The 122,190-nt window shown below is 45.6% G+C and overlaps 2 protein-coding genes and 1 pseudogene across 5 annotated transcripts; all 3 read left to right on the forward strand.

The window, feature by feature from the left end:
• Positions 1 to 5,134: 5,134 nt before the first annotated feature.
• On the forward strand, positions 5,135 to 54,603 carry CDC25C (cell division cycle 25C). 3 transcript variants are annotated; one of them, XM_050795128.1, is made up of 15 exons: positions 5,349 to 5,448; positions 5,825 to 6,052; positions 7,374 to 7,468; positions 8,452 to 8,497; positions 11,259 to 11,292; positions 11,403 to 11,492; positions 13,102 to 13,200; positions 19,356 to 19,508; positions 47,433 to 47,585; positions 48,811 to 48,912; positions 49,986 to 50,048; positions 52,612 to 52,710; positions 53,249 to 53,382; positions 53,748 to 53,859; positions 54,038 to 54,603. In XM_050795128.1, the coding sequence occupies exons 2-15, from the start codon at positions 5,859 to 5,861 to the stop codon at positions 54,185 to 54,187; spliced, it is 1,524 nt and encodes a 507-aa protein (XP_050651085.1). In that variant the 5' UTR covers positions 5,349 to 5,448; positions 5,825 to 5,858; the 3' UTR covers positions 54,188 to 54,603. The 3 variants fall into 3 exon arrangements, with proteins under 3 accessions (XP_050651084.1, XP_050651085.1, XP_050651083.1); XM_050795127.1 differs by lacking the exon at positions 5,825 to 6,052 and having other exon boundaries at positions 5,135 to 5,448; XM_050795126.1 differs by lacking the exons at positions 5,349 to 5,448; positions 48,811 to 48,912 and having other exon boundaries at positions 5,457 to 6,052.
• Positions 54,604 to 65,412: 10,809 nt separating this feature from the next.
• GFRA3 (GDNF family receptor alpha 3) lies at positions 65,413 to 88,236 on the forward strand. Of its 2 annotated transcripts, XM_050795588.1 has the most exons (8): positions 65,413 to 65,774; positions 75,299 to 75,586; positions 80,787 to 80,879; positions 82,481 to 82,793; positions 86,455 to 86,558; positions 86,720 to 86,854; positions 87,245 to 87,333; positions 87,560 to 88,236. In XM_050795588.1, exons 1-8 carry the CDS (start codon positions 65,669 to 65,671, stop codon positions 87,647 to 87,649), a joined length of 1,218 nt encoding a protein of 405 aa, XP_050651545.1. In that variant the 5' UTR covers positions 65,413 to 65,668; the 3' UTR covers positions 87,650 to 88,236. The 2 variants fall into 2 exon arrangements, with proteins under 2 accessions (XP_050651545.1, XP_050651546.1); XM_050795589.1 differs by lacking the exon at positions 87,245 to 87,333 and having other exon boundaries at positions 65,500 to 65,774; positions 87,560 to 87,629.
• LOC126957551 (ubiquitin-40S ribosomal protein S27a-like) lies at positions 71,919 to 72,916 on the forward strand (annotated as a pseudogene).
• Positions 88,237 to 122,190: the final 33,954 nt, after the last annotated feature.

Raw genomic sequence — 122,190 nt, forward strand, 5'->3', positions numbered from 1 at the left:
TGTAATACAAAGTTTTCTATTTCTTTTTTTTAATTGATTGGAAAGTAGCAGTATGCAAGTAATCTTCACTATTACACTTAGCAGCAAGTTCTCTGAAAGACGTCTGTTTTCTGTAAATATTTTGTGCCTTACTCAAGACTGGGACAGGTAAATAGCTGTGATCAGCTGGAAAGTAGAGCCAGTGGCAGGGATCTTCCTCACTGAGCCAGGGAGGGGGGGAGGCAGGAGTCACCAAGTCTGCAAACTGAAAAAGAAAAGTGAGGTACAGTACTAACTGAGAAAATAGGGGTGGAGAGATTTACCTTGCACTGCCTATTTCCCCTTGGCAAAAGGAGCAGAGTCAGGGGCCATGAAGTATGGGACACATGGTTTCCAAGAATTGCTCTTATGTGCCAGACACCATGCTTTTTTTTTTTTTTTTAGAAACGGGGTTTTGCTGTTGCTCAGGGGTTTTGCTGTTGCTCAGGCTGGAGTGCAGTGAGCGATCATAGCTCACTGCAGCCTTGAACTTCTGGGCTCAAGCAATCCTTCCCATCTCAGTCTCCTGAGTAGCTAGAACTACAGGAGTGTGCCACCGTGTCCAGCATATTTATTTCTATTTTTGTAGAGAGAGGCGTCTTGCTATGTTGCCCAGGGTAGTCTCAAACGCCTGGCCTCAGTCTTCCCACCTTGGCCTCACAAAGTGCTGGGATTGGCATGGTGTCTCACACCTGTAATCCTAGCACTTTGGGAGGCTGAGGCAGGCGGATCACCTGAGGTCAGGTGTTCGAGACCAGCCTGGCCAACGTGGTGAAACCCCATCTCTACTAAAAAATACAAAAATTAGCTGGGCATTGTGGTGCCCACCTGTAATCCCAGCTACTCAGGAGGCTGAGGCAGGAGAATCACTTGAACCAGGGAGGCAGAGATTGCAGTGAGCCGAGATTGTGCCACTGCACCCCAGCCTGGGCAACAGAATGAGACTCTATCTCAAAAACAAACAAACAAAAAACAAAGTGCTGGGATTCCAGGTGTGAACCACCACACTTGGACTACATACTTTGATATATATTCTCATTTTTTCTTACAATCATCAAATGAAACAAAACCTTCTCTTTGACAAATGAAACAGCCCAAGAGGTTAAGTGACTGCCCACATGGTAGGCAAAGGTACTATCAAAAAGCAGTCTAAAAGCCCTTGCTTTTCACCACTAAGCTGTTCCCCTTTTTATTATTAACCAAGCTTACTAGTTAAATGGTTGAGTTAAAAGTAGGCATTGGCTCATTTGCAAAACATTGAAAGAAACTGAGACCCAAAACAAAACAAAAACAACAACAAAAAAAAACCCTGCAAGTCAAGTTTCAGGCCTCATTTCAAAGGAAGGTTACATCCCCTTTCATCATCTATGAAATCATCTATGTTGCCTCCCAGTGCAGCCTAACAGTCCTACCCATAATTAAATCTCCTTATTCTACTTTTAGTTCCCAAGGATTTTTTTACTCATGTCCTGCTCTTTTTCCCTGCTGCCCCCTTTTTATTCTTTTGTTCTTGAGCCACTGCTTTGAACCGCATCTTAATTGTGCCCTCATGGGCCAAACCCCATCTGTAACCCTGCTTCAGTGGGTTTCAGTAAAGGATACTCTCGGCCGGGCGCGGTGGCTCAAGCCTGTAATCCCAGCACTTTGGGAGGCCGAGACGGGCGGATCACGAGGTCACAAGATCAAGACCATCCTAGCTAACATGGTGAAACCCCGTCTCTACTAAAAAAATACAAAAAACTAGCCGGGCGAGGTGGCGGGCGCCTGTAGTCCCAGCTACTCCGGAGGCTGAGGCAGGAGAATGGCGTGAACCCGGGAGGCGGAGCTTGCAGTGAGCTGAGATCCGGCCACTGCACTCCAGCCTGGGTGCCAGAGCGAGACTCCGTCTCAAAAAAAAAAAAAAAAAAAAAAAAAAAAGGATACTCTCCATCCATATTCTGAAGGTTCCAGGGCCTGGAGCCAGTGATTCAGGAGGTCATCCAAAGGAGTGGAATCCATTGGCTCTAAGAGACTCTCCATTCCCTGCCTAGGAAGGAACAGCCAAGTGGGAGGAACATACACTCGATTCAGACCTTCCCTTTTCACCCAGTGAAAGCTAAACCTCTGCAAAGTGGGGAGAAGTAGGGCTAAGCCTACCAGTCATAAAAAGAACCAGGAATAGAAAACACATCCCTCAGCCCTTCTGCCCTGCGGAGGCTGGCAGGGAGGGTCCCAGGAATGTAGGGCTCTTCTCCACTGCCTGATCTGGGCATCCCAGGAGTGATGGCTGAACCTCCCGTTCTTGTTTGGTGTTTCAGGGTGAAGCCCAGGCTGCCGCAGTGCCCTGGCCACAACAAGTATGGGTCAGACTGAGGTCAAGGTGAAGGAACACAGCTCACTGCTTATCACAGTGAATCAGGAGCCTAGATAGGGATTCCCCAAGGATGACATAGGATCAATGCCCTCAATCCAACAGAAAAAGTAAATCTTCAAATCAGATTAAACACCAAACTTCCCACCTCCCTAATATTCTTTCTTCTGGGAAGGATAACTTAGATATATTCCAACACCCTCAGAAATCAAGATATAAAAGACAATATTTGACTTCCCTTTAAAATAATTCTACCATTTCACAGTTTGTATGCATGCATGTAAACTTACATGTAATTAGCTAAGTATGTTGCAATTAGCTAAGCCAGCTGGAATCATGAGGAGATAGTAAAAATGTTTGGTAGGAAAACAATTTCATTAGGAAAAGTAGAGCTTTTAAGAGTTTTGTTGGCCAGGCATGGTGGCTTACGCCTATAACCCCAGCACTCTGGGAGGCCGAGGCGGGTGGATTACCTGAGGTCAGGAGTTTGAGACGAGCCTGGCCAACATGGTGAAACCCCGTCTCAACTAAAAATACAAAAATCAGCTGGGCGTGGTGGTGGGCACCTGTAGTCCCAGCTATTTGGGAGGCTGAGGCAGGAGAATCGCTTGAACCCGGGAGGCAGAGGTTGCAGTGGGCCAAGACCGCGCCACTGTACTCCAGCCTGGGAGAGAGTGAGACTCTGTCTCAAAAACAAAAACAAAAACAACCCCCCCCCCAAAAAAAAAAACACTCTTAAGGACTAGGTATATAACTTCTATTTGAGAAAAGTCTCAGAAACTTATTTTTGGGCTAGATTTTTACAGAATTTGTTTTAGGAATGCTGCAACTTTGTCAGAGTGCTCAGATTCTCGTATATTTCTATCACCTGACATTGAACTAAAGCTACTTGGTTGACATCTTTGTTGTGACCACCCACAACTGCACTTACTTGAGGACCTGGTGCAGAAAGCACTGGTAGCCAGGTGTGCACTTGCCATAATCTATCTGCTTTTGCCACTACTGGAGAATAACTTTGTCTGTCTCTACTTCCCACCTGCAGGGAAGTATACAGTTTCCCACAAAGTGTGATTATACTGTAGTCGTCAAAGCAGATAACAACTCATCCCACACTCCCTTAATCCCCAGCCTGATTTTCAAACTCACCTGGCATAGCAAGGCTCTGTGCTAACTCCCACACTCACTGTCTGTATCCTAGAGGACCAAGACTCCTCACACATCTCCTTTCTGGGGAAGCAGTTTCTACAGATGCAAAGGGTATTAGGATAAAAACCAGCTGGCTACACTGTGCCTCTCAGCCACTACCACCACCAAAATCCTGACATCAGACACAAGTTGCATTTTGACTTTTGTTTCTCAAAGCTTGATCTGTAAGCTGTCTGCATGGGTAGCACCTGGGGGCCTTGATAATGACCCCACTTTAGACCTACTGAATTATCGTTTCTGGAGCCTGCATGTTAAAGAGCTTCCAAGGTTATTTTGAACATTTTTATTATGGAAATTTTCAAATATACACTGAAGTAAGGAGTATGGGGTAATACCTTACCGCTCAAAGTATGTTCCTATGACCAGCTACCTCACCATCAGCTGGGGGCTTGTTAGACGGGCAGAATCTCCGGCCGCAACCACAACCCAGACCTCCCAAATCAGAATCTGCATTTAACAGGTCCTCAGGTGGTTAGTGTGCAAATTAAACGTTGAGATGCACAGATATGATGGACCTTCCTGCCCCCTATCACTCAACACTCAGGGTCAATCTTGTATCATCAATACCCTCCCCCAGCACAGGATTATTTAAAAGCAAATCCCTAACATTAGGAATGTCTTTTTGTTTCACTCTAATGCCCAGGCTGGAGTGCAGTGGCGCAACCATCGTCTCCCGGGTTCCAGCAATTAATCATGCCTCAGCCTCCCAAGTAGCTGGGATTACAGGTGTGTGCCACCACACCCAGCTAATTTTTGTATTTTTAGTAGAGACGGGGGTTTCATCATGTTGGCCAGGCTGTTTTTGAACCCCTGACCTCATGTAATCCGCCCACCTCGGCCTCCCAAAGTGCTGGGATTACGGGCGTGAGCCACCGCGCCCGGCCAGTAATTTCTAAATATCACCTCGTCAATGTTCAAATTTCCATGAATAACCAATCTTTGAGGTCCTCTGGATTGTGATAAGGATTATACCAAGATAATTTAATTCCTCCACTTTCCCTGCAATGGAATTTCTTTTTACCCACGTAAACTAGCGTCTCTGAGATGCTGCACACTAAAAGAAACGCCAAACAAAGAAAGCTCTTGGAAGGGGCTAATGCCTCTCAGCATAAACACACACACCTGTCTCCCCCCAATACCTGCCACACCAGCAGCAAACGCTCCATGTCCCGTGGAAGGCCAGCAAAACTCAGAAGAAAACGTCCGCGAAAACGGCACGAGAAAGAAGCAAGGAAAATGAAACGCTTACAACACCCTCCACCCAAAAGAATCTCTCCTAGTATTATCCTAGCGAATGGTCATCACTAGTAAGGTGCGATTTAAATCTCCCGGGGTTCGTGGGGCCGAGGGAAAGAAGAAAACAGAAGGGGTGTGGCGATTGGTGAGAGGGAGAGCCAATGATGCGGCAGGCTCCCCGTGAGGCGGAGCTTACCCCGCAGCCTGCCTAACGCTGGTGGGCCAATCACTATCCTGCTCTGGCTATGGGGCGGGGCAAGTCTTACCACTTCCAGAGCAAGCACACGCCGGGTAATGTGCCAGCCCAACGATAGGCCGTGAGGGTCTGGGCGCGCGCACGGAGATTGGCTGACGCAGCTTAGAGGCGAGCGGGGATAGGTTACTGGGCGGGCGGAAGGTTTGAATGGTCAACGCTTGCGGCTGTTGATATTCTTGCTCGCAGGCCATAACTTTGGCCTCCTGCGCGGGGAAGACGCTGAGTCCGACGTTGGCCTACCCAGTCGGGAGGCAGAGTTGCAGTCTGGTTAACTGCCTCCTTTCCCCCAGATTTTCTTTCATTCTGCTCGAGTCTTCGCCTGTGTCCGATCCCTATCCACTTTCCCTCCTCTTGTAGGCAAGCCTCAGACTCCAGGCTTGAGGTAAGTCCGCAGCCGTCTCCGCCACGGAATCACGGAGACCCCATTGTCCTCTTAGGGTCCAGTCGGCCCACACAAACAGAGATTGGGAGGGCCGAATGGGCACTGTCGCGAGTTACGACCTGGGTTCTTTCTGGTCAGGAGTCTCGAGCTGTGTGGCGTGGAACAAGTCAAAATCCTCTCTTCATTCCATCTTTAAGGTCCTAAGGTTGCCTCTCGTCGGTGAATTCAGGTTCTAACCTGGAGCCAGGCTGTGAATCACCCTTCGGGAATGCCCCTCTTCCAATGCTGATCCGCCTGCCTGGAAAGGGTGGAGGAGTTTGGGAAAGCTGAGGGAACTGTGAGGTACCGATAGAGATGACGTTTTCCTCCTAGCTAGGTTTTGTTTTTCTCCTGGTGAGAATTCGAAGACCATGTCTACGGAACTCTTCTCATCCACAAGAGAGGAAGGAAGCTCTGGCTCAGGACCCAGTTTTAGGTCTAATCAAAGGAAAATGTTAAACCTGCTCCTGGAGAGAGACACTTCCTTTACTGTCTGTCCAGATGTCCCTAGCACTCCAGTGGGCAAATTTATTGGTGATTCTACAAACCTAAGCATTTTGTCTGGGTAAATATACTTTTATTTTTACACTTTGTTGCCTTTGCTATTTCCAAACAGTTGGGTTTGTTTGTTGGTTTGTTTTCAGTTATCCTGGCTCAAAGGTCAGGGTTTAAGTCTCAGCTCTGCCCTTGACTGTGTAACCCTTTTGAGTTCTTTTCTGTGACAAGAAATTATAATATCAGCCAGGCGAGTTGGCTCATACCTGTAATCTCCACACTTTGGGAGGCTAAGGAGGGCGGATCGCCTGAGTCCAGGAGTTCAAGACCAGCCTGGGCAACATGGCAAGACCCCGTCTCTACAAGAAATATTAAAAATTAGCTGAGCGTGGTGATGCCTATAGTCCCAGCTACTCAGGAGGCTGAGGTGGGAGGATTGCTTGAGCCCAGGAGCTGGAGGCTGCAGTTAGCCAAGATCGCCTCACTACACTTCAGCTTGGGAAACAGAGTGAGACTCTATCTCAAAAAGAAAAGACAAGAAAGAAATAATAATCTCTTCCTATCTTACTAGGATCTTGTGAGAATCAAATGATGTGATATCTGGCAAAAGTCTTTGAAAACTGCTGCATTATGAGTCGGTCACTTTATTAGTATTAATATTAACGTTATTGCAGTTGTACTTTGAATTCTGATCATACCATGTCTCAACTAGCAAACGAAGAGAAGTAGTACCTGAGAAAAACTAGGGACTCCGGGGAGAAATCAAGCCTGTGTTCATGGTGCTCAGGACAGGGAATGTGGAGTCAAGATCCTCCTTGGCCAATAAACTCTGGGCCTCAAAAAAAAAAAATTATCTGTTTCAATATGTTGGTAAGGAGAAAATGAGGTACAGATTATGGTAGTGGGAGACTTCTCTCAGCCCAGTCTGAGATATTTCCAAAAAGCAATTAGATTTATTTGGACACTGTTCAGATAATCTGATAGTCATTAAGGGGTGTTTCAGATGAAGAGGATTGGCTGGGCGCTGTGGCTCACACCTGTAATCCCAGCACTTTGGGAGGCCGAGGTGGGCGGATCACCTGAGGTTAGGAGTTCAAGACCAGCCTGGCTGACATGGTGAAGCCCCATCTCTACTACAAATAGCTGGGCGTGGTGGCAGGCACCTGTGATCCCAGCTATTTGGGAGGCTGAGGCAGGAGAATCGCTTGAACCCGGGAGGCGGAGGTTACAGTGAGCCAAGATCGTGCCACTGTACTCGAGCCGGGGAGACAGAGCAAGACTCTATTGCAAAAAAAAAAAAAAAAAAAAAAAAGAAGAGGATGACATGATCTTTGACTTTTAAGGATATAACAATCTAATGGAAATTTCGATGTACCATTATGTCTCAACAGAGGAACCCCAAAACGTTGCCTCGATCTTTCGAATCTTAGCAGTGGGGAGATAACTGCCACTCAGCTTACCACTTCTGCAGACCTTGATGAAACTGGTAGGGAGAAGGGATATAAAGGCCTTGAAGGGAAGAATAACTTTTAAGGGAGAAAACAGGGAAGTAGGATAGAGACAGAAGGTGGTGAATGTATAAAAAGAGTCTGCCTAGAGAGATGGCATTTTGTGGGTAACTAGAGAATTTTTGAGAATGATTAAGCCAATGGGAAGAGAAAGATAATAACACTAATAGGAGCTACTTTGCATTTGAAAATGTTAGACAAGTAGGAACATATTTTGTTGACTGATTAACGGTGGGAATGAAAGTATAGTCATTAGGATATGAGAAGTTTTGTGCCTTAGTCTAATCTCAGCAGAGGCAAAGAAACCAGCGTAAAGAAATATGTTGGCCAGGTGCAGTGGCTCATGTCTGTAATCCTGGCACTTTGGGAGGCCAACATGGTGAAACCCCATCTCTACTAAAAATACAAAAATTAGCTGGCGTGGTGGCGCGTGCCTGTAGTCCCAGCCATTCGGGAGGCTGAGGCAGGAGAATCGGTTGAACTCGGGAGGCGGAGCTTGCAGTGAGCTGAGATAGCACCAATGCACTCCTGCCTGGCGACAGAGCGAGACTGCGTCTCAAAGAAAAAGAAATACATTGTCATTTAATTCTTATATGTTTTATATAAAATATTCCAAAAGGAATGTTTCATAAGTTAACCCTCCAGAATTCTAATTTCAGATTTTCTGAGTGATAACCTTTCTTTTCTACTCAAAAAAAAAAAAAAAAAAAAAAAAAAAAACTCCGTAGGTAGCAAAGTACAGTGTTTCCCAGCACTACTTCTTTTAGTGACACATAAAACCTTAAGTTTCTGTGAAATTGTACCTTGTACTATGAAATGGGTATCAATCGAGAGGCTTTGTATTCAAAAGCTCAGTCCTTGAAATTAATATGGCTTACTGGTAATGAAGAAAATCTGAAGGAAAAACAGGATGCATGGACAAAAATAACTCCTTTTACTGATTTTTTATATTTGATTGCAGGTCACCTGGATTCTTCAGGACTTCAGGAAGTGCATTTAGCTGGGATGTAAGTTCTGTTGCTAAATGAACCCCATGCAAAAGCTTTTTAGCACTGATCATAGAGATTTTATCCTGTGCGGACTCTGCAGAGTGCAAAACCTTTCATATTGGGTATAAGTGGGCTTTGAGGCCTAGTTCCTTACCTTGAACAGTTTCTAAGGTTTCCAGATCTAAATAGTGTTGTGAAAATGAAGGCTATTCATTTTAACTGTCATAATCAGAAGTATCTATAAGGAAATGAAGGAAAATGGTATACTACACTTATATAGGCTTTTATTTGAATGTGAAAAGTGCTGTATCTTAGTAATTCAAAGTACAGAGTGGCCAGGCACGGTGGCTTACATCTGTAGTAATCCCAGCACTTTGGTAGGCCAAGGCAGGCGGATCAGATGAGGTCAGGAGTTCAAGACCAGCCTGCCCATCATGCAGAAACACCGTCTCTATTAAAAATACAAAAATTAGCCGGGTGGGGTGGCACATGCCTGTAATCGCAGCTACTTGGGAGGTTGAGGTAGGAGAATTGCTTGCGCCCGGGAGGCGGAGGTTGCAGTGAGCGGAGACCACACCACTGCCCTCCAGCCTGGGCGACAGAGCGAGACTGCGTGTTGAAAAGAAAAAAGAAAGTACAGAGTGTAGGCTCTGGAATCAGTGTCTGGATTCCTGGCTTACTACTTCATTCACCAGTTGTGACTCTGCTTTAGACCTTAATTTTTTTAATTTGTAACATGGAGACAATAATAGCACTTGTCATAAAGTAGCTATTGTAAGGATTAAATAAACTGTGTATCTAACACATACCAAGCATTTTATTTATGTATTTATTTTTATTTTTGAGATGGAGTCTGGCTCTGTTGCCAAGGATTGAGTGCAGTGGCGCCATCTTGACTCACTGCAACCTCTGCCTCCCTGGGTTCAAGCGATTTAAGCGATTCTCCTGCCTCAGCTTCCTGAGTAGCTGGGATTACAGGCATCCACCACCATGCCTGGCTAATGTTTGTATTTTTAGTAGAGATGAGGCTTCACCATGTTGGCCAGGCTGCTCTTGAACTCCTGACCTCAAGTGATCAGCAACCCCCTCGGCCTCCCAAAGTGCTGGGATTACAGATGGGAGTCACCTGGCCCGGCCTGAATTGCTTTAAATGCTCTAACCCAGATAGATAATGAAATCCACAGAGGGAGGATAGAAATTTATATATAGATATGTTTTTTGTTTGTTTGTTTTGTTTTGTTTTTGGAGATGGAGTCTCACTCTGTTGCCAGAATGGAGTGCAGTGGCCTGATCTCAGCTCACTGCAACCTCCGCTGCCCAGGTTCAAGCGATTCTCTCACTTCAGCCTCCCGAGTAGCTGGGACTACAAGCACACGCCACGATGCCCAGCTAATTTTTGTATTTTTATTTTTTTTTTATTTATTTTTATTTTTTTTTGAGACAGAGTCTCACTCTGCCGCCCAGGCTGGAGTGCAGTGGCGTGATCTTGGCTCACTGCAAGCTCCGCCTCCCGGGTTCATGCCATTCTCCTGCCTCAGCCTCCTGAGTAGCTGGGACTACAGGCGCCCGCCACCTCGCCCGGCTAGTTTTTTTGTATTTTTTAGTAGAGACGGGGTTTCACCGTGTCAGCCAGGATGGTCTCGATCTCCTGACCTCGTGATCCGCCCGTCTCGGCCTCCCAAAGTGCTGGGATTACAGGCTTGAGCCACCGTGCCCGGCCAATTTTTGTATTTTTAATAGAGACGGGGTTTCACCATGTTGGTCAGGATTGTCTCGATCTCTTGACCTCGTAGATCTGCCCGCCTCGGCCTCCCAAAGTGCTGGGATTACAAGCATGAGCCCCCACGCCGGGCTTTTTTTTTTTTTTTTCTTCCAGACGGAGTTTTGCTCTTGTTGCCCAGGCTTGAGTGCAGTGGCGCGATCTCGGTTCACCACAACCTCCCGCTCCCGGATTCAAGAGATTCTCCTGCCTCAGGCTCCCGAGTAGCTGAGATTACAGGTATGTGCCACCACGCCCAGCTAATTTTGTATTTTCAGTAGAGAGACGAGTTTCTCTGTGTTGGTCAGGCTGGTCGCGAACTCCCAACCTCAGGTGATCCGCCCGCCTCAGCCTCCCAAAGTGCTGGGATTACAGGCGTGAGCCACCCCGCCCGGCCAGAAATTAAATTTTTTAAAAAAATTAGCCCTGGCCGGCACGGTGGCTCACGCCTGTAATCCCAGCACTTTGGGAGGCTGAGGCGGGCGGATCACAAGGTCAGGAGATTGAGACCATCCTGGCTAACATGGTGAAACCCCGTCTCTACTAAAAATACAAAAAATTAGCTGGGCGTGGTGGCGGGCGCCTGTAGTCCCAGCTACTCAGGAGGCTGAGGCAGGAGAATGGCGTGAACCTGGGAGGCGGCGCTTGCAGTGAGCCGAGATCCTGCCACTGCACTCCAGCCTGGGTGACAGAACCAGACTGTCTCAAAAAAAAAAAAAAAATTAGCCCCAATACACTGTGCTGGAAAATTAGTAAATTGTATAAAACTCGTTCATCTTTGGTACATGTTTATTTATATGGTTATACAGGCAAAATGAGGGTCTTATCCCCAAGATATCACTTGAGTCTTCATATTTACCACAGAGAATACCCTATGTATTGTTGTTGGAAGAGACATATCAACTGGGAATAGGGCTCCTAGAATGAAATTTTAAAAATGTTGGGATGCACCAAATCCACTGAAGAATAATCAAACAGTATTTGGGGCTAACCTAACAGGCAGTTTGTTTTAATCTGCAGGAATCATCACCAGCACCTAATGAAATGTAGCCCAGTGAGTAGCCTCTCTTTTTTGGGTTTGGGTTTGCTTTTCAGGTGGGAGACAGAGGGTTTCCATTGCACCTGTGACTTGATGCGGGACGTTCTCAGCAAACTCTTTTTTAGGCACAGCTTCTCTGTAGCACTCCGAATGGTTTGGACCGTGGCCATAGAAAGAGAGATGCAATGTGTAGCTTATCTGCAAATAAAGAAAATGTGAGTGTTTAATGGAAACCTAGATATATTGGCAGTTTTATTTTTTTGAGTGAAGAAACTTGTTGTTATCATAGTGAGACGTAGAACTGTTTATACCTCGTATGCTAGACAAGCAAAACTGTATTACTATAGGGGAAAAAAATTGTTTGTTTTTGTTTTTTCTTATTAAAGTTTGGCCCTAGGACAGACACCCAGCTCCAAGTTCTCCACAGTAGGTCATCATTATTTCTCATGTTCAGTTGATCATTTTGAGGATAAAAATTATCCTTACTGTAGTGTAAGGGATTTAGGAGTTTTGTTTGTAGGGTTAACTTGCATAACTTGTTCACAGATTTTTTTTTCCACCACTTTACATGCAAGTGTAGATTTATTAATTTCTTATTTCCCCCTTAGTCTGGCTTTTAAGCCCTTATTCCGAGGAAGCCATGGTACTTTTTATCTAAACCTTAGGTCATCCTTCGTTCCAAGTTAAAACTAGCCTCTTCAGAACCACCTAATCACTAAGATAATTCTGTATCTAATCCCTTCAACTAATCCTCTTTTCTAGACATCTTTTTTTCTTCCCTGCCTCCCATCCATTTCCCCAGATCATTACCCATAAAAGATAGCTGCTGTTCTTTTCTTACATTGACTTAAGATAGACTCATGTTTTTGGCTGTTCTAATCAGTTTTTTCTTGATTTAATACTGTCCTAATCTCCATTTATAATCACTTTTTATTCATTTATTTTTGAAACTGAGTCTCGCTCTATTGCCCAGGCTGGAGTGCAGTGGCACAATCTCGGCTCATTACAACCTCTGCCTCCTAGGTTAAAGCGATTCTTGTGCCTCAACCTGCCAAATAGCTAGGACTGTAGGCACATGCCACCATGGCCCGGCTAATTTTTGTATTTTTAGTAGAGACGAGGTTTTGCCTTATTGGCCAAGCAGGTCTCCTGACCTCAAGTGATCCGCCCGCCTCGGCCTCTCAAAAGGCTGAGATTACAGGTGTGAGCCACTGCCTGGCCTATAATCACTTTTTTTTTTGTGAGAGAGAGTTGCTGTTGTACCCCAGGGTGGAGTGCAATGGTGCAATCTCGGCTCACTGCAACCTCTGCCTCCTGGGTTCAAGCGATTTTCCTGCCTCAGCCTCCTGAATAGCTGGGATTATAGGCATGTGCCACCACACCCGGCTAATTTTTGTATTTTTAGTAGTGACAGTGTGTCACCAAATTGGCCAGGCTGGCCTTGAACTCCTGACCTGTGATGATCTACCCACCTTAGCCTCCCAAAGTACTGAGGTTACAGGTGTGAGCCATCATGCCCGGCCAATAATCACTTTTTAAAATCTCACTATCCCCTCCCCAGGCAGGCTCCCTATCCCTACCCCATTCCTTTTACTTGTGACCAAAAATTAGTATCTTCCAAAGCAAATCTGCATGCCTTATATCAAATCCACATCATAATTTGCATCTTCAAATGCAAGGTTATATAGCGTCAGGATATAGGGTCAACTTTGATTACATGAAATGTGTTTTGTAAGGGTTATTCATGGCTTCATCAGATGAAATGTTTTTATCAGGGCCAGCTGACACTTCTATTCCCCAACTAATGCAGTTTTTCTTATTCAGGAAAACGGCACTTTGAAGCCCTTGGAGTGTCAGGCACCCAGGAACCTGAGGTTTCAAAAGAGACCAGGGGAATCTTATGTGTCTCCTCTTTCTCTGCTGGTAAGTCATTGAACATCATTATTAAGGATCAGTTGAAGTGTTATAGGCTATAGGATGGCAGCTGTGGATTTATGAACCTTTGAATTTTTCTAAACCGGCATCATCAAGCCAAATTTAGGTGAGAAAAAGGGGGTTGGAGAAATAAAGTTTGAGCAGGAAAAGAGAGGAACAATATGTCCTATGATCTTCTTGTTTAAGTTTAAGGAGGAAAAAATATGACTTGGGCTTTTTTTTTTTTTTTTTTTTTGTGAGATGGAGTCTTGCTCTGTTGCCCAAGCTGGAGTATAATGGCGCGATCTTGGCTCACTGCAACCTTCTGCCTCCAAGGTTCAAGTGATTCTCCTGCCTCAGCCTCCCAAGTAGCTGGGATCATAGGTGCCCACTACCGTGCCCGGCTAATTTTTGTATTTTTAGTAGAGATGGGGTTTCGCCATGTTAGCCAGGCTGGTTCCGAACTCCTGACCTCAGGTGATCCACCCACCTCAGCCTCCCAAAGTGCTGGGATTAGAGGTGTGAGCCACCGTGCCTGGCCAAGCTTCTTTTTTTCTTCTACTTTATTCTTTAAAGATTGCTTTTTTATTTTTATTTTTTTAAACACAAGGTCTTGCTATGTTGCCTACGCTAGACTCGAACTCTTGGGCTCAAGCAATCTTACCACTTTGGCCTACTGGGTAGCTAGGACTACAGGCACACGGATCTGTGCCTGGCTCTGGATGCTTTTCTCTAATAAATGGACCCTAATTTATAAAAGGACTTCCATATTGTTAGATACTTAGTGGTATCCAAATTTTCCTTTTACAAATAATGCTATAATGTAAGTTCTCAAAGTTCTCAAGCGTAAATATATTTGACTGCATTTCAGATTTTTCTCTTCAGTGCTGGATTGAAAGTGTATATATATATATATATATATACACACAATTTTTTTTTTTTTTTGAGATGAAGTCTCTGTTGCCCAGGCTGGAGTGCAGTGGTAAAATGTCGGCTCACTACAACCTCCGCCTCCCAAGTTCAGGCAATTCTCCTGCCTCAGGGTCCCGAGTAGCTGGGACTGCAGGTGTGTGCCACCATACCCAGCTAATTTTTGTATTTTTAGTAGAGATGAGGTTTCACCACGTTGGCCAAGCTGGTCTTCGAACTCCTGATGTCAAGCAGTCTGCTTGCCTTAGCCTCCCAAAGTGCTGGGATTGCAGGTGTGAGTGAGCCACTGCATCTGTCTTAGGTATAAATTTTTAATCTACTCATCTTGTCAGTGTGACATAAAGTTTTTATTTTATTTTATTTTATTTTATTTTTTAAGATTGATTCTTGCTCTGTTACAAGGCTAGAGTGCAGTGGTGTGATCTCAGCTTACTGCAATATCTGCCTCCCAGGTTCAAGTGACTCTCTTGCCTGAGCCTCCTGAGTAGCTGGGATTATAGGTACATGCCACCACATCCAGCTAATTTTTGTATTTTTAGTAGAGACAGGGTTTCACCATGTTGACCAGGATGGTCTCAATCTCCTGACCTTGTAATCCGCCTGCCTCTGCCTCCCAAAGTGCTGGGATTACAGGCGTGAGCCACCGCCCCCGACAGTATCAATATTTTTAAAGTTTCTTTCTTTCTTTCTTTTTTGTTTTCTCCTCTCCCTAGAAATAGGGATCTCACTGTGTTGCCTAGGCAAATCTCAAACTCCTGGGCTCAAGCCTTAAGGTTTTGATACTTTCTCCAATTTTTTTCTTAAAAAGTTATAAGAATTTACATTTTCATTAGCAATCCATATCTCATAGAATTAATTAATTAATTTATTTATTTTGAGACAGAGTCTCACTCTGTCGCCCAGACTGGAGTGCAGTGGCGTGATCTCAGCTCACTGCAACCTCCGCCTCCCTGGTTCAAGCAATTCTCCTGCCTCAGCCTCCCGAATAGCTGGAACTACAGGCACACGCTGCCATGCCCAGCTAATTTTTTATATTTTAGTAGAGATGGGTTTCACCATCTTGCCCAGGCTGGTCTTGAATTTCTGAGCTCAGGCAATTCACTTGCCTCAGCCTCCCAAAGTGCTAGGATTACAGGTGTGAGCCACCCCGCCCAGCCTTCTCATGGAATTTTTTTTTTTTTTTTGAGATGGAGTCTTGCTCTGTCGTCCAGGCTGGAGTGCAGTGGGACAATCTCTGCTCACTGCAACCCCCACCTCCCAGGTTCAAGTGATTCTCCTGCCTCAGCCTCCTGAGCAGCTGGGACTACAGGTGCGCGCCACCACGCCCAGCTAATTTTTGTATTTTTAGTAAAGACGGGGTTTCACCGTATTGGCCAGGCTGGTTCAAACTCCTGACCTTGTGATCTACCCACCTCGGCCTCCCAAAGTGCTGGGATTATAGGCATGAGCCACCACGCCTGGCCTTCTCATGGAATTTTTAAAAAAATTACTTTCTGCTGAGCAGTCTAGGGTGGGGGAAAATGCTAATTAGGCCAGATGTTGTGGCTCATCCCTGTAATCCCAGCACTCTGGGAGGCCGAGGCGAGAGGATTGCTTGAGTCCAGGAGTTTGAGTTCCCTAACTGGGGAACACAGCAAGACCACATCTCTACCCCACTCCCATTCTCCCCCAAAAAAGGCTGGGACTTGGTGGTGCATGCCTGTAGTCTCAGGTACTCTGGAGGCCAAGGCAGGAGGATAGCTTCAGCCCAAGAGTCTGAGGCTTCAGTGAGTTATAATTGGGAGGATTGCTTGAGCACAGGAGTCTGAGGCTGCAGTCAGCTGAGATGGAGACTCAGTCTCAAATAAATAATACACACATAGATACATACATGGTAAAATCATTTTATATTAAAAATAATTAGCAGTCCACGCATGGTGGTTCATGCCTGTAATCCCACCACTTTGGGAGGCTGAGATGGGTAGATCACCTGAGGCCAGGAGTTTGAGACCAGCCTGGCCAACATGACGAAACCCTGTCTCTACTAAAAATACAAAAATTAGCCAGGCATGGTGGCGCCTGGCTGAGAAACAAGAATGGCTTGAACCTGGGAGGTGGAGATTGCAATGAGCTGAGATCACACCACTGCACTTCAGTGCAGTGATTGGACAGGTGACAAAGAGACTGTCTCAAAAAAAAAGTAAAATAAATAAATAAATAAAATAAAAATAATTAGTAGTGGCCGGGTGCAGTGGCCCACACCTGTAATCCCAGCACTTTGGGAGGCTGAGGCAGGCTGATCACTTGAGGTCAGGAGTTCCAGACCAGCCTGGGCAACATGGTGAAACCCCAACTCTACCGAAAAAAAAAATACGAAAATTAGCTGGGGCCGGGTGCAGTGGCTCACACCTGTAATCCCAGCACTTTGGGAGGCTGAGGTGGGTGGATCACGAGGTCAGGAGATTGAGACCATCCTGGCTAACACGGTGAAACCCCGTCTCTACTAAAAATACAAAAAAATTAGCTGGGCGTGGTGGCCAGTGCCTGTAGTCCCAGCTACTCGGGAGGCTGAAGCAGGAGAATGGTGTGAACCCGGGAGGCAGAGCTTGCAGTCAGCTGAGATCGCGCCACTGCACTCCAGCCTGGGGGACAAGAGCGAGACTCCATCTCAAAAAATAAAATAATAATAATAATAATTAGTAGTGATTTCATGGGATTATTATCCATGCGTATTTTCTCTAGTGTCTTTTGTGCACTTATAATACTGGGGTCTTAACTTACCCAGGCATTCACTTGCCTTTCGTAGACCATGGACTCCAGAGATTTGGATTCTTATTTCTAATCTCAACCCTGAGGGAAAGCTATTTTAACATATTCTTTCCTACGAAGATAAAGCTGATCTTTTTTTTTTTTTTTTTTTTTTTTTTTGAGACACAGTCTTGCTCTGTCACCAGGCTGGAGTGCAGTGGTGCGATCTCAGCTCACTGCAACCTCCGCCTTCTGGGTTCAAGCAATTCCGCTGCCTCAGCCTCCCAAGTAGCTGGGACTACAGGCGTGCACCACCACACAAGGCTAATTTTTCATATTTTAGTAGAGATGGGGTTTCACCATGTTGGCCAGGATGGTCTTGATCTCCTGACCTCGTGATCCATGCCCGGGCACTAAGTTGATCGTGTTTTATTTAGGTTTTTGGTTTCTAGGATGGAGGGAAGACCTGGAGTATATTCAATTATTGGATAGTCTTGTGTGTGATTTTTTTTTAATTGCAGTAAAATGTGCATAATATTTACAATTTTAAGTATTTTTGACTGTGCAGTCTAGTGACAGTAAGTATATTAATAATGTGAGACTATCACCAGAACTCATTTCCAGAATTTTTTCATTATTCAAAACAGAAGCTGTATACCCTTAAGTGATAACTCTCCATCCCTGTTTCTGCCCAGCCATTGATAACCTCTATTTTCTGTCTCAGTGAATTTGACTATTCTAGATACCTCATATGAGTAGAATAATATAATATTTTGTCCTTTTGTGTGTGTGTGTGAGGTCTCACTCTGTCACCTCTGCTGGAGTGCAGTGGCACAATCATAGCTCACTGTAGCCTCAAACTCCCGGGCTCTGATGATTCTCCCACCTCAGTCTACCAAGTAGCTGGGACTGCAAATGTGTGCCACTACGCCTGGCTAATTTTTTTTTTTTTTTTTTTTTTTTGAGATAGAGTTTCACTCTGTCACCCAGGCTGGAGTGCAGTGGTGCAATCTTGGCTCACTGCAACCTTTGTCTCCCAGGTTCAAGTGATTCTCGTGCTTTACCCTCCCTAGTAGCTGGGATTACAGGCATGTGCTACCATGCCTGGTGAATTTTTTTGTATTTTTGGTAGAGATGGAGTTTCACCACGTTGGCCAGGCTGGTCTTAAACTCCTGGCTTCATGTGATCCGCCCACCTCGACCTAATTTTTTTGTATATTTTGTAGAGACAGGGTTTTGCCATGTTGCCCAGGCTGGTCTCAAATTCCTGGGTTCAGGAGATCCATCTGCTTCAGCCTCCCATAGTGCTGGAGTTATAGGTGTGAGCCACTGCGTCCAGCCTATATTTCCATTTAGCATAATGTCTTCAAAGTTCATCTGTGTCATAGGATGTATTAGAATTTCATTTCTTTTGTATGTATATCATATTTTGCTTATCCATTCATCTGTTGATGGACATTTTGAGTTGTTTCCAACCTTTTGGCCATTGTGAATAATGCTGCTATGAACATAGGTATACAAATATCTGCTTGAGTCCTTGCTTTTATTTTATTTGATTTATTTTTTTCCAAGACGGAGTCTTTGCCCTGTCGCCGAGGCTGGAGTGCAGTGGCGCAATCTCAGCTCACTGCAACTTCCATCTCCCCAGTTCAAGCAATTCTTCTGCCTCAGCCTCCCAAGTAGCTGGGATTACAAGCACGTACTACCATACCCGGCTAATTTTTGTATTTTTAGTAGAGATGGGGTTTCAACATGTTGGCCAGGCTGCTCTTGAACTCCTGACCTCGTAATCTGCCCGCCTCGGCTTGTAATCCCAAAGTACTGGGATTACAAGTGTGAGCTGCCGCGCCTGGCCCCTGTTTTTAATTCTTTTGGGTATATATTCATAAGTAGAATTGCTTGATTATATGATGATTCTATGTTTAATTTTTTGAGGAACTAGCATGCTAGTATCCATAGAGTGCCTCTGCACCCTTTTACATTCCCACCAGCAATGCACAAACACTTGTTATTTCTTATAATGGCCATCCTAATGGGTATAAAGTAGTATCTCATTGCAATTTTGATATGCATTTCCGTAATGATTACTTATGTTGAGCATCTTTTGATGTACTTATGGGCCATTTGTGTATCTTCTTTGGAGAAATGTCTATTCATGTCCCTTTTGATTGCTATTGTGTTTGTTATTGAGTTGTAGGAGTTCCTTATATATTCTGATATTAATCCCTCATCAAATATAAGACTTGCAAATATTTTCTCCCATTTTGTGGGTTGCCTTTTCATTCCCTTAATGGCGTTCTTTGATGCACAAAAGTTTTTCATTTTGATGAAGACTAATTTATCTATTTTTTTCTTTCATTATCTGTGCTTTCAGTGGCATTATCCAAATCCAATGTCATGAATTTTTTCCCTTATGTTTTCTTCTAAGAGTTTTATAGTTTTAGCTCTTACATTTAGGACTTTGATATATTTTGAATAGTTTTTAATGTTGTCAATATACTTGATAGGACAACGGAAAATTGGTGGACAGTGAAATGAAATATCTGGGCAGTCCTATTACTGCTCCAAAGTTGGATACAAATCCAAACCTAGGAGAAGACCAGGCAGAAGAGATTTCAAATGAATTAATGGAGTTTTCCCTGGAAGATCAAGAAGCAAAGGTAAAGTATTCTGTGATAGTATCTTTGCATTCTTCATATTCCTTCATTCTGTTAAAAGAAAAACTTGAGACAAATTAAACTTAGGAGAGTTTATTTGAGCAAAAAAATAACTAGTGAATCCAGCAACCCTCATAGCCAGAACATATTCAGTAAAACTCCAGTTTGCCATGTGGTCAGGCAGTATTATGGACAGAAAATAGAAATGAAGTATAGAAAACAGAAGTGAGGTACAGAGACAGCCCAGTTGGTTACAGCCTTGAGTTTACCTCATTTGAACATGGTTTAAACAGTTGATTGCTTGTGGTTGACTGAAGCTCAGCTGCTCTGCTTTCCTGAGACTCAGCTTTTTGATACAAAAGTATACTTCTAAATTAGGCTTTCAGTTGAAGTACTAAGTTAGGTTGCAACTTGGTATGTAAAGACTCAAGTACAGAGGCATCCGCAGGCCAAATTTAGTTTAATTAACAATTCATTCTTTTTTTTTTTTTTTTTTGAGACAGATTCTCGCTCTGTTGCCTAGGCTGGAGTGCAGTGGTGCCATCTTAGCTCACAGCAACCTCCTCTTCCCAGGTTCAAGCGATTCTCCCGCCTCAGCCACTAGAGTAGCGCAGCGCCACACCCGGGTAATTTTTAGTATTTTTAGTAGAGACAGGGTTTCACCATGTTGGCCAGGCTGGTCTTGAACTGGTCTCAGGTGATCCACCCGCCTCAGCCTTCCAAAGTGCTGGGATTATAAGCGTGAGCCACCATGCCCAGCCAACAATTCATTCTTGAATAAACAATATTTTATGCCTAATACGTATGAGTCACTCTACTAAATGCTGGAGCTACAGAGATCAACAAGATGTGATAACCTATCTTTATTTATTTATTTTTTTAAATGGAGTCTTGCTGTGTCACCTAGGCTGGAGTGCAGTGGTGTTATCTTGGCTCACTGCAACCTCTGTCTCCCAGGTTTAAGCAATTCTCTTGCCTCAGCCTCCCAAAGCACGCCACCATGCCTGGCTAATGTTTTGTAATTTTAGTAGAGACGGGGTTTTGACATGTTGGCCAGACAGGTCTCAAACTCCTGACCGCAAGTGATCTGCCCGCCTTGGCTTCCCAAAGAGCTGGGATTACAGGCATGAGCCACCGTGCCTGGCCTAACCTATCTTTAGACTGAGGGCTACCTGACTGATAGGTTATCAGGTTACTACAGGAATCTTCTTACTGCTGGTGAACAGGCTCCAGTCAATAGTTTGAGTGGATCACCATCAAAGTAACCTAGTATAAGTAATGTCTCCAGGATAGTAGTAATGTATAGAATATACCTAACATGACTTTTTAGGTATTTTATAATACAGTCTTTTGTTTCCTTTTATCTTTCCCATATCACCGATAGATATACCTGAAGCATGTGGGTTATAGCCTATATGCTGATATGCCAAAGATAGTTTCTGAGGCATTTAGCTTTTTTTTTTTTTTTGAGATAGGGTCTTGCTCTGTAGCCCAGGCTGGGGTACAGTGGCACAATTAAAGCTCACTGCAGCCTCAGTCTCCCCAGGCTCAGGCAGTCCTCCCACCTCAGCCTCTGAGTAGCTGGGACTATAGGCACATGCCACCATACCTGGCTAATTTTTTGTATTTTTTGTAGAGACGTGGTTTCACAGTATTGCCCAGGCTAGTCTCAAACTCCTGGGCTCAAATGATTCACACACCTTGGCCTCCCAAAGTGCTGGGATTACAGGCGTGAGCCACCATGCCAGGCCTGTATTTAGCATTTCTAAATCAACTTTGTTGCTTTGAAACAGGTAGAGCTATGAGTTTGTCTTTAAAATTTATTCATTTCACAAGGCCAATATGGTATAGTGGAGTTAGAACAGTTGCATTCTAGTCCTCATGCTTTTATTTTTTTAATTATTTAATTAATTAGATAGAGTCTTGCTCTGCTCTATCACCCAGACTGGAGTGCAGTGTTGAATTCCTGGGCTCAAGCAATCCTCCCACCTCAGCCTCCTGAGTAGCTAGGACTATAAGTGCATACCACCATGCCCAGCTAATTTTTAAAATTGTTTGTAGAGATGGGGTCTTGGTGTGTTGCCCAAGCTGGTTTGGAACTCTTGGGCTCCAGCAATCCTCTTGCCTTTGTTGTGGGATCTTTAGGGTGTTGCTTTTCTGGCTAGAAACCTCTGTGGCCAGTGGTGCCTTTGCCCGAGTTCTTGTCCTGCATCGAGGTACGCAGACAAGTGGAGGGTGAGCAAGACGAAGAGAAGCTCTATTGAGTGTTAGAACAGCTCAGAGGAGACTCACAGGGGCTAGCTCTTCTCTGTAGGCAGTTTGTCTTATCCGGTATTCAGCTCTCAGCAGAGAGGAGGCCCTGGAGTGGGTGGCTCCTCTCTTCAGGCAGGTCCTACCTGTTGACTTCCCAGCTCTCAGCAGAGAGCATAGCTTCTCTCACCTTTCTGGCTGTCTGATCTTTTCTCCATCCTCTACCCGGTTGTGGCTGAGCCTGGGGCTTTTATGGACCTCAGAGGGGAGAAAGTGCTTCCTGATTGGTTCATGGACTGCAGGAAAAGGCAGCACAAATCACCATCTGGTGGGTGGGACTGGCAGCCGGGTCCCCAGCCTTTAAGCCCTCCCTGTCCTGAAGATGGGGATTTATGGGAACCTCCCTTCCACCCAGGAGCCTGTCTGTCTCTCTCAGCAGTCCATGGCACCAGGCTGCTCACACCAAGGTGCACCTAAAGGCCAGCACTGACCACCCTCAGTCCCCACTTGGCTTCCCCTCTTTCGCTTCTGTGTGCCCAAATTCTGGAGGGGGCCAAGGTGGCAGGGTGTTGCCCTGAGGGTGCGCACACACATTCACCCCCGGACTGTAACAGCACCTGGGTTTGCCCCAACGCCACTCCGAGACTGGAGTGGGTGCCAGGAGCAGAGAGAAGCGGGGGTGGGGGTGGGGGGCAGGTTGCAGAGACTATTAGGTCCTGCACCTGGGAGGGCGGCTGCAGCTGCGCCCAGGAGGGCAGGGATCCTGCCTGCTCCCAGCCCCCACAAGAGCACAGGGAGGCTCAGATCTGCAACCACAACTTGGGCGGCTGCAACCCCACCCAGCAGGGCAAGGCTTCTGCCTGCTCTATGGAACAGGAGGCCCAGGTTAACAGCTGCAGTTTGTGTAGCTCCAGCAGCACCAGGGGAGCTCCTGCCCCAACTCAGAAGGGGAAGGGCTCCTGCTAGCTCCACGGATCATGCAGCCCTATCCATGCCTCTGCTGCAGCCAGTGTGATGATAGCAGCAAGCTCTCTGTAGTCGCAGCTGCCAACACATTGGCCTGTCAAAGTGCTGGAATTACAAGTGTGAGCCACCATATCCAGCCTCATTCTTTTATTTACTTGGTGTTATGATGTTCACAAGACAACCACCTGACCTCAGTTTTTAATTTATAAAATGGAGAGCATGATAAAAAAACTACCTCCTTAATAGGCTTGTTGTGAATAAAATATTAAAAGCAGTTTGTGTCCTCGTCACATACACACAAATAGTAACTGTGATGAAGGATGTGTTAATGAATTTCATTGTAGTAATCCTTAGATAATATATACATAAATCATTATATTGTACTTAAGTATATACAGATTTTATCATTTATACCTCAATAAAATGGAAAAAAAATTAAAAGAGCAGTTTGTAATACAGTAGCCCCCATTATTCACAGGGAATACATTCTGAGACCCCCAGTGGATGCCTAAAATTGCAGACAGTACTGAACCCTATATATACTATGCTTTTCCCTATGCATATGTACCTGTGATGGAGTTTTTTACTTAGGCATAGTAAGAGATTAACAATAATAACTAATAATAAAATAGAACAATTACAACAACATACTGTAATAAAAATTATATGAGGCTGGGCATGGTGGCTCATGCCTGTAATCCCAGCACACTGGGAGGCTGAAGCGGGTGGATCACTTGAGGTCAGGAGTTCGAGAGCTGCCTGGCCAACGTGGTGAAACCCCATCTCTACTAAAAATACAAAAATTAGCCAGGTGTGGTGGCAAGCATCTGTAACCCCAGCTACTCTGGTGGCTGAGGCAGTAGAATCGCTTGAACTTGAACCCAGGTGGCAGAGGCTTCAGTGAGCCGAGATCGCACCACTGCACTCCAGCCTGGGCAACAGAGTGAGACTCTTTCTCAAAAAAAAAAAAAAAGTGCTGGCTGGGCATGGTGAGTCACGCCTGTAATCCCAACGCTTTAGGAGGTTGAGACGGGCAAATCACCTGAAGCCAGGAGTTCGAGACCAGCTTGGCCAACATGGTGAAACCCCGTCTCTACTAAAAATACAAAAAAAATTAGCCGGGTGTGGTGGTGGGCACCTGTAATCCCAGCTACCCAGGAGGCTGAGGCAGGAGAATCACTTGAACGTGGGAAGCAGAGGTTGCAGTGAGCCAAGATCGCTCCATTGCACTCCAGCCTGGGCAACAAGCATGAAACTCCATCTCAAAAAAAAAAAAAAAAAGTGCTATAGGCTGGTAGCGGTGACTCACACCTGTAATCCCAGAACTTTGGGAGGTCGAGGTGGGTGGGTCACCTGAGATCAGGAGTTCTAGACCAACCTGGCCAAGTATGAAACCTCGTCTCTACTAAAAATACAAAAATTAGCTGGGTGCGGTGGCAGGTGCTTGTAATGCCAGCTACTTGGGAGGCTTAGGCAGGACAATCACTTGAACCCAGGAGTTGGAGGTTGCATTGAGTCAAGATCATGCCACTGCACTCCAGCCTGGGCAACAGAATGAGACTCCATCTCAAAAAAAAAAAAAGAAAGAAAGAAAGAAAGAAAAAAGGACATAGGTGTTTGGGAGAGTATTATTTTTGGCTTTACCCTGAGTAACTGGAGGCAGTTTAGTGGTATTAAGTGCCTTCATTTTATTGTGAGTACTTACCCATTTCTAGGATTTTTTTTATTACCCGAAGCAGAAATGCTCTTTTTTTTTTTTTTTTTTTTTTTTTGAGATGTAGTCTTGCTCTCTCGCCCAAGCTGAAGTGCAGTGGTGCGATTTTGGCTCACTGCACCTCCACCTCCTGGGTTCAAGTGACTCCCCTGCCTCAGTCCCCCGAGTAGCTGGGATTCCAGGCACACCTCACCATGGCCGGCTAATTTTTTTGTATTTTTAGTAGTGACAGGGTTTCACCATGTTGGCCAGGCTGGTCTTGAATACCTGACCTCAGGTGATCTGCCCTCCTCGGCCTTTCAAAGTGCTGAGACTACAGGTGAGCCACTGTGCCTGGCCCCCAAAGAGAAATATTGTACCCAGTAAACAATAACTTTCCATCTTCTCCCCTTCCCCAGCCCCTAGTAACCACTATTCTATTTTCTGCCCTCTATGAATTTGACTGCTCTAGGTACGTCATACAAAGGGAAGCATACAATATTTGTCCTTTTGTCTCTGGCATATATCTCATAGTGTAATGTTTTTGTTGGTAATCAGTGTGGTAGTATGTATCAGAATTTCATTCTCTTAAAAAAAAATCAGTTTTACGTTAAATTGTAAAATGCACATAACCTTTATCATCATAACCATTTTCAAGCATATAGTTCAGTAGTATTACATACATTCCCATTGTTGTATAACCAATCTCCAGAACTCTTTGTTGTTGTTGTTGTTGTTGTTTGTTTTGTTTTGTTTTTTGAGACGGAGTCTTGCTCTGTCGCCCAGGCTGGAGTGCAGTGGCGCAATCTCGGCTCACTGCAACCTCCGCCTCCTGGGTTCACGCCATTCTCCTGCCTCAGCCTCCCGAGTAGCTGGGACTATAGGTGCTCGCCACTAAGCCCGGCTAATTTTTTGTATTCTTTAGTAGAGACGGGGTTTCTCTGTGTTAGCCAGGATGGTCTCGATCTCCTGACCTCGTAATCCGCCCGCCTCAGCCTCCTAAAGTGCTGGGATTACAGGCGTGAGCCACTGCGCCCGGCCTCCAGAGCTCTTTTAATTTTGGAAAACTGACACTCTGTGCCCATAAAACAATTCCCATTTTCCCCTTCTCCCAGCCTCTGGCAACCACCATTCTACTTTCTATAAATTTGATTATTCTAGATATCTCTGATAAGTGGAATGATATAGGGTTTTTTTGTTTTGTAACTCTCTTATTTTAATTAGCATAATGTCCTCAAGCTTTATCTATGTTGTAGCATGTATCATAATTTCATTCCTTTTTATGACAGAATAATATTCCATTGTATGTATATACCATATTTTGTGACATTTGGGTTTCTACCTTTTGGCAATTGTGAATATTGTTGCTTTGAAAATTGGTTTACAAATATCTCTTTGTGTCCTTGCTTTCAGTTCTTTTACTTCTTTGGAGACAGGGTCTCACTCAGTTGCCCAGGCTGCAGTGCAGTGATGTGATCATGGCTCACTGCAGCCTTGAACTCTTTGGCTCAAGCAGTCCTCCCATCTCAGCCTTCCAAGTAACTCAAGTAACTGGGATTACAGGTGTGAGCCACCACACCTGGCCCTGCTTTCAGTTCTTTTTTTTTTTTTTTTTTTTGAGACAGGGTCTCACTCTTGTCACCCAGGCTGGAGTGCAGGTGATCTCGGCTCACTGCAAGCTCGGCCTCCCGGGTTCACGCCATTCTCCTGCCTCAGCCTCCAGAGTAGCTGGGACTAAGGCACCCGCCACCACACCCAGCTAATTTTTTGTATTTTTAGTAGAGAGAGGCTTTCACCGTGTTAGCCAGGATGGTCTCGATCTCCTGACCTTGTGATCCGTCTGCCTCGGCCTCCCAAAGTGCTGAGATTACAGGCATAAGCCACCGCACCTGGCCCCTGCTTTCAGTTATTTAGGGTATATACCCAGAAGTGAAATTGCTGGGTCATATGGTTATTCTGTGTTTAATTTTTTAAGGAACTTTTATACTGTTTTCACAGCAACTGTTTCATTTTACATTCCCACCAGCAATGCACAGGGGTCCCAATTTCTTCAGATCATAGCCAACACTTGTTATTTTCTGATTTTGATAATATCCATCCTGATGACTATGAAATGGTATCTCATTGTAATTTTAATTTACATTTCCCTAATGATCAGTGATGCTGAGCACCTTTTCATATGCTTCCTGGCCATTTGTATATCTTCTTTGAAGAAGTATCTATTTAAGTCCTTTGCCTATTTTTTAATTGAGTTGTTTCTTTTGTTATTGTTGAGTTGTAGTTCTTTATATATTCTGGATATCAATCCCTTATCAGATAAATAATTTGCAAATATTTTTTCCTATTCTGTTGGTTGCCTATTCACTCTGTTGATTGTGCCCTTTGTTGCAAAAAAGTTTTAAATTTTGATGAAGTCTAATTTATCCACTTTTTTTGTTGCTTGTGCTTTTGGTGTCATATCTGAGAAATCATTGCCAAATTCAATGTCATGTGCCTCTCCCAACCCCCTCCCCTTTTTAAAAAAAATAGTAGGGACAGGGTCTCACCCAGGCTGGAGTACAGTGATGCAATCACATAGCTCACTGTAATTTCAAACTCCTGCCCTCAAGGGATCCTCCCACCTCAGTATCCATAGTAGCTAGTACTACAGGCATGTACCGCCACACCTGGCTAATTTATTTTTTGTAGAGATGGGGGTCTTGCCTTGTTACTCTGCTGGTCTCAAAATTCTGGCCTCAAGAAATCCTCTTGCTTCAGCCTCCCAAAGTGCTGCGATTACAGGTGTGAGTCATTGGGCCCAGCTCCGTATGTTTTCTTTAAAGAGTTTTATAGTTATAGCTCTTTTTTTTTTTTTTTTTTTTTTTTTTTTTTTTGAGACGGAGTCTTGCTCTGTCGCCCAGGCTGGAGTGCAGTGGCACAATCTCAGCTCACTGCAAGCTCCGCTTCGCCTCCCGGGTTCACGCCATTCTCGTGCCTCAGCTTCCCAAGTAGCTGGGACTACAGGCGCATGCCACCACGCCCGGCTAATTTTTTTTTGTAATTTTAGTAGAGACGGGGTTTCACCATGTTAGCCAGGATGGTCTCGAACTCCTGACCTCGTGATCCACCCGCCTCGGCCTCCCAAAGTGCTGGGATTACAGACGTGAGCCACCGCGCCCGGCCTATAGTTATAGCTCTTAAGTTTAGGTCTTTGATTCATTTTGAGTTCAAAAATCATTTAACTGTATATGCAAGAGTTTATTTCTTGGCTCTATTCCATTCCACTGGTCTATATGTCTGTCTTTATGCCAATGCCACACTGTTTACTGTAGCTTTGTAGTAAGTCATTTTATAAATTTTTAATTTCACACATCATCCTTGGATATATTCTCCTTTATGGAAAAGTTAAAACATAACCGCTAAGGATAACTGACCCTATCTGACCACCGTTCAAAGTCCCTATTGAAGGAAAGGGCTCAGTGGGAAAAGTTAAGAGCATGTGAGTCAGTGGAGCGTGGTGGTCTGAGAAGTAGCCTCTGGAACCAGACTGCCTGGAGTCATAGCTTGATTCTGCCACTTTTAGATATATGACTGTAGGTGAGTCATATGATCTCCTTGTGTTCAGTTTCTTGGGTTGTTGTGAGGATTGAATGAGTTAATTACACATAAAGCATGTAGAACAATACTTATCAATTAATAGTACTTAACTATTATGGTGTAGTGTAAGTGCTTAATTATTGTAGTATACGACTCCACATAGTTATGAAGAAGGCTAATGGGTGAGGGGATGCTCAATGACCTTGATGTCCTCCGCAAAGTAAAAACTGAAATAATCTGGTGATTCAGAGGAGTGTGTGAGGTGAGAGTCTTAAAAGTGTGTGAAGAAGGTTATAACTGACTTTTGGAGACTGTAGAATTACTGAAAGGCTAGTAAGATGATATTTGTAAGGTCCTATGAGGGCATTATCAGATAGACATGCATGGAACTTGTTGCAAGTGTCTTCCTACAAGAATGTTCTGGCCTGGAAGCGAGACTGGGGACTTTGGAACTCCAGGGATGGTAGTAAGGGTTGAAGATTGCCAATGGTGGATGAACAAGGGGTTGAGGAAGAATAGGTGGTGGTGAAGGCACCAGAAAAGTCAGTGATGATTCAAAGCCTGGCTAAAGAGCCGGATATCATTAGGTGGACTCAGTAAAGCAAGAGCAGTAATGTGATTGAAAGTTGCTGAGAAGGCCGGGTGCGGTGGCTCACGCCTGTAATCCCTGCACTTTGGGAGGCCGAGGCGGGCGGATCACGAGGTCAGGAGATCGAGACCATCCTGGCTAACACGGTGAAACCCCGTCTCTACTAAAATACAAAAAAAAAAATTAGCCGGGCGTGGTGGCGGGCGCCTGTAGTCCCAGCTACTCCGGAGGCTGAGGCAGGAGGATGGCGCGAACCCGGGAGGCGGAGCTTGCAGTGAGCCGAGATGGTGCCACTGCACTCCAGCCTGGGCGACAGAGTGAAGACTCCGCCTCAAAAAAAAAAAAAAAAAGAAAGTTGCTGAGAAGGTATAAAGTGGCTGGTTTAGAAAGTTTTCAGAGCTAGGCCGGGTGCAGTGGCTCACACCTGTAATTCTAACACTGGGAGGCTGAGACAGGTGGATTACTGGAGGTCAGGAGTTCAAGGCCAGCCTGGCCAACATGGTGAAACCTCATCTCTACTAAAAATACAAAAATTAGCCGGGCTTGGTGGCAGGCGCCTGTAATCTCAGCTACTTGGGAGGCTGAGGCAGGAGAATTGCTTGAACCTGAGAGGTGGAGGTTGCAGATCACACCACTGCACTCCAGCCTAGGTGACAAAACGAGACTTCATCTCAAAAAAAACAAAAACAAAAAATTTGAGAGCTAGGGGAGGTTTTACTTAGTTTGAGGGCTTGCCGTGTTTGAGCTCTTGGTAGTCTAATAGATGATGTTTGCAGTTGTTTTTGTTTTTATTTTTTTATTTTGTTTTTTTAAATTCCCCTCATCTCCCTGCCTCGCCGCCTTTTATTTTGGGATGGAGTTTCACTCTTGTTGCCCAGGCTGGAGTGCAATGGCATGATCTCGGCTCACTGCAACTTCCACCTCCCAGGTTCAAGAGATTCTCCTGCCTTAGCCTTCCGGGTAGGTAGGATTTCAGGTGCCCACCACCACCCCTGGCTAATTTTTTGTATTTTTAGTAGGCATAGGGTTTCACCATGTTGACCAGGCTGGTCTTGAACTCCTGACCTCAGGTGATCCACCTGCCTCAGCCTCTCAAAGTACTGGGATTACAGGCGTGAGCCACCACACCCAGCCAAATTTCCTGTTTTAAGAATGAAGTATTTTTATGTTTTTTTTTTTTTTTTTTTTTTGAGATGGGGTCTCGCTCTGTCACCCAGGCTGGAGTGCAGTGGCCAGATCTCAGCTCACTGCAAGCTCCGCCTCCCGGGTTCACGCCATTCTCCTGCCTCAGCCTCCCAAGTAGCTGGGACTACAGGCGCCCGCCACCTCGCCCGGCTAGTTTTTTGTATTTTTTAGTAGAGACGGGGTTTCACCGGGTTAGCCAGGATGGTCTCGATCTCCTGACCTTGTGATCCACCCGTCTCGGCCTCCCAAAGTGCTGGGATTACAGGCTTGAGCCACCGCGCCCGGCTTTTTTTTTTTTTTTAATACCAGTTTGTTGAGAGCCTGATGTAGAGTTCTAGAGAAGCTTAGTGGAAGTATTGTGAAGTCATGCTCTCCAAAGTGTTGTCAGTGGACATTGTAAGAATGTGGAAAGTACAATGGGTTTTAGTATTGAAGATAGTTCAGAGACTAGAATGGAAAGGAAAAATGCGAGCCAGGCAATAACAAGAGCTCCCATTTATTGACTACTTAGAATATACTAGGCACTGTGTGCTAAGCAGTATACATCCATAATCACATTTCATTCTCATATCAACCCTGAAAGATGACTATTGTCTCCCTTTGAGGGGAAGCCATTGGGTCATGAGGTAAGGTACGATACCCAAGGTTACATGGTTAGAAGCAGCAGAGCCAGGGTTTAAACTAAGATCTACCTTACCCCGGAGCCTGTTTTCAGCAATTCTCCCAGGTAATTCTGATACACACTAAATTTTGAGAGTTATGTTCTATAACATAGTATTAAATCCTATTTTATTTTTAATTTCATTGGTTTGTGGGAAAACAGAACCAAGATACAATCTGAAGAAGGCAGGATGGGTGTTGGGAGAATTGACAGTGACCTTCCTAAAACATAAAGCAGTTTTGAGAACTTGCTGATAATGGACAGTAGATCTATAGAAAAACAGCAAGTTAGGAATAGTCGGCATGGGGAAAAGGTTTCTAGGGCTTCTGAAAGAAAGAGCAATGTAAAATGAACATTTAGGATCACTTTTACAAATATGTTAGTCTTCACATTTGCAGAATGTTGTAATTAATATAGTTAAGTCTCAACTGGTATTAACTTAGCAAATTGAATTTAATGTTAATTTTTAAAATCCTTTAATTTTCTATTTCATTGTTGAAAACTTGTCTAAGTTGTGTTGATCTGCTTTTATGAATTAAGTGCAGTACAGTGAACATAATTGAATCTTTCTCTGGTGATTGAAGATCTTTCATAGTCTCAGAAATATCATTCTGAATTGCATAATGTAGACAGTATAGAAGCATGGACTTAAAATAGATTGACCCCAGGAAATATTCTGGAACAGGTTTTCCCAACCCCTGGGCCATGGATCAGTACAGGTCCATGATCTGTTAGGAACCAGGCTGCACAGTAGGAAGTGAGGGGTGGGCCAGTGAGCATTAACACCTAAGCTCTGCCTCCTGTCAGATCAGTGGCAGCATTAGATTCTCATAGGAGGCGAACTCTTTTGTGAACTGCGCATGCGAGGGATCCAGGTTGCCCGTTCCTTATGATAATCTGAGAATCTAACTAATGCCTGATGATCTGAGGTGAAACAGTTTCATCCTGAAACCATATCCCCACCCAGATCCGTGGAAAAAATGTCTTCCATAAAACTGGTCCCCAGTACTAAAAAGGTTGGGGACCACTGCTCTGAAAGTTTTGTTTAGGTGGAAGAGTGGCATAGGGCAATGAGGTATTTATTTGATTTTTTTTTTTTTTTTTTTTTTTTAAGAGACAGGGTCTTCTATGTTGTCCAGACTGATCTCAAACTTTTGAGCTCAGGTGTTCCCGCTGTCTTGGCCTCCCAACGTGCATTTTGATGGTCTGAAAAATATTTGGACAATAGAGCTTTAACAGAAAATTTAAATAATTTAGTAAAAAAAAATTTTTTAATTGTCCCTTTATGGGCTCATTTTCTTAGATTGTAACTCTTATGCAGTCATTTTCTCTTTCTTTTTTTCCTTCTTTCTCTTTTTTTTTTTTTTTTTTTTTTTTTTTGAGACAGTCTAACTCTGTCTTCCAGGCTGGATTATAGTGGCATGATCAGGACTCACCGCAGGTCACAACTTCCTGGGCTCAGGCGATTCTTCCGTCTCAGCCTCCCGAGTAGCTGGGACTACAGGCACATGCTACCATGCCCAGCTGATTTTTGTAGAGACAATTTCACCATGTTGCCCAAGCTGCCCTTAACTCCTGGGCTCAAGTGATCTGCCTGCCTCCCCCTCCCAAAGCGCTAGGATTACAGGTGTGAGACACCATGCATGGCCATAAAGTCATTTTTCATTGATGGCCCACCCTATAAGAATATGCATAGCAGTAGGTTTTAGGTTAGAAAAGGGATAGGGGGCTGGGCACGGTGGCTCATGCCTGTAATCCTAGCACTTTGGGAGGCCGAGGCAGGTGGATCGCTTGAGGTCAGGAGTTTGAGACCAGCCTGGCCAACATGGCGAAACCCCGTCTCTACTAAAAATACAAAAATTAGCCAGGCATGGTGGCATGCACCTGTAATCCCAGCTACTAAAGAGCCCAAGGAAGGAAAATCACTTGAACCTGAGAAGCAGAGATTGCAGTGAGCCGAGATCGTGCCACTGAACTCCAGCCTGGGCAACAGAGAGACTCTATCTCAAAAAGAAAAAAAAAAAAAAAGGCATAGGGATTTTTTTTGTTACTGTTTTACCTCTTTGATGTTAAATGAAAAAAAAAAAAAAAAATAGGCCAGGTACGTTGGCTCATGCCTGAAATCCCAGCACTTTGGGAGGCAGAGGTGGGCAGATCACCTGAGGTCAGGAATTTGAGACCAGCCTGGCCAACGTGATGAAACCCCATCTCTACTAAAAATACACAGATTAGCTGGGCGTGGTGGTATGCGCCTGTAATCTCAGTTACTTGGGAGGCTGAGGCAGGAGAATTGCTTGAACCCTGGAGGTGGAGGTTGCAGGGAGCCAAGATTGCACCACTGCACTCCTGCCTGGGTGACAGAGTGAGACCCTGTCTCAAAATATAATAATAATTATAATAATAAATGGAAATAAATAGATACTTGTATAAAGCAGTGACCTCCTTGGAGATTGTTGTAACCTTAGTGATTTTTCATTCATTTGTTTATTTAAAAAATATTTATTGAGTACCTGTTACATGTTGAGAAGTGTGGTAGGCACTGGTGATACAATGGTGAACAAAACAGTCTAGAATTTATATTCTTGTCAGGGATGCATCAAAACAACAAAAATTTTTATCAAGTTAATTGATATTCTAGTTAGAGTTCTTGGTTGCAGATAATAGAAACTGATTTAGTTTCCTCAAGCAGAAAAGGAATTTTTCTGGAGGGTATTGAGGAACTCAGAATTACAAGAAGGCTGGAAAACAAAGTAAGGCCCAGCCAAAATACTATTCCAGGAACATTGTGCTCAGGATGCCGCCACTTGTTGGCTGGACACTCAATGCCACCATTACCGGCACCCTGCAATGGAACATGATCAGGCTTGCTGCTAGATAGACCATGCTGCTCATGGATATTTGCTACCACCTACTATATTCTCTACTGTGATGCAGCAACCGTAAAAAGTCTGGACCAACTCTTTGCTTTTTGAGCTTCTTTAAGGTTCAAAATCCCAGGCAGGAATATCTAGTTGGTCACAAGGGCATAGAAAAGGGAATATCTGTCCCTCATTGGCCTCCTCATCAGGAGGCAGGGCTGCCTCTCTAACTTGAGATTTTACTGAAACAGTATGTTGGGCAGCCAAATTGTAAATGTCTGCCATAACAGACAAAATAATTTAGCTTTTGGGCTGGGTGTGGTGGCTCACACTTGTAATCCCAACATTTTGGGAGGCTGAGGCAACAGGATAGTTTGAGGTGACAAGTTTGAGACCAACCTAGGCAAATAGTAAGCCCCCATCACTACAAAAAAATAAAAATTAGCCAGTCATGGTGGTGTGCACCTGTAGTCCCAGCTACTCCAGAGGCTGAAGTGGGAGGACTGTTTGAGTCCAGCAGTTCAAGGCTACAGAGAGCTATGATCATGCCTGGGCAATCCAGCCTGGGTGACAGAGCAAGACCCCATCTTTAATAATAATAATAATTTAGTAATTGCAAATAGTCCAAGTATAATGATGGAAACAAAATGGGGTCTGAAATAGAGACTAATAGAAGGAAATCTTTAAATGGAGAATAATGAGGGAAGACCTCCACAAGTGGGAGATATTTGGTTAAGAATCGGGTGATGAACTCTCCCAGTTTGCCTGGGACTGGAATGTTCTAGGATGTGGGGCTTCCATTGCTAAAACTGGGAAAGTTTTACACAATGAAGTTGGGGCCACTCTAATTGTGAAGGAACCATATAGGACAAGAGTAGAGGCAGGAGCATTTCATGAAGAAGGAATGTTGCAGGTACAGAGGCCCCAGGTGGAAAAGGTCTTCACATGTTGGAGGAACTGAGAAGTCAGTGTGAATGAGAGGAGTGTTATGTGAGCTGGGAAAGAATAAGTAGTTAGGAGGTAGATCATGCAGGGCCTTTAGGCTATGGTGAGTGTTTGGATTTTATTCTAAGTACAATGAGTTGCTACTGAAGGGAGGGCTTTAGGCAGGGGAATAATATGATCTGATTTGTTTTGTGAAGACCACTCTTGTTGATGGATGGGGAACAGATTAGAAGGGATTAAGAGTTGGAAGTCAGCAGGTGGCTTGGCTCACACCTGTAATCCTGTCACTCTGAGAGGCTGAGGCAGGAGAGTTGCTTGAGCTCAGGAGTTTGAGACCAGTCTGAGCAACATAGTGAAACCTCATCTCTACTAAAAATAAAAAAATGTTAGTTGCATGTGGTGGCGCATGCCTGTCAGTCCCAGCCACTAGGGAGGCAGAGGCGGTAGGATTGCTTGAGCCCAGGAGGTCGAGGCTGCAGTGAGCAATGATCGTGCCACTGCACTCCAGCCTGGGCAACAAAGGGAGACCCTGCCTCAAAAAAAAAAAAAAAAAAGTTGGAAGCAGGTAAGAGTAGGAACCTATTGCGTTAGTCCCAGGTAGAGTTGGTGGTAGCCTGAACTAAGGTGTTGGCTATGGAGACAGAGAAATGGATGCATTCAAAATATATTCTGCCTGCCTGCCTCAGCAACATGTCTCTACAAAAAAAAAAAAAAAAAAAATTAGCCAGGCATGGTGTGTATGCCTGTAGTCCCAGCTACTCAGGAGGCTGAGGTGGGAGAATGGCTTGAGCCTAGGGGTTTGAGGCTGCAGTGAACCGTGATCACACCACTGCTCTCCAGCCTGGGCGACAGAGCAAGACCCTGTCTCAAAAAAAATTAAAAAGTGAAAAGATACATAGATATATATATTTTGGATAGAGAATCAACAGGACGGCCGGGCGCGGTGGCTCAAGCCTGTAATCCCAGCACTTTGGGAGGCCGAGACGGGCGGATCATGAGGTCAGGAGATCGAGACCATCCTGGCTAACACGGTGAAACCCCGTCTCTACTAAAAAATACAAAAAACTAGCCAGGCGAAGTGGCGGGCGCCTGTAGTCCCAGCTACTTGGGAGGCTGAGGCAGGAGAATGGCGTATACCCGGGAGGCGGAGCTTGCAGTGAGCTGAGATCCGGCCACTGCACTCCAGCCTGGGTGACAGAGCATGACTCCGTCTCAAAAAAAAAAAAAAAAAAAAAAAAGAGAATCAACAGGACTTGGAGGGTTGGATGCAGGCTGTGAAGGAAGGATGAGATCAAGGATGACTTTAGTCATATGCAGTTTGAAGTGTTTTGTTGTGAAGAGAAAACAGATGCTATCAGAAGAAAACTGCCTTCTTTTCTCACCAGATACAGCAACCACTCTCCTTTTATACCCATATAATCTGCAGTTGCTCTTGCCGCAGAGCATGAAGTGTCCCTGCTCCTATCTAAAGCCCTCCCTTCACACTGTGTCCTATTCATTCATTCATTCATTCACTAATGCCAGAGATACAGTAGTTAACACAATGCAACAAAGTCTTGCTCTTACAGAGCTTACATTCTAGTCATGAGGAAACAGACAAATACATTTGTAATATAGCAGATGGTAAAAATACTATGGTGAAAAAGCAGAAGGAGACTATAGGGAGTCCCTGGATTGGAGGGGGACAGGGTGAGAGTTATTATTTTTGATAGGTTGCATAGGTCAGAGGAGACTTCTTTGAGAGTGACGTTTGAGCAGACATCTGAAAGAGCGAGGAAGCCAAACAAGCAGATGTCAGGAGGAATGAGTCATTCCCAGCAGAAGGCAAAGCAAGTGCAATGCCCCTGAGGTGAGTATGCTTGGTGTGTTCATGGGACAGCAAGAAGGCCAGTGTGGCTGCAGTGGAAGGAACATAGTGGAGAGGGGTAGGAAATGAGGGCAGAGAGGAGTTAGCAGGAGGACAGATTGTGTAGGGCCTTGTAGGCATTTGTGAAATCTGCAAAAACCGAGTCAGACGGAAGCATCTCCTCGTGTGTACTACTGCAGTATCTCCCCTTTCCTATATTATCAATTTTCCTTCTCCTAGAATAATAGTTCTCAAATTTTTTGGTCTTAGGACTCCTTTGTAATCTTAAAAATTACTTAGAACTCCTTGCCTTATACCCGACCTTAGGAGAAAAGCATTCAGCTTTTTATACATTGAGTATGATGTTAGCTATACATTTCTTGAGAAGCCCATCATCAGATTGAGGAAGTTCCCTTCTATTCCTAGTTTGCTGGGAGATTTTAGCAGGAACAGGGGTTTTTTTTTGCTTTTGTTTTTAAAGAGACGTGGTCTCACTCTCTTTCCCAGGCTGGAGTGCAGTGGCACAATCACAGCTCACTGCATCCTCAGACTCCTGGACTCAAGAGATCCTCTTGCCTATGCCTCCCCAAGTAGCTGGGACTACAGGCAAGCACCATCACCCCTGGCTAATTCTGTTTTTTTTTCTTTTCCCCAATAGAAATGGGGGTCTCACCATTTTGTTCAGGCTGGTCTTGAACTCCTGGACTCAGGCAACCCCCCTGCCTCAGCCTCCCAAAGTGCTGGGATTACAGGCATAAGCTACCCTACCCAGCCCTTTTCTCTGCATCCGTTGAGATAATCAAGTGAGTTTTTTTTTTTTTTAAATCTGTTAATATGATGAATTACTTTTTTTTTTTGAAACAGTTTCACTTTTGTTGCTCAGGCTGGAGTGCAATGGCACGATCTCGGCTCACCGCGACCTCTGCCTCCTGGGTTCAAGAGATTCTCCTGCCTCAGCCTCCCGAGTAGCTGGGATTACAGGCATGCGTCACCATTCCTTGCTAATTTTGTATCTTTAGTAGGGACGGGGTTTCTCTATGTTGGTCAGGCTGATCTCAAACTCCCGACCTTAGGTGATCCGCCCGCCTCGGCCTCCCAAAGTGCTGGGATTACAGGCATGAGCCACTGTACCTGGACTACATTTTTGAATGTTAAACAACCTTGCATTCCTGTGATAACCTCACTTGGTTGTGACATATGATCTTTCTTATATATTGTTGGATTTCATTGCTAACATTTTGTTGATAATTTTTACATCAGCCGAGCACTGTGGCTCACGCCTATAATCCCAGCACTTTGGGAGGCTGAGGCAGGTGGATCCCTCGAGGTCAGGAGATTGAGACCAGCCTGGCCAACATGGTGGAACCCCATCTCTACAAAAAAATACAAAAACTAGCCAGGCATGGTGGTGTGCACCTATAATACCAGCTACTCGAGAGGCTGAGGCAGGAGAATTGCTTGAATCAGGGAGGCAGAGGTTGCGGTGAGCTGAGATTGTGCCACTGCACTCCATCCTGGGAGACAGAGTGAGACTCCGTCTCAACGAAAAGGCCACGCACAGTGGCTCACATCTATAATCCCAGCACTTTGGGAGGCCAAGGCAGGTGGATCACCTGAGGTCAGGAGTTCGAGGCTAGCTTGGCCAACATGGTGAGACCCTATCAGTACCAAAAATACAAAAATTAGCCGGGTGTGGTGGCACACACCTGTAATTCCAGCTACGTGGGATGCTGAGGCAGGAGAAACGCTTGAACCCAGGAGGCGGAGGTTGCAGTGAGCTGAGATAGCACCACTGCACTCCAGCCTGGGCAACAGAGCGAGACTCCATCACAAAAACATTTTGTTGTGTGTACCTCTGTGTTCATGAGAGGTGTTCATCTTCAGTGTTTTGGCTTTTCATGGTAGTGTTTTGGTATTGGTATCAGTGTAATGCTAGCATCATGAAATGATTTGCAAATAATTCCCTCTTTTTTCAATTTTCTGGAAGAATTTATATAGAATTGGTTTTATTTCTCTTTTAGATGTTTGGCATGATTCACCAGTGAGGCCACCTGGGCCTAGAGTTTTCTTTGTGGGAATGTTTTTAACAAATTCAACTTACTTTATAGATATGAACTACTCAGGTTACCCATTTCTTTTGGAGTGAGTTTGGTAGTTTGTGTCTTTGAAGGAATTTGCCCATTTTAATTAGGTTGTCAAATATAGTGGCATAAAGTTGTTAAAAATACTTCCTGGCCGGGCCCAGTGGCTCACGCCTGTAATCCCAGCACTTTGGGAGGCTGAGGCGGGTGGATCACGAGGTCAGGAGATCGAGACCATCCTGGCTAACACGGTGAAACCCCATCTCTACTAAAAATACAAAAACTTAGCCGGGCATGGTGGCAGGCACCTATAGTCCCAGCTGCTCGGGAGGCTGAGGCAGGAGAATGGTGTGAACCCAGGAGGCGGAGCTTGCAGTAAGCGGAGATCGCGCCACTGCACTCCAGCCTGCAGCCTGGGTGACAGAGCGAAACTCCATCTCAAAAAAAAAAAAAAATTTCCTTATTAGCTTTTTAGTGTCTGTAGACTCCATAGTGATGTCTGTCTTTCCTCATATTGGTTATATGTGCCCTCTGTCTTATTCCTGATAAGTCTGGGTGGAGATTTATCAATACTGATCTTTTTAAAAAATCATCTTTTGGTTTCATTGACTTTCTCCATTGTTTTTCTGTTTTCTATTTCTATTCCATTGATTTTGCACTCTAATCTTTGGATACTTTGAGTTTAATTTGATCTTCATTTTTTAGTTTGTTAAGGTTGAAGCTAAGGTCATTGATTTGAGACCTTTTTAAATAAGGATATTTAGTGCTTTAGCTGCATCTCACAAATTTTGATATGTTGCATTTTCAGTTTTATTCAGTTCAAAATACTTTCCAATTTCCTTTTTTGGTTTCTTTTTTGATGTAGGGGTTACTTAGAAGCTTGTTATTTAGTTATTTGCAAATATTTGAGACTTTTTGAGGACGTAATATTTGAGGATCTTTCTGTTATTGATTTCTAACTTAATTTGATTGTCAAGAATATATTTTATATGACTTAAATCCTTTTAGGCACATTGAGATTGGTTTTTATGGTCCAGGATATGTCCCAGAACATCTTGGTAAATGTTTAGTGTAACTTAGAAAATGTATAGTCTGCTATTCTTGAACAGAATATTCTATACATGTCAAGTAGGTCTGGTTGATTTATATTGTTGAACACATCTATATACTTATTAATTTTCTGTCTATTAATCTATCACTCTTTTTTTTTTTTGAGACAGAGTCTCACTCTGTTGCCCAGAACGGACTGCAGTGGCACAATCACAGCTCACTGCAGCCTCAACATCCTGAGCACAAACAATCCTCCTGCCTCAGCCTCCCAAGTAGCTGGGACTATAGGCATGCACCACCGTACCCAGCTAATTTTTGTATTTTTTTGTAGAGACAGGGTTTTACCATGTTGCCCAGGCTGGTCTTAGACTTCTGAGCTCAAGCAACCCACCTGTCTCAGCCTCCCAACGTGCAGAGATGAGTAATCATATAGTTTTTGTCCTTTATTTTATTGATATGGTAGGGTATGGTGGCTGATTTTCAGATGTTAAATCAACCTTGCATTTCTGAGATACATCCTACCTGGTCATGGTTTCAGTCTTTTGTTTTGTTAATTAGAGTTGGGGCGGTGCCTCATTGTGTCACCTTGAACTCCTGTGTGCTCCAGTAATCCTTCCACCTCAGCCTCCTGAGAAGCTAAGACTACAGGTGCACACCACTGCACCTGGCTAGTTTCAGTAGTTTTTGTCTTGTTGGGAATTAGTTCATTTCATCTAAGTGGTCTCATTTGTTGGCACACAATTATTCATTAATATTTCCTCAGGATCCTTTTTATTTCTGCAAGGTTGGTAGTAACGTCCCACTTTCCATTCCTGATTTTGGTAACTTGAGACTTTTTTTTTTTAATTGTTCAGGCTGACTAAAAGTTTGTCGATTTTTGCTGATCTTTTCAAAGAACCAACTTTTGGTTCTATTGTTTTTCTATTCTCTTAAGTTCTGCTCTAATCTTTTTTCTTTCCTTCCTTCTGCTTGCTTTGGGTTTAGTTTCCTCTTAGGTGGGAGTTTAGGTAATTGATTTGAGATCTTCTTTTTTATTACAGGCGTTTATAACTATAAATTTTTCTCTAAGCATTATTTTAGCTGCATCCCATAAGCTTTGGTGTGTTGTATCTTCATTTTAATTCATCTCAAAGTATTTTCTGATTTTCCTATGATGTCTTCATTGACCCATTGGTTATTAACAAGTGTGTTATTTAATTTTCTTTTTCTTTTCTTTCTCTTTTTTTTTTTTTTTTGAGGCAGAGTCTTGCTCTGTCCCCCAGGCTGGAGGGCAGTGGCATGATCTTGGCTCACTGCAACTTCTGCCCCCTGGGTTCAAGCAATTCTCCTGCCTCAGCCTCCCAAGTAGCTGGGATTACAGGCATACACTACCACACCCAGCTAATTTTTGTATTTTTAGTAGAGATGGGTTTTGCTATATTAGCCAGGCTGGTCTCGACCTCCTGACCTTAAGTGATCCACCTGCCTCAGCCTCCCAAAGTGCTGGAATTACAGGCATGAGCCACCATGCCCGGCCCCTTTTTTTTTTTTTTTTTTTTTTTTTTTTTCGGACAGAGTCTCCCTCTGTAACCTAGACTGGAGTGCAGTGGTGTGATCTTGGCTCACTGCAACCTGCACCTCCCAGGTTCAGGCAATTCTCCTGCCTCAGCCTCCCGAGTAGCTGGGACTACAGGCACCCACTACCACGTCTGGCTAATTTTTGTATTTTTAGTAGAGACGGGGTTTCACCATGGTGGCCAGGCTGGTCTTGAACTCCTGACCTCAGGTGTTCAGCCACCATGCCTGGCCTGTTTAATTTTCATAAATTTGTGAATTTTCCAGATTTTTTCTGTTAACTGATTTCTAATGTTATTCCATTGTGGTCAGAGAACATAGTTTGTGTCATTTCAATCCTTTTAAATTTATTGAGGCTTATTTTATTTTATTTTATTTTTGAGATGGAATCTCACTCTGTCACCAGGCTGGAGTGCAGTGGCACAATCTAAGATCACTGCAACTTCCGCCTCCCAGGTTCAAGCGATTCTCCTGCCTCAGCCTCCTGAGTAACTGAGACTACAGGCATGTGCCACCAGGCCCAGCTGATTTTTGTATTTTTAGTAGAGACAGGGTTTCACCATGTTGGCCAGGATGGTCTCGATCTCTTGACCTCATGATCTGCCCGCCTCAAGCCTCCCAAAGTGCTAGGATTGCAGGCGTGAGCCATTGCACCTGGTGAGGCTTATTTTATGTTCAAGCATATGGTCTGTTGTGAGAATGTGCAATGTGTGCTGGAGAAGAATGTGTATTCTACTGTTGTTGGGTAGAGTGTTCTCTAGGTGTCTTTTAGGTCTGATTGGTTTATAGTATTGTTTAAATGAGTTTTTGAGGTTTCTAAAAATGGTATCACTGGGTGTGGTGGCTCACACCTGTAATCCCAGCACTTTGGGAGGCTAAGGCAAGAGGACATTCGAGCCCAGGAGTTCACTACCAGCCTGGGCAATAAAGAGAGACCTTGTCTGTAAAAAAAAAATGCAAGGTGTGGTGGTGCCAGCCTGTAGTTCCAGCTACTTGGGAGGCTGAGGTGGGAGGATCACTTGAGCCTGGGATGTCGAGGTTGCAGTGAGCTGTGATCATGCCACTGCACTCCAGCCTGGATGAGAGAGTGAGACCCTGTCTCAAGAAAAAAAAAAGTGGTACCATACTAAATGGGCTCTCTCACTGGCTGCCTTGTTATTCTCACCCAGGGCCGTTGCATTTGTTGTTCCGTCATCCTAGAACTTTTCTCCCCAAGATAATCCATGATTTTCTTCCTCATTTCAGTCTCATCTCTGTACATATGTCTTATAAGGACCTTTCCTGACAGACTTCCCAACCCCTGTGTTTTTCTTTTCATCCTTCTTTGTTTTGATTTATGCTATTTATCACTATGTGAAAAAGTACAGAGTATATTTATTAGTCTACTTGTCTCTTTTACTCTTTTGTTCATTGCTACGTCACCTAGTAGGTACTCAAAACGTATCAAGCTTCCATATGTGAATTTGGAAGTTCTGAAGTCAGAGCAGAGGACTTGATTAAGATAGAAAAATTGGGGAATCATTAGCTTAGAGTGAAAATTTAAATTCATAGGTAGAAGAAATTACCTATGGCTAGAGAGAAGAGATAAAAGAGAAAAGGGCCAGGGCCTAGCCCTGATGAATCCAGCATCTATTACAGGTTTGATAGGTAAGGAGGCCTAACAAAGAAAATTGACAAGGAGCAGAGGAGAGGGCACAGAGGTAGAAGCATCATGGTTCTTCTAGTGTAGGGGCTGCCTGTACTAGAAATAAAGAACTAGGCCGGGCGCAGTGGCTCATGCCTGTAATCCTAGCACTTTGGGAGGCCGAGGTGGGCGGATCACTTGAGGTCAGGAGTTTGAGACCAGCTTGGTCAACACGGTGAATCCCGTCTCTACTAAAAATATAAAATTAAAAAATAATAATGGCCGGACACGGTGGCTCATGCCTGTAATCCCAGCACTTTGGGAGGCCGAGGCGGGTGGATCATGAAGTCAGGAGATCAAGACCATCCTGGCTAACACGGTGAAACACCGTCTCTACTAAAAATACAATAAAATTAGCCGGGCATGGTGGCGGGCGCCTGTAGTCCCAGCTACTCCGGAGGCCGAGGCAGGAGAATCACTTGAACCCGGGAGGCAGAGGTTGCAGTGAGCCAAGATCGCACCACTGCGCTCCAGCCTGGGCAACAGAGCAAGACTGTCTCAATAATAATAATAAGATAAAAATACAAAATTAACCAGGCATGATGGTGCATGTTTGTGATCTCAGCTACTCAGGAGGCTGAGACAGGAGAATCACTTGAACCAGGCAAGCGGAGGTTGCAGTGAGCTGAGATCGCACCATAGAGCTCTAGACTGGGCAGCAGAGCCAGACTCTGTCTCAAAAAAATAAATAAAAATACAAAAATTAGCCAAGGGTGGTGGTGCACGCCTGTAATCCCAACTACTTGAGAGGCTGAGGCAGGGGAATCGCTTGAACTCAGGAGGTGGAGGTTGCAGTGAGCTGAGATTGTGCCATGGCACTCCATCCTGGGTTCCAGAGGGAGACTCCATCTCAAAAATAAATAAATATATAAATAAAAATAACTAAAAGAGTAGGAGGTGCCATTGAAGCCAACAAAAATGGAGTAGCCAACTTAATGGAAGCCGACGTGAGGTTCAGAAAGATAATGTGGCTGGAGAAGTGACTGTCAGATGCTGAAACATGAAGGCTGTTGATAGCTTTGACAAGAGCAGAAGAGTGGTGCAGACAGAAGCTGGACTGGCTTATGTGTACTCAAGAGTGTGTAGGCCAGTTTATAAAATAATAATTCAGTTTATAAAATAATAATTATTCAATCAAGTCTTTTAATAGAATCTGCAAGTTGAATCTAGTAAGTTTCCCTCCCTTCTTTTTGGCTTTCTCAGTGTTTAAAAACTCCCATATTTGGAAATGCTCTAGTAATTCCTTAAAGATTGAAAATGAGTAGATGTTAAATGCTATCTAAGCCAGATGATCCTGGGATCTTCCCACACCAGCTTCTGGGAACTGGGAAACTTCTAACTAGCTAGACAGAACTAAAGTACCATCTTCATCATCTCTCCATGACCTAGCACTTATATTCTTTGCAATCAGTTGACATTTATTTTCATATAAGTGTGTAGGAAAGAAGTACCTTGCTCTTTTTTAGAAAAGACAGGGTCTCACACTATCACCTAGGCTGGAATGCAATGGCACGATCACAGCTCACTGCAGCCTCGACCTCCTGGGCTCGATTGATCCTTCCACTTCAGCCTCCCAAGTAGCTGGGACTACAGGCGCATGCTACCACATCTGGCTAATTGTTTTTTTTGTAGAGACAAGGTTTCACCATGTTGCCAAAGCTGGTTTTGAACTACTGGACTCAAGCGATTCGGAATCACCTTGGCCTCTCAAAGTGCTGGGATTACAGGTGTGAGCTACCAAGCCTGGCTGCTGAAGTAGCTGTTTCTATTTGTGAAAGTAGTTTTCTGCTGTCATTTATTTTTGACATCTTGTCCTTGGACTATATGAAGATGTTAATCACCTTAATTATCCCTATAATAGCTACTAGAAACCTAAAACATTGGCACAAGAGAATAGAGATTTGAGAAATAGACATATGCATATATGTAATTGGTAATTCAGCCAAGATAAAAAATAATCAAATGGAGAAAGCATAGTCTTTTTAACAAATTGTGCGGGAGCAATTGGAAATCCATGTGTTAAAAGATAAAAGTTCTTTAACCCATGCTCTACATCATGTATTAAAATTAACACAAAATGGATCGTAGCTCCAAATCTAAAACTTTAAACCATAAACCATCTGAAGAAAGGCCTGGCATGGTGGCTCACGCTTGTAAATCCCAGCACTTTGGGAGGTCGAGGCCAGTGGATCACCTAAGGTCAGGAGTTCGAGACCAGCCTGACCAACATGGTGAAACCCCATCTCTACTAAATATATGAAAATTAGCTGAGTGGAGCCAGGTGCGGTGGCTCATGCCTGTAATCCCAGCACTTTGGAGGGCCGAGGCGGGCAGATCATGAGGTCCGGAGATTGAGACCATTGTGGCTAAGATGGTGAAACCCCATCTCTACTAAAAATACAAAAAATTAGCTGGGCATGGCGCATGTAGTCCCAGCTACTTGGGAGGCTGAGGCAGGAGAACGGCGTGAACCCAGGAGGCAGAGCTTGCAGTGAGCCGAGATCGTGCCACTGCACTCCAGCCTGAGTGACAGAGCAAGACTCTGTCTCAAAAAAAAAAAAAAATTAGCTGAGTGGTTGGGCATGGTGGCTCACACTTGTAATCCCAGCACTTTGGGAGTGCAAGGTTGGTGGATCACGAGGTCAGGAGTTCGTGACCAGCCTGGCCAACACAGTGAAACCCCGTCTCTACTAAAAATACAAAAATTAGCTGGGCGTGGTGGCGGGTGCCTGTGATCCCAGCTACTCAGGAGGCTGAGGCAGGATAATCGCTGAAACCTGGGAGGTGAAGGTTGCAGTGAGCCAAGATCGTGCCACTGCACTCTAGCCTGGGCGACAGAGGTAGACTCCATCTCACAAAAAAAAAAAAAAAAAAAAAAAAATTAGCCAAGCATGGTGGCCGGCACCTGTAATGCCAACTAGTCAGGAGGCTGAGGCAAGGAGAATCACTTGAACCTGGGAGGCGGAGGTTGCAGTGAACTGAGATCATGCCACTGCACCCCAGCCTGGGCGACAGAGTAAGACTCTGTCTCAAAACAAACAAACAAACAAAAAAAAAATTCCAAAGAAAACAGGGGACAATTTTTGTGACCTTGGGTTGGGCAAAACTTTATTAGATACAATGCTTAAAAATGGATACAAACCAGGCGTGGTGGCTCATGCCTGTAAACCCAACACTTTGGGAGGCTGAGGCAGATGGATCACTTAAGCCCAGGAGTTTGAGACCAGCCTGGGCAACATGGTAAAACCCTGTCTCTACAGAAAGTACAGAAATTGGCTGGGGATGGTGATGCACACCTGTAGTCCCAGTTACTCAGGAGGCTGAGTTGGGAGGATCGCTTCAGCCTGAGAGGCAGAGGTTGCAGTGAGCTAAGATTGTGCCACTGTACTCCAACCAGGGTGACAGAGTGAGACCCTACCTCAACAACAACAACAAAAAAGATAAGTTTCAATTAGCTAATTAATTCCAAACTCTTAATAATATGGCTTTTAGCATAATTATTATGGTGTGTTCTAGAGAAGCCCCTTCTGAAAACCTCATCTAGCTTTCCCCTGCCTTCTCAGGGGAAAGTTGAAGTTATATGAAGTCCTGTCTGTCATGGAGACCAGGCACCCAACTCCTCAGTGCCTCACCAAATCTCCTTTCCTACCCTACCTTTGGTTGATCCATTCATGCATCACTGGCTTCGTGACTTTGACTGTATCTCTTGGCTTCTTCCTCTTGGGCTTTGGCTCCTGCTACTGCCTAACTATTTTTCCATCTTCCAAGTTAGGCTACCAAGAGAGGGAACCTGATTGGCCTAGATTATTTTTCCTTATTCTAGACCACTAAATAGATGTGTTCAACCAGCAATATGGTCCAGTCATCAGTGGCTGGGGCGTAGGGTGGATGGGGACATAGGGCAATGTTTGGAAGGAGTCTAAGGGGAAAGGTATAGAATGTTGGTACGTATAATGTGGACTGTACCATCAGCTGGTACCATGAGCAAGAGATAGGACCATGTGTGTGATAAAATCATAATATCCATAGTTATCATAAAGCAAAATGTTGTTATTCTTATTTTCTTCTTCCAGAAACCATTGATCATCAAGCTGCCTTCCAGTTATGGCTCTCTTATTGTATAGCTGCCCATCCTAAATCAGTCCATAACAGGTAGTACGATAAGTGTTTAGAGAAGGAGCTTTTGCCTATTCGCTAGGTGAGAGGTAGAGATCCCAAAGTATGTGGCAACAGGATAGAATTGTGGATTAGTTGGAAGGTGTTATCAGAGGCCATTTGATAAGACCCTCTTGACTCTGAATATAGCACCCAAACCATGCCTTTCAAATAAACAACAGTCCATCTTCTTATACTTTAGTCTGTTCCTGTGTAAGCAATTCTCAAGGCTAGTTCTTCATGACATTGAGCCATTTTTTTTCCCTGATGGGTTTCATAGTATCCATCCTATAATGGTCATCATGCTATTTGATTTTAGTGTGTCCTTTTTTCTTGCATGATGCTTCTTTTGCTATTTTTCTTCTTGGCTTTTCATCTTTAGGTTTGTTGAGGTCCTTAAATCCTGATTGTCAATGTCCTAGGATCCCAGAGACAAAATGGACTTCTTCTTCTTATTATTATTATTATTTTGTCACATAACTGGAGGGACTGAACTTATGTTTGCTTTCTGTTAGAAGAACTAGTGCATCTAAGACAGTCAGCGGCAGAATTTGGTTTGGCTAGTTAAGACATCCATGGAGATGGAATATCATGCAGTCCAGGTAGAAAGATGTTAATGGGCCTGTGAAGACAATGTGCCTACCCAGGGCTTCTCAAACTTGAGAAATCACCTGGACATCTTGTTAAAATGCAGATTTTAATTCAGTAGGTTTGGGGTGTGGCCTCACATCTGGAAATCTGCATTTCAAAGAAGCTCCCAGGAGATGTTGATGCTGCAGGTCTGCAGACACACTTGGAGGCATAAGAACTAAGGGGTTTAATATTCCCAAACAGGCATCAGTGAACAGAAGCTGCCTATATCGCTCCCCCTCGATGCCAGAGAACTTGAATAGGCCAAGACTGAAGCAGGTGGAAAAATTCAAGGACAACACGATACCAGACAAAGTTAAAAAAAAGTATTTTTCTGGCCAAGGAAAACTCAGGAAGGTAAGAACATTTTAAGATGGAAATCTTATTCATCTTCTCTCTCATGTCTTTGCTTTTCTGGTATGAGGATTGTTTTATTATGCCTTTTTTGTCTTCTTCCTCTTTACTTTTACTTTTTCCTCTTTGTTCTTTCCATCTTTCTGTCTTTTCTACATCTGTATCCACATGTGAAATATATGTATATAAAATATTTATATAACATAGATATATAAAGTATGTCTATATTGTACTTTTAGAAATGTTGTCATCAGCCAGGCACAGTGGCTCATGCCTATAATCCTAGCACTTTGGGAGGCCAAGGCGGGCGGATTGCCTGAGCTCAGGAGTTTAAGACCAGACTGGGTAACACGGTGAAACCCCATCTCTACTAAAATACAAAAACTCAGCTGGGCGTGGCAGCATGTGCCTGTAGTCCTGGCTACTAGGGAGGCTGAGGCAGAAGAATCGCTTGAACCCGGGAGGCGGAGGTTGTAGTGATCCAAGATTGCGCCACTGCACTTCAACCTGGGCAACAGAGCAAGACTCCGTCTCAAAAAAAAAAAAAAAAGAAATGTTGTCTTCATACTGCCTTCCCAAACCTTTTTCTTAAGATCTGAATGAATACAAGGGAACTTTGGTATGGATATTTCACTGCCGTTTTACATGCGGTCTGACAGAAACAACATCATATAGCAGATTGCTTTTGTGGAAAGCAACTTCTGAAAAACTTAGCCTCTGTCCTTTACCCTCCCCAACTTTTAAAAATTCTAAATAGATGGGAGTATCACTTAAGGCCAGAAGTTCAAGACCAGCCTGGTCAACATAGCATGACCCCATCTGTAATAAAAAATAATAATAAAAGAACAAATTAAAATTCTAAATATATTTGGATATTTTATAAAATCAACTTATTTATTTATTTATTTTCCCCTGAGATGGAGTCTCACTCTGTCACCCAGGCTGGAGTGCAGTGGCATGATCTCGACTCACTGCAAACTCAATATTTATTTATTATTAAAAATCATAATTAAATAAATGGGGTCTCACTCTGTCTCCCAGGCTAGAGTGCAGTGGTGTGATCGTAGCTCACTACAGCCTTGGCCTCTTGGGCTCAAGCAATCCTCCTACCTCAGCCTCCCAAGTAGCTAGGATTACAAATGTGCGCTACCATGACCCACTCCATCCACTGGTTTTTAAACCTTTAACATGAGGATTGGGTGTGGGGCGGGAATCTTGTCATCTTCAGGGCTTACATTTAAAGAAGACAGTCTCTCTATGTGACATTAATATCACTCAGATGCTGGAGGAAGATTCTAACCAGGGGCACCTGATTGGTGATTTTTCCAAGGTGAGTTTGGCTACACCCATCCTGTATTTCAGTGAGTCATTTGGATCTGAATCTTCTCTGTTTGCAGAGAATGCCTGGTGTAAATATGCATCCTCACCAAATACTGTTTGATAACCTGACAGTACTCTAGTGGTAGATCCAGGCCCTAAGCCTTTCCAGAAAGAAAATATTTATTATTCTTCTGGGAAGATCCAGAACACAGGGGAAAGTATGAGACTTTTTACCTTTTTTCTGTTTAAAAACATATTTTAAAATTATGTAAATAATACTTGGTTGTTACAGAAAAAGTAGAAAATGAAGAAATTTATCCCAAACTTTATTAACCAGGGTAATATTGCTTAGTATATATTCTTTTTTCCCCCCTACTGTCTGTGTAATTGCAGAACATATATATTCTTACAGATTTTTTTCTGTGTTTTCACAAACACATATACAAATACAGTTTTTGCTTTTCTACAAAAATAGTTTATATTGTTTTGTTATCTGTTGAGTTTTTCCTCTCATTTAATAATTATATCAGGAGCACCTTTTTTCCTATTACTAAGCAGTTATGCTTCATTCTTTCTTTCTTTTAAGATTCAAGGTCTCGCTCTGTTACCCAGGCTGGAGTACATTGGCATGATCATAGCTCACTTCAGCCTCGAGCTCCTGGCCTCAAGAAATTCCCTCTTTCCTTGGCTTCCCAAAGCACTGAGGTTACAGGCATGAGCCACCATGCCCAGCCCATTTCATTTTAATAGCTCCATATTATTTCATTTTTGTTTTGGCTGCTCATAATTTCTTCAAAAATCCCTTCTTGTAAGATATTTAGTTTTACAATTTTTTCTTATGAATGATACCAAGATGAATGTATTTGTAGAGAAATCCAAAACTTCGTACACATCCTTGATTTGTTCTTTAGGATCAGTTCTTAGAAATGGACTTGATGTATTTGCACTTTATAGAGACACTGATTTTTTTGAAGGCCTCTGGGGTTTTAAGGGTCACTTGGAAAGAAGGACAAAATAAGGGTCTTTGATCTCAAACTCGGGTGTGGAATACTCGCTTTTATTTCAGCTCTTGTGTATTTCTAGGTATGTGCACTGCCAACCGTGTCAGGAAAACACCAAGATCTGAAGTATGTCAACCCAGAAACGGTAAGCAGATTTCTGGAGATGGTAACTGGTTACATAAGTTACCATCTGGTCTCTTCTGTCCCTAAAATCCCCATTTCCATTTGTGTTTCTTTCACTGTGTTCACTCACATAGGCTCCTTATTCAACTAAAGCTATATTAAAGGACTCCTTTTTCCCCATTCTTCTCTCTCCTTCCTTTTTAGTTTAAACAAATGATACATAGTTGTTGTAAAAAGGAAAAAGGGAGGGGTCAGGCATGGTGGCTCACGCCTGTAATCCTAGCATTTTGGGAGGCTGAGGCAGGCAGATCTCAGACACTTGAGGCCGGGAGTTGGAGACCACCCTGGCCAACATGGCGAAACCCCATCTTTAATACAAATACAAAAAAATTAGCCAGGCGTCGTAGTGTGTGCCTGTAATCCCAGCTACTTGGGAGGCTGAGGCACAAGAATTGCTTGAACCCCGCTTGGGGAGGTTACAGTGAGCAGAGATCATGCCACTGTACTCCAGCCTGGGCGACACAGTGAGACTCTGTCTCAAAAAATAATTATTATTTAAGAAAAAAGGGAGAAAGAAAGGAAAATACAAAGGGCTGGGTGAGGTGGATCACGCCTGTAATCCCAGCACTTTGGGAGGCTGAGGCAGTCGTATCACGAGGTCAGGAGATCGAGACCATCCTGGCTAACACAGTGAAATCCCGTCTCTACTAAAAACACACAAAATTAGCTGGGCATGGTGGTGGGCACCTGTAGTCCCAGCTACTCAGGAGGCTGAGGCAGGAGAATGGCGTGAACCTGGGAGGCAGAGCTTGCAGTGAGCTGAGATCACGCTATTGTGCTCCAGCCTGGGCGACAGAGTGAGACTCCATCTCAAAAAAAAAAAAAAAAAAGAAAAGAAAGGAAAATATAAAATCACACACAAAAACATGGTCTCAATTAGGGTGACCATGCACCCTCGTTTACATTTTGCAATCCCATTTACATCTGTTAGTGAGGGTAATTATTAATAGTGTTTGCTTTCATTCTCAAAAGTCTCCCAGTTTGTACAAAAATTATTTGGTCACCATACCCACAATCTCATCACCAGAGACAACCACTAGTAATATTTTCCTATGGCCTTCCAGATTTTATTTTATTTTTTTTTATTTTGACATGGGGTTTCACTCTTGTTGCCCAGGCTGGAGTGCAATGGCGCAATCTCAGCTTACTGTAACCTCTGCCTCCCAGAGGTGATTCTCCTGCCTCAGCCTCCCAAGTAGCTGAGATTACAGGTGCCCGCCATCACACCTGACTAATTTTTGTATTTTTAGTAGAGACAGGGGGTTTTTTCTATGTTGGTCAGGCTGATTTCAAACTCCTGTCCTCAGGTGATCCACTCTCCTCAGGCTCCCAAAGTGCTGGGATTACAGATGTGAGCAACCGTGCCCAGCCCCAGATTTTATTCTAGCATATGTTTTATAGATATAGGATCATGGGCCGGGCACAGTGGCTCACACCTGTAATCCCAGCACTTTGGAAGGCCGAGGCAGGTAAATCACCTGAGGTTGGGAGTTCAAGGCTGACCAACATGGAGAAACTCTGTCTCTACTAAAAATATAAAATTAGCTGGGTGTGGTAGTGCATGCCTATAATCCCAGCTACTTGGGAGGCCGAGGCAGGAGAATTGCTTGAACCCAGGAGGCAGAGGTTGTGGTGAGCCGAAATCTTACCATTGCACTCCAGCCTGGGCAACAAGAGCGAAACTCCATCTCAAAAAAAAAAAAAGGATCATGATGAACATATAGTATTGCAATTTGCTTAGTAAGACGTTATAGACATCTTTCTATATCAATAATAAGATATCTATATTATCATTTTAATGGCTACATAATGCTGCTCTATTCTACTGACATGTACAATTTATTTTACCAAACCCCTATTATTGAATATTGAAAGTTATTTCTAGTATTTTGATAATATAAAACAATGCTGAGATGAATATAATTGTGCCTACATCTTTGTGTACTTTTCCTGTTTACTTAAGATATTAGAAATTGCTGAGTCAAAGTGTAATTACATTTGTTTGTATATGTATTTACAAAGTTCCCTCCAGAAAGGCTGAACCAATTTACACTCCTACAAGTAGCTTCAGTTTCTTCCTTCCTCTAGGTATCAACCTTTGCCTTCCATATCCTTTCCTGAAAGGCTTACTTTCTTCCTTTTTGATGGCGGGTAGGGAACCATTTTGCATTTCTTCCTGCAATTTCGAGATCTCTAGCTGCTGCCTCTGCCACTGCATAAGTCCTTGGGTGTCTCCTGAGAGGCTGATTCCAGCCATGCCTGTCCCCAGACGGGTAGCCTGAATATGGATTTCCTTGATATCTTGGCAGTGCCAGCTATTTTGGTTCTCTAAAAGGGCCACTTCCTGTTTCATTCTCTTTTGTGGGGTGGGGCTGAATCATTGCCACATATCAAATATGGGATGACTTTGGAGGCTGGACATACAGTGGACATAACAGGAGTATGCTTGTAAGGAACTGTGTCATTGACCCTTCTCTCACTCAGAGTTGTAGTGAGCAGAATATTCAGTCATTGTTTCTGTCCAGGTGGCTGCCTTACTGTCGGGGAAGTTCCAGGGTCTGATTGAGAAGTTTTATGTCATTGATTGTCGCTATCCATATGAGTACCTGGGAGGACACATCCAGGTGAGATGACATTGTGGCCATTAGTAGGGGAGTACTGGAGATAGCTCTTTATTGAGAAGAGTCTGTGGACAAAGGGGCCTATGAACTCTAGAATTAGGACAAAGATTACATATTTGAAGCACATCAAGGCTGAGGTCCTCATTGTTTTAATTCTGTATACCTTAAGCAGCTTACTTTCCCTTTCCTTCCTAGATCTATCTCCCTCTTTTCTGTAGGAGCCAAGGGGTCCTACCTAGAAATAAAAACATGAATCCAAGGACTAAAGCACTTTGCAAACAATATTCATGAACATTCCTCGCAGTGATCCCTATACTTCCAGTAGTTCAGTTCTATGAACATTTATTGACCATCTACTACATACCAAGCTCTATGCCAGGCGTTCAGGGTATATACAGAGATATACTTAGACCCCTGCCCTAAAGGTGCTGATAGTCCAGCTTTTCTGGTCCAACTTATCCCAGGTTGGTGTCTCAGTCATTTCTAAGTATTGGCACTGTCTATAAGCCCCTGAGGAAATACTAAAATTCTTTTTCTACAGGGAGCCTTAAACTTGTATAGTCAGGAAGAACTGTTTAGCTTCTTTCTAAAGAAGCCCATTGTCCCTTTGGACACCCAGAAGAGAATAATCATCGTGTTCCACTGTGAATTCTCCTCAGAGAGGGGCCCCCGAATGTGAGTGTCTAAATGGGGTCTGGCGGGTGATGGAAATGGATTTTGAGTTGGACTTCCCACACCAGTTCAGACAGAGACTGACTGGATTCTACAGTTTGAAGAATGTTAGGGAGGTTGAAGGAAGACGTTTCTAAAATTGAAAAGTATGAAACAATAAAGGAAAAGGGACTTGAGAATGAGACCGCAGTGGAGGAAAGGAGGAAGGGTGGTGCTACTTGGACCTTTTTTTTGCAAACACAGTGAGATTGGAAGGTCCTTGTTGAGGTTGGCAATAGTCTATTCCTCTCCTCCCTGCCCAGTGAATAGCCCCTGGGATCCTGACCTTGTTTCTTTCCACCCCACCCATCTCTGGGTTCTCTCTAAAGGTGCCGCTCTCTGCGTGAAGAGGACAGGTCTCTGAACCAGTATCCTGCATTGTACTACCCAGAGCTATATATCCTTAAAGGCGGCTACAGAGACTTCTTTCCAGAATATTTGGTAAAGGGTGGGGCATGCGGGGAGCCAATTTTAGCATGCAACTCCCAGGGCCTGCAAAGCCCTCAGAGAAGAAACTGCTGCTCCTCCGTGGCCACTGCCAGCAGCAGCATCTCTATTATCCTTCGTAGGTAGAGTTCAGGAGTCTAGAGAATCCCTTACTCTGTTCCTTACCTTTCAGGAGCTGTGTGAACCACAGAGCTACTGCCCTATGCATCATCAGGACCACAAGGCTGAGTTGCTGAGGTGTCGAAGCCAGAGCAAAGTGCAGGAAGGGGAGCGGCAGCTGCGGGAGCAGATTGCCCTTCTGGTGAAGGATGTGAGCCCGTGACAACATTCCAACCACTGGCTGCTAACGAGTCACCAAAAGACACTGCAGAAACCCTGAGCAGAAAGAGGCCTTCTGGATGGCCAAACCCAAGATTATTAAAAGATGTCTCTGCAAACCACCAGGCTGCCAACTTGTATACAGGCCTGGGAATGGCTTCGGTTTCAGCAGAGCTGAAAGCTGGTGGCAGAGTCCTGGAGTGGCTCTATAAGGCAGACTTGAGTTGCAGAGAGATTTTTGTTGGTTCAGGGAACTCTGGCATTCCTCTTCCCAACTCCTCGTGTCTTCTCACAGGCCAGCCAACTCTTTCTCTCTGGGCTTCTGGCTGTGCAAGAGAGTTGTCTACCCTCTTTCTTTGTATTTTCCTTCTTTGTTTCCCCCTCTATTTTAAAAATGGAAAAATAAACACTACAGAATGAGACGTGTGATTGTGAGCCTAGCCTGCTCCTAGAAGATCTGTCTACAGAGGAGATCACCAAGTTAGACTACTTCAGACATATTATCTTTATTCTCAGCTGAGGCCAACATGCTTTTCTCTAAACCAGCAATTCTTAGGCCGTGGCTTACATCTGTAATCCTGGCACTTTGGGAGACCGTAGTGGGTGGATCACTTGAGGTCAGGATTTCGAGGCCAACCTTGCCAACATGTGAGACCCCCATCTCTACTAAAAATACAAAAATTAGCCAGCATGGTGGCATGCTCCTGTAGTCCCAGCTACTCAGGAAACTGACACAGGAGAATCGCTTGGACTCAGGAGGTGAAGGTTGCAATGAGATCGTGCCACTGCACTCCAACCTGGGCAACAGAGAGAGACTCTGTCTCAGAAAACAAAAACAAAACAAAAAACCAGTAATTCTCAAAGTTTGGACCCTAGATCATCAACATCATCTGAACTTGTTTGAAATACAGATGTTCGGCCGGGCGTGGTGGCTCACGCCTGTAATCCCAGCACTTTGGGAGGCTGAGGCGGGTGGATCACGAGGTCAGAAGATCGAGACCATCCTGGCTAACATGGTGAAACCCCATCTCCACTAAAAATACAAAAAAAAAAAAAAAAAAAAATTAGCCGGGCGTGGTGGTGGGCGCCTGTAGTCCCAGCTACTCAGGAGGCTGAGGTGGGAGAATGGCGTGAACCCAGGAGGCGGAGCTTGCAGTGAGCCAAGATCGCGCCACTGCACTCCAGCCTGGGTGACACAGCAAGATTCTGTCTCTAAAAAAAAAGAAATACAGATGTTCAGGCCTCACCTCAGACCTCTTAAATCAGAACTTCTGAGGTTAGGGCTCAGAAAACTGGGTTTTAAAAATCTCCCTTTTCAGTTGATTCTAATACATGCTAAGGCTTAAGAACCAGTGCTCTGGTAATCCCAGCACTTTGGGAGGCCAAGGCGGGCAGATCACTTGAGGTCAGAAGTTCGAGACCAGCCTGACAAACATGGTGAAACCCCATCTCTACTAAAAAAAAATACAAAAATTAGCCAGGCGTGGAGGTACACACCTGTAATCCCAGCTACTAGGGTGGCTGAGGCAGGAGAATTGCTTGAACTCGGCAGGTGGAGATTGCAGTGAGCCAAAATCCACTGCACTCTAGCCTGGGCAACAGAGTAAGACTCCATCTCAAAAAAAGAGAACCGATGCTCTGGAATTAAGGTAAGCCTTTCAAACAGTTTTCTTCAGCAATGTCCTAGGCTTTCCTTTCCTAGATCATTCCATGGCATGAGTTACTGAAAGCACACCACAGACTCAGCAGCATGTGGTATCTAGACATTCTCTAAGGCAAATGACAGATCTCAGTTGGGCTCAAAGGTTCCATCTTGGCGGTGGCTCACACCTGTAATCCCAGAACTTTGGGAGGCTGAGGCTGGCAGAACACCTGAGGTCACGAGTTCAAGACCACCCTGGCTAACATGGCAAAACCCTGTCTCTACTAAAAATACAAAAATTCGCCAGGCGTGGTGGTGGCTGCCTGTAATCCCAGCTACTCGGGAGACAGAGGCAGGAGAATCACTTGAACTTGGGAGGCAGATGTTGCAGTGAACAAGATTGCGCCACTGCACTCCAGCCTCGGTAGCAAAGCGAGACTCTGTCTCAAAGGAAAAAAAAAAAGTTCTCTATCTATAGCCTCGGGGGTTTTGGCTTTTAAGTCTTTTCTCCACTCCATTCCACATCTCACAAAGACAAGCTTTAGGATTTAAGATGGTTGGAAGTAGAGATTTGTGATATATGAAGACAGGAATAAAACAAAGCAAGATCCGGCCGGGTGCGGTGGCTCACGCCTGTAATCCCTGCACTTTGGGAGGCCGCGGCGGGCGGATCACGAGGTCAGGAGATCGAGACCATCCTGGCTAACACGGTGAAACCCCGTCTCTACTAAAATACAAAAAAAAAATTAGCCGGGCGCGGTGGCGAGCGCCTATAGTCCCAGCTACTCGGGAGGCTGAGGCAGGTGAATGGCGCGAGCCCGGGAGGCGGAGCTTGCAGTGAGCCGAGATGGCACCACTGCCCTCCAGCCTGGGTGACAGAGTGAAGACTCCGCCTCAAAAAAAAAAAAAAAAAAAAGCAAGATCCATTAGACTTCAGGAAGATTTTTAAACTGTATTATTCAATATGCCAGGGTTTCCTTTCTTGGAGCTTTTTAATATGAGTAGGACTTTAACTGCAGTAAGGTGTGGCCCTACTTAGTCTTGGGTGGCAGTAGAATTGACTGAACATTGTCGTTCTCTGGTATTAACCTAGAAGGACTGATAGCCCAGGACTGAACAGGACAAAGCCCTCTACAGCCTAGGCTGAGATAGAATAGAGACAAACATACCCTCTTCCCAGGCTCTGGAAGAGACACTTTTTTAAAGTGAGTGGGAGGGAAGGGGGATTGTAGCCATAGGGCGGTCCAAGCACATGCCTGAGTGGCTGGACTGGCTTTTAATTTTTTTGTTTGGCAAGGTTTGCACATGCTCTTGCCCTAGAGTGTCACATGCATGCTTCACAGCAGAGGGCACTGCTGTATTCTCCAAGCCATCCTGCTGAAGTCTGTAGCTTCCACTCCTAGCTATGGCCTGTCTGTCAAAAAGAAGCTGCCTCTGTGGCCTTCTCCCTAATCCCTTGAACTCAAAGCCCAAAAGGTCTAGGGGAAAGAGAAAAGCTACTGCTACATTAGGTGGAGATGGCCAAAGGAAAGATGCTGCTCCTCCGCCCCACCCACACACATGCCCCTATAGGAACTCTTAGTAGCCAGAAGAGAAAACTGCTTGAAGCACCTCTTTGAAGTGTGAGGAGAGGTCCTTAACTCACTGCCTACCCTAGTGGGTCATTTCCTGATAATTCTCCCCAGAAGGGTAGAACCAAGTCCCAACATGGATAGAGATTGATGCACATGTGCCCACGTGTCAGTAGTCTTAAGTGGAAATTCTGAGTTGCAAAACAAAAAACTAGGGCTTAATTATCTTCCTTATGGAAAATTGTATTCAAAGTCAACATTTTTTGGTATTTTTTATTTTATTTTATTTTATTTTGTTTTTCTTGAGACGGAGTCTCGCTCTGTCATCAGGCTGGAGTGCAGTGGTACAATCTCAGCTCACTGCAACCTCCGCCTCCCGGGTTCAAGTGATTCTCCTACCTCAGCCTCCCAAGTAGCTGGGATTACAGGCACGTGCCAGCACGCCTGGCTAATTTTTGTATTTTTAGTAGAGATGAGGTTTCACCATGTTGATCAGGCTGGTCTCAAACTCCTGACCTCGTGATCCACCTGCCTCAGCCTCTCAAAGTGCTGGGATTACAGGTGTGAGCCACTGTGCCTGGCCTAATATAAGCCCACTGCTTTCTTATAATATCATCTCATTGTATAGGGACTATATGATTTGATTCATGTTATTTTCGGGAATAACAATAGTAGCTAACATTTTTCAGGTGCTTACTGCATACAAGACTATCTCTAAACTCATATATATATGTATGAGTATATATATATATGAGTGTGTGTATATATATATACACACATACACTAATTTTCACAACAAGTCTGTGAGACAGGTATTCATTATTATGTGCATTTCTTTATGAAGATAAATAAATTGAACAGAGGAATTAACTCTTTTTAATTTAATTTAATTTTATTTTTTGAGACAGAGTCTCACTTGTTGCCATGGCTGGAGTGCAGTGGTACGATCTCAGCTCACTGCAACTTCCACCTCCCAGGCTCAAACAATCCTCTCACCTCAGCTTCCCAAGTAGCTGGGACTACAGGCATCTGCCACCACACCTGGATAATTTTTGTATTTTTTTTCTAATTTTAATTTTTGTTTTGTTTTGGGTTTTTTTTTTTTTTTTTTTGAGACAGAGTCTTGCTCTGTTACCAGCCTGGAGTATAGTGGCGCTATCTAGGCTCACTGGAACCTCTGCCTCCCAGGTTCAAGCAATTCTCCTGCTTCAGCCTCCTGAGTAGCTGGGACTACAGGCGTGTGCCACCACGCCCAGCCAATTTTTTGTATCTTTAGTAGAAGACGGGGTTTCACCATGTCGGCCAGGCTGGTCTCAAACTCCTAACCTTGTGATCCATCCACCTCGGCCTCCCAAAGTGCTGGGATTGCAGGCCTGAGCCACTGTGCCCAGCTCTCTCCCTTCTAACTTTCATGGAGGCAATCTGAGCTCTAGTCTTCAACTAGAGCCTCCCAAAGTGCTGAGATTACAGGCATGAGCCACTGCACCCGGCCAAGTAACTTGTTTAAGATCACAAAGCTAATTAATGGTGGAGTAGGGATTTGACACAGGACGGTATTGCTCCAGAGCCTGTCCACTTCATGGACTTTGCTGTTACCAAACATTCATCAAAGAACAGTATGTCTGGCCAGGCGCAGTGGCTCACGTCTGTAATCCTAGCACTTTAAGAGGCCAAAGTGGGAGGATCCCTTGAGACCAGGAGTTTAAGACCAGCCTGGGCAACATAGCAAGACCCCATCTCTATAGAATAAAAATCAACTTAGCTGGGCATGGTAGCGCACACTTGTAGCCATAGCTACTGGGGAGGGTCAGGCAGGAGGATGACTTCAGCCCAGGAGGTCAAGGTTGAATTGAGCTATGATCCATCCACTGTACTCTAGCCTGGATGACAGCAAGACCCTGTCTAAAAGAAAAGAAAACAAAACAAAACAAAAACCAGTGTGCCTTTCCAGAGTTGGCACTGTAGTGGGTGTTAAATCTATAAAAGCCTCAGTGGTAAGCTCTTGAGAATTTAGGGTCATAAGGGTTGCTTTGGCTTAAGATATAAGGATAAGAGCAGGCACTAAAACTCTAGCCCAGAGACCTCAATACGGGGCTATGTAGGGAGTGTGCTCAGCATTGGTGTCCTTGCACTGGTATTTATTCATCAGGAGGTCAAGTGATATTGAACAGAAGTCTTTTGAGCTAAAAACTTCTCGAGACTGGGCACTGTGGCTCATGCCTGTAATCCCAACACTTTGGGAGCCTGAGGAGGGGCGGATCACCTGAGGTCAAGAGTTTGAGAGGAGCCTGGCCAGTGTGGTGAAACCTGGTCTCTACTAAAAATACAAACATTAGGCCAGGTGCGATGGTTCACACCTGTAATCCCAGCACTCTGGGAGGCCAAGGCGGGTGGATCACAAGGTCAGGAGATCGAGACCATCCTGGCCACCATGATGAAACCCCGTCTCTACTAAAAATATCCAGCTACTCGGGAGGCTGAGGAAGGAGAATTGCTTGAACCCAGGAAGTGGAGGTTGCAGTGAGCTAAGATCGGGCCACTGCACTCCAACCTGGTGACGAAGCGAGAGTCTGTCTCAAAAACAAAAAACAAAATGAAAAAAACAACATTAGCCAGGAGTGGTGGCAGGCACCTGTAATTCCAGCTACCAGGAGGCTCAGGCAGGAGAATCGCTTGAACCCGGGAGGTGGAGGTTGCAGTGAGCTAAGATCACACCATTGCACTCCAGCCTGGGTGATAACAACGAGACTCCGTATCAAAAACAAACAAACAAAAAACCTGCTTCTTAGGCTGGGTGCAGTGGCTTAAGCCTATAATCCCAGTACTTTGGGAGGCCGAGGTGGGAGGATTGCTTGAGTCCAGGAATTCGAGACCAGCCTGGGCAATATAGTGAGACCTCTGTCTCTACAGAAAGTTTAAGAATTAGCCAGGTGCAGTGGTGTATGTCTGTAGTCCCAGCTACTTAGGAGGCTGAGGTGGGAGGATTGCTTGAACCCGGGAGGTGGAGGTTGCAGTGAGCTGAGATTGCACCACTGCACTCCAACCTGAGTGACAGAGGGAGACCCTGTCTCAAAAAATATACATTAAAAAAAATTTTTTTTTTGAAACTGCTCTTTGTCAATCTCAGCCCAGGACCTGGGTGACCTCTGCCATAGAGAAGGGAATGTATTAGGCCATTCTTCCATTGCTATAAAGAAATACCCCGTAGGCCGGGCACGGTGGCTCACGCCTGTAATCCCAGCACTTTGGGAAGCCGAGGCGGGCGGATCACAAGGTCAGGAGATCGAGACCACGGTGAAACCCCATCGCTAAAAATACAAAAAATTAGCCGGGCGCGGTAGCGGGTGCCTGTAGTCCCAGCTACTCAGGAGGCTGAGGCAGGAGAATGGCGTGAACCCGGGAGGCGGAGCTTGCAGTGAGCGGAGATCGCGCCACTGCACTCCAACCTGGGCAACAGAGCGAGACTCCCTCTCAAAAAAAACAAAAACAAAAAAAGAAATACCCTGTAATCCTAACACTGGGAGACCGAGGCTGGAGGATCACTTGAGCCTAGGAGTTCAAGACCATCTGGGCAACATGGTGGAACCCACCCTGTCTCTATGAATAATTTTTTTTTTTTTTAAGATGGAGTTTCGCTCCGCGCAGTGGCTAACACCTGTAATCCCAGCACTTTGGGAGGCCGAGGCAGGCAGATCACCTGAAGTCAGAAGTTCGAGACCAGCCTGACCAACACAATGAAACCCTGTCTCTACTAAAAACACAAAAATTAGCCGGACAATTTTTTTTTTTGGTTTTTTGGCATTTTTAGTAGAGACGGGGTTTCACTGTGTTAGCCAGGATGGTCTCGATCTCCTGATCTCATGATCTGCCCATCTCGGCCTCCCGAAGTGCTGGGATTACAAGCGTGAGCCACCATGCCTGGCCTTTTTTTTTTTTTTTTTTTTTTTTTGAGACAGGGTCTCACTCTGTCACCCAGGCTATAGTGCGGTGGCATGATCTTGGCTCACTGCAGCCTCTGCCTTAGCCTCCCAAGTAGCTGGGACTACAGGCCCATACCACCATGCCTGACTGACCACCATGCTTGCCTGGGAGACTGAGCAATAATATAAAGAAAAGAAGTTTAATTAGCTCATGGTTCTGCAGACTTTATGGGAAGCATGGTGTTGGCATCTGCTCAACTCCTGAGTAGGCCTCCAGAAGCTTACAATCATGTCAGAAGGTGAAGGAGAAGCAGACATGTCACACATCCAGAGCAGGAGCAAGAGAGGGAGGGAGTGACGGGAGGAGGTGCCACATACTTTTAAATAACTGGATCACTTGTGAACTCAGTGACAGCTCACTTATCCCCAAGAGGATGGCCCAAGCCATTCATGAAGGATCCGCCCACATGGTCCAGACACCTCCCAGCAGGCCCCACCTCCAACATCAGGGATTACATTTCATCATGAGATTTGGATGGGGACAAATATCCAAACTGTATTAAGGAGGAATATTTCCTTTTCTTTTTTTTTTTTTTTGAGACAGAGTCTCGCTCTGTCACCCAGGCTGGAGTGCAGTGGCCGGATCTCAGCTCACTACAAGCTCTGCCTCCCAGGTTTACGCCATTCTCCTGCCTCAGCCTCCCAAATAGCTGGGACTACAGGCGCCCGCCACCTCGCCCGGCTAGTTTTTTTTTGTATTTTTAGTAGAGACGGGGTTTCACCGTGTTAGCCAGGCTGGTCTCGATCTCCTGACCTCGTGATCCGCCTGTCTCGGCCTCCCAAAGTGCTGGGATTACAGGCTTGAGCCACCGTGCCTGGCCTAATATTTCCTTTTCTTTATCAGGAGTATAAAGTAGGAGGCATGGGGAATTCTCTCCCTGTTCTGTTCAGGCATAGGTTAAGGAAACCCCAATTCCTTTAAACATATGCATCTGGAGTTGTCAGTTCTGAGTATCACAGTTATTAAAATATGACACAGTCCTTGCCCTCAAGAAATTGACAAGGTAGAAAAGTAGAAAATGGTTCTTTTTGTTTCCATCCCGACAAGCATTCTGCTCTAGTAGTGTATACTCAGCAAAAGGAGCAAAAAGTGCCACTTCCAGCTCCAAATCAGCAGGTCAGGTGGTGGGGTCTGGCCAAGTTCACACACAGAATAATTAACTCCTGCATGCTACCTGGGATGACATTTATTCAGTGCTTGCTATATGCCAGGTATAATGCTACACCTTTTTTTTTTTTTTTTTTTTTTTTTTTTTTTTTTTTTTGAGTCGGAGTCTCGCTCTGCTGCCCAGGCTGGAGTGCAATCTCGGCTCACTGCAATCTCCACCTCCTGGGTTCAAGCAATTCTCCTGCCCCACCGAGCCTCCAGAGTAGCTGGGAATACAGGCATGTGCCACCATGCCCGGCTAATCTTTGTATTTTTAGTAGAGATGGGGTTTCATCATATTGGCCAGGCTGATCTCGAACTCCTGACCTAGTGATCCACCCACCTTGGCCTCCCAAAGTGCTGGGATTACAGGCGTGAGCCACCGTGCCTGGCCTACACCTTCATTTAAATACTATACTCATTTAATCCTCACAACTGTTATGTGAAATAGATACTATTATCCTTAATTTTACAGGTGAAGAAATGGAAGCACAGAAAAATTAAGTGACTTGCCCAAGGTCACCCAGCTAGTGTCAGCATTTGAATCTAGGCAGTCTGTAAAGCTTGTGGTCTTAACTCTTTATTATACTGCTAACACCCCGGATTAGGATAGCAGAAGGAATTAAAGCTCAATGGAGAGAGAGAGGACTTGACAGAAGGTAGAATCCATGTAATCTGTCCATAAGAGGAGAAAATTGAGATTACAAGTGAAAGTGGAATAAGATACAGGGTCTTTGGGCATTTGAGGTGCAATCAGTGGATTGTAACGCCCTCCCTGAGCAGGATTTGTGTCTTAATCATTTTGCACCTAGCATAAAGCTGGACTCGTAATCAGTCTCAAAAGACATTATTGAATTGAATGATGGCTGAGTAACATCATCTTTGTAGAAAGGACTGGCTCATTTGTCATTGTCCACAAGGGGCAATGCTGCTTATCTAGCAGGTGTTGGCAGTCACAGAGGACATGGTTGGTGGAGAGGGTGTGCTGGAGGGTTGTCAATATTAGTCTTGGAGTCATATTTATTTGCAGAGGCTTCTCCAATCCTCATTAAAGGCCCAGTGATGTCAGGCTCTCCACCCCTGTACCCAGATAGAAATATGCACCAGGCACTTCATTTTCTCTCATGAAAAGGCTGGCCTCTTACAGGTGGGATTGTTCATTGCTCCCAGCCCATCAGCTTGACACTGTATTCTTGGTCTATTCTGTGGGGACAGCCCTAGAATAGACACTGAGTATCCATCAGAGTAGGCACCCTGAGCAAACTTCCTTTCCCAAACTCTCTTCCTGCCCCAAACTTGATTTGGTTTGGTGGCTGGAGGAGAGGGAGGGCAGAGGAGACACCCCTTGACCACCTCACATCTTTGTTGGTTCATGGGTCTCAGCCCTTTCCTATCATCCCAACCAGCCTGAAATTGTTACTTTCTGCTTTATAAATTCCTTTTTTAAAGTATTGTCAGTTAAAAAAAAACAAAACAAAACAGAAAACGATTGTCTGCCTGTAAGAGCAGGTGTGAGAGAAAATGAGGTGCCTGGAGCTTATTTCTCTCTGGCGGTGGGGTGGAGGACCTGACATCATGGGGCCTTTAATGGTAGCCCCCCAGCTTCACATTCCCTAACCTTTCTGGAGAGGAGGGCTTGGGAAAGGCACATGGAGGTAGGGTGGAGCTGGGGGAAAACAGGCCTTGTACAAAAGCTGAGTAGCCAGATGTTCACTTTACAGCTCTTCTATAAAACTGGCAGGGCAGATATAGATTAAAACGAAGGACAAACTCCATTTAAAGTGCATTACAGCTCAGGAACCAGCACCCCCTGGGCAGGAGAAGGGAGGGAAGGGCACAGAGGCCACATCAGTCTCCTTCCTTATCTAGGGCCACATGTCTCTCTCCTAGCTTTGCCAAGGGTGATTTACACCCCCAGCTGGAATGACTCTCTTTCTGGGCTGATTACATCGGCAAATGCCCCCCAGAGGCCACAGCAGGATGGCCATATTCAGAAGCAGCAGCCAATAAATCTCAGAGGTTTATATTGCGATTCTCAGTACTCCCCGCTGGCCCTCTGCCAGGCTGGCTGTGGAAGTAAGGAGGGGGTCAAGTTAGAGGGTTAGGGGATGAAACCCTCCACTTCCTTTCATCACCCTCTTCTCCTCTCTTTCTATGCACTGCTCATTCTTCCAAGCCATTCTGCTTCTGGCTTTATCCTGGGATCTTGTGGGATCCTGGGATCTTATTGACCTAGGCCCAATAAATACCCTTATCCTTATGGGTAGACGTCCTGTGTTCTGGGCACAGATGTGTTTCTACCTGGTTGTTTAATCCTGATAGAGTAGCTTGCTCTCTGAAACTGTCATCATGTGAAAAGGATGGGTTCCTAATTGGTCTCTCCAGGCACCTTCCTTAGTGAGCTTTGGTCCAAGGAAATCTCTGCTATTTAGTGGAGGGTTTAATCTTTGCATCTTCCCTCATGACACCATCGGGGCTGAATTTTGGAATCTAATGCCCCAGGTGTGCTCCCTCGGCAAAGCCATTCCACCTGTCTGTGACCCATCTTTGCAGAATCTTGAGCTTAATAGCCCCCAGTCTTACCCTAGAAGTCACTTAGGAGGGGAAAAACGAGATCATAGATGTGCCAATTCTAAGAAAAACAAATACTAGAAATGCAAATGCCCTTGTGTTGGCTTGTTCAAGTTTTGTTACAAAATCTCTTTTGTGGTAGTGTCTGTTCTGTGATGTGTGGGTGAGTGGAATCCGGAAAGTGAGAAAGGGTGCTTTTTTTGGAGAAATATTTGGTTCCCCTAGATGGCGAGTTTCCAGCGGCAGCTTCCACAGTGTCTTGCTAGGCGAAGTTGGCAGACGGCAGGTGGGCCGCCTCGGAAGAGCAACCTCTTCCGCGCCAGCCCGGCGGCTCCTGGGGCGCCGGCCCTCCCTCGCCCCGACCCGCTTCGTCCCTCGGTCTAGCGCTGGAGGGGCGTGGTGCGGTCGCGCGCTTCGGAGTTGGAGGGCGGCGCCCAGGACCCTGGTGGGAAAGTGTGTGCGTCGCGCGGGAGGGCGGGAGGCGGGGGTGGGAGGCGCCGGCCGGGGGAGCCCCGCTCACAGAGCTCCAGCGGAGGAGCAAGGGGAGCGCGGAGCCCGGCGCCCACAGCTCGCCATGGTGCGCCCCCCGAGCCCGCGACCGCTGCCGCCCGTAGTCCTGATGTTGCTGTTGCTGCTGCTGCTGCTGCTGCTGCCGCCGTCGCAGCTGCCTCTCGCAGCCGGTGAGTGTCGGAGCGCGCACCGGCCGGGGGTGCAGGGGGAGGGGGAGGTGAGGTGTAGGCGAAGCCCGGGGCACCTGCCCGGAGAGGGCGCAGCAGCCTCCCGGTGCATCCGAGCCGAGCCAGGGGAACTGGAGCAGGAAGCGCAGGGTGCCTGCAAGGGGCTGAGGTCACACCTAACACAGTGTGCGAACTGAGGTAGACTGAGTGCCAGCAATGGCCTGGTCACCCAAGCATCTCCTCCTCGCTCCTTTCCCCCTCGCCCCTTCCCTCTTTTGAAGTAGGTCTACACAGTCACAGAACAACCCACAGCCAGGTCATTACCAAGACAGCGTCTCTAGGAGGCGGGGAGAATCAGAAACAGTGTCATTTGCTCCACGTGGGCTTTAACGCTTCCATCTGCTTTAAGGACTGAGGAAGAAACTAGGTACAGGTGAAGAAAAAGAAGTTTGTTAGAACTGACTTGTTTCATGACCTTCTATAATAGCAGGGCTCGGAAGCCGTCTAGCACAGTGACTTGCCCCTTGGATAATAAATAATCCACAATAGATGTTTTGTAGATGTAGTTCAAGGCCTGGTCTTAGAAACAGGCCACTCCCCCAAGGAAGAACAGTGTGGGATCCGAGATCCCTGGAAGGCTCATGGCCTTCGTGAGTGGTATGGGTGTGTGGAATCTTATTAAGAGACTTAATGAAGGGACTCCTAAGACAGAGAGACCACCACACTGCCTTGAGACCTCAGTCCACAAGGCACTGCTGTAGAAATGCTGCCTTGAGAGAGATATGGAAGGAAGGAGGGAAAACCCTGGTCTGTCCACCTGCCAACATCAGTAAGTCAGGGCAGCAAGACATCACCAGTCTGATTTGACTGCCTAGGAAATTTCACTAATCCTAAAGGTTATGGCTGCATGTCAGGATCAGGGGAAAACATTAAACACCTTTCTCATTAAATGATCCAGTGTTGGTGACAGATCTATTTTCCACAGTAATACTTGACAGCAATGACATCTGGTTAAGTGGCCTCATTGAAAATCCATAAAACAGTCATCTAGGAGGTGCCATGTAGAGCCAAGTGCTCTTCAAGAGCACAGACCAACAGAGGGCTTTGGGGGTGGAAAATACCACTGCTCAGGGCCTGCTAAAAGCCAAGCATATAGGAGACCTCCGATTCGTAGGGAAGTGGTGTCATGTACTGAAAATCCTTCTGAAGTAGAGAGGAGGCTAGAGTCCCGGGTTCTAGCCTTGACTCAGTCTTGACTTGCTACATCCCCTGATGCACATTACTTTTCTTTGATCACCAATCTATAAAATGGGTACCTGAGCTGTGGGCCTCATTGATGAGAAACAAATGAGGATCTTGTGCCCTAAGGCATAGCCTGATCTGACCCCTTCTGTAGCTACTCATTCTCTGATGAGCCAAGAAGCAGAAAACAAAGTTACAAAACCAGGTTGCTAACAAATCAATATGAAATAGACGTGGCAGTGGCTGCATAAATGAGGAGGTGGGGCAAGTAATGGAGAGTGGTATGGACTATAACAAGCTGGAAAAGGTATGACTTGTCAGAAGGGGGCAGTCATTACTCAACTCCACCTGTTACATGTGGGCCCAAGTGTTTCCATTTTTCAAGACAAATTGGAAATTAATAGTTTTCTTTGAAATCTGATTTTTTTTTTTTTTGAGACAGGGTATCAATCTGTCACCTAGGCTGGAGTTCAGTGGTGTGATTCCAGTTCACTGCAGCCTCGACCTCCCGTACTCAAGCGATCCTTCTGCCTCAGCCTCCCCAGTAGCTGGTCTGAAGGAGAGTGCCACCACACCTGGTTAATTTTTGTATTTTTTGTAGAGACTGGTTTTTGCCATCTCTGATGCCCAGGCTGATCTTGAATACTGGGCTCAAACAATCTGCTCACCTTGGCCTCCCAAAGTGCTGAAATTATAGGTGTGCGTCACCGCACCCAGCCTAAAATCTGATTTTTAAATGTTGGCCACTAATTACAACTTTAAGAAAATACTGGCCGGGTGCGGTGGCTCACACCTATAATCCCAGCACTTTGGGAGGCCGAGATGGGCAGATCACGAGGTCAGGAGATTGAGACCATCCTGGCTAACACAGTGAAATCCTGTCTCTACTAAAAAATAGAAAAAATTAGCCGGGCGTGGTGGTGGGTGCCTGTAGTCCCAGCTACTCAGAAGGCTGAGGCAGAGCTTGCAGGCAGCCGAGATAGCGCCACTGCACTCCAGCCTGGGCGACAGAGCGAGACTCCATCTCAAAAAAAAAAGAAAAAAAAAAAAAAGAAAAGAAAATACTGTGAACGTGCAAAACAAAACAAAACAAAACCCCAAAAAACAAAAAAACCAAAAACACACACACACACACACACACACACACACACACAGAAAAAGAAAATACTGCCGGGCATTTTAGCTCACGCCTATAATCCCAGCATTTTGGGAGGCCAAGGTGGGTGAATTGCTTGAGCTTGGGTGTTCGAGACCAGCCTGGGCAACATGATGAAAGCCCATCTCTACAAAAGATACAAAAATTAGCTGGGCATGGTAGTACATGCATGCAGTCCCAGCTACTTGGGAGGCTGAGGTGGGAGAATTCACTTGAGCCTGGGAAGTTGAGGCTGCAGGCTGCAATGAGTGGCGATTGTACCACTGCACTCTAGTCTGGGTGACAGAGATTAAAAGAAAGAAAAGAAAAGTAAAGAAAAGAAAAGAGAAAAAGGAACAGAACTTTGCTGACTAAAAAAAAAACACATTTGGACACTGGATCAAATTATGACCTTTGCCCTGGATCAAGTCCTGTTTCACAATCCAGGAAACACAAGTTCCAGCTTGTTGAGATGAAATTTAATGTGGCCCCGAAGTTCTTTGTTGAGATGAATGCCCCTAAATCCATCACTGCTCAAACTTGGTAGTGTCAACTAAGAAATTGTTTTCTTTTGAAAATGTTTACAACTCAATAGTTAGTACAGTTAAATATGTACAGCCAGGCGCAGTGGCTCACACCTGTAATCCCAGCACTTTGTTGAGGCCGAGGCGGGCAGATCACCTGAGGTCGGGAGTTCGAGGCCAGCCTGACCAACATGGAGAAATTCCTGGGTAACAGGAGCAAAACTCCATCTCAAAAAAAAAAAAAATTATAGTCCAGTTACAGCAATAGGACTTGAATCTGCTACTTTGTGTACTTACCACTTATTGGGTACCTACCTACTGGAAGTAACATCATAAACTTATAGAAATTCCTCAATCTTTTTAAATCCATGTTCCCTTTTGGTAAATATATAAAATATCATACCTTCCTTAAATACTTTTTGAAATCTCAAAAGCTTTTTCTTTCATCTTCTACATGTAAAATTATCAAATATGCTTTTTGGAAATACATATTTCCTAGAGAAATTCTGATATACTTTTTCTTTTCCATAGGTTACTGGGGTACATACAGGTGGCGTTTGGTTACATGAATAAGTTCTTTAGTGCTGATTCGTGAGATTTTGGTGCACCCATCACCCGAGAAGTATATACCGCACCCTATTTGTAGTCTTTTATCCCTTCCCCCCACCATGCTTCCCCCCAAGTCCCCAAGTCCATTGTATCATTCTTATGCCTTTGCATCCTCATAGCTTATCTCCCACATATCAGTGAGAATATACGATGTTTGGTTTTCCATTCCTGAGTTACTTCACTTAGAATAATAGTCTCCAATCTCATCTAGGTTGCTGCGAATGCTGTTAATTCATTCCTTTCCTTTTTTTTTTTTTTTTTTTTTTTTTTGAGATGGAGTCACCCAGGCTGGAGTGCAGTGGTGTGATCTTGGCTCTCTGCAAGCTCTGCCTCCCGGGTTCACGCCAGTCTCCTGCCTCAGCCTCCCAAGTAGCTGGGTCTACAGGTGCCCGCCACCACACCTGGCTAATTTTTTTTTGTATTTTTAGTGGAGATGGGGTTTCACCATATTAGCCAGGATGGTCTCGATCTCCTGACCTCATGATCTGCCCATCTCAGCCTCCCAAAGTTCTGGGATTACAGGCGTGAGCTACAGCACCCGGCCAATTAATTCCTTTTTATGGCTGAATAGTATTCTATTGTATCACAATTTCTGTATCCACTCGTTTATTGATGGGCATTTGGGTTGGTTCTATGATTTTGCAATTGCAGATTGTGCTGCTATAAACATGAGTGTGCAAGTATCTTTTTTTGTTTAATGACTTCTTTTCCTCTGGGTAGACACCCAGTAGTGGGATTGCTGGATCACATGGTAGTTCTACTTTTTTTTTTTTTTTTTTTTTGAGATGGAGTCTCGCTCTGTTGCCAGGCTAGAGTGCAGTGGCACAGTCTCGGCTCACTGCAACCTCCGCCTCCCGGGTTCAATCAATTCTCCTGCCTCAGCCTCCTGAGTAGCTGGGACTATAGGCACATGCCACCACACCCAGCTAATTTTTGTATTTGTAGTAGAGATCGGGTTTCACCCTGTTGGCCAGGACGGTCTCGATCTCTTGACCTTGTGATCTGCCGGCCTCGGCTTCCCAAAGTGCTTGGATTACAGGTGTGAGCCACTGCATCTGGCTTTTTTTTTTTTTCCAGAGTTTCGCTCTTGTCCCCTAGGCTGCAGTGCAATGACTTGATCTCATCTCACTGAAACCTCTGCTTCCTGGGTTCAAGTGATTCTCCAGCCTCAGCCTCTCGAGTAGCTGAGATTACAGGTGACTGCCACCATACCCAGCTAATTTTTGTATTTTTAGTAGAGATGGAGTTTTGCAGTGTTGGCCGGGCTGGTCTCGAACTCCTGACCTCAGGTGATCTGCCCACCTCAACCTCCCAAAGTGCTGGGATTACAGGTGTAAGCCACCATGCCCAGCCTACTTTTAGCTCTTTAAGGAATCTCCAGACTGTTTTCCTCAGTGACTGTACCAGTTTACATTCCCACCAGCAGTGTAGATCAGTAGTTCCCTGATCACTGCATCCGTGCCAACATCTACTGTTTTTTGATTTTTTGATTACGGCCATTCTTGAAGGAGTACAGTGCTATCACATTGTGGATTTGATTTGCATTTTACTGATCATGAATGATGTTGAGCAATTTTTCATATGTTGGCTATTCGTATATCTTCTTTTGAGAATTGTCTATTCATGTCCTTAGCCCACTTTTTGATGGGATTGTTTGTTTTTTTCTTTTTCTTTTTTTTGAGATGGAGTCTTGCTCTGTCGCCCAGGCTGGAGTGCAGTGGCGTGATCTCAGCTCACTGCAAGCTCCGCCTCCTGGGTTCACACCATTCTCCTGCCTCAGCCTCCGGAGTAGCTGGGACTACAGGCGTTCGCCACCACACCCAGCTAATTTTTTGTAGTTTTAGTAGAGATGGGGTTTCACCATGTTAGTCGGGATGGTCTTGATCTCCTGACCTCATGATCCGCCCGCCTTGGCCTCCCAAAGTGCTGCGATTACCAGCTTGAGCAACCGCACCCGGCCGATTGTTTTTTTCTTGCTGATTTGTTTGAGTTTGTTGTAGATTCTGAATATTAGTCCTTTGTCAGATGTATAGATTGTGAAAATTTTCTCCCACTCTGTGGGTTGTCTGTTTACTCTGCTGACTGTTCCTTTTGCTGTGTAGAAGCTCTTTAGTTTAATTAAGTGCCAGTTATTCATCTTTTTTTTTTTTTGCATTTGCTTTTGGGTTCTTGGTCATGAAATCCTTGCCTAAGTCAAGGTCTAGAAGGATTTTTCCAATGTTATCTTCTAGAATTGTTATAGTTTCAGGTCTTAGATTTAAGTTCTTTTTTTTTTTTTTTTTTCAGATGGAGTCTCACCCTGTTGCCCAGGCTGGAGTGCAGTGGCATGATCTCGGCTCACTGCAACCTCTGCCTCCTGGGTTCAAGCAATTCTCCTGCCTCGGCCTCGTGAGTAGCTCGTATTACAGGCGCCCACCACACCCAGCTAATTTTTGTATTTTTAATAGAGGCGGTGTTTCACCATGCTGGTTAGGCTGGTCTCGAACTCCTGACCTCAGGTAATCCACCCACCTTGGCCTCCCAAAGTGCTGGGATTACAGGTGTGGTGGCCAGATTTAAGTTCTTAATCCATCTTGAGTTGATTTTTGTATAAGATGAGAGATGAGGACCCAGTTTCATTCTCCTACATGTGGCTAGCCAATTATCCCAGTACCATTTGTTGAAAAGGGTGTTCTTTCCCCACTTTATGTTTTTGTTTGCTTTGCTGAAGATTAGTTGGCTGTACTGGGGCAAAACTAATCTCTGATGTTAGAGATAAAGTTACTACCTTTTTGATCCACCATCTGCAGTGGAGTCACCACCAAAATGCAGATTTTCATAACACCCTTTATGGAGAAAGCCATCGCTCTTGAGGTTGAACCCTTGAATACAAGGAAATGTAAAAGCCAAGATCCAGGATAAGGAAGGAATTTCTCCTGACCAGTAGTAAAGACTGATCTTTGCTGGCAAGCAACTGGAAGACGGATGTGCTTTGTCTGACTATAACATTCAAAAGGAGTCCACTTGTCTTGTGTTGAGACTTCGTGGTGGTCCTGAGAAAAGGAAGAAGTCTTACACTACTCCCAAAAAGAATAGGCCGGACACTGTGGCTCATGACTATAATCCCAGCATTTTGGAAGGCCGAGGTGGATGGATCGCTTGAGGCCAGGAGTTCGAGTCCAGCCTGGCCAACACGGTGAAACCACCTCTCTACTAAAATTACAAAACCCAGCTCGGTGTGGTGGCACGTGCCTGTAATCCCAGCTACTTGGGTGGCTGAGGAAGGTGAATCACTTGAACCCAGGAGGCGGAAATTGCAGAGAGCTGAGATCATGCCACTGCACTCCAACCTGGACAACAGAGTAAGACCTGGTCTCAAAAAAAAAAAGGGAAAAAAAAGCATAAAAGAAAGAAGGTGAAGCTGGCTGTCCTGAAATACCATAAGGTGGATGAGAATAGCAAAAATAGTCACCTTCGTCAGGAGTGCCCTTCAGGTGAATGTGGTGCTGGAGTGTTTATGACCAACCACTCTGACAGACACTGTTGTGGCAAATGTCTGACCTATTGCTTCAGCAAACCAGAAGACAAGTAAAAGAAATGAAGACAGGCTGAGTGCAGTGGCTCACACTTTTAATCCCAGCACTTTGGAAGGCCAAGGCGGGTGGATCACTTGAGGTTAGGAGTTCAAGACCAGCCTGGGCAACATGGTTAAACCCTTTCTTTACTAAAAATACAAAAATTAACTGGGCATTGTGGTGGGTGCCTGTAGTCCCAGCTACTTGGGAGGCTGAGGCAGGAGAATCGCTTGAACCCAGGAGGCAGAGGTTGCAAGGTTGCAGTGAGCTGAGATCGCATCACTGTACTCCAGCCTGACTCTGTCTCAAAAAAAAAAAAAAAGAAAAGAAAAAAATATAAAAAGAAATGAAGATACTGGTTTACTTGGGAGCACAGTGACTAGAAGAGGGCTTCAGGGGTACTGGTAATGTTCTATCCTTTATCTGGATTCTGGCTACTCAAGTATATTCAATTTGTGAAATCCATTGAGCTATACATTTTTGATTCATGTACTTTTCTGTGTTACACCTCAACAAAAAGTTTATTACCAAGGAAGGTGTACAAATGGCTAACAAGCACATAAAAATATGCTCAACATTTGTACACATAAGGGAACATATATGCTCCCTTAGTCATTAGGGAAATGCAAATGAAAACCTCAATGAGATACCACTTCATGCTCACAAGGATGGTTATAATTTTTTTAATGGGAAATAACAAGAGTTGGCAGTATGTATAGAAACTAGAATCCTCGTACATTGCTGATGGGAATGTAAAATGGTGCAGCTTCTGTGAAAAACAATTTGGCGGTTCCTCAAAAAGTTAAACATAGAATTACCGTATGACCCAGCAATTCCACCCCTAGGTATGTATCCCAAAGAACAAAAAACAGGTGTTCAAACAAATACTCGTACATGAAATGCTCATCAAAGCGCTATTCACAATAACCAAAAGGCGGAAGCAACCCAAGTGTCCATGAACTGAAGAATAGATAAACAAAATGTAGGATATCGATATAATGAAATATTATTCATCCATAAAGAACAATGAGGTACTGGCTGGGTGCGGTGGCTCATGCCTGTAATCCCAGCACTTTGGGAGGCCAAGGCAGGCAGATCACCTGAGGTCAGAAGTTCAGGACCAGCCTGGCCAACGTGATGAAAACCGATCTCTACTAAAAATACAAAAATTAGCCAGGTGTGGTGGCATGTGCCTGCAGTCCCAACTACTCAGGAGGCTGAGGTAGGAGGATTGCTTGAACCCAGAAGGTCAAGGCTGCAGTGAGCTGCAGTGCTACTGCACTCCAGCCTGGGACATAGAGCAAGACTCTATCTAAAAAAGAAAAAGGAAAAGAAGGAGAAGAGAAGGAGAAGAAAGGACGAGGGAAGAAGGAGAAAAGTTGATGTTGGCTTGATCTAAGGAGGTAGTGACACCCATGGAGAAAAGTGGGCAGATTCCAGATGTGTTGTGAAGTTGACAGGACTTGTTGGATTGAACACAGGCTGTGAAAGGAAGAGATGAATTAAGGTGCGGTGGCTCACACCTGTAATCCCAGCACTTTGGGAGGCCAAGGTGGGAGGATCACCCAAGGTCAGGAGTTTGAGACCAGCCTGACCAACATGGAGAAACCCCGTCCCTACTAAAAATATAAAATTAGCTGGGTGTGTGATAATGCATGCCTGTGATTCCAGCTACTTGGGAGGCTGAGGCAGGAGAACTGCTTGAACCTGGGAGGCGGAGGTTGTGGTGAGCCAAGATCACGCCATTGTACTCCAACCAGGGCAACAAGGGTGAAACTCTGTCTCAAAAAAAAAAAAAAAAAAAAAAAAATTCTCCTAGATTTCTATCTTTGAACAGCTAGGGAGATGATGATGTTCTATTACCCCATGTTGAGCACCCTAAATCCTAGGATGCAGGGGATTCCTTCCAGGCTGTGGAGGAATCTTGGTATTTCTGAGTAAGAGACAGGGTTGGTGTACCCTTTCTTTCCTTCTGGAATTAGCTCTCTACCCCAACCCCAGCCAGTTTCCACCTTCCGGTATTTTTAAATGACTTTTAATGGGAGACTCAAAGTTATTGCTGACTGCCATTTAGCACTCCCTTGTCCATTCTCAACTCTCTGGTTCTGATACTAGCCCTGCCCATGGCATGGCTCTGCCGGGGCCCCCTTCCTCTGTGCCTGTCAGGGTCATCAGGCTCGCCTTCAAACAACTATCCCCTTTGCCTCCCTGAAGGCTGAGCAGCCTCTCTGCAAACCCCTATTGTTGGACCTGGTCTGTTCTGTCTGGACTGTGGCAGCTGCAGACTATCTAGTCCTGCTGGGCTTCTCTCTCTCTCCACGCTTATTCCTAAAAGCCTTTTGTGCTACCCTAAGACTTTCACAAAGTTTCATCAGGAGTATCCGTCTTCCAACCTCGTGACTTGGTATTCCCAGACAGCTACTCTAACCTTATGTGAGCCTCACCTGGTATCTCCCTTTACAGGAGACCCCCTTCCCACAGAAAGCCGGCTCATGAACAGCTGTCTCCAGGCCAGGAGGAAGTGCCAGGCTGATCCCATTTGCAGTGCTGCCTACCACCACCTGGATTCCTGCACCTCTAGCATAAGCACCCCACTGCCCTCAGAGGAGCCTTCAGTCCCTGCGGACTGCCTGGAGGCAGCACAGCAACTCAGGAACAGCTCTCTGATAGGCTGCATGTGCCACCGGCGCATGAAGAACCAGGTTGCCTGCTTGGACATCTATTGGACCGTTCACCGTGCCCGCAGCCTTGGTGAGGCTCCCATTATAGAGTGGGCTAAGCTGGGGAAGATGGCTCTAGGGGGTTGTTTTTTAATCTTGCAGGATATGGGCCACGTGGTAGATTCTGATGAGGAGGATAATGAAGCTCTGCATTTGACATCAGAAAAGGTGGGGGGATAATACCAGGATCTCCTTGGGGCCCCATAACACTGCCCTCTCTTCTCCCTACTTCCCCCTTTCTTACCTGGCAACATGTCAGTTCCCACTTAGCAGAGCTGTGAACCAGGCTGAGGCCCAACCTGGGGAGTTCCTGGAACAGATGGTATGGACAGTAGATGGGAGAAAAGAGTCTTAACCCATAAATAGGCTCCAAATACCAAGTTCAGAGAAATGGGGAGGTAACATCTTGGTCCAGCCTTTAACAGAAAGAATACTCATTAACCAGCCAGGAGATGTAAGAGAGAGAAGGCACAGAAAGAGCCAAAGAGGAGCTGCCTGTCACTCTTTCCATAGGACCCTTATTAGTCAGCTTTTACCGGACTATGTTGCTGTAACAAAACAGCAACTTGCAAAACAAAGGTTTAATTCTTGCTCATGTTCTGTATTGGCTCTTCCATGGGTCTTATTCATTCTGGGATCCAGGCTCACGGTGCAGCCTCTGTCTGGGATGTTCCCTTCTCGTGGCAGGAGGAAATGAGCATTGGTAGAACCACATGATGATTTTTAAAGTTTCTGCTCAGATCTTATATACACTACATCTGCTTACATTTCATTCAGAGAGCAAGTCACATGGCCAAGCCTCACATCACTGGATTGAGAATTGTACTTCTCCCACAGGGAGATACCAAAAATCTCATGGCAATAAATGAGGATATACAATCTTACAGGGAAGGCAAAGAATGATTGGAAACAATAATACAATCTATCATTGTCAAGTATTCATTTACTTCCCTTCTGCAAGTAAAATACACCCACCTATTTTCCATGAAAGATGCCCTAAGAGCTCTGTTCAAACATGACATCAGGCCGGGCACAGTGGCTCACACCTGTAATCCGAGCACTTTGTGGGCCAAGGAAGGCAGATCACTTGCATTCAGGAGTTTAAGATCAACCTGGCCAACATGGTGAAACCTCATCTCTACTAAAAATACAAAAAATTAGCTGGGCGTGGTGGTGGGCGCCTGTAATCACAGGCTATTTGGGAAGCTGAGGCAGGAGAATCACTTGAACCGGAGAAGCAGAGGTTTCAGTGAGTGGAGATTGCACTACTGCACTCCAGCCTGGGCGACAGGGTGAGACTCTGTCTCGAAAAAACAAGCAAACAAACAAACATGACATCAGGCTTCAAGTCTAGGATCTCATGATAGTTTTCAAATTGGGTCTGGATGTGGCTCCTCTTGATCTAAAAACTTATGAACTAAAAAGACAAGTCATCTGCTTTCTATATGTACTCACCACACAATAAAGGAACAGGGTCAGGATAACCACAACAAACATTGTCAGAAAGGGGAGGAATGGGCATCTAGGTGTGGTGACTCACACCTGTAACTTCAGCACCTTGGGAGGCCAAGGCGGGAGTACCCCTAAAGCCCAGGAGTTTGAGACCAGCCTGGACAATGTAGTGAGCTCCCATCACTACAAAAAGATAAATAAATTAGCTGAGTGTGGTGGTGTACAACTGTGGTCCCAGCTACTCGGGAGGCTGAGGTGGGAGGATCACTTGAGCCCAGGATTTTGAGTCTGCAGTGAGCCATGATCACACCACTGCGCTCCAGCCTGGGTGACAGAGCGAGACCCTGTCTCAAATAAATAAATAAATAAATAAATAAATAAATAAATAAATGAGAGACACACAGCAGACATTGATTCATAGCAATTCTGAGATCCTGCTACACAAATGTTGTAAGGACCCTCTTCCCTGGGAATAGGGATTGCTCTTTAATAAGGCCCTGTTTTTGCTCTACAGGAGTAGTTGCCCTGTCCATTGTTTTCCACAGCTCTTGGCCCAGCCCTCTGGAAAGGTCCTTCCTCTTTCAGTTTTCTCTTTGACCACATTTGAAAAGGGCATTAGGGACTACAGTCTACCTGGGGACTGAGCCGCATTCTCAGCCTGCTTCCTGCCTGAGAAATGTTGGGCCATTTTAAGTCTCAAATAGTCACAGTCTCTTTTAATCTACACTGGTAGCTCTTTGTAGTACAACTCTCTGAAAACATAATTGCTGCTTATGTCTTTGATTTCTATCATCTCATGTGCCTGTGGCCTTTCCCACAATTCAAGACATGCCTCTTTTTCTACACCTAATTAGAAGCACCTAGCCCTTATCAGGCTTCTGTGGAAGAGCCACTACTTTAGTCTTTTTTCACTGAGTACATTTGTCCAACTGGCAGGACTTATTGGAACCATCTTAATCAACTGAAAGATCTCCACAAACAGTATGATAGCCACATAACTCATTTGGTCTTTCCCCCAAGGCTGAGTTGTAATCAGCCTTATCACTCAAAGCATTTTTTTTAATGTTTTATCTTTTACCTTATGAATACGAGAAACAGTGGCATTTCTTTTCTTTTCTTTTCTTTTTTTGAAACAGAGTCTTGCTCTGTTGCCCTGGCTGGAGTGCAGTGGCTTGATCTCGGCTCACTGCAACCTCTGCCTCCCAGGTTTAAGTGATTCTCCTGCCTCAGGCTTCTGAGTAGCTGGCACCTGCCACCATGCCCAGCTAATTTTTGTATTTTTAGTAGAGAGAGGGTTTCACCATGTTGGTCAGGCTGGTCTCAAACTCCTGACCTTGTGATCTGCCCGCCTCAGCCTCCCAAAATGCTGGAATTACAGGTGTGAGTCACCACGCCCAGCACAGTTGCATTTCTTAATCCTACAAGTCCTGAAATTTCTAGATTATCTTTTCCTCCACATTTGGGAACTGGCCAATTCTTTTCTGAGCTTATGTCTTGTAGTACCTTGCCAAATGCAGCCAATAGCAATCAAGACATACTAGTAAACTGCTTCTCAGTTTCCCCTAACAGTACAAGCTCATTCAGCATATAATCTTCCCAGTTATCACAGGCAACAATTTTACCAGATGCTTTGCCACTGCATAATGAAGACTGCCATCTTTCTAGCCCCCAGTAACAGCTTCTTTACCACCTACTGCCCAGTACCAAAACCAATGACACACATTATATTATTTTATTTCTGTAGCACTCCACTTCTAGGTACCAATTGCATTTTATTTTTGCTGTTTTTTTAGTCGGAGTCTCACTTGTCACCCAGGCTGGAGTGCAGTGGCACATTCATAGCTCACTGCAGCCTCAACCTCCTGAGCTCAAGTGGTCCTCCCACCTCAGCCTCCCGAGTAGCTGGGACTACATGTGTGTGCCACCGGACCCAGCTAATTTTAAAATTTTTTGTAGAGATGAAGTCCTGCTGTGTTTCCCAGGCTGATCTTGAGCTCCTGGGCTCAAGGAATATTCCCACCTCAGCCTCCCAGTTGCATTTTTTTTTTGTAAGATGGAGCCTCACTCTGTTGCCCAGGCTGGAGTGCAGTGGCATGGTCGTGGCTCACTGCAGCCTCCGCCTCCTGGGTTCAAGTGATTCTCCCACCTCAGCCTCCTGGGTAGCTGGGATTACAGGCATGCGCCACCATGCCCAACACATTTTTTTTTTTTTTTTTTTTTTTGAGACGGAGTCTCACTCTGTTGCCCAGGCTGGAGTGCAGTGGCATGATCTTGGCTCACTGCAAGCTCCACCTCCCAGGTTCACGCCATTCACCTGCCTCAGCCTCCCAAGTAGCTGGGACTACAGTCACCCGCCACCACACCCGGCTAATTTTTTGTATTTTTAGTGGAGATGGGGTTACACTGTTAGCCAGGATGGTCTCAATCTCCTGACCTCGTGATCCTCCCACTTCAGCCTACCAAAGTGCTTGGATTACAGGCATGAGCCACCGCGCCTGGCTAATTTTTATATTTTCTTTTTTTTTTTTTTTTTTTTTGAGACGGAGTCTCGGTCTGTTGCCCAGGCTGGAGTGCAGTGGCCGGATCTCAGCTCACTGCAAGCTCCGCCTCCCGGGTTCACGCCATTCTCCTGCCTCAGCCTCCCGAGTAGCTGGGACTACAGGCGCCCGCCGCCTCGCCCGGCTAGTTTTTTGTATTTTTTAGTAGAGACGGGGTTTCACTGGGTTAGCCAGGATGGTCTCGATCTCCTGACCTCGTGATCCGCCGGTCTCGGCCTCCCAAAGTGCTGGGATTACAGGCTTGAGCCACCGCGCCCGGCCAATTTTTATATTTTCAGTAGAGATGGGGTTTCACCATGTTGACCAGGCTGGTCTTGAACTCCTGACCTCAGGTGATCCACCCGCCTAGGCATCCCAAAGTGCTAGGATTACAGCTGTGAGCCACCGCACCTGGCACCCCATTGCATTTTTAGTAAGAATTTGCTAGGTTATGCTGTTGTAACAACCAGTTCCCAAATCTCTGGCTTTCAACAACAAAAATGTATTTCTTGCTCATGTTACACATCTGCTGGAGGCTTCTATGAGTTGGCCTTGTCTCTGTTCTGCTTGTCTTCTTCACTGGAGGATCCAGGCTGGTAGAGGAGAAAGAGTAGCAGCAGAACCACATGAGGGTCTTAAAGCTTCTGCTCAGATGTGATTTACATCACTTCAGCTCACAATCCACAGGCCAGAGCAAGTCACATGGCCAAGCCTGCCAGCAGTGGGGTGAGGAAGTGTACGCCTCTCACAGGGAGTGTGAAAGTTACATGGTAACAGGTGGGGAAGTATAATCCTCCCAAAGGGTGGGGAACAAATAATTGGAAACAATAATACAGTTTGCCACACTCCTTGTTCCCTGTTTTCTACTCCTCATCCTAATCACCTCTCTTTCCGAACTTCCTCGGAGGCTTCTCCCTGAATCCTCTTGCCTCCCTACACTGTGTGCTGATAAGTGCGATGGTGCTCAGCATATTTATTTATCTCACTTATACCGTGGTGCTCAGCACACAGTGTGCTCAACAAATGGTAGCTCTTATTATTCTTACAGTTTATTGGTGGAGCCCAGCCTATACCTTATGGCCCTGCATTTTTCTCATCTCTGCACAGCTTGCAGCTGGTTAGGTAGAGGCTGTGCTTTTCCTTTTCTCCACAGGGCTTTGAGGTCTGAGCCAGCAGCTTCAGCCCCTCCCACCTACCCCACCCTGATCCTCAGCATTCTGGTGCTCCCCGCCTTGTCTCTAGGTAACTATGAGCTGGATGTCTCCCCCTATGAAGACACAGTGACCAGCAAACCCTGGAAAATGAATCTCAGCAAACTGAACATGCTCAAACCAGGTGTGGAGGGCAATTAGGCTCGGGAACCAGAGGCTGGGGCTGGACCCTGGAGGAAGGGTGACTGGGGAGGGGCACAAGTTGGGGGGCTTATAAGGGGAAAGTTTCTAGCCTACCAGGTGACTAAGGAAGACTGTGTCAGGCTGGAAGTGTGAGCTCTGGGGCATGGTCTGGTCTCACAGGTGTCTCCAAAGGACAGCAGTTATTAGGGAGGCTGTTGAAGAGAGCCCATTAGGGCTCCCTGTTTCTACAAGGCGGGCCCCTGCAAAGGGTGTGGTGGGAGTGGCAGCAGCCCCAGGAAAAATTGTGCTGAAATGGAGTATTTACTTGCATTCAAGGCAGCTGGGAAAGTAGCCTTTTTGTCCCTGAAGAATAGGAAATTGCTGTTTTCAACCATTCTAATGGGATGGGCGAGGTGTTGGGCAGGAAAAGAGAGTGTGACTCTGCACGGGGTGACTCAGGGTGGGGAGCCATCAGTCTGGCAAGGACTGTGATGCATGTTTTTCAGGAAAGTGAGACTATGAGTTAATTGAGGAAAAACATACACACATGCTTTTTGAGAAAGATGTGAGCTTTGCTGTATAGTCAGTTTTTTATCATTAGAATTAGAATTTTGAGAAAAAGGCACAGAGTTTCATGCATGAAAAACTCTTAGTGACAAGCTTAGCAAATAACCTGTTGCAATTACTTGATTACTATGGCTGCTGGAATATTCTGTTAATAGAAATATCACCATAATTTCCCAAGATTCAGAGTATGGGGAACAGAGTATACATGGATCAATAAATGAAAGATGGGCAGGTGACATTAAAATGGAACAGGATAGGTGCAGATGAAGCCAAAACCAAACCAGAAGCCTCAACTAGAATTTGGCTGCATCTGTTTTGGACAGTTTTGAAAGTGCTTCAGAATGTTGCAGGTACTCTGGGTTATCTTTTCTACCTTCAGCTCTCACAGCGCAGCACTGAGGAAAGAGGTATGGTTTTCTGAGCTTTCTGGCCGCTTGAATTCTAGATAAATGGGTGTTCAATGCATATAGATGATGATAGTGATTATTCTTATTATTTTACCTAGTCAAGATGAGGAGTTGGGCCGGGCACGGTGGCTCATGCCTGTAATCCCAGCACTTTGGGAGGCCAAGGCGGGCAGATCTCCTGAGGTCGGGAGTTCAAGACCAGCCTGGCTAACATGATGAAACCCCGTTTCTACTAAAAATACAAAAAAATTAGCCGGGCGTCGTGGCGCGTGCCTGTAATCCCAGCTACTCGGGAGGCTGAGGCAGGAGAATTGCTTGAACCCAGGAGGCGGAGGTTGCAGTGAGCTGAGATCTCGCCACTGCACTCCAGCCTGGGCAACAAGAGCAAAACTCCGTCTAAAAAAAAAAAAGAGGAGTAGGATGGGGAAGGCTTCAGAAGAGCAGGCAGAGTTTGTGGGGAGAGGGGAAGCCCTGGATTAGAAGTGGGTTTATTCAGGACAGGCTTTCTTTTCCTCCTATATCCACTACCTTCCTTGTCAAATCAGGGGTTTTCCGGGGTTCCTATGGAGCCTGGGCTGCAGGCATGCAGAGGGCCCAGCCCAGTGACTCCGTGCCCTTTCCCCCCCAGACTCAGACCTCTGCCTCAAGTTTGCCATGCTGTGTACTCTAAATGACAAGTGTGACCGGCTGCGCAAGGCCTATGGGGAGGCGTGCTCTGGGCCCCACTGCCAGCGCCACGTCTGCCTCAGGCAGCTGCTCACTTTCTTCGAGAAGGCCGCCGAACCTCATGCGCAAGGCCTGCTACTGTGCCCATGCGCCCCCAACGACCGGGGCTGCGGGGAGCGCCGGCGCAACACCATCGCCCCCAGCTGCGCGCTGCCACCTGTGGCCCCCAACTGCCTGGAGCTGCGGCGCCTCTGCTTCTCCGACCCGCTTTGCAGGTGTGTGGTTTGGGAAGACAGGGTGGGCAGGGATGTGGCACACGCCACTCCTTCCTGGCCATGTTCCTGTGCTGAGCAGGGTCTGACCCTCCCAGGGAACCGTGGACCCACTGGCTGCTTTACCAAGTAGCTACACTGGATATTTTGTGAAAGTCTTTTCTCAAAAAGAATATGTTTTTTTTTCTTTGCTGTAAAATCTCAGGAAATATAAAAATGTATTTTAAAATATCATTCAAAATTCTATCACCTGAAGATAATCTATCATACTTTGGGAAGCATTTCCTTCCAGTCATTTTTCTATCCAGATAACAAAAGTAGACATTCTGGGAATATATTTGTGCCTTACTTTTTTTCTCTTATGGCACATATCTCATGAGCATTTTTCCGTGGAGGTGGTGTGGGGTAGTGGTAAGAGGGGATCTGAAGTCAGACAGGTGTGAATTTAAATCCTGGGTCTCTGCGATCTTGAGCACATCACTTAACTTAAAAATTCCATCACTAAACCTAAGGTTCCATTTAGTCTCCTGTAAAAACTGGGATAATAATGCAGACCTCATAGGATTCTGGTGAGAGTTAAATTACATAATTTATATAGAGTGGTGTAGAGTACTGGTGAAGAGTAAGTGCTCAATAAATGGTAGTGCTTATTTTTTCATTTACTGTCCTTTAAGAACTTTTTTCTTTTTTTTCTTTTTGTTTCCTTTTTTTTTTTTTTTTTTTTTTGAGACGGAGTCTCGCTCTGTTGCCCAGGCTGGAGTGCAGTGGCCGGATCTCAGCTCACTGCAAGCTCCGCCTCCCGGGTTCACGCCATTCTCCTGCCTCGGCCACCTGAGTAGCTGGGGACTACAGGCGCCCGCCACCTTGCCCAGCTAGTTTTTTTCTATTTTTTAGTAGAGACGGGGTTTCACTGTGTTAGCCAGGATGGTCTCGATCTCCTGACCTCGTGATCCGCCAGTCTCGTCCTCCCAAAGTGCTGCGATTACAGGCTTGAGCCACTGCGTCCAGCCTTTTTTTTTTTTTTTGAGACAGAGTCCCCCTCTGTCACCCAGGCTGGAGTGCAGTGGCACGATCTCGGCTCACTGCAACCTCTTTCTCCCAGGTTCAAGCGATTCTCCTGCCTCAGCCTCTCGAGTAGCTAGGACTACAGGCTTGTGCCACCATGCCCAGCTAATTTTTGTATTTTTAGTAGAGATGGGGTTTCACTATGTTGGCCAGGCTGGTCTTGAACTCCTGACCTTGTTATCAGCCTGCCTCGGCCTCCTGAAGTGCTAGGATTATGGGTGTGAGTCACCATGCCCAGCCAAGAACTTGATTTTTAAATGCCTGCAGTATATTTTATGTATGGATGCCCTACACTTTATTTAACCATTCCTCTATTGCTAGATATTTAGGTTGTTTTTTGTTTTGTTTTGTTTTGTTTTTAAGATGGAGTCTCATTTTGTTGCCCAGGCTGGAGTGCAGTGGTGCGATCTCGGCTCACTACAGCCTCCTCCTCCTGGGTTCAAGGGATACTCCCCCTTCAGCCTCCCGAGTAGCTGGGATTACAGGCGCCCGCCACCATGCCCAGCTAATTTTTTTTTTTTTGTATTTTCAATAGGGATGGGGTTTCGCTGTGCTAGCCAGGCTAGTCTCGAACTCCTGGCCTCAGGTGATCTGCCCGCCTTGGCCTCCTAAAGTACTGGGATTATAGGTGTGAGCCACCGCGTCCAGCCAGGTTGGTTCTTTTTTTTCCTTCTTTTTTTTTTTTTTTTTTTTTGAGACAGAGTCTTGCTCTATCACCCAGGCTGGAGGGCAGTGCTCACTGCAACTTCCATCTCCTGGGTTCAAGCAATTCTCCTGCCTCAGCCTCCTGAGTAGGCTGGGACTATAAGTGCACACCACAGTGCCCAGCTAATTTTTGTATTTTCAGTAGGGATGGGGTTTTGCCACATTGGCCAGGCCAGTGTTGAACTCCTGAGCTCAAGTGATCAGCCCACTTCAGCCTCCCAAAATGCTGGGATTATAGGCATGAGCCACCATGCTTGTCCAACTCTTACTGTTTAATCTTTGTGCACTAATGTAATTATTACTTAGGATGTGCTGCTACTAGTGCCATGGCCAGATCAAAGGACATGGGAGATTTGTAAGGTATTTGATAGATTTGATAAATATTCTCTTCAGGAAATTTGAAATTCTGATCTGGCTTTCCTGTGTCTTCTCAGGATAAAACACTCACAAAATTGAAGCTATCATTCATTCAAGTGACATTTGTTGACAATAACCTTGGTTTGCAACTTGGTTCTCCTACTTAGTTCTTTGTGACCTTGGGCAAGTTACTTAACCTCTGAGACTACCACTTTCCTCATCTGTAAACTATCTTATAGTCAGGGCTCTTAATAATCATAATACTAACATTTATTGAATAACTAAATACTTACTATGGGCTAGATACTGTTTTAAGTATTAATTCATCTAAACCTCACAAGAACCCCAATAAGGTAGATCGATCCTTCCTTCCTTCCTTCCTTCCTTCTTTCCTTCCTTCCTTTCTTCTTTCCTCTCTCTGTCTCTTCTTCTCTCCTTCCTTCCTTTTTTCCTTCCTCTTTTTCCCCTTCCTTCCTTCCTGTCTCCTTCTCTTCTCTTCTCTCTTTCTTTCCTTTCCTTTCCCTCCCTCCCTCCCTCCTTTCCTTCCTTCCTCCATCCCTCCCTCCTTTCTTTCTTTCTTTTCTTTCTTTCTTTCTTTCTTTCTTTCTTTCTTTCTTTCTTTCTTTCTTTCTTTCTTCCTTCCTTCCTTCCTTCCTTCCTTCCTTCCTTCCTTCCTTCCTTCCTTTCTTCCTTTCTTCCTTTCTTCCTTTCTTTATCTCTCTCTCTCTCTCTCTCTCTGTCTCTCTCTCTTTCTTTCTTTCTTTCTTTTCTTTCTTAACAGGGTCTTGCTATGTTGCTCAGGGTGGTCTCCAACTCCTGAGCTCAACTGATTCTCCCACCTCAGCCTCCCAAGTAGCTGGGATTACAGGCGTGAGCCGCTACGCCTGGCTTATGCATTCTCTTGCTTCATCCTCACAAAAATCCACGAGGTAGTGCTGCTGTCATCTCTATTTTATAGTTGAAGAAACTGAGGTTAAAGAAACTATCTGAGATCTCATAAGTAGGGATCGTGGAGCCCAAACTCAGAGTGAAATGCTGTGGGTTCCGAGGAATGGTACATTTAATTGTGACAGGGGCACACTTCACAGAGGTAGAGGTCCTGGGCCAGGCTCTGAAGGCAGAGGAGGATTTGACACGACAATGGGCATTCCAAGCTAATGGGACATGAGGGAGAAGGCCACAGGCAGGACCCTCAAGGGTGACTCTTGAAATTTTCCTGGCTGAGTGCAGTGGCTCACACCTGTAATCCCAGCACTTTGGGAGGCCAAGGCAGTTGGGTCACCTGAGGTCAGGAGTTTGAGACCAGCCTGGCCAACATGGTGAAACCCCATCTCTACGAAAAATAAAAAATTAGCCAGGTGTGGTGGCATGCATCTGTAGTCCCAGCTACTCGGGAGGCTGAGGCAGGAGAATCACTTGAACCTGAGAGGCGTAGGTTACAGTGAGCCAAGATTGAGCCACTGTGCTCCAGCCTGGGCAAGAAAGAGCGAGATACCATCTCAAAAAAAAAACAAGAAAGAAATTTCCCTTCTTCCAGATCACGCCTGGTGGATTTCCAGACCCACTGCCATCCCATGGACATCCTAGGAACTTGTGCAACAGAACAGTCCAGATGTCTACGAGCATACCTGGGGCTGATTGGTGAGGCTGGGGGCATGTGTAGGGAACCCCATGTTGGCTAGGCCTGAGGGTAAGAATGCTCTGGAGATAAAGGATGTGATCCTGTCATGGGTGGAATAAGGTGGGAGCTAAAGTTAGGGTTAGCCTAGGCCCTGACTACCCTTTCCCTCTTCACTCCACAGGGACTGCCATGACCCCCAACTTTGTCAGCAATGTCAACACCAGTGTTGCCTTAAGCTGCACCTGTCGAGGCAGTGGCAACCTGCAGGAGGAGTGTGAACAGCTGGAAGGGTTCTTCTCCCACAACCCTTGCCTCAGTGAGTGTGCTGTACTTGCTCCCAGCCCCCGGGGCTGAGTCAGCTGGACTCAAGAGAAGGAAAAGGGTCAACTCTGTGGCCCAGGCTGGTTCCATCCATCTCCACCAGACAGAGCAGCTCCTAGCATAGGCTTTCATTGCCGCAGCCCGGGCCTTTCTTCTGTCTCCCACTCCCTGAGAAACCTCCCACGCTGCCTGTTCAACCTGTCTGGAACCCAGGAACATCTCCAGCTCAAGAAACAAGTAGAATGAGAGAGTATCCTACTTCCACCTCCCACCCGCTTGCTCCCCTATCGCCCAGGGTCCCCGTGGCATTCCCTTTCCTTCCTTGGGAGCCTGAGAAATCTCCTGCCCCTATACCCTTCCAATGAGCCTTCTCTCCTCTCTTCAGCGGAGGCCATTGCAGCTAAGATGCGTTTTCACAGCCAGCTCTTCTACCAGGACTGGCCACACCCTACCTTTGCTGTGATGGCACACCAGGTAGGGCCTCCTCTGTTACACCCTCAGACTTTACTGGGCCAGCTGGGGAGAACCCAAATTAGGCAGACAAAGGGATAGAGGTGGGGGGCTGACCTCCTCATTGCCATGAATATAGAGACCTCTACTAGATACCTCAGGGGAAGGGGAATACCTCTTGACTGAGGCTGAGGTAGTGAAGGGGTTGAAGAAAATCCCCTGAGATAACTCTATTCCATTTCTTTCACAGAATGAAAACCGTGCTCTGAGGTCACAACCCTGGGCGCCCTCTCTTTTCTCCTGCACGCTTCCCTTGATTCTGCTCCTGAGCCTATGGTAGCTGGACTTCCCTAGGGCCCTCTTCCCCTCCACCACATCCAGCCAGACTTGCAGCCCACAAGGTGTTAGGAAAGGACAGCAGCAGAAAGAGGTGCAGTGCACAGATGAGGGCACAGGAGAAGCTAACGGTTATGACCTCCAGATCCTTATTGGTCTGGTCCTCATTCCCTCCACCCCGTCTCCACTTCTGATTCATGCTGCCCCTCCTTGGTGACCACAATTTAGCCATATCATCCGGTGGTGACCAGCTCCACCAAGCCCCTTTCTAAGCCCTTCCTCTTGACTACCAGGATCACCAGAATCTAATAAGTTAGCCATTCTCTATTGCATTCCAGGTTAGGGTTAGGGTAGGCAGGACTGGGTGTTCTGAGGTAGCCTAGAAAGACATTATCCTTTGTGAGGAAGGTTCCTGCCCACTCATCTCCTCCTCTGAATGGTGGATGGAAACCTACTGCCTACACTGCCCTGTCCCCGGATCCTGCAGAACATCTGGGCATCAGGAGCTGGAGCCTATGGGCCTTGCTTTATTCCTATTATTGTCCTAAAGTCCCTCTGGGCTCTTGGATCATGATTAAACCTTTGACTTAAGATTTTGCTCTTTTTCCATTTTCTCAAATTTTGAATATCTGTAGAACTAGGGTGTTAATGAAAGAACACAGACCAGGTGATGAGACACAGCAACCCTACCACCAACTGCTATATGATTTCAGGTATATCTCCTAGCCTCTCTGTGTTCTTGACATGGTGTTGTAATTAAAAATAGCTTATGTGAGGCTGTGGACCCGGGATCTGTCCCAGCTCCAGCCATTTCTCGGATACTGCCTGGGATCTGCCACAGATGGGGATTCTTAGTCAACCACACCATTTATTGAACACCTGCTTGGGTTATTGGCCTGCTCCAGATCATAATGGGGGCCAGAGGAAAAGACAGATTGGTTCTTTTCTTCTCTCTTTTTTTTTTTTTTTTTTGACTCAAAGTCTTGATCTGTCGCCCAGTCTGGAGTGCAGTGGTGCGATCTTGGCTCACTGCAACCTCCTCCTCCCAGGTTCAAGCAATTTTTCTGCCTCAGCCTCCCAAGCAGCTGGGACTACAAGCGTGTGCCACCATGCCCAGCCAATTTTTGTATTTTTATTAGAGACGAGTTTCACCATATTGGCCAGACTGGTCTCGAACTCCTGACTTCAGGTGATCTGCCTGCCTCAGCCTGCCAAAGTGCTGGGATTACAGGTGTGAGCCACCATGCCTGGCCCAGAGATTGTTCTTGATCTCAGGGAATTTGTAATCCTATTGGGATAAGGACACACCCACCCATGCAAAGTATAATAGTTGGAAGAATGTATTTATAGAGCTCTGGACATCTGTCTATTAATTGATTCACTCACTCTTTCAATAAGCATCTGATGAATGCTGACTCTGCAAGACACTGTTTCGTGTGCAAGAGATTCCAGGATAAAAGGACTCAGATCCTATGTTCAAACCTTTTACACACCAGAGCAGGGAAGCAGACAACAGTCCATAAGAGCAGTGCAGTATGACAAGTGATATATAATAATTACGATAATCCTTTTCTTTTCTTTTTTTTTTGAGACAGTCTTGCTCTGTCACCCAGGCTGGAGTGCAGTGGCATGATCTTGGCTCACTGCAACCTCTGTCTCTCAGGTTTAAGCGATTCTCCTGCCTCAGCCTCCCAAGCAACTGGGATTACAGGCTCACGCCACCACACCAGGCTAATTTTTTGTATTTTTAGTAGAGACACAGTTTCATTATGTTGGCCAGCCTGGTCTCGAACTCCTGACCTCAGGTGATCCACCCGCCTCAGTCTCCCAAAGTGCTGGGATTATAGGCGGGAGCCCCCGTGCCTGGCCCTAATTATGATAATCCTCATTTTTGGAGCCCATATTGTGTGCCAAGTACTACTGCGCATTAACTGTGTGCAAATACATCCATTAATTCGTTTAATCCTCCAGCAACATTTGAGTTTGTGAATCACAAGCTGTTAATATGTGACCTTGGGCTTAGCCTCACTGGGCCTCACTATCCATACCTGTAACATGGAAAATCATGGCACCCACCTCATGAGGAATGAGATAATCCATGTAAAAGCATTGTAGCTGACACACAGTAAAAACTCACAAAAGTTAACAATTATGTGTTTTTGTAGAGAATTTGGACATTACAGACAATTCTAAAGAAGAAAGCAAAATCTTTAAGCTCGCACTGTCAAGTGTCCAGACTGCTCCCTGCATATCTGTGACCTTGAGAATCTATGGGCATGTGTAATGTTACATAAGTGGGGTCACACACTGGATAGCAAAGTGCAAGTCACAGACATCATTCAGCATCCGTGAGTAGAGTTGAGCTATATCATTCTATTTATCATCTGCATGACATGAACTTATATGAATGCATATTCATACATGCATAGTTTATTTAACCAGTTCTGTGTTGATGGATATTTGGTTGTCTTCCCATTCTTCTCTGAGCCAAGTTTAAGGCAGCGAGGGAGGTGACTGTGGGTAGGATGTACACAAAGCTGCCAGAGTGGTGGGTGGAATCTGTAAGTCTCTCTATATACATTTCGTATTCCCGTAGCCTGCACAGCCCCGGGAAATGCTCAGCCAGGCTGCCTCCCTGAAAACTCCAGTGGGACACTGAGTTGACCTTCCTTCTTCCCCTCCCAGGAAGATCTCTGAGCAGTCAAGTCCTCTCCATTTGCCCTGGCTTCATTAACCTGGGGCTGGGGGTGTGAATGGTGTAGTCATTTCTTGCTGAGTACTTGAATTAGACTAATAGGTCATGTATGCTTTTCTCTGAAGAAGGCCCAAATTTCTGGTAAACAACCAGACCACATTTCCAGCCCAGGGACCAGAGCCAAGATCCTGGGTCAGGGTGCAGTGGCTGAACTGAAGCTTTTAATGGTGTCATGGCTGTCTGGGGTGGTTAATGCCATTATACTAGCTTCTGGGCAACAAGGTAGGAAGGACTTTTGGTAGCAGTGGTAAATGGAGAGTGCTAAATTACGAGTCTCTCCATGGTTGGGGTGGATCAGACTATCTCCTAAACAACTATCTCCAAATTCATTCATTCATTCATTCATTCATTCATTCATTCATTCATTCAACAAACCTTTAATAAGCACTTGTCTTGTCCCAGGTCTTGAGTATTTTTGCAGGAGATAAGATCTGGGCCGGGCACAGTGGCTCACGCCTGTAATCCCAACACTTGGGGAGGCCAAGGCAGGTGGATCACCTGAAGTCAGGAGTTTGAGACCAGCCTGGTCAACATGGTGAAACCCCATCTCTGTTAAAAATACAAAAATTAGCTGCATGTGGTGGCGGACACCTGCAATCCCAGCTATTCAGGAGGCTGAAGCAGGAGAATCGCTTGAATCCGGGAGGCAGAGTTTACAGTGAGCCGAGATTGCTCCATTGCATTCCAGCCTGGGCGATAGGGCGAGACTCCATCTCAAAAAAAAAAAAAAAAAAATCTGTCCCTGTCAAGTCATGAGCCACGGCTTTAATGAAGAAGCAGCCCAGGTCTGGCAACTGGACCCTAAGTTTCGGTTGTTGGGATTCTTCAGTTAGCCTGGTTGATTATCACACTCAGCTCTTTGACCTCAGAACACGTTGTTCACATTTCTGAGCCACTGTTTCCTCACCTAGAGTGAGGATGCCAATAGAATACATAACTTAACAAGTTGCAGTCTTTGTTTTGCTTTGTTTTTAGTAAAGCAAGTTAATTTCAGCCAAAAGACTAATTGGCAATATGAAATAATGCTGATATCAGTTGTAATAGTTTGGGTTGGCAATTTTTTGGCTTCCTATTTCTCTAAAAGCTTATAAGCATGAGTCATTTATGCTTATTTTGATCTCCATGTGTATTTAATTTAGATATTGGTAAAAATACTAACTCAGGTTTTGTTTTTGTTTTTTTTTTTTTTTTGAGGCAGAGTTTTGCTCTTTTTGCCCAGACTGGAGTGCAGTGGCACAATCTCAGCTCACTGCAACCTCCGCCTCCTGGGTTCAAGCAATTCTCTTGCCTCAGCCTCCCAAGCAGCTGGGACTACAGGCATGCGCTACCACACCCAGCTAATTTTTGTATTCTTAGTAGAGATGAGGTTTCACCGTATTGGCCAGGCTGGTCTCAAACTCGTGACCTCATGATCCACCTGCCTCAGTCTCCCAAAGTGCTGGGATTATGGGCATGAGCCCATTGCGCCCAACCTTTTTTTTTTTTTTTTTTTGAGACAGAGTCTCACTGTGTTGCCCAGGTTGGAGTGCAGTGGCATGATCTTGGCTCACTGCAACCTCTGCCTCACAAGTTCAAATGGTTCTCCTGCCTCAGCCTCCCAAGTAGCTGGGATTACAGGCACAGGCCACAATGCCTGGCTGATTTTTTTGTATTTTCAGTAGAGACGCGGTTTCATCATGTTGGCCAGGCTAGTCTCAAACTCCTGACCTCAGGTGATCCACCCACCTTGGCCTCCCAAAGTGCTGAGATTACAGGCATGAGCCACCTTACCCAGCCAGGTTGTTTTGAAGACTGGAAATTATGACACTCAGCATGGTGCCTGATACAGGATGGACACTCAGTAAACAGCAGCTATCATTATTATATACATCTGAGAGGGTACACCTGTAGGTACCATGTATTCTGTTCTCTGCCCTGAAACAGTGATGAGATGATAGGGCTGATTCTCTCCAACTGTGGGCTCAATTCTGGGTAAGGCTGCCCCTGGGAGACTTGCTATTCAAGGTCTGAATTCCAGGCTAGGAGCTGAAGCTCTGGGCCTATTGCATAGGCCCTGAGGGACTTTGTACAAGTCATGAAGGCAGACTGAGTCTTTTGACTGAGAAAGTCAGCATCCTAGTCTGGTCTTTTGACTCCCAGAAACAGAAACATTGGAATTACTTAGCAAAAGGGGAGTATCATGCAACCCAATTCCAAGAATTTCAGCCAGGCTTTGAGGAAGCTGGAAGTGGTGAGTCAGGAACTGTCCCTTGAAGCCCTAGACATCTTGGACCATCTACTACCTTCTCTCTGCAGACCTACTTCCTCTGCATGGCCTTCTAGGTCCAATGGCTGTAGCTACCTGATCTCCCATCTCTCATGCCAATTCCAAATTCACAGAGAGGAAATCAGATTGTCTGGGCTCAGGTTCTAGATTGGCTTTTCCGGATCAAGTTTCCATCCCAGGCCTATTAGCTGGGTAAAGAAAGCCTAGGGACATTTATTACTAGAGTAATTACGGGATCCTGATCCCAGACTTGTCAGTGGAGGGCAGCTGTCAGAGAAGGCAGTGCCACTCCGCAGCACGCCCCAAAACATGGACTCTTGTTAGGGAATTGGGGTGGATCTTAACAGTCACCAGCGCTCTGGCTTTGCTGCTTCAGTGGCTTCCTCCCAGGCATAGGAATATCTTCTCTGTGTTTCCTTCTTAGATGCCCTGAAGGGGTGGAATGTAGGAACCCGGGTCACATGCTGTGACTCCTCTGGGTCTGAGAACCACCCTGGGAGCTAGATCTGAGTGGAGGTTCTTTATGGCTATAGAAAAGACCTTGCTACTGTGGGGCCTGCTAGATTTCCGGTCCTGGCAGTCGAAGAGTAAGGGAAGTGAAGGGGATCAGAATATGCTACTGCAGAATATGTCATTTTGGCATAAGGAACATTTTGAGCTGAAAGCAATTGAGAGTCAACAGAAGCAAGAAGAGATCTCTCTCCTCTTATGTGCCTGAAAGTAGGGCATAAATTTTCCTTTGAAAAAGGTGTTCTCCCTATACTAGAGTGAGAAAAGTGACTCTTATCACCAAAAATGAGGAATTCGACCAGACGTGGTGGCTCACGCCTGTAATCCCAACACTTTGGGAGGCTGAGGTGGGTGGATCACTTAAAGTCGGGAGTTCGAGACAAACCTGGCCAACATGGTGAAAACCCATCTCTACTAAAAATACAAAAATTAGCCAGGCACCTGTAGTCCCAGATACTCAGGAGGCTGAGGCAGGAGAATCACTTGAACCCAGGAGGTGGAGGTTGCAGTGAGCTGAGATCACACCACAGCAACACAGCGAGACTCCACCTCAAGGAAAAAAAAAAAAAAAAGGAAATTGACACCAAGATGAGTTTGAATAAACAGACCTTACTAAAATACCACTTATCTTCTATTTGTTCCCCCCATATATTTCCTAGTCACTTCCCGACAATTCACTCTCCCTGGGAACCCAAATTGTCTTTCTTTAGTTAAAAGGGTATATAAGGTCAGGCACAGTGGCTCACACTTGTAATCCCAGCACTTTGGAAGGCCCAGGTGGGCAGATCACCTGAGGTCGGGAGTTCAAGACCAGCCTCACCAACATGGAGAAACCCGGTCTCTACTAAAAATACAAAATTAATCAGATGTGGTGGCGCATGCCAGTAATCCCATCTACTCGGGAGGCTGAAGCAGGAGAATATCTTGAACCTGGGGAGCGGAGGTTGTGGTGAGCCGAGATCGCACCATTGCACTCCAGCCTGGGCAATAAGAGTGAAACTCCGTCTCAAAAAACAAAAACAAACAAACAAAAAATATAATCCCCCAAGTTTAACTGCTTCTTTGAATTTCACATCTTTTCTCTGAACTCCCATGCATATAAATACCAATAAAAATTGTGTGCCCTTTTTTCCTGTGAATCTGTCTTTTGTTAGTTTAATTCACAGGCCTCCAGGTACTGGAAATAAAAGGGTAGAGGAAAAGTTTTTTTCCTTCCCAACAAAGCATTACCATTTCTTTGGCATATAACCCTTCAACTTCCCCTTTAGAGCCCATTTGACCGATAGTAGTAGGCTCATTTTTCTCTTAGGATCTCTTGTTCTTTTTGAAACCGAGTCTCACTCTGTGGCCCAGGCTGAAGTGTGGTGCCATGATCTCAGCTAACTGCAACCTCTGCCTCCCAGGTTCAAGGGATTCTCATGCCTCAGCCTCCTGAGTAGCTGGGATTATAGGCATGTGCCACCACACCTGGCTAATTGTTGTATTTTTAGTAGAGACGAGGTTTCAACATGTTCCCCATGCTGGTCTCAAACTCCTGGGCTTAGGCAAATTCACCTGCCTCAGCCTCCCAAAGTGCTGGGATTACAGGCATAAGCCGTAACGCAGAACTGGGATCTCTTGTTCCTAGAAACTTCAGCCTCTGTTTTCAACATCTCCACTTCTTTCTGAAGAAAGCCTTCTCATATCTAGAACCTGAGAGACTTGATTCAATAAAATTCCACCTTCAGATATTGAGCTAGTCAAGGCCTTATCTGAGATACTGTGGGTGGGTGTGGAGGTGGAAGAGAGACAGAGACAATAATAATAATAGCTAACATGAGAGCTTAATGTGTACAAGGCACCATGCTAATGGCTTAATGAGCATTATCTCATTTAATTTTCATAACTATCCTGTTTTATTTTCCCGGTTTTACAATGAGGCTTAGTGAGGCCAAGCAAGGTGATAGGGCTAACAAGCGGCTGATCCAGGAATGAAACTTCAATCTCCCTGACTCCCGAGCACAATCTCTGATCCATGTTGCATTTGTCCAACGTTGGGTGAGACCGCATATCCTAAATAACAACAGAGGCCAGGATAAGGGCTGTGGGGTCATAGAGAGCTCTTTCAGACCTCAGGGATGGTCTCCTGGAAGAGATTAGGCCTTGAAGAATGAGTAGAGTTTATTAGGCAGAAATAGGGGCAGGGCATCTCAGAGATCAGAGTGAGCAAATGCAGGGACTGGAAAGGGCAGTGTTGCAGAGAGAACAAGTAGTCAGCTGTGACTGAAGTTCTTTTTTTTGTTTGTTTGTTTGTTTGACACAGTCTCGCTCTGTCACCCAGGTTGGAGTGCAATGGCATGATCTCAGCTCACTGCAATCTTTGCCTCCTGGGTTCAAGCAATTCTCCTGCCTTGCTGGGACCACAGGTGTTCACCACGACGCTGGCCAATTTTTGTATTTTTAGTAGAGATGGGGTTTCACCATGTTGGCCAGGCTGGTCTCGAACTCTTGAGCTCAAGTGATCCGACCAGCTTGGCCTCCCAAAGTGCTGGGATTACAGGCATGAGCCACTGTACCAGCTGTGACTGGAGTTCTGTGAGCAGAGGTACTCCCAGGTCTTCCTGTCATTCATCTCCCCACCCTGCTGTCCTGGGGAGGGTTAACCTTTGAGTACACACCCAACTACAGGGCTGCTGGTGTGCAAGCCAGGCCCTGTGGAACAGGCAAAAGTCCCGGGGAGCTGGTGTGCAGAATTCTGGCTTGGCATGCTTGATATCCCTGGTCATCCATGGCCCCTTCACCCCCTAGTGACATCCCAGGGCAGAGGTCAGTATGTGTGGGTGAGAGGATGAAGTGAGCCTGTGTCTGGGCTGGGAACAGTGACAAGCAGGATGTGAGAGCCCATCCCCCAGAAAAGAAAGCCTGCAAATAGCTCCTCCCTAGTGCTGACCCTGCTCCCAGTTGCTGTAATCAGCTGAAGTGTTAGGGCATTTGTTTCTGGTCTTCCCAGACTTTGGCTGGCTTTTGGTTTCTTCCTGCTGAGCACCTACTGTTGGCTGAGTAGGGCAGAAGGTAGGTTGGCACAGAGATGAAGACAAGTTTTATGGTGGAGATGGATAAACAAATAATAGTGAGAGACATCATTATTTGAGTACTTGGTAGCTATAAAATACTGTGCTAAGAGCTTTACATGTGTATCCTTTCAAAAGATGAGCCTTCTAGCCTGGGCAACATAGTGAGACCTTGTCTCTACAAAAAGTACAAAAATTAGCCAGACGTGGTGGCCTGTGCCTATGGTCCCAGCTACCCAGCTACTTGAGAGGTTGAGGTGGGAGGATTGCTTGAGTTAGGGAGGTAGAGGCTGCAGTGAGCCCTGATAGTGCCACTGGACTCTAGCCTAGGTGACGGAGTGAGACACCATCTCAAAAAATTAAAAACGGAGCCTCTTCACGGTCTTGTCTCCACATGGTATCAATCTGGCATCCATAATATTTGAAAAAAAATATTTGAATAATGATTGCACATTCTTTTGAAAAATATACACAGCAAAACTTAAAATGCTCTTTTCCTGAGGCCAGAGGATTGCTTGAGACCAGAAGTTTGACACCAGCCCAGGCTACATAGTGAGATCCTGTCTCTACAAAAAAATTTTAAAATTAGCCAGGAGGCTGTGTGCGGTGGCTCACACCTGTAATCCCAGCACTTTGGGAGGCCAAGGTGGGTGGATCATGAGGTCAGGAGTTTGAGACCAGCCTGGCCAATATATGAAACCCTATCTCTACTTAAAAATACAAAACTTAGCTGGGCGTGGTGGTGCATGCCTGTAGTCCCAGTTACTCAAGAGGCTGAGGCAGGAGAATTGCTTGAACCCGGGAGGCAGAGATTGCAGGGAGCCGAGACGTACCACTGCACTCCAGCCTGGGTGACAGGGTGAGACTCCATCTCAAAAGAACAAAAAACAAAGAACTAGCCAGGCATGGTGGTAGTAGTCCTAGCTACTTAGGAGGCTAGGTGGGAGGACTGCCTGAGCTCAAAAGTTCGAGTCTTCAGTGAGCCATGATGGAGCAACTGTATCTCAGCCTGGGCAACAGAGCAAGACTCTCTCAAAAACAACAACAACAACAAAAACAAAAACAAAACACTTTTCCATCTGTCTCTCTATTGTATACACAAAGCAGCCCCTCATCACAACCCTTTCTTCCCTCCAGGCTCCCCAAGAGGAGAAATTAAGGCCATGAATATATACAGATAACATTTTTTCTTTATTCACACACATAATCCAATTTAAACTTCTTCACAGCCCTGTGAAGGCAGGCACTATTGTTTCCATTTTAGTTGGAGAAACAGATGTTTAGAGGTTAAATCTTGACCAAGCTCACAAAGCTAATCATTGGCAAGTGGATTTGAAGCAGGTTCTGTGCCTACTGTGAAGTACATATGTGATCCAGGGGCTCTGAGACCTCTGAGAAGGGGCCAAGTCATTCAGCATGGGGGGATCACTTAGGCTTCATGGAGGAGGAAATATTTGAGTGGGGTATCAAAGGATGAAGAGAAGCCCTCAATAGGCAGAGATGGGCGATATGTTTCTCAGGAAGGGTGGGAGGGAGGCCCAAGGGATAAGCATATTAGATAGTAGGATGTCAGAAAGGAGGTGATCTCACCACCACCCCACACAACAGGGTGAGCCTGGCACTTAGGAGACTTGCCTCATTTCCCAACTTTGCCCCAGGGAGATTCTGCCTGTGCCCTTTTAACAGCCTCCATCACAAAGCCTCCTTGTGTCTTCTAAAAGAGACCTTTTGACTCAGGCTGGCTCCCACCATCGGGGAAGAGAGGGAGGTCTGTGGTGAAGGAGCCCAGCAATGAACTCCCAAACCAAATACCATATGCTCAATTCCTCAGGAATTACATGTCAAGATTGTCTTAGGGAATGCAGCCCTCTAGCTGGTCAAAGAAAGCATACTGTAGTGTAAAGGACACAATGGAGAGTAGATCCAGCTTGATCTGCGTTTGAGTCTCAGCAAAACCATCAGCTGGGTGAATTCAGGCAAGTTGCTTAATCTTGCTGAGCTTCAGTCTTTGGATCTAAAAAATGATGGGCCTTTTTGCTAAAAAGTGGTGCCTCATAGGTTTATCAGAGAGGAAGAGGAAATGACTGGCTGGGGGATATATTAATCTAATATTTCCTTCAGTGCCGGGTGTTAGGGACTTGTCAAATCTGGATTGCTCCGGTAGAAAGTAGACAGTATGTGAGCTCAGGAACTTGGGTGGAAAGGTGACTCCCAGCAAGTAAAGGGAAAAAGAAGAGGTGGTGGGAGAAGCATGGAAAGAGAGTTTCCAGTCCTGAAGTCTTAGTACCATGCAGGAACAATTCCATGAATCTCTTTGAGCCTCAGTTTCTTCACCTTCAAATGCCAATTCAACTTCATGAATAGTGGCAGGACACTTGAATTGCTATTTCATCTATTTTATTTATTTATTTATTTATTGAGACAGAGTCTCACTCAGTTGCCCAGGCTGGAGTGCAGTGGCGCTATCTCGGCTCACTGCAACCTCCGCCACCTAGGTTCAAGTTATTCTAGTGCCTCCCCGTCCCGAGTAGCTGAGATTACAGGCAGATGCTACCAGGCCCAGTTAATTTTTGTATTTTTAGTAGAGACAGGGTTTTGCCATGTTGGCCGGGTTGGTCTCAAATTCCTGGCCTCAGGTGGTCCGCCGGCCTTGGCCTCCCAAAGTGCTGGGATTACACGTGTGAGCCACTGTGCCTGGACAAGTATTTGTATTTTACAAATGAAATTGAGGTTAAGTCCTGCCCTGGTTCCAGCATATAGCATGTATGTGTGTGTGTAAGAGATAAATGATCCTTTACACAAAATTTGGGACTCCTGTGTTTGAATTGGCAAGAGACCAAGCCCACTGCCTTTGCTTTCTCTGCTGCCCAAGGAATTAGAAAACCTGGCCACTTGACTGAACTGGCCATCCAGGAAAGGAGAGGCAGAGGAGAATAAACACAAATTAGTATTTCTGTAAATTAGCCTGACATACTAAAATTTATTGAGTGCTCCTTATCTGCCAGATACTCTGCTAAGCACTTCACATGTAATACCTTTAGTAGGGTCTAAATTACACGTTGGAGGGTAGCCTAGGGCTTAACAGAACAAACCTGGAGTCCAAGGCTGCTTAGGAGGATGGGAGTCCCGCCTTCCCCAGTAGCTTGCTGCACATTCATGGCTATTGCCTATGTCCCTTCACCTCTCCAAGCCCCGATTTCCACTCTCTGCCTCTTGGGTCGTTGTAATGAAACAGTAAGCTACAGTATGTTAAGTGGCAAAGAGGTAAACAACAACAATATAAATAACGGCAAATGTTTATTGAGCTAATCCTGAAACACTATCCCCTCGCCTCCACCACGTCAGCTGGACCCTGAGTTGAGTTCGGGCGGAGCCGCTGCGCCCCAGCCCCGCACCGACGCGGCGGGGAGAACTACGTGAGGGAAGCTGCCGGGAGCATGCGGCGAAGGCGCGCCGCCTAATGCAGTTGTCAGTTAATTAAGGGAGAAGGTTATGTCATTAACGACAAGATCGATGCAAAGGGAATTAAGAGGCTCGGGCAGCGCCACCGCGCGCTCTCTGCGCGGGCAGAACTCCACAAAAATTCGATACGCATTAGCCGATCATAAGCGGCCGCCCGGGGCGCGAGGCTGGCCGAGGGCCAGAGCTGAGCCGGGGGCAGAAGACCGTGCCGGACGGGCGCCCCTGCCTGGGCAGCCCCGGAGTCCTTGCGGGGCGAGGTCCTGGCTTGACTGCAGGAGGCCCTCGGAGGCGAGCATCGCGGCCTGGCTTAGGGTAGGCCAGGGGCTGGAGGCCGATGGCTGGGTTAGCGTTTAAACATTCCAAAAAGCACTCGGCCCAGGCTCTGCAACACGCACTCGCACTCGGCCCGGGCTCTGCAACACGCTCAGCCAGCTCATGCTGCAGGTCCAGCCGAAGTCACAGGGAAGCCGCCCTGACTTCCCTAGACCAGGCCAGACCACCGTGTCACCCACCCTCACAGCACTTCATGGCATTTATCACAGTGGCACTATATAGTGATCTATAGAAGGTTCTCTACAGTATCTTTCTCCGGACCGGACTGTAAACTCCAGAAGAACGGGACTTAGTGGGTCTGCTTTGTGTACCTGCACCCAAAGTGCCTGGAAGATGCAAGTGCTCAGTATATATATGCCCAAGGAATGAATTCCCTTAGCACACCAGGGAGTTGGTAGGGTGGGGAAACTGAGACTCAAAGAAATGACTTGCCCAAGATCACACTGATCTCCCAGCTCCCCATGCTTTTTCCTTGCGCAAATTAATCTGTCTGAACCTTGGTTTTCCCATCTAGGGGGAAATTAGTCGTAGCTGCCTCCATACTAGGTGCAGGAACTGTGCTAGCGTTTTACTTACATTTGCTCATTTAATTCTCACAACAACCCTGCGAGATAGAAATCGTGTTATAAACAAGGAACTTGAAACTAGCAAGAGCTGGGCTCATCATTTGTCTGTTTGCTCTCAGACCCATTGCTCTCCTTCTAATACTCTGTGTCACAGAGTACACTCTGGGTACCCCTACACTCCATCCCCATTCCATCCCCAGGCAGGCTGCATTTCCCAGGCCCCCTTGTCAGCTGGCTTTTGGCTGTGTTTGGACAATGGGAGCCACAGGCACAAGATTGAAGGTGGAAGGACAGGAGAAGCTAGGATACCCACAACCTTGGCAGCTTCTGGCTCCATCTCCTTGATCTGGCTCCCACGCTAGGGATGGTAGTGGTTTCCTGCGCTTGCTAATCTCTGGGTTGCCCCAGTTTCCCCTGTTTGGCTTCTCAGTTCTTCCATCACCTACATAGCCACAGTATTTAATTCTCACTGTTTGAAATACTTAGTGAGTTCATTTTCCTGATTACCCAGAGAGCCATGATTATATCCAGATCTGTCTGACCACAAAATCTACATGCTTAAAGTTTCTCATGCTTAAAGTTTATCTTAGAGGACAGTAGGGCAAAGCAGTAAAAAAAAAAAAAAAAAAAAAAGGGATAACCACTGAACCATCCAGCCCAGAAAGCTCTTCCTAGTTAGCTTCTGTAGGAGAAATTCATTTTAAATATAATGGCTCACCCATAAAGCCTATTTATAATTTATTATGTTTTTAAAATTCTACTTTCCATAACTAAAATATTGTTTACACCTGTAAGTGAAGATAATCATAGCATCTACCTGGTAGAGATGGTGTGAAGACAAAATCAGCTAATCTATGCCAAACACCTGCATGAGGTAGCTGTTCACTGACAGTTCCTTCCACGATTCCTTTAAAACCTGGGGAAGTTTTATTGCCTTCAGTCTTCTCAGCTCGGGAATCCTGGCGTGTGGAGGATGGCAGCTCTGCCTTTCATTTCTAAGTATTCTCCTTATTGTAGATTCACCTTGGCCATTGGACCAGTGAATGTGCGGTAGTAATCAGATGGCCAGCCTGACAGCTACAATACACAGAAGATATGTGCAATGAATGTTAGATCTGACTGAATGCTCCCAAATCAATTGGACTGCCCACAGAGACTTGGCTGGCAATGAACAAGAGTGTGAGGTGCTTTTGACACATGCATTCAGGGCCTGATTTGAGCAAAGATGTCTGCCTGACAGTCCCCAAGGGCAATTTTCTCCTGATTGATTTGCAACTTTCCAGCTTAATGGAAAATAAGCCAAGTGTAAAGGAGGTAGTTTTCTCCCTGAACCAGAAATCCTTGCTGTGTTTTCCTTTCTGAACTTGGGGGTTACCGTATCTTATTACCTGAAAAAGGGTTACAGAGACCAAAGTTTGCTGGGAGAAGGTGCAAAGGTGGAGGAGTTGGGGATAGGAGCTCAACTCACACAATCCCCAATGACTTGGGAGAACCTGAAGACTAGAGAATCTATGAAGGTCAAGAAACTGTCCTTGATGAATGAACAATTGCAGATAACAGATTAGGTCTTTAGCTATCACAGCCTAGAGTCTGGGGCTGGGAGTCCCACCTGTGCCCTGGGACAAGGTTCTCCATTTGAGCCTACCCTGACTGCTGCAGGTTGCTGTGGGCTCATATGAGTCATTGATGTCAATGCAATTTAAAGAAGTTTGTAGACCGTACAAATACATTTGATGTTATGGTTTTAAACTAGTTTGGCAGATCTTTACCACAATAGTATAAACCTCCTACCCCTAGAGCTTAATAGCACAGGGTTTGGAGCAAACAGACCCAGGTTACAATCCCAGCTCACTGCTGACTACTTCTTTCTTACTACTTCTTACTTTCTGAGCCTCAGGTTCATCAGCAGCCGCCTGGGGCCGCTGATGTAAGTCATCTGTAAGGCAGGAATAATAGTACCTACTTGGAAGAGTTGTTGTGAAGATTAAATCAGACACTAGAGTGGGAGTTTAAGAAATAGCACTCATTATTAAAATTGTTGGCCAGGCGCGGTAGCTCATGCCTATAATCCCAGCACTTTCGGAGGCTGAGGAGGGCAGATCACCTTAGGTCAGGAGTTCGAGACCAGCCTGGCCAATGTGGTGAAACCCCGTCTCTACTAAAAACACAAAAATTAGCCAAGCGTGGTGGTGAGTGCCTGTAAACCCAGCTACTCGGGAGGCTGAGGCAGGACAATTGGAAAGGCTGGGCATGATGCATGATGTCTGTAATCCCAGCACTTTTTTTTTTTTTTTGAGACGGAGTCTCGCTCTGTCGCCCAGGCTGGAGTGCAGTGGTGCGATCTCCACTCACTGCAAGTTCCGCCTCCCGGGTTCACGCCATTCTCCTGCCTCAGCCTCCCAAGTAGCTGGGACTACAGGTGCCTGCCACCACGACCGGCTGTTTTTGTATTTTTTTAGTAGAGATGGGGTTTCACCGTGTTAGCCAGGATGGTCTCGATCTCCTGACCTCGTGATCCGCCCGTCTCGGCCTCCCAAAGTGCTGGGATTACAGGCTTGAGCCACCGCACCCTGCCAATCCCAGCACTTTTAGAGGCCAAGGCAGGTAGATTGCTTGAGCCCAGGAGTTCAAGACCAGCCTGGTCAAGAGAGCAAGACTGTGTCTCTACAAAAAAAAAAAAATTTTTTTTAATTAGCCAGGCATAGTAGTGCATGCCCAGAGTCCCAGCTACTTGGAAGGCTGATATGAGAGGATTGCCTGAGCCCAGGAGTTCAAGATTGCAGCGAACTATGATCACACCAGTGCTCTCCAGCTTGGGTAATAGAGCGAGACCCCATCTCTAAAAAAACAAAACAAAACAAAACAAAACAGAAAAACCCACAAAGCAATGGAAAGTAAAATGTAATTTTTGAGAAGGATTGAGTGGAGGGATTCATGGACATAGAAACTCAGCATGGCCACAGGAAGAAACATCTTAGGATTCTATAGTTTCTTTCTTTCTTCTTTTTTTTTTTTTTTGAGATGGAGTCTCACTCTGTCTCCCAGGCTGTAGTGCAGTGACATGATCTCAGCTCACTGCAGCCTCAGCCTCCTGGGCTCAAACAATACTCTCACCTCAGCCTCCTGAGTAGCTGGGATTACAGGCACCTGCCACCATGCCTGGATATTTATGTGTGTGTGTATTTTTTTTAGGACAGATGGAGTTTCACAAAGTTAGCCAGGCTGGTCTTGGACTCCTGACCTCAAGTGATCCACCCTCATTGGCCTCCCACAGTGCTGAGATTATAGGTGTGAACAACCACACCTGGCCTGAATTCTCATTTTTTTTAAAGTTTAATATTATGAGCTTGGTCAAGAAGTCCTGAAGTTTTATGGGTTGAATTGTGTCCCCCCAAAAAATTCATATGTGGAAGTATTAATACCCGGTACTTCAGAAGGTGACCTTATTTGGAGATAGTAATTACTGACGTAATTAGTTAAGATGGGCTGGGCACAGTGGCTAATACCTATAATCCCAGAACTTTGGGAGGCTGAGGTGGGAGAATCACCTGAGTCCAGGAGATTGAGACCAGTCTGGGTAACATGGTGAAACCCTGTCTCTACAAAACATGAAAAATTAGCTCGGCGTGGTGACATCTGCTTGTAGTCCCAGCTACTTGGGAGGCTGAGGTGGGAGGATGGCTTGAGCTGGGGGTGGCGGAAGTTGAGTGAGCTGAGATTGCATCACTGCACTCCAGCCTGGGTGACAGAGCCAGAATCTGCCTCAAAAAAACCCCCAATAATAGTAATTAGTTAAAATGAGGTTCATACTGGAGTAGGGCGGACTGCTAATTCAATAAAACTGGCATCCTTATAACAAAAAAAAATGTCGGGGGGAAATGGGACACACACACACACACACACACACACACACACACACGGAGAATGTTATGTGAAGACTAAGGCAGAGATTGTGATAGTGCTTCTATAAACCAAGAATTGCCAGCAAACTGAGAAGCAAAGGGAGAGGCATGGAACAGTCTCCCTTACAACCCTCAGAAGGAACCAACCGTGCTACCACCTTGATTTTGGCCTTCTAGCCTCCAGAAATGTGAGACAATAAATTTCTGCTGTTTTGCCACCTAGTTTGTGGTACTGTCATGGCAGCCTTAGCAAACTAATACATGAAACAAACAAATCTAAAAATGCTGCCCTTCTGGCTCTCCCAGTGGTCATTCATGCCCAAGCCCAGATATTCACGTCTATAAGTGCTTGCGTCCCACCATTTCTATTATAACAGCTCCCACCAACTATCCTTCCAAGAGTTGGTAGAACAATGTGGAAAGCCCTTCACCTATCAGTCCCAACAAGCACAGTAGCTTTAAGTCCAATCAACTACAACCATGTGATTGAAAATAATTCCCACTTATGTCTGAAAAGCTTTAAATAAAGTTTGGAATTATTTAGTTATTTCACTCTAAAGTTATTTATTTATTTATCTTATATTTTATTTATTATTATTATTTTTTTGAGACGGAGTCTTGCTCTGTCGCCCAGGCTGGTGTGCAGTGGTGCATCTGGGCTCACTGCAAGCTCCGCCTCCCAGGTTCATGCCATTCTCCTGCCTCAGCCTCCTGAGTAGCTGGGACTACAGGCGCCCACCGCCACGCCTGGCTAATTTTTTGTATATTTAGTAGAGACAGGGTTTCACTGTGTTACCCAGGATGGTCTCAATCTCCTGACCTCGTGATCCGCCTGCCTCGGCCTCCCAAAGTGCCGGGATTACAGGCGTGAGACCGTGTCCGGCCATTTATTTTTTTAATATATGGAGTCTTGCTCTGTTGCCCAGGCTAGAGTACAGTGGAGCGATCTTGGCTCATTGCAACCTCCACTTTCTGGGCTCACATGATTCTCACTCCTTAGCCTCCTGAGAAGCTGGGATTATAGGTGTATGCTACCATGCCCAGCTAATTGTATTTTTAGTAGAGACAGAGTTTTACCATGTTGGCCAGGCTGGTCTCGAACTCCTGACCTCAAGTGATCCACCCACTTCAGCCTCCCAAAGTGCTGGGATTATGGGTGTAAGCCACCGCAACTGGTCATTAGTGTTATTTTAATATGTAATAGTAATTGCGATACATTGGTTATCATGGGTCAGGGACTTTGCTAAACAATTTTTTTTTTTTTTGACAGAGTATCACTCTTGTTGCCCAGGCTGGAGTGCAATGGTACAATCTCGGCTCACTGCAACCTCTGCCTCCCGGGTTCAAGCGATTCTCCTGCCTCAGCCTCCGGAGTAGCTGGGATTACAGGCATGTGTCACCACGCCCGGCTAATTTTGTATTTTTTTAGTAGAGACGGGGTTTCTCCATGTTGGTCAGGCTTGTCTCAAACTCCTGACCTCAGGTGATCCACCAACCTCGGCCTCCCAAAGGGCTGAGATTACAGGCATCAGCCATTGCGCCAGCTGCTAAGCACTTTACACACATCATTTCTTTAATCAACCCTAGGAGATAAGAACTGTTATTATTTAAATTTCACAGATGAAGAAACTGAGACTCAGAGAATTAGCTTGTGTATAAAGGCACAGCTAGTTTGTAATGGAGATCCTCGTCTGCCTGAGTCCAGAGTACCTGTTCTTTGTTACCAAGCTCTTCTGCCTCCTGAGAGGGTACTGGGTCTAATGCAGAGAAAGCTCAAGGAATATTAGATTCCTCCCCTTGTCTTAGTCTTGTTGTAATTGATATAAAAGCTCCTGTACATTCTGCCTGCATTTTCCAGCTCAAGATGAAAGAAAAGTGACTGGCACATAGTAAGTGCTCAGTAAGTGTTAGCTGTTATTACTATTAATATTGCATTGTATATGTTCCTGTCTGGCAAGGGATGTGAATTCCCAGACTATTGCTAACAGTGGGTACTTAGAATGAACAAGACCAGTCGGGTAGGAGCCTGGAAAGAAAAGTTGATCTGGGGAAAAATAAGAAGGGAGGAGAGGTTGGGGCTGGGGGAGGGGGAATGAGAAAGAGAAAGCAATTGGCAGAAGGCCAGACTCCACTTTGCCTTTGGTGTGGCTCCCCCTGGGAATTGGGAGGAGTAGGGTGGATGGTCCCTCTACTACTAATTGGTCAGGTCACCTTGCTTTATCCTTTATTTCCTCCCTTTTGGGGTGATGGGGTGGCTGCAGCTTGTGGTTACATAAAGCTTTCTGGAATTCATCCAGGAAGAGGGGAAGCATGTGAGGTCCTGGCAAACAAAGATTCAGGAGTTGAGCAGTGTGTGAGCCATAGCAATTGTGTACCAGCAATCAGCACCATGGTAAGGCTGGAGGGCAGTGGAAAGAGGCAGGTTTAGGTATAAATTCTCGCTCTCCTACTTTAGCGATTGTGTGACCTTGGCCAGGTAACTTACCTATCTGAGTCTGATTTCCTCTTTTGTAGTAAGATTGATAAATGGCACATGCTCTACAGGCATTTTGTCAGATAATGCATTTAAGTGCTTAGCATAATGCCTGATAAATAATAGCCATTATTATTATTATTATTTTAAGTGTTATTAGGGTTTGATGTTCTCTCTGCCTGAATGTGTGGAATCCCTAGGCTCCTCCTCCTGCTTCTGTTACCTTAGTCCTGAAAATCTGGGTCAAATACTCCCTGATACTTTCACTTTATTCTAGACTTTCCAGTGGGGTCATACTTTCTGGGACCTCTGGGAAGCCCCAGGACAGTGGAAAGCATCCCTCCTTGACTCTGGGATGATCCTTTTGTTCCACAGCCTAGGAAGAGCTGATAAAAGCCTTACCTGAGTGACATTCCATTATGGGATTAAATCAGACTTGCTCTAGGGCCTTCTGGCTGCCACCCCAGGCTGGATGCTGGCAGCTTCTGGTTATTGCCTTTGGCCTAATCTGAGGTCATCACACTTGTTTGGGCCCAAGAGGCCTTCAGAAGCAGGGGCTGGGGAGAGGCTCTGGCAGGCATTGCGATTAGTTTCAATTAGCAAGCTCTGACTAAGCATGGAAGCCCAAAGCCAGGCACACACTAGGTACCATAGGAAATAGGGAGGCCCAGATATTTACCCAGTCAGCTCCTATCTGAGGCAGCAAATGACAGACTCCGTGAAGGCAGTCACAGGGATGTGAAAGATCAGTAAATAGAGAGTTAATGGGGCAAAGGAATAACTGTGTGATTAATTTCAGGGTAGCTGCTGAATTTCTCTGAGCCTCAGTTTCTTCATCTATGAGCCTGGAACATTAACATTTACTACAAAGTGTTAATTTAAATGAAAATGTGCTAGCTAAAACAACAAAGTTTTAGAGATAAACCTGGCTTGACCACCACTGGCTTTGTGCCATTGCTGTTAACTTTTTTTTTTTTTTTTTTTTTTTTTTTTTGAGACGGAGTCTCGCTCTGTTGCCCAGGCTGGAGTGCAGTGGCCGGATCTCAGCTCACTGCAAGCTCTGCCTCCCAGGTTCACGCCATTCTCCTGCCTCAGCCTCCCGAGTAGCTGGGACTACAGGCGCCCGCCACCTCGCTCGGCTAGTTTTTTGTATTTTTTTTAGTAGAGACGGGTTTCACCGTGTTAGCCAGGATGGTCTCGATCTCCTGACCTCGTGATCCACCCGTCTCGGCCTCCCAAAGTGCTGGGATTACAGGCTTGAGCCACCGCGCCCGGCTGACTTTTTTTTTTTTTTTTTTGAGACAGAATCTTGCTCTGTTGCCCAGGCTGGAGTGCACTGGCATAATCTCAGCTCATTGCAACCTCCGTCTCCCAGATTCAAGCGATTCTCCTGCCTCAGCCTCCTGAGTAGCTGGGATTACAGGTGCATGTCAGTAAGCCCAGCTAATGTTTGTATTTTTAGTAGAGGCGAGGTTTCACCGTGTTGGCCAGGCTGGTCTTGAACTTCTGGCCTCAAGTGATCTGCCCCCCTTGGCCTCCCAAAGTGTTGAGATTATAGGCATGAGTCACGGCATCTGGCCTATTGTTGTTAACTTCTCAGATCCTCAGTTTCCTGAGGGAAAGAATATTTCCCTCCCTCCCGGTGTTGTTGTAAGGGTTAGAGAAACCAGGCATGTAAAGCAGTTTGTGCTCACCTGCAGATGTACACTCATTCCTAATGTTGCTCAATAAATGGGAACTCCAACTACTCAGGATGCTGAGGCTGGAGGCTTGCTTGAGCCCAGGAATTGGAGGCTGCAGTGAGCTATGATTGCGTCTCTGCACTCCAGCCTGGGTGACAAAGCCTATGTCTCTAAAAAATAAAAAATAAAGGGGAACTCTTGATTTTTCTTCTTAGGGCAGTATGGATGAGGTGGTCATCTGCCATTGACTGACCCCTCAGGAAGGTCAGGAAGCCATGGCCAGTATGATATTACCATTGTGGAGATGTGTTTATAGGACCTGGGTCAGCCTGGGACCAGCCTCAGCTTGGACAGCAGAACAGGAGGGAGGGAAAAAGAGGGGCTTGGACGCGGTAGCTCACGTCTGTAATCTCAGCACTTTGGGAGGCTGAGGCAGGCGAATCACTTAAGGTCAGGAGTTCAAGACCAGCCTGGCCAATGTGGTAAAACCCCGTCTCTACTAAAAATACAAAAATTAGCCAGGTCTGATGTCGGGCACCTGTAATCTCACCTACTTGGGAGGCTGAGGCAGGAAAATCACTTGAACCCAGGAGGTGGAGGTTTCAGTGAGCCGAGATCGCACCATTGCACTCCATCCTGGGCAACTGGAGAGAAACTCCGTCTCAGAAAACAAAACAAAACAAAACAAACCTGCTTAATAAACCTTTACAATTCATTTATACATTTTCCCCCCTATATTTTAGGCTGCACTTTTTTTTTTTTTCTTTGAGACGGAGTCTTGCTCTGTCACCCAGGCTGGAGTGCTGTGGCCGGATCTCAGCTCACTGCAAGCTCCGCCTCCCGGGTTTACACCATTCTCTTGCCTCAGCCTCCCGAGTAGCTGGGACTACAGGCGCCCGCCGCCTGGCCCCGCTAGTTTTTTGTATTTTTTAGTAAAGACGGGGTTTCACCGTGTTAGCCAGGATGGTCTCGATCTCCTGACCTCGTGATCCACCCGTCTTGGCCTCCCAAAGTGCTGGGATTACAGGCTTGAGCCACTGCGCCCAGCCTGCAATTTTTTTTTTTTAATTTGAACTCTTTCACTTTACTAACACTGGCTTACAAGGGCTTCCTTTTGGTTGAGTGTGGTGGCTCACACCTGTAATCCCAGCACTTGGGAAGGCCAAGGCGATGGCTCACCTGAGGCCAGGAGTTCGAGACCAGCCTGAGCAACATGGTGAAACCCTGTCTCTATTAAAAATACAAAAAACAGCTGGGCATGGTGGTATGCGCCTGTAATTCCAGCTACTTGGGTGGCTGAGGCATGAGAATCACTTGAACCCGAGAGGCAGAGGCTGCAGTGAGCCAAGATCGTGCCACTACACTCCAGTCTGGGCCACAGAGCAAGAGTCTGTCTCAAAACAAACAAGCAAACACACACACACACACACACACACACACACACACACACACACACACAATAAAAGAGCTTCCTTTTATCTTTTTTTTTTTTTTGGTGAAGGTATAAGATACATACAGTAAGATGTGAAAAGTACAGTGATCTTACATGTATACTTCAATTTTTTTTACATATATGCACACCCATGTAGTCACCACCCAAATCAAGATATAGAACATTTTCTTTTCTTTCTTTTTTTTTTTTTTTAAGAGACAGGGTCAAGGCCAGGCACTGTGGCTGATACCTATAATCCCAACACTTTGGGAGGCTGAGGCGGGTGGATCACCTGAGGTCAGGAGTTGGAGACCAGCCTGACCAACATGGTGAAACTCTGTCTCTAGTAAAAATACAAAAAATTAGCCGGGTGTGGCAGCACACACCTGTAATCCCAGCTACTCAGGAGGCTGAGGCAGGAGAATTGCTTGAACCCGGGAGGCAGAGGTTGCAGTGAGCCAAGATCGTACCATTGCACTCCAGCCTGGGCAACAAGAGCGAAACTTCATCTCAAAAAAAAAAAAAAAAAAGGACACAGCATCTCCCTCTGTCACCCAGGCTGGAGAGCAATCGCTCAATCACTGCTCACTGAAACGTCAAACTCCTGGGATCAAGCGATCCTCCCGCCTCAGCTTCCTGAGTAGATGGGACTATGGGCATGTGCCACCACGCCTAGCTAATTTTTAAATTTTTTTTTTTTTTTTTTTTTTTTTTGAGGCGGAGTCTCGCTCTGTCACCCAGGCTGGAGTGCAGTGGCCGGATCTCAGCTCACTGCAAGCTCCGCCTCCCGGGTTTACGCCATTCTCCTGCCTCAGCCTCCCGAGTAGCTGGGACTACAGGCGCCCGCCACCTCGCCCGGCTAGTTTTTTGTATTTTTTAGTAGAGACGGGGTTTCACCGGGTTAGCCAGGATGGTCTCGATCTCCTGACCTCGTGATCCACCCGTCTCGGCCTCCCAAAGTGCTGGGATTACAGGCTTGAGCCACCACGCCCGGCTTTAAATTTTTTGTAGAGACAGTCTCTCTATGTTTCCCAGGTGGTTTCAAACTCCTGGCCTCAAGCGATACTTTGTTTTTTTGAGAAAGAGTCTTGCTCTCCTGCCCAGGCTGGAGTGCAATGGCACCATCTCAGCTCACTGCTGACAGAGGACTTTCTAACTTTCCTGCTTCTGGGGGCCACAGTGAAATCACTCAGTGGGTTCTTCTTGCCTGCTGCATAGATGAAACCAATTAACTGAAACAGTGGTATTGCAGTAGAGAAAGAGTTTAATGGTCACAGGTCTAGCCAAGTGGTAGGAAGGGAGTTTATTACTCAAATCAGCCTCCTTGAAAGTTTGGAGGCTAAAATCTTTCCTTCCTTCCTTCCTTCCTTCCCTCCTTCCTTCCTTCCTTCCTTCCTTCCTTCCTTCCTTCCTTCCTTCCTTCCTTCCTTCCTTCCTTCCTTCCTTCCTTCCTCTCTCTTCCTCGCTTGCTTTTTTTTTTTTTTTTTTTGAGATGGAGTTTCACTCTTGTTTCCCAGGCTGGAGTGCAATGGCACAATCTCACCTCACTGCAACCTCTGCCTCCCAGGTTTAAGCGATTCTCATGACTCAACCTGCTGAGTAGCTGGGATTACATGTACCCGCCACCACGCCTGGCTAATTTTTGGTATTTTTAGTAGAGATGGGGTTTCACCATGTTGGCCAAGCTGGTCTCAAACTCCTGACCTCAGGTGATCCACCTGCCTTGGCCTCCCAAAGTGCTGGGATTACAGGCCTGAGCCATTGCACCTGGCTGAGACTCGAATTTTTCAAGGAGTTTGGCAGGCAGGGAGCTAGGGAATAGGGAATGCTGATTGGTTGGGGATGAAATGATAGAGGGGTGGAAAACAGTCCTTGTGCACTGAGTCTGTCTCTGGATGGGGGCCATGGGACCAGTTGAGTCATGAGTCACAGGTCCAGGTGGAATCAGTTGGTCACCAGACTGCAAAAGTCTGAAAAACATCTCAAAAGACCAATCTTAGGTTCTACAGTAGCAACATTATCTATAGGGGCAATTAGGAAAGTTATACATTTTCTGACCACCTCTGACCCCTGAGCAGTAAACAATGACGAGTTATCATTTATGCACAGATCTTAGTAGAATTTAGGCGGCTCTCATAATCCTAATCTTGTGGCCTTTTTTAGTTTTACAAGGTGGTTTCAATCCCAAACAAGGAGAGGGCAGTTTTGGGAAAGCATTATTATCATCCTTGCTTTAATGTTAAACTGTATTTCCCATAGTTACCTTGGCCTCTGCCCAGGAATAAACAAGGGCAGCTTGGATGTTTGAAGCAAGATGGAGTCAGTCAGTTCAGATTTCTTCCACTATCATAAGTTTTCTATGTCAGATTTCTCTCACTGTCATAATTTTTGCAAAAGCAACTTTAACAGTGGCCACTCCTTGTGTGCCCTTCCTGAGAAAACAGCACAGTTTCTTACTTTCCCAGGTCCACAAGTGTAGAAAGTGCAGCTCAGACCCAAGAACGCTTTTTACCTGGAGCCCAGGAGTTCAAGACTAGCCTGGAAAACATAGTGAGACCCTGTCTCCTCAAAAAATTAGTTGGGCTTGGTGGCACATGCCTGTAGTCCCAGCTACTGCAAAGGCTGAGGTAGGAGGACTACTTGAGTCTGGGAGATTAAGGTTTCAGTGAGCCAAGATCACACTATTGCACTCCAGCCTGGGTGACAGAGTGAGACCTTATCTTAAATAAATAAATAAATATTTTTAAAAAGAGATTTTTTTTTTTTGAGGTGGAGTTTTGTTCTTGTTGCCCAGGTTGGAGTGCAATGGTGCGATCTCAGCTCACTGCAATCCCCACCTCCCTGGGTTCAAGCGATTCTCCTGCCTCAGCCTCCCGAGTAGCTGGGATTATAGGCATGCACCACCATGCCCGGCTAATTTTGTATTTTTAGTAGGACAGGGTTTCTTCATGTTGGTCAGGCTGGTCTTGAACTTCTAACTTCAGGTGATCCGCCTGCCTCGGCCTCCCAAAGTGCTGGGATTACAGGCGTGAGCCACCGCGGCTGGCCAAAAAGAGATAAATTTTTAAAAATGTGAACATCTCCTTATTAGGTATCAGCTAACAGCAGGACCCTCATCCCCAGTGGAATAAGGATGGAGCTAAGGCAGTCAGCTCAGCTGGGGTCTGGGCTACCCTTCTTCCTCAGCTTCTGGAACAGAGCGATGGCCTGAGTGCAGGGTTATGTGATTGTCCTGGGGAAATGAGCATTCTGACCTGCTTGATGGGAAGCCTGCTGAGATCAGGCTCAGCCTGTTGCCCTGCAGGGGAGCTCCCACTGGATCATCTTCCCTGGACAGACGAAGAGGCCAAGCAACACAGTGATGTCAGCCCCATCAATTCTCCCTCTTTCTAAAGGTTCTCAGCAGTGACCTTGGAGGTGAGGCATCCTTAGGGGAACTTTACTGAGTAATAGGGATAAGGGACACTGGGAAGGGGGGTTATCCAAGCTGGGCTACACAGGCTGAGAGCCCCCGATGAGCAGAGCTGGCAGTGAGGCCTCTCATTACATCCTAGGGCCATTCCCTTGGGGAGATGGAATTGGACAAGCCTGCCTTTCCATTATGCAAAGAAAGGGCTTTTCAAGTAAATTTCCATTTAAGTATGAGCTTAGATCAGTGAAGATGGGGTCATAATAGCTTTGATGGTCATCACAGCTATTAAAAATACATTTTTTCCCTGTGCTCAGCCTGCCTTGTCATCTTCATATTGTTCATCCCCAAAAGACTGTGACTCAACCTTTTCCTAGCTTCTATAAGGCAGGTTAATATCCACAGGTATTTTCAACTTTTTAATTTTTCAACATACATAGTGGATGAAATTTACATGCTTGACGCAGCCCATGGATATATCCAGAATGTGATAAAAACCAAAAACTAAAAGTCAGTTTGGGAATGGAGGTGGGTGATGGGTTAAGTATAGCACTCCGCTCATTGATCATTGTTTATAATGCTGGGCTGTCTTCTCTTCAGACCATCTGGTGTTGCCTGTTCCCTGCTTAGGTCCTCAGATACATACAGTGCTCGACCTGCTGTCTCTGCTGCCTGAATGCTCTTCCCCGATGCTCTACCAGGCTGACTCTAGGTCTATCTCCAGGTCTCAGCTGGACTTAATTTCTTCAAGGAAGCCTCCTCTGATTCACTCCTCTAGCCCTAGACCAGGTTAGGGCCTTGTATTGGTTGTCTATCACTGCATAATAACCCCCAACCATGTGTTTGCTCATTTTTCTGCAATTCTGACTGGGTTCAGTCTTGCCTGGGGTCACCTCTGCAGCTGCAGTCAGTTGTCAGGCTGACTGGGTGCTGGCTGGTCCTGCATAACTTCACTCATCTATCTGGAGCCTCAGCCGGAATGGTGGGAACTACTGGGACAACTGGAATATCTGGGACAGCTAAGAGGCTAACCTGGTTCCTTCAGGGCAGCAAAAGGGCAAGAGTTAAAGTTGCAAGGTCCCTTGAAACTGAGGCTCAGAAGTCACATAACATCCCTTTCACTGCTTTCTATTGGTTAAAGCAAGTCACAGGGCTAACAGATTCAAAGGCAGGGACACAGACTCACCACTTGATATGACAAAGGGGCACATATCCAGGCATGAAGGACTTGTGGCCATCTTTGCCCACAGCCTAGCACAGGCCTCCTATCATAGCTTCTTAAGTTTTTCCTTCACTGCACTTATGGTAACTGTTGTTACGTAATTCTTTGTATGATTGTTTACCATCTTTCTCCCCTACTAGACAAAAATGTCTGAGTGCAGAATTGACTGTTTCATTCAACAGTCTATTCCCAGAGTTTGGTACATAGTAACAACTAGATAATTTGTAGTTAAATGAATACATGGACAGCACCCACCTCCTTTCTACCCCCTGCAACCTCCAACAAAGAATTAACCAGCTCACAATGTCAATAATGCCTAAGTTAAGAAACCTTGCTGGGAACTGACTGCTTTTTCAGTTCTCATGGGGCTTAGATTTAGTAAGTTCTTCCCGGTAGTAGCCTCTCCCTACTGTGGTCTCTGGTGTGTGGTCCCACATCGCTCTTGGGCAAACAGCTTTTCTAGTCAAGCCCTTTGAAGAGCGGAGAGGGAGGGAATGGTTCCATCTGTCGGGCAAATCCGGGATCACAGCAGAAAAAGTCAATCGAGTTTTTTCCAGGAAGGATTTTAGGTGAGGATCAGCCTTGACCAGACTACAGCCCCCAAGGGACACTGGAGAACATTCAGTGGGGCAGCACGTGACTGGATAAAGTTGTTCGCAAAGTTGTCATGTGTGGCAAACTTGGGAGTGGTATTTAGAAGCTTGAAGTGCTTTCCTTCTTTTTATTTTTTTTGAGATGGAGTCTCGCTCTGTCACCAGGCTAGAGTGCTGTGGCGCGATCTCTGCTCACTGCCACCTCCAGCTCCCTGGTTTAAGAGATTCTCCTGCCTCAGCCTCCCGAGTAGCTGGGATTATAGGCATGCGCCACCATGCCCAGCTAATTTTTGTATTTTTAGTAGAGATGGGGTTTCACCATGTCGGCCAGGATGGTCTCAATTTCCTGACCTCGTGATCTGCCCGCCTCGGCCTCCCAAAGTGCTGGGATTACAGGCATGAGCCATCGCGTCTGGCCCCTTCTTATTCTTTTTTTTTTTTTTTTTTTTTGAGACGGAGTCTCGCTCGTCTGACGCCCAGGCTGGAGTGCAGTGGCGCTATCTCGGCTCACTGCAAGCTCCGCCTCCCGGGTTCACACCATTCTCCTGCCTCAGCCTCGCGAGAAGCTGGGACTACAGGCGCCCGCCACCACGCCCGGCTAGTTTTTTTGTATTGTTAGTAGAGACGGGGTTTCACCGTGTTAGCTAGGATGGTCTCGATCTCCTGACCTTGTGATCCACCCGCCTCGGCCTCCCAAAAAGTGCTGGGATTACAGGCGTGAGCCACCGCGCCCGGCTCTTATTCTTTATTATTTTGAGATAGAGTCTCAATCAGTCACCTAGGCTGGTGTGCAGTGGGGCAATTTCAGCTCACTGCAGCCTTGACCTCTTGGGCTCAAGAGATTCTCCCGCCTCAGGCCTTTTGAGTAGCTAGGATTATAGGAGCGCGCCACCACACCTGGCTACGTTTTGTATTTTTTTGTGGAGATGGGATTTTGCCATGTTGTCCAGGCTGGTCATGAACTCTGGAGCTCAAGCAGTCCACCCACCTTGGCCTCCCAAGGTGGGAGCCATGGTGCCTGACCAACATTGACTTCTTAATTCCTCATTACATCACTGCCTTTTGATGTATTTATTTTTTATTAAAAATTTTTTAATTTAAAAATATTTTTATCTATTTGTTTAGAGACTGGGTTATGAGACTGCCTTATCTGTGTGTTTTTGGTAGGGACAGAAAGTTTTACCATATTGCCCAGGCTGGTCTCAAACTCCTAGGCTCAAGTGATCCACTTGCCTAGACATCCCAAAGTGCTAGGATTACAGGCATGAGCCATCGTGCCCAGCCTGTATTTATTATTAATAAACCAAAAACAAGGAAGTCACTCTCTCCTTTTTTTTTTTTTTTTTTTTTTTTTTTTTTGAGACAGAGTCTTGCCCTGTCGCCCAGGCTGGAGTGCAATGGCACGATCTCTGCTCACTGCAACCTCTGCCTCCCGGGTTCAAGTGATTCTTCTGCCTCAGCCTCCCGAGTAGCTGGGATTACAGGCCCCCGTCACCATGCCCAGCTAATTTTTTGTATCTTTAGTAGAGACAGAGTTTCACCATGTTGGCCAGGCTGGTCTCAAACTCCTGACCTCGTGATCCGCCCGCCTCGGCCTCCCAAAGTGCTGGGATTACAGGTGTGAGCCACCGTGCCCAGCCCTCTCCCTTCTAATTTACATGGAGGCAATCTGAGCTCTAGTCTTCAACTGGAACTTATCAGAAGTAGAAGGAATCCTGGAAGTCATCTTGCTTAGCGCTATCATTTAACAAGGGGAAAACTAAGGCCCAGTGAGGAAAGGGAGTAGGAGATTTTTGCAGGTGTATTTAGATCTGACAGGTTTCAGCTGTTGTGGATTCCAATCCTGGGCTGCTTCTAGGTGGTTTACTTACCTCTAAATGGATGGGTGACCCATAAATCATGCTGTCTGTTTCCTTATAGAAATAGTACCTACTAAGTGTACATCTCTCTAATTATCATAGAAATTCTATAAAATAGGTACTGAATTCTTCTTTTTCTTCTTCTTCTTTTTTTTTTTTTTTTTTTGAGATAGGGTCTCACTCTCACTCTGTCGCCCAGGCTGGAGTGCAGTGGCATGATCTTGGCTCACTGCAGCCTCTTGACTTCCCAGGCCCAAGGAATCCTCGCACCTCAGCCTACTGAGTAGCTGGGACTACAGGAGTGTGCCACCGTGCCCAGCTAACTTTTGAATTTTTTGTAGAGACGGGGTTTCATCATGTTGCCCAGGCTTGTCTCAAACTCCTGGACTCAAGCGATCCTCCCGGCTTGGCTCCCCAAAGTGCTGGGATTACAGGCGTGAGCCACCACACCTGCCTGAATTGTTGCTCTTTGAAAAAGAACATAATGTCTATGGCCATACCACCCTGAATGTGCCCAATCTTGTCTGAAAAAGGGCATAATGCCTACTTCACAGGATTTAACAAGGTAACATTTGAAAATGATTTGTAAATAGCAAAACAAATAAGAAAATTTTTTAACATTATGAAAACGTACTGGAAGAATATGGGCAGTAGTTGGACAGAACTTGAGGTCACCTCAGTTAAGTGCCTATCTGAGTCTGTTTTCTACTCTCTAAAATAGGGACAATGATAACCTGCCTTGCAGGCTTGTCAAGAGAATTGGTGCTCAGATACATAAAGTTTTAGCAGGGAGTTAGTGTTCAAGAATAGCTTACATGTATCCAGTGCTTACTATGCATTAAAAATTGTTCAAAATACATTACATGGATCATCTCATTCAATTCTCACCCCACCTGAATAACAGGAATTATTGTATGGTCCTCTTTTATCAGTGAATGACCTGAACATATTAGGTTGATGCAAAAGTAATCGTGGTTTTGTCATTAAAAGTGATGGCAGGCCAGGTGCGGTAGCTCATGCCTATAATCCCAACACTTTGGGAGGCCAAGGCAGACAGATCACCTGAGGTCAGGAGTTCGAGACCAGCCTGGCCAATATGGCAAACCCCATCTCTACTAAACGTACAAAAATTAGCCGGGTGTGATGGTGGGCGCCTGTAATCCCAGCTACTCAGGAGGCTGAGACAGGAGAAGCTTGAACCCGGGAGGCAGAGGTTGCAGTGAGCAGAGATCACACCACTGCATTCCAGCCTGGGCAACAAGAGTGAGACTTTGTCTCAAAAAAAAAAAAAAAAAAAAAAAAAAAGTGATGGCAAAAACTGCAATTACTTTTGCACCAACCTAATAGAATAAATGACTTTCCCAAGGTCACAAGCTGATAATGGTGGAGTTAGAGTTTGACTTTAGGTGGTGTGGCTCAGAGCCCACATTCTCTAGCTCTGTACTCTATTCCTTCCCAATAAAGAACTAACTAATATCACCATTGTATCTCTACAAAGAGAGAAGAAAGGCAAAAAGATAACTAACGTCAGCTTGGAAATGAAAAACCTTTGAATTAGGCAGAGATTGGTGGTGATGGCTGGTCAAGGAAGTAGAGTTCAAAGGTTTACAAAGGTGTCGAAGGGTCCACATTGTTAAAGTTGGTAATTACAGCTTTCACTTTTTTTTTTTTTTTTTGAGATAAAGTTTCACTCTGTTGCCCAAGCTGGAGTGCAGTGGCATGATCTTGGCTCGCTGCAACCTCCGCCTCCCGGGTTCAAGCGATTCTCCTGCCTCAGCCTTCCGAGTAGCTGGGACTACAGGTGTGCACCACCATGCCCAGCTAATATTTGTATTTTGAGTAGAGACGGGGTTTTACCATGTTGGCCAGGATGGTCTTGATCTCTTGACCTTGTGATCCACCTGCCTTGGCCTCCCAAAGTGCTGGGATTACAGGCATGAGCCACCGTGCCCGGCCGGCTTTCACTTTTTAAACATTTAATACAAAGATAATTATTTAAATATTTGCCTCCTGAAAAAAAGGGACAGTTTGAATCCAGAGGGAATGAGTCTGTGATGCAGTTCCTGATGATTAGACAAGCATGAAACAGTTTATTACTCAGCTGAACACGGGAGGTCTCTGTGGTAATTTTGACTGTTGATTTTCTAAGTCACATACATATTAAAAATTTATTATTAGTGGCAGGCACAGTGGCTCACACCAACATAGTGAAACCCTGTCTCTGTTAAAAAAAATACAAAAACTAGCTGGGAGTGGTCACTCGCGCCTGTAATCCTAGCTACTCAGTAGGCTGAAGCAGGAGAATCGCTTGAACCAGGGAGGCAGAGGTTGCAGTGAGCAGAAATAGTGCCATTGCACTCCAGCCTGGGCAACAAGAGTGAAACTCCATCTCAAAAAAAAAAATAAATAAATAAATACAAAATAAATTTAAAAACTATATATATATATATTAGTAGCATTATTGATTAGTATTCCAGTGTATCAATGTATCACTGATTATCCTAAGATTTACCCATTAAAAGATATTTGGGGGCTGGGCACAGTGGCTCACGCTTGTAATACCAGCACTTTGGGAGGCCGAGGCGGGTGGATCATTTGAGGTCAGAAGTTCAAGACCAGCCTGACCAACACGGTGAAACCCCCGTCTCTACTAAAAATACAAAATTAGCTGGGCATGGTGGCACATGCCTGTAATCCCAGCTACTTTGGAGGCTGAAGCAGGAGAATCACTTGAACCTGGGAGGTGGAGGAGGTTGCAGTGAGCCAAGATTGCACCATTGTACTCCAGCCTGGGCAACAAGAGTGAAACTCCATCTCAAAAAAAAAAAAAAAAAGATATTTGAGTTGTTTACAATTATTGGTGATTATGAATAAAGCTACTATAAATATTTGCCCAAAAAATTACCTGCAATGGATAATGGTTAAAGACCCCAAGCATAAGAAACCCTGATGTTGAAATACTACATAAGGAGGAGCTTACAAATAAGAATCCCGTAAATTTTCCTTAAAGTACTCTTCAACATATCTGTGAGTTGCATTTATCTAATAAAAAATCTTGGCCGGGCACGGTGGCTCACGCCTTTAATCAGCACTTTGGGAGGCTGAGGCAGGTGGATCACGAGGTCAGGAGATCGAGACCATCCTGGCTAACATGGTGAAACCCCGTCTCTACTAAACATATAAAAAAAATTAGCCGGGCGTGTTGGCGGGCACCTGTAGTCCCAGCTACTTGGGAGGCTGAGGCAGGAGAATGGCGTGAACCCGGGAGTTGGAGGTTGAAGTGAGCCGAGATCGCGCCACTGCACTCCAGCCTGGGCAACAGAGTGAGACTCTGTCTCAAAAAAAAAAAAAAAAAAAAAATCTTATCTAGCAGGGCAAGAAATCTTAGGGGGCTGTAGAAAACAGTGGTACCAACAGAAAATATTGTCAGGGGCTGGAGAGAAGGGAGAATGGAAAGTGACTGGTAACAGATATAGGGTTTCTTTCTCAGGTGATGAAAATGTTCTGGAATAGGATAGTGGTTCATAATTGTGTAACTATGTTAATATACTAAAAACCATTGAATCGTATATATCAAAAGGGTGAACTTGGCCAGGCCAGTGACTCACGCTTGTAATCCCAGCTACTCTAGAGGCTGAGGCAGAAGGATCACTTGAGGCCAGATGTTCCAGACCAGCCTGGGCAACACAGTGAGACCCTCATCTCTAAAGTAAAGAAAATTAGCCAGGCTTGTTTGTACCTGCCTATAATCCCGGCTACTTGAGACACTGAGGCAGGAGGAGCTCATGAGTCTAGAGTGACAGAGTGCTAGTTCTATTCAATTGGGTATTATATGCTTTAAATATTATGGTTTTTTGTTTTGTTTTATTTTGAGACGGAGTCTTACTCTGTCACCCAGGCTGGAGTGCAGTGGCGTGATCTCAGCTCACTGCAATCTTTGTTTCCTGGGCTCAAGCAATTCTCCTGTCTCAGCCTCCCGAGTAGCTGGGATTACAGACACACCACCATGCCCAGCTAATTTTTGTATTTTTGGTAGAGATGGGATTTCTCCACGTTGGCCAGGCTGGTCTTGAACTCCTGACCTCAGGTGATCTGCCTGCCTTGGGCTCCCAAAGTGCTGGGATTACAGACGTGAGCCAGTGTGCCCGGCCAATTTATGGTACATTCATATAATGGATTATCATGAATTTATTAAGTATCATGATTTAGAAGAATGTTAACTTGGGAAAATACTTATAGTGAATTATCAAATGACAAATGTGGGTACCACTGCAGTATGAAGCTATGTACAAGGATGGATGGAGAAACACAGAAATCAGTGATTTCCTTTGGGTGGGAGTTATTGTTCTATATATTTTTCTTTTTTAAAATAATTAATTAATTAATAGGTTTTTTTGAAACAGAATTTTGCTCTTGTTGCCCAGGATGCAGTGCAGTGGCACGATCTTGGCTTACTGCAACCTCTACCTCCCAGGTTCAAGCGATTCTCTTGCCTCAGGCTCTGGAGTAGCTGGGACTACAGGTGCATAATACCATACCCAGCTACTTTTTGTAGTTTTAGTAGAGACGGGGTTTCACCACGTTGGTCAGGCTGGTCTCCATCTCCTGACCTCAGGTGATCCACCCACCTTGGCCTCCCAAAGTGTTGGTGTTACAGACATGAGCCCCGGCACCTGGCCCATATTTTTCTTTATAGTTAATGTATTCCTCAAGTTTTCGCCATTGATATTACTACTACTTCTTCTTCTTATTTTTATTTTTTTTTTTTTGAGATAGGGTCTCTGTCATCCAGGCTGGAGTGCAGTGGTGCAATCATAGCTCACTGCAACCTCAAACTCCTGGACTCAAGCTATCCTCCCACCTCAGCCTCCCGAGTAGCTGGGATGACAGGCATGCACCACCATGCCTGGATATATATTTTTTTAATTTTTAATTTTTATAGTAGTAGTAATAGGGAGGTCTTTGTATGTTGCCCAGGTTGGTCTTCAACACCTGGGCTCAAATGATCCTCCCACCTCAGCCTCCCAAAGC

Source organism: Macaca thibetana, chromosome 6 (assembly GCF_024542745.1).
Source record: "Macaca thibetana thibetana isolate TM-01 chromosome 6, ASM2454274v1, whole genome shotgun sequence".
Classification (NCBI taxonomy): domain Eukaryota; kingdom Metazoa; phylum Chordata; class Mammalia; order Primates; family Cercopithecidae; genus Macaca; species Macaca thibetana.

Coding starts and splice junctions, on each gene's coding strand:
- GFRA3 (XM_050795588.1), top strand. CDS start 65,669: ATGGTGCGCCCCCCGAGCCCGCGACCGCTGCCGCCCGTAGTCCTGATG. Junction 65,775..75,298: donor GCAGCTGCCTCTCGCAGCCG/GTGAGTGTCGGA, acceptor CTCCCTTTACAG/GAGACCCCCTTCCCACAGAA. Junction 87,334..87,559: donor TTGCTGTGATGGCACACCAG/GTAGGGCCTCCT, acceptor TTTCTTTCACAG/AATGAAAACCGTGCTCTGAG.
- CDC25C (XM_050795128.1), top strand. CDS start 5,859: ATGTCTACGGAACTCTTCTCATCCACAAGAGAGGAAGGAAGCTCTGGC. Junction 6,053..7,373: donor AACCTAAGCATTTTGTCTGG/GTAAATATACTT, acceptor ATGTCTCAACAG/AGGAACCCCAAAACGTTGCC. Junction 52,711..53,248: donor ACCTGGGAGGACACATCCAG/GTGAGATGACAT, acceptor CTTTTTCTACAG/GGAGCCTTAAACTTGTATAG.